The sequence below is a fragment of the Salarias fasciatus genome, chromosome 6, assembly GCF_902148845.1.
Source record: "Salarias fasciatus chromosome 6, fSalaFa1.1, whole genome shotgun sequence".
NCBI lineage: Eukaryota > Metazoa > Chordata > Actinopteri > Blenniiformes > Blenniidae > Salarias > Salarias fasciatus.
This window is the reverse complement of record NC_043750.1, coordinates 35,527,902-35,642,113: the sequence shown is the minus strand read 5'-3', so window position 1 is coordinate 35,642,113 and position 114,212 is coordinate 35,527,902. Positions and strand designations below refer to the sequence as shown.

General features: G+C 44.6%; 12 protein-coding genes across 16 annotated transcripts; 7 read left to right on the top strand and 5 right to left on the bottom strand.

The window, feature by feature from the left end:
• Positions 1-11,966: 11,966 nt before the first annotated feature.
• LOC115389858 (girdin-like) lies at positions 11,967-40,215 on the top strand. The gene is made up of 29 exons (XM_030093426.1): positions 11,967-11,978; positions 24,095-24,442; positions 24,517-24,608; positions 25,908-26,013; positions 28,216-28,285; positions 28,669-28,727; positions 28,821-28,904; positions 29,003-29,143; positions 29,233-29,411; positions 30,657-30,738; positions 31,603-31,761; positions 31,946-32,092; positions 32,197-32,341; positions 32,688-33,314; positions 33,409-33,614; positions 33,705-33,899; positions 34,017-34,147; positions 34,236-34,377; positions 34,459-34,632; positions 34,855-35,016; positions 35,143-35,420; positions 35,494-35,637; positions 35,714-35,900; positions 36,031-36,176; positions 36,355-36,447; positions 36,683-36,882; positions 37,430-37,510; positions 38,804-38,869; positions 39,146-40,215. The coding sequence occupies exons 2-29, from the start codon at positions 24,380-24,382 to the stop codon at positions 40,213-40,215; spliced, it is 5,229 nt and encodes a 1,742-aa protein (XP_029949286.1). The 5' UTR covers positions 11,967-11,978; positions 24,095-24,379.
• pld5 (phospholipase D family member 5) lies at positions 12,529-21,418 on the top strand. The gene is made up of 10 exons (XM_030093762.1): positions 12,529-12,564; positions 14,396-14,532; positions 14,715-14,898; positions 15,058-15,166; positions 15,446-15,573; positions 18,170-18,367; positions 18,880-19,031; positions 19,578-19,743; positions 19,827-19,917; positions 20,642-21,418. The coding sequence occupies exons 1-10, from the start codon at positions 12,529-12,531 to the stop codon at positions 20,902-20,904; spliced, it is 1,464 nt and encodes a 487-aa protein (XP_029949622.1). The 3' UTR covers positions 20,905-21,418.
• A 1,098-nt stretch (positions 40,216-41,313) lies between the features above and the next one.
• mettl26 (methyltransferase like 26) lies at positions 41,314-45,533 on the top strand. 2 transcript variants are annotated; one of them, XM_030093763.1, is made up of 6 exons: positions 41,314-41,669; positions 41,969-42,131; positions 44,388-44,447; positions 44,534-44,601; positions 44,679-44,757; positions 44,848-45,533. In XM_030093763.1, exons 1-6 carry the CDS (start codon positions 41,476-41,478, stop codon positions 44,902-44,904), a joined length of 621 nt encoding a protein of 206 aa, XP_029949623.1. In that variant the 5' UTR covers positions 41,314-41,475; the 3' UTR covers positions 44,905-45,533. The 2 variants fall into 2 exon arrangements, with proteins under 2 accessions (XP_029949623.1, XP_029949624.1); XM_030093764.1 differs by having other exon boundaries at positions 41,455-41,669; positions 41,974-42,131.
• Positions 45,534-45,569: 36 nt separating this feature from the next.
• On the bottom strand, positions 45,570-47,250 carry wfikkn1 (WAP, follistatin/kazal, immunoglobulin, kunitz and netrin domain containing 1). Its single transcript, XM_030093425.1, has 2 exons — positions 47,210-47,250; positions 45,570-47,037 (listed from the first exon to the last, which is right to left on the bottom strand). Exons 1-2 carry the CDS (start codon positions 47,248-47,250, stop codon positions 45,570-45,572), a joined length of 1,509 nt encoding a protein of 502 aa, XP_029949285.1.
• A 2,487-nt stretch (positions 47,251-49,737) lies between these two features.
• On the bottom strand, positions 49,738-53,549 carry LOC115390640 (ras-related protein Rab-40C-like). Its single transcript, XM_030094569.1, has 6 exons — positions 52,888-53,549; positions 52,732-52,792; positions 52,568-52,628; positions 51,651-51,728; positions 51,281-51,503; positions 49,738-50,731 (listed from the first exon to the last, which is right to left on the bottom strand). Exons 1-6 carry the CDS (start codon positions 53,039-53,041, stop codon positions 50,430-50,432), a joined length of 879 nt encoding a protein of 292 aa, XP_029950429.1. The 5' UTR covers positions 53,042-53,549; the 3' UTR covers positions 49,738-50,429.
• A 1,400-nt stretch (positions 53,550-54,949) lies between these two features.
• Positions 54,950-57,242, top strand: zp3c (zona pellucida glycoprotein 3c). The gene is made up of 9 exons (XM_030093424.1): positions 54,950-55,000; positions 55,386-55,601; positions 55,681-55,787; positions 55,849-55,952; positions 56,211-56,394; positions 56,462-56,585; positions 56,652-56,740; positions 56,818-56,895; positions 57,036-57,242. Exons 1-9 carry the CDS (start codon positions 54,950-54,952, stop codon positions 57,073-57,075), a joined length of 993 nt encoding a protein of 330 aa, XP_029949284.1. The 3' UTR covers positions 57,076-57,242.
• LOC115390313 (inositol 1,4,5-trisphosphate receptor-interacting protein) lies at positions 56,088-59,593 on the bottom strand. The gene is made up of 2 exons (XM_030094119.1): positions 59,474-59,593; positions 56,088-59,231 (listed from the first exon to the last, which is right to left on the bottom strand). The coding sequence occupies exon 2, from the start codon at positions 59,214-59,216 to the stop codon at positions 57,294-57,296; it is 1,923 nt and encodes a 640-aa protein (XP_029949979.1). The 5' UTR covers positions 59,217-59,231; positions 59,474-59,593; the 3' UTR covers positions 56,088-57,293.
• Positions 59,594-60,927: 1,334 nt separating this feature from the next.
• Positions 60,928-64,525, top strand: calhm1b (calcium homeostasis modulator 1b). Its single transcript, XM_030094530.1, has 3 exons — positions 60,928-61,039; positions 61,712-62,302; positions 63,463-64,525. Exons 2-3 carry the CDS (start codon positions 61,757-61,759, stop codon positions 63,970-63,972), a joined length of 1,056 nt encoding a protein of 351 aa, XP_029950390.1. The 5' UTR covers positions 60,928-61,039; positions 61,712-61,756; the 3' UTR covers positions 63,973-64,525.
• A 1,486-nt stretch (positions 64,526-66,011) lies between these two features.
• On the top strand, positions 66,012-73,640 carry LOC115390121 (RING finger protein 122). 2 transcript variants are annotated; one of them, XM_030093828.1, is made up of 7 exons: positions 66,012-66,644; positions 66,826-67,208; positions 68,931-69,084; positions 70,332-70,374; positions 70,780-70,821; positions 71,255-71,337; positions 72,771-73,640. In XM_030093828.1, exons 2-7 carry the CDS (start codon positions 67,184-67,186, stop codon positions 72,889-72,891), a joined length of 468 nt encoding a protein of 155 aa, XP_029949688.1. In that variant the 5' UTR covers positions 66,012-66,644; positions 66,826-67,183; the 3' UTR covers positions 72,892-73,640. The 2 variants fall into 2 exon arrangements, with proteins under 2 accessions (XP_029949688.1, XP_029949687.1); XM_030093827.1 differs by having other exon boundaries at positions 66,018-66,644; positions 68,928-69,084.
• pdcd11 (programmed cell death 11) lies at positions 73,627-86,718 on the bottom strand. 2 transcript variants are annotated; one of them, XM_030093825.1, is made up of 34 exons: positions 86,675-86,718; positions 85,886-86,003; positions 85,616-85,765; positions 85,288-85,452; positions 84,924-85,085; positions 84,722-84,839; positions 84,464-84,639; positions 84,177-84,284; positions 83,860-84,072; positions 83,636-83,760; positions 83,476-83,536; positions 82,514-82,660; positions 82,178-82,429; positions 81,586-81,711; positions 81,309-81,503; positions 80,996-81,166; positions 80,696-80,909; positions 80,401-80,550; positions 79,966-80,078; positions 79,340-79,842; positions 79,094-79,156; positions 78,859-78,952; positions 78,540-78,629; positions 78,351-78,453; positions 78,086-78,263; positions 77,701-77,883; positions 77,482-77,604; positions 77,234-77,402; positions 76,856-77,134; positions 76,519-76,772; positions 76,230-76,398; positions 75,994-76,147; positions 75,431-75,596; positions 73,627-74,137 (listed from the first exon to the last, which is right to left on the bottom strand). In XM_030093825.1, the coding sequence occupies exons 2-34, from the start codon at positions 85,985-85,987 to the stop codon at positions 73,966-73,968; spliced, it is 5,448 nt and encodes a 1,815-aa protein (XP_029949685.1). In that variant the 5' UTR covers positions 85,988-86,003; positions 86,675-86,718; the 3' UTR covers positions 73,627-73,965. The 2 variants fall into 2 exon arrangements, with proteins under 2 accessions (XP_029949685.1, XP_029949686.1); XM_030093826.1 differs by having other exon boundaries at positions 85,616-85,762.
• A 150-nt stretch (positions 86,719-86,868) lies between these two features.
• On the top strand, positions 86,869-87,930 carry atp5md (ATP synthase membrane subunit k). The gene is made up of 4 exons (XM_030094781.1): positions 86,869-86,954; positions 87,455-87,559; positions 87,632-87,725; positions 87,807-87,930. The coding sequence occupies exons 2-3, from the start codon at positions 87,473-87,475 to the stop codon at positions 87,719-87,721; spliced, it is 177 nt and encodes a 58-aa protein (XP_029950641.1). The 5' UTR covers positions 86,869-86,954; positions 87,455-87,472; the 3' UTR covers positions 87,722-87,725; positions 87,807-87,930.
• Positions 87,928-92,560, bottom strand: taf5 (TAF5 RNA polymerase II, TATA box binding protein (TBP)-associated factor). 2 transcript variants are annotated; one of them, XM_030094779.1, is made up of 11 exons: positions 92,158-92,560; positions 91,066-91,297; positions 90,681-90,996; positions 90,434-90,597; positions 90,065-90,200; positions 89,860-89,980; positions 89,614-89,743; positions 89,366-89,530; positions 89,079-89,256; positions 88,617-88,794; positions 87,928-88,396 (listed from the first exon to the last, which is right to left on the bottom strand). In XM_030094779.1, exons 1-11 carry the CDS (start codon positions 92,558-92,560, stop codon positions 88,182-88,184), a joined length of 2,238 nt encoding a protein of 745 aa, XP_029950639.1. In that variant the 3' UTR covers positions 87,928-88,181. The 2 variants fall into 2 exon arrangements, with proteins under 2 accessions (XP_029950639.1, XP_029950640.1); XM_030094780.1 differs by having other exon boundaries at positions 91,066-91,294.
• Between the last annotated feature and the right edge of the window lie 21,652 nt (positions 92,561-114,212).

The following is a 114,212-nucleotide window of genomic DNA, read 5'->3' as shown; positions in this document are numbered from 1 at the left end:
CTCTATCCCTAAAAACATGTTTTAGAGTCAAGCTTCACAACCCAACCCCCAAAAAAACAACAAACTGATGTTGAAACTTGAATTTCTCAACAAAAACCTGTCAAACTTAATACCAAACCTAGAAAAAGTGCAATGCTGCCCAAAATTCTAAGTGTTCTTCCCCCCTGTCAGAGAATTATTTCCCATAATAAATATATTTTTGTCCGTCTCAGTAATGATTTTCCATCCGAAACGGGGAAAAGAGCTGGGGGTGTACATGATGTACCGCTGTAGATGTTTATTATCATAGTTACATTTATTACTTCCATCCATGCCTTTCTCGTGCCGACGTTACTCCAAACCAGTGCATCGAAAATACACCCTGTGTGAAACTATCAAATCAAATGTAGCTCCCACGAAAAAAAGTTTTTCCTCTTCCAAATGTATTTCGTCACAAGTGCCCTGGAATCAATCTAACAATCATGGCAGAAGGAGAGAGACAATGATGAACCTTGTTCTGTTTGCACATTTTAAATACGCTCATCTTTCATCTGAGAGGGACCAGGACACGGCGTCTCCGAACGAAAACAGGGTTAAAAGCAAGCGAAGTGCGTTCTGATGGCGTGTGAACCAGCATAGACCAGGGCTACCTCTGAGTCCTGCAGCTTAACCTCTACCGATGCAACCAGAGGATCAACTGTGTAACGACTAGATAGGCTTTTCTTCCGATGTCTTTCCTCATACGGATGTTTACACATGAATGTAACCTGATCAGAACTCTTGGAGAAAAATTTTAGCCAAAACAACTTTAATAGATATGATCAATGCATTTTGCTCTCAGCATACTTTGTCTTGAATTCTGTTTAAGCATTTGAACAATTTCTGTTTGGATGTTTTGTATAAAGTTTTTAGTTTTTTTTTTTCTTAATTAATATTTTAATTATTAATGTTATGTTTAATGTTGACCTTGTAATATCTGGGCATTGTTTGTCTCATTTCCAATAAAATGCATGATAATCATGAAAACTGTCTTCCTTTTTGTTTTGTACGCTGTGCGAAACGTATGCATCTCTTTCCTTTATAGGAAAAAAGGAAATGACTTTCATGTAGATCAATTAAAAATTTGTAGATTTTTAATAATTTGATGGTCTCCCATGAAGCAAAATCAAAGAAAAGATCAAATTTGGCATTCAGAGCTCATTAAGTGTCTTGATACGTGCTGTTCAAGTGCAAACGGGCTACTTTTGTTGCCATAGGTTACTAGTTTTATTTAGATCGGTCTTGAACAGTCCTTTTTTGTGTGCAAATTATATTAATAAATCAAAGATAAAGTTTTTGTCTTGTTTAAGTAAATGTAACTGAAAAAAATTCAAAGAAAGCATCACGTTTTAAACATATTTCTCAGTGTTTAGAAGAACATTTCTTTTTAATCAATGTTTCCTTTAAAATCTTTTCAATTTTCTTCATTGGAGCCTTTTGCAGGCTGATTTTGGCCCTCGTGCCTGATGTTTGACACCCCTACTTTCAACACTGGTGTACGTGAAGTACCTAGAGAAATCCCATGAAACACACAGGGAAAACATGCAGCATGCACAGAAGGGCATATTGAATAACCACCACACCGCTGCGCCACCCTTTCATTTACCACGATGACTGATCATAAAAAAAAAAAACAAAACATTATTTTGTCTGAGTTTTCTGGAACATCAAAGATTTGAAATAAATAACTGATTGCATACAGCAATATATTTGCCTTTGTTATTACTAGTACAAGCTTGAATAGAGCAACATTTGCATAGACTGATGAATCATGAAACTAACATTAACAATATTTGATCAGAAAAGAGGTCAGAATGAGTTTGAGAGGCCGATTGCTCCATTTAGAGTCCCCTCCTGCCCCCCAGCCTCCTCTGCTTCCTCCTCCCTCTCTCGCCCCCCTCTCTCCCGCTTCCTGCCTCTGTCTTTGCAGAGCCCAGTCCACACGACAAATTAGGTTTTAGAGGCCACACGGCCAGAGTTGCTGCACGGCTAATTGTATGTCTCCAGATATTCTGCTCCACTTCCTTAATCCTTTAAAGCTGTGTCAGGGTTTTTCTCCCCAGTGAGCGACTCTGACTGAAGCTGCTGGAGCACATCAGCGCTTCTGCAGGTGTTCACCTCAGTGGGAACAGTTGGTTCCTCTCACTTTTATTGAGTTCAGGCTCTCGGTGGGCTTCGTTACCTCCCTCACACCGCTTGCATTTATTGCATATAGAAATAAAATATTCATAAACCTTTGTTGCCACTGAGGTATACATTCGAGGGTTGTATTTAGATTTAGTTGCATTTTCCAGACATATTACACGATTAAGCGAAAAAGCGTTTTTCTCAGGTGGGGTAGGCCGTGTGCATTATTGGATGTTCAGTGTAATTTGAGCAGCCGCAGATGATTTAGCACCCAAACAGCCTGAGAGTGAACAAGACGTATGATGCTGCACTGTGGGTGAGCAGGATACGGCTATTGCATTTACATATTCTGCACTGCCTCATCGACAGAGCATCGTTGCTTGTGGGCATTGGAGAGGAGAGGGGAAGCTTTGTCAGCAAGTTGGGTGTTAAACTCCACCGTGGTCTGGACTGGATAGATATAGCGGAGAGGAACTGTCCATCGGCCAAATGTATTTCCCCTAAAAATTCATGATGGCCACATATGTTACACAATGTGTTTACGGTAGAAAATAAACACAAATTACACTATTTCATTTTTTATTATTCCGATTTGAGAGAATTCCTATTTATTTGTGTGTGTAAATTTGATTCTTACTTCACTAATGGCAGTGATATTAGTGAATTAGGTTAAGCAGTTGGGATTGAACCTCACCTCTGCAGCTCATTTTTACAAATTAAGTCATTCAGCTCCAATGAAAAGTACAAATTTAACTCATATTTCCAGAAAAGCTATGGCTGTTCATAATGTGTCCGCTAGAGGGCGCAGATTTTTTTTAAAACTAGTTATTGTTTTCTCTGGAAAAATGACATTCAGGTCATATTTAGAGAGATTCTGACTGAAAGCTGCAGAAATCAAGACTACTACAACTCACAGGGTTTAATACTGCAGGTTTCAAACAGGAATTTAAGGTTGTTTATGAATATTTACCTAAAACTCTTCAATAAGTATGAACGCGTTTAGAATTTACTCTGTATTTCCTGTTGTACTTAAAGAACATTGTATGTTTCAGTCCAATGTAGATTAAAAAAAAGTGCTGTAGAACATATAATTGGAATCTCTGTGTCTAATTTTTATCTCCAGCTGAACTGGAGAAGAAACAGATGCAGGAATATGAGATGGGGTGGGGAAGTGTCCAGCAGTGTTGAACACATGGAGCCACTTCAGGGGCCACAAACAATTCAGGTTCATCTTGAGTGGACCAGATTGGTCAATCAGTGAAATGAGAGTACACATGATGAAAATTTTGACATATTCACAAAACCAAACAATTACTACTGAAGATGACGACAATGACAACATGAGGCCAACTAAAAGTTAACTCTGACGATCATGAGTCTCAAAACTTATGAAAAGAAGGAAAATAAATCCATGGTCTGAAGAAACACATGAGTACGACATTACTAATGCATCAAGAAAAAAACTGCTCTGGTGGTATTAACACTGTGGTCGGGGGCTGATTGCTGTTTTGAAGTAGATTAGTACAAAGTAGTCGATTTGTCTTACACCAGCACCTTTTGGCGTCTTCAATTTGAATTGCAAAGGCTTTAACCATCCTCTTTACATTTTGCGTGTGTGTGTGCGTGTGTGTGTGTGTGTGTGTGTGTGTGTGTGTGTGTGTGTGTGTGTGTGTGTGTGTGTGTGAACAGACCTAATTCCGCTCACACACTCAAATCGAAGAGCTTTGTCTTTCTTGTGGACCAGAGCCAAATAACCATGGGAAAGGTTTGAGGTGAAGACGTGTTTTAAGGTGAGTCGAGTGTTCAGGATAGCTGTTGGATTGAAGTTGAGATTAAAGTCCATCTATCTATAATAAATATCATTCAATAATATTTTACCATTGAGTTTGGGAAATTTCTCCTTTGGGGATAAAAGTTTCTTAGTTTCTTGATGTATGTATGCATGTATGTGCCTCTGTGGCTGCTGTGTGAACCTCAGGACATGTCCACATGTTTTCAAGTGAAAACTCAAAACTTTTGTTTCATTTTGTTTGTCCGTACACCTGTAGTGGAGCCAGAGTGAAGGCAAGGGGGCGGTCGCTCCAGGGCCCACAAGGCCATAGGGCCCCGTTTCATGTGATGTGTTCACATTTACTCATAAATAAATTATTATAACAAAATGTGCAGTTTGTGAGAGAAGGTATATGCATATGATTGTATGCTCCAATTTGCCAATTCTTACATTACGACTGTCCATGAATGCATCAGAGCTGGAAGCCAGCGCTGATTGGCTGTGCGGCATGAACGAGTTCTTTCTTTTGCACTTGGTCTGAACTCTTGAGGGAAGTTAAACAGTATGCTAAACACTATGCTAGCCGCTAGCAGTACTACCCAAAACCTAACATTGGAGCCACTGGTGAGTCAGTGAAACCTTCAAAAATATTATCTTTATCAGAATGCTGTGGTCTTAAACACCTGCCTATTTGAATGTGCCTTGTGTTGCTCTCAACTATAAGAGACCGCTGAGTCTTTTCATTTTTCTAATATACATGAATTCCAAAAGATATAGATAGCTGTGTCTATATCTATCTGAATAGATTGTGTAATTTTAGACCAGCTGTGTTCATTTTATATTTAAGCTGTATCAAAGATGGTACAGATTTAGCCAGTGACTTTTTAATCTGAGTTTTCAGCACCATGGACAGCGGACGCTCTGAGGTTGACGCTTGTTTCGCTCCATTTGTGTGTGTGTGCGCGCGCGTGTGCGTATGTGTATTTGTTCTTCAGAACAAGTTTGTGAACTGGTTTGTGACTTTATTCTGCTTTCTGAGGCATATAGGTTTGCTTGGCTCAATAAAAGTGAGCATTAGTGTGTTGTTTGATGGTAGCATGAGGGATTGTTTGAATGGTAAAATTACTATCATAAGGGCCCGTCGAGAATGCTCCGCCCCCTCTGTACTGAGACTCACGCTCTGCCTCTGCCGTACACAAAACATTCCTACAAAACTGAATACATAACTTTTAACATTTCACAAGGTGCAGCATTTTGCTGCTAATGCTTGTGTGTGTGTGGTTTTACTACAAAAAGAGGCAACAGCACCCACTAGTGGATTCTACATGCTAATGTTTGAATATGGATGAAACCAGTTTTCAGTGGAAATAACAACAGTAATGTTTTATGTCTATTTGGACAATGTGTGAGGTTATCCTGTTGGCCAGATTGAACCCTCTGGTGGGCTGGTTTTGGCCCACATGCCTCATCTTTGAAGCCCCTGCTTCAGACACTCAGATTGAAGAACTGTGGGACAAGAATCACGTTCTGGGGCTTGACTGCGGTTAGAGTTTCTTCATGTTTGTGGTGAGTCTGCAGGAAATGATGAATATAAGTCAGTGTAATGTCCCTGGGAGGTGATGAAGGTGTGTGTTCACTTCCCAGCAGGCATATGGCACCTTTCACCACCTGCACGAAAGGTTTCTTGAGGTGAAGCTACAGTTCCTCAAGACGCTGTGTCTCTGCCAGCATCAGTATTCTGTATGTGTGGTGCAAATGGATGGGATTTGATTTGAAGAAATGGTGTGTGTATGTGTGTGTGTGTGTCAGAGAGACAGAGCGTGTACGTGTCTTCATGTCTGATAGACTCCTCACACTTTTTCTCAATTAGATTACTCTGCTCCGGCGCCTTCTGCGCTCTGTCTTCTCCACACCAGCCCCTGTTGCTCCTCCACCCTGTCAGCCCATTACCCGCCCCTCCAGTGCCGCCTGAGAGACTGTACTACATACACACACACTCACACACACACACACACACACACACACACACACACACACACACACACACAACCTTCCCAATGAGTGAGGAGGCGTTGGTGCTCTGCCCACCAGAAGTCTGAATACACAAACACTGAAGCTCAGACAGCAAAGAGGCCAAGAGTGGCTTCTGACGGAGAGGAGGGAGTGTGTGTGTGTGTGTGTGAAGCGGAGTGTGTGCCTCCACCCCAGCAGACAGCAGCCATCCACAGGTCATCAATGGAGCTGTCAGATGATCCAAGGTCGCGGGGGCCGGACCAGGCCCCCCCAGCGCCGCTGCCCTGTGTGTCCCAGCTGAAAGGCAGCAGCTACAGCGCCGTCCAGCAGCAGGGATACTCTGCATCCATCTTCCTGCGGCGCAAAGAGAAGCTGGAACGGGTGAGCCACTCCTCCTCTTCCACATTTCAGCAACTGTAGATACTTTTTTAATGAGATAAAGGATTGCCTTCAACTGATAATGCATTTGTTTTATTTGCAAATTTCAATAATGGATGTGAAAACAAACCCTGAGCTGAATGCAAAATGCCCCTTTATATTAAAAAACTAATACGCAGGAGGATTGTAAAACTTGTCAGATGAAATGATGCATCAGCCGCCGTATAGTTCGCTGTAAATCCAGACGAGACGTTTGTTTGAGCCTCATTCACTCTGCGTGCCTGTGGTGCACTGGAGCCCAGGTCTCTCCACTCCAATGAAAATTGATTACTACTTTCTTCACTGCTGCAACACACCCAGTAAACACCCATAAAACACACACACACACACACACACACACACACACACACACACACACACACACACACACACACACACAAATCATGCACCTCAAAGGATCCCACAGGTTTTACACATCACTGTGACTGAGACTTTTTCTTTCTCACATAAGACATCTGAGAGAACAGACACTGAAATATGTTCAGATGTATCTTCATGCTGATAAACTGCCTTCCACACAAAGCTTATTTCTTGACCTGACTCACATTACGCGAACATTCACACAAGAGATAAGCCAGACAGGGCTGAAAAGATTAACTATTCTATTCATTATTCAAATAACAGCAGAATTATAATCAAGGTCTTGGAAATTGACTTGTTCACAGTTCGAGCATTTTTTTTTTTTAATATTCTGTGAAATTGTATTAGATTTATCTGATAGAAACTGGCTGAATGGCATCAGGCGGTTGGAAACTCTTACAGGCATTTTCATCATTTTCTGGCAGAAAGAAATCCTCTCTTTAAGTCTATTTGTCACATTAATCACACAGAGCGTTGGCTCTGAGAGCATTTTGAGGACAAGTACAATAACTTACAGAATACGTTTTGCTGTCCGTGCCCAGAGAATTTTCTCATTTCTGAATTGTGCAGCATGTTATGGCAGATTTTAATCAAGGAAAATATAAAAAAAAAACAAGGTAAATGTGAACAATACTTTGCATGAATCCATCCATTTTCTATAAAGGTTGGCTGCCTGACTCCCAGCTGACTGAGGTTTCCTCTCTGTCTAAAGACAAACGGAGAAGTCCACACTCACACCTATAGTCACTAATTAGCCTCAAATGCGTCTTTTTGGATTTAAGGAAACCTCGGGGAGATTATGTGAACTTTGCACCAAAAAGCCTCCAAGCTTGAACTCAGTCTGGAGGTTCTCTCACTGTGAGGCGATAGTCCCAACCACTACCCCACTGTGTCGCCCTCCCTCGATGAGAATACAAAAGAAAATGTATAAAAATCAAATGCTGAAGATGAGTTTATGCTTTCATAAATCTGACCCGTTTAAAAGCCATTGACTCGGTGAATCATTTGCTCTCTTCCCTCTTGTAGAAAGTGAGTTTAAAATCAATATCTAATCTTCCCAGACAGGATTCAGGTCGGCTCTGATTAGGTCCTCTGCAATCACCGAGTGTCTTTAATCATTCAAACAAAGCACACATGATTTCATTTTTCTGCACCGTGTTTATACCTGCTTCCGAGTGTGTCATTTTTCACTGCCTTCATTTCAGCATGAAGCTTCTCAAATATTAAAAAAAGTGATATGAGAACAGTGGTGAGAAAAAAAGGCTCACAGGATGAAAACCTTGTGTAAAGCAAGAGTGACAAACTGGGAAATTGATGAACTTTGCCTTTAGAAAAATCACGCTCTTTCAGAACCAAACCTCCCCTTGACGCTAAATTTAAAGAGAAGAGATTAAAAAAAACCCACAATTGATCAGTGAGATTTCTCTAATATTACAATGAAACATTTCTCACATATATTTTGATCAAAGTCTGAAATGCTGATAAGTTGCTGTTTGTTTTGAGGATTCTGTGTATTCAAAGTACATACCTAGAGCATGAGTTTAATGTCGAGAATTAATATTTCAGAGAACAAAACTACTGATAAGAAATAAGAAAGATTTCCTTGATGCTTTAAGAGCTGAAATATGAGATAAAATACCTTCAAGTCCTTTCTCTCACTGCACAAGTTCTCAGTTACCTTTTGTAAGTATTGGTATCAGTGACACCAGTTGTGGTTTTGCTTGCTGTGCAGTCAGAAAGGAGATCAGCAGTATGGCTCATCACCGCAGAAAATCCAATTATTATTCTTACAATAAAAAAGTTGCGATATCACCATGAGCTTTTATGCTCATCTTATATTCACCCACATCATGGGTTTGCTGATGCAGGTTTATTGTTTATGTGCATAACAGTGAGGTTTAGAACAATGGAGGCAGTAAATTGCTTCCTTGATGATCAGATAATGATGAGAGGCCGGAGTCAGTGTGACCTTTGACACCTGCAGCAGCAATGCTTCATTAAGGGCGACTTTCCAAGCAACCTTCTTGAACTCAACCCCTCCGAAAATTACCCAGTGATTTTCAGCCGCCTGTACGAACAGTTGCATCGCTGCAGCGACCGCGGCTGGTGAAATGTTTATGTCAACAGTTTGGCTTCATGACCGACTCTGACCGGCCGCAGAGGGGAGCTTCGTCATTCTGCTGCTCGGCTTCAAAACGTCCTACCTCTGGAGGTCATCTCTGCTCTTGATGATCTGAAAAAAGTACCATTGTGAACTTTACTATTTTGTCAAGAACGAGCTCAAAAACAACCCTGAAAGATCACCTGTGAAGATCTCTAAGTGTGTTTGGTCTGAATGGTGTGTGAGCGCTTTGCGTGGCAGCCGTCACTGCCAAAGTGTGAGTGGAAGTGTTAGATGTGACGATTTTAGGCTGCAAATGTATTTTCGTGAATGATTATTTGCCAGATATTGTGGTTCATTTAAAAGCAGCTTTTCCCTTCAGATGCGTCTGGGGAGAGCTTCAGTGAAAGCCTCCATCCGCAGCCTTCATGCATTTATCAGAGGTGCACATCTGAAAATGTGCATCAGAAAACATTCTTCAGTTATTTCCACTTCCATTATTACACTTTTTGTGGATCTTTCTTTAATCAGTATGTGCTTTTTAGAATATCATCATTTCATCTTTCTAATCCAGCAAGTGCTCAATGATAAAAAGAAGAAGAAACATTAGTTTAAAAAAAAAAAAAAAAAATCAATTTCTTTTTTTTGAGCTAGTGGCCTGGAGGCTTTGGAGAGGAGCGGGCCTTGTTCTGGGCTCTGGACAGGCTCTCAGTGATGGGACCAGACATCCTAACAGGATCATTTTTCACTGCTGGATCTGTATCTGCACGCCGTCCACAGCCGCCCCCCCCTGGCACCGGGCCCGGCCGTCCTCCTGTGCCGCTGCGCCCAGTCAGCTCTCACTCTGCACACGTCAGAAAGCGCCTGGTCCCGTGCACGCATGTGGACCTGCTGTTGAGCTTTGGCTGTGAAGGTGAAGCGGCCGCTCTGAGCTGTCCTTCACGGGGAGTCGGCGGGGCCGGGAGCGAAGGTCAGCATAATTTATGCAGAGCTAAATGGCAACAAAATGCCATGTTGAGTAATGTAATGTCATCCTGGAACGATAGTGTGGATGTTATGTCGGCCATAAATAATTTGGGTGTCATGAATAATGTGAATGGTGTGAAAAGTCTTGGTGAAATGCTCGAGTTTGCTGATGGTTCTGAGAAACTTTTGTCTTTGAACCAAGAAGTCTTGACTTTTTTCTTCATGTTGGATTTAGCAGTTTATACAGCTTCAGTCTGGATAACAGTAGAATAAAATCAGCAGAAAGTACAGATATTCATCCTCAAATATCAGGAGTAAAGTTTAAGGTCAATAGAAAAATAAATCACATCAGTGTAGATCTACTGATAATAAAACTCCGGTGCGGGGATGCATCATTCTTCCTCACTCGCCAAAGTTAAGTTTTTGTCTATTTTCTATTCTGTTTTATCCATCTCGGGGTGACAGTTTGAAGAGTTTGAAGCTGATCCGAGCTGATTGTGTGTGTAGTTTACACCCTTAACAGTCCATCAGTCCACCTTACGTCAAACAGCCACACTCAGACCCCTTTTACACCATGTTATCAGGTGAAAACTCAACACTTTTGTTGCATTTTTGGTGTTCATTTACACGACAACGGGGCTCGGCGTCACCGATACTGCAACTTTTTGTGAATCGTTCTCACGGTGGAACTACGCCAAAACGCAAAAACAATATGCATGAATCACAGTCTGGTCCAGATGTTTGCTTTTTTTTTTTTTTTTTTTTTTTTTTTTTTTTGTTACCTTGTACAGAGGTAAAGATAAAACAAAGCTCCATCTGAGTCCAACAGGGAAAGAAAATTTACACTGAAGTATTGGAAGTTGCATCACCAGTGACTGTATAGTTGTTCAAATATTTACAACCACAATTGTCTGGCATTACCAGCAGACTGATGGCTCGCCGTCACATCCACTGAAAGTCTGTGATCGCCGGAGAAACGGTCTGTGTGCCGCCGCGGCCTTCGTCCCTCTCTCTGTTTGTTTGACCCCTCGTGCACGGCCTTAGGAACATGCCGCTCTCCTGGGAAGTGACTCCAACGTGTTTTCTTTCCCTGTCAAAGGCAGCGTGACGTGCAGAGGGCAGCCGGGAAACCTGCTGCGATTCTGTTTGTCCACTGCCAACATGCAGCAACTCCTTAAAAAAAAACCTCTGCTAATTAAACCTGACGCTCTGCGTTCCTTTCAACAAACCATTTCAACAGGTATCCAAAAGGTGTCAGTGCCTTGCTCAAAGACGACAGAACCACCAACCTTTTGAAAGGCAGATCAGTTAAAGTTAAAGTGAGTTTTGTTGTCAGTTCTTCTGTACAGAAAGACAGAATCGAAATCACCAAATAAAAACTAGAGAATATAGAAAAATAAGAACAAAAATAAGAAAATAGAGAATATAAGCAAGAAAAACTGTAACAAATATAATAGAAGTTATAATAATGATATGTACATATAATGCACATATACAATATACCTCTGAATATAATAAAATATTCAGATTAAAACGTGGACCCTTCACTATAATGTCGCCTTTAGAAAGCTGTAAGACGCCACAGAGCTCAGGTAATCAGTGGATCTACGAGAAGAAAGTTATTCCACGTTTTAATCAGGGTTACATTGACATCTGGGCCAATCTTCTTGATAATATTTCCTAAAGGTCGTTGCAACTTTTTAACAAAAACTACAGATATAAGAGCTGATAACATGTCAATGAAGACATATTTGAATTTTTCTTAGCTGTACCGCCTCAGGAGTGAAGAGTTTCCCCGACCGGCCTCTCTTCCTCTGCATCCTCTGCTGGACTGGCAAACAGAGCAGCAGCTTGCCTGCAGTCAGCAGCATATGTTGTTTTCTGTGTTTGTCTGCGAGGGAGAGGTTGTTGTATTCGAGGACGGAGGAGAGTGTGTGTGCATATTTCATTTTTCTTCCCCCCCACCAATGTAACTCTGAGATTAGACAGAGGCACATGCAGTGGAAGAGAATAAATAAACGCAGTGGAAACTAGTGCATCACTGCAAAGCACATTCATCAAAATGATTTAAAATGCTCGAGGAAACACAGACAACTCTGCTGACTTACACATATGCCACAAGTTTAGCTTATTAATTAGAGCTTCAGAGCTGTTTCATTATTCTTATACAGTGTGTGTGTATGTGTGTGTGTGGAGGCTCGTTAGTGGTGAGTGTGTGTACACACCAGCAGCAGACGTATCTGACCTGCCGAGTCCAGAACAATTTGAGAGTTTTTGCTCCAGCTGTCACACACAGTAATTGCGTGTTTCAGCATGGGTCCGGTGTGAGCGGAGACCGGATGCTCGCTGCCAGATGAGTTCTGTTCTCCAGGCAGATAAAAGAGGGAGAAGCAGAGGAGGAGGGACGACTCCCAGCTCTGCATTGGCCGTTCCGAGGAGAGGGGCTGGTCTCTCTCCATCTCTCTCACCACCTCCAACAGAGGGAGCAGCACACACACCCTTTACACACACACACACTCACACAGTCTGAGGGAACCATGTCAGGACACAGTGGAGACCAGGAGCTGAGGTGCACACACACCGAACTCTGAGGACAGAAGAGGCAGCGGCAGGATGGAGACGGACACACACTCTGAAGGGTCTGGACGAGAGAGACGGGGGGAGATGTGTGTGTGAGTGAGCTGCTGCTGTTTCCCACCTGTCAGAGAAGTTAAAGGGGCGCAGCTCAGCTCCGATGGCAGGACCGGCGGCCCCACAGGAGCCTCTCAAGGTGAGGCTTCATTTCATTATCACATTCTCACGTTTATTCTCACAGTTAAAGGCTCATCAGAGTCTATTTAGTCCTTTAAAAATGAAAATGAGACATGTTTTAAACAATGCATACATTTTATTGTGATGTTACATTAATGCATACATTTTATCTTCATCAGGTATTCAGTCATTGAAATGTGTGAATTAAAAAATGAAGTTATTCACTTTATTGGTAGTAATGGTAATAAAAAAAAAAGTTGTTTTTTTTGCTTCATCACTTTTATGTAAATTGGAGATTTCCAACACAGAAATATGAACTAAAAACATTCTGCAGGAGCAAATTTCATAAAAGTTGAAAGCCTGTGTATGTGAACTCTCATGTGCAGAAATCTCAGCCGTCATTGTCTCATTCACATTTTTTGCTCAATAAGTGATTGTTTTACTATTTATCACAACTCTTGCACATTTTAGTTTGTTTCATAAACCATGATGTAAAATTTATGGTAATGGTAATGGTAATGGTAAATAAATGGCTGATATTTGTTGTTCAGACATGCTTTAGATTGGTCAGACTGTTGTCGAGTGAGTTTTTCCCTTCAGAAAACACCTGAAATCTAAGAAGAAATTACAATTTTCACCATCATAAAATGAAAAGTGTTAGTTTTCAGAAGGATGGACTAGTTATTGGTTGTTTTTGTTGTTGTTGTTGTTGTTGTTTAGATCAGTCAGTAAATGAGCCAGATCAGATTGTTTTTGCACATTTTGTGGTCTTTCATAGTGGAAGAGATGCTGGATCTCACTGCTTGTGTGGTAAATGTGTTCGACCTGTATCACGGAGCTTCAGTCTTGTCCACGTCCTCACAGGTCCAGCATGGTCCTTGGCTGTGCTCACTGTAATGAAGAGCCGGTGGTCTCAGAGGAGTGTGAGCGGCACCAGGCTGGCACCAGCCTTTCAGCCTCATTGCCTGAGACAGACAGTGTGGAGAGGAGTCAGGGACTCGGTCAACAAACACCCACAGCTTTCACAGGACTTTGTGCTGAACCGTGCTTTTTTTTAATAAAAACTAGCAGCTGGGAGTCATCTCTCCAACCAAACCCATCAGCAGGACGCGATTTACCTGACTGATCAACGACTACAAAAGAGAATACGTAATGTGATGTTGACAGCTCGCAAACCGACAAAGCCAAACAGCGCGGGGGGAACGAGATGGTGAAAATCTGCAGCCGTAAGCAGAGCAGAAGTGCCTGAATGCACTTTTAAAACTGTGGAAATCAAGACTCCTCTGGCCGGATGAGGGCTGCAGTATTATCACCTCTGACCGCAGCGACAGCCATATTGGAAAAACCTCTGTTTACCATAAACTCCACACAAATGCCTCAATATTGCTTATCATGAATGAAGCAGTGGCTCGGAGCTCATAAAATCCCTCTTCCACCAGGGATTACTTGGACAACAGTGCGAGTGTCATATAGCATAAACCAGACTTCTACAGTGTTTTTTATAGCCGAGCTTTACTGTGTATCAATTTGTCTCGAGCTCCAGACTGTTCCACTTCGCTTCTCCTCCGCTCTCTGGAATAAAATAAGATTTTTTAAGTTGGGGGGGCGTTCTTGCTTCAGTGCTTTGAGTCTTGCAGCGTTGTGGTTGTCAGATCAAGAGAATTCACCGTCGAATGAAGACATAGCAGTTGTATTGATCATGAATCCTAACCTCTAATCGATGTTATTGACTGGGGACATTAGCATTTAAGAGCTGACAGATTCCTTTTTGCGCACCACTCAAAACCAACAGTGGCACTGGCTCCACTGCTCGTTGTTGATCTGCAGTGTAACGTGTTGAACTCCTCCAGACCCAGCAGAAGTGCATCGCCGTCTTCGCCCTCCTCTGCTGCTTCGCCGTGCTGGTGGCGCTCATCTTCTCATCGGTGGACATCTGGGGGGACGATGAGGACGGAATCACAGAGGAAAACTGCAGCAGTGACTGCCAGTAAGCTGTTGAGCAAGTGGGATTTAACAGCATAAAAACAAGCAATAATCATGTTGCTGCTGTTTGGAGGACAGTGTGGCCCTCATGGTTCAGCGTCACTCGGCTCAATCCAAACTGATAAGCTCTTTTTTACATAAGTATCAAAGGAAAATACTGGTAAACAAGTTTTCACTTGATTTCAGGGCCGTGCTCGTGGAGAACATCCCAGACAAGCTCTCTCTCCCCCTGGACGGCCGGCCCCAGCTTCCCCTCTCTGCTGGCTTCCACGCACTGCTGGACCGGGCCAAACACTCCGTGGAGGTGGTCTCACCTGTGTGGGACCTAAACTCCTGGGACCTGGAAATAATCCCCAACACTGCCAAACAGGTACGGAATCATCTGGCAGAGCAGGAGCCGAGCGCACGCCCCACCAGCTCCGCGAGAGAAACAATTATTTCCACGCAAATCTTTTAATGAGCTCAGTCCTGCTGAGATGTAAGTGTTGGCCTTTTCAGAGACATTAAGAGACGCTGTTCTCTTCCTCAGGGTCAGCTTTTGTTCCAGAGGCTGCTCGGCCTGAAGTCTCGCGGGGTTAAACTGAAGATTGCCAGCAGCCTGACAAACTCTGCTGAACTGAAGGACTTGGCAGCACACAGTGAGCGGCCTGTCATACTTTTATTCTATGAAAGCAATTTATTTTGTCACTGTAGCAAACAAGTGAAATTGGCATTTCCACGCATCAGCAGTCTGGACACGTTTATAATGGGAAATGGAGACTCTGCTGTACTCTAAGTGTTGTGTTTTATGCCAGAACCGAAGCATACACATGTCTACTTTCTTATTTGCAAAACTGTCCAATCAAGGTAAAACAAAACTCATTAGCATTTTAACACCAGATTTCTACAATTTTCTTCATGCTTCTTTGCTCATCCAGAAGCAGACATCCACTTCGTCAACATGTCGGTTTTCACCAGAGGAGGGCTGCACTCCTCATTCTGGATCGTGGATCGGAAGCACATTTACATCGGCAGCGCTGACATGGACTGGAGGTCACTCTCCAAGGTAACGCCAGACATCAACAGCAGAGTTAAAACCCCGGGATAAATGAGCTCCAGCAGTCAGCTGAGGTCAAGTCTGCTCTTGCTTTTCCCTCTCTTAGAAAAAAAAAAAAAAAAAAGAAGTTGGAACCTGCACAAATTTAATTAAACGATAACCTTTGCACCCCGCGGAGAGCTGGGGAATCACAGAGCGAGGATGAGCTCCTCTGTACTCTTCTGTTCACTTACTTCAGAGCAGCTCCTCACACACACCGGGGATGATTTAAGATTGCTGTCCGAGGCGGTTCGCAAAGACGAGTAGCATTTCACTTTTTATTTAACATGTAATTCACAATACAGGGGGAGCATTAGCATCCTGTAAGTGGAAGTGATTACCTGGCACTTTCAGGCTGGAGGTGGAACCACGGGAAGGAGCCAGAGGGCACAGAGAGATGGGCGCATGCATGAACATGTGTGTGTCCATACGTGTGGATATATTACCGGAGGAAATGACTGATCGGCACAAGAGTTTGATATGTCTGAAATTTCACTCTCCGCTGTAACACAATATAAAGCTCTGTGTTTTTCCTTCTGGGCCACGCACACACACATTTCTGCAGTGTGGTTAATGACCAGGAGTATATTTAGAACTGCTTTCTCTTGCTCTCTCTACATTTCTAGTTGTGCATGGATAGCAGTTTGCTTTATTCATCCCAAAATACGACTGAAATACAAAATGCTAGTTATATTCTGGCTGCATGGTGGTGTGGGGGCTAACACTCTTCGTTCACTGAAAACATCATTGGTTCAACTTGTTTGGGGAGAAGTTTGGTTTAGGGAAATAGGGAAATAGTTATGGATAATTTAACTGTCAGTGTGAAGAAAAGGGATGAAAGTTCTTTAGACGTAACTTTTAAAGTTATCGTAGAAAATTAGTAGTTAGGGTAAGCCTTCCAGAAATGAATGTAAGTCAGTGTTTTGTCCCCATAAGACATACATGTGTCCTGTAGCAGAGCCAGAGTGGGGGCAAGGGGGCAGTCGCCCCAGGGCCCACAAGGTCACAGGGCCCCGTTTCATGTGATGTGTTCACATTTAATCAGAAATAAATTATTTTAATAAAACCTGCAGTGCGAGAAGGTATACGCATATGAGTGTGGGCTCCAATTTGCCAATTCTTACATTACGACTGTCCATGAATGCATCAGAGCTGTAAGCCAGCGCTGATTGGCTGTGCGGCATTAAGCTTTAAACAGTATGCTAAACACTATGCTAGCCGCTAGCGGTACTACCCAAAACCTAACATCGGAGCCACTGGTGAGTCAGTGAAACCTTCAGAAATATTATCTTTATCAGAATGCTGTGGTCTTAAACACCTGACTATTTGAATGTGCCTTGTGTTGCTCTCAACTATAAGAGACCACCAAGTCTATTTTTTCTAATGTATGTGAATTCCAAAAGATATAGATAGCTGTGTCTATATCTATCTGAATAGATTGTGTAATTTTAGACCAGCTGTGTTCATTTTATATTAAAGCTGTATCAAAGATGGTACAGATTTAGCCTGTGAGTTTTTGTCTGAGCTTTCAGCACCATGGACAGAGGGCGCTCTGAGATTGACCCCTAGCTCTCAGGCTGCATTTGTGTGTGTGTGTGTGTGTGTGTGTGTGTGTGTGTGTGTGTGTGTGTGTGTGTTCTCGTATTTCTATCCTTGTTGGGGCCAAATGTCCCCACAAGGATAGCAAAACGTGGAACGACGTGCCTTGTGGGGACCTTTTTCCGGTCCTAAGTAGGAGAAACAGTGTTTTCTTGACCATGTTGTTACTGAAAAAAGTAAAAGTGCAAAAACATTTCTTTAGGGTTAGGCTTTGTTTTAGTGTGGGTTAGGGTTAGGGTAAGGGTCAGGGTTAGGGGCTAGACATGAATGGGAGTCAATGGACGGTCCCCACGAGGATAGAAATACGAGACTGTGCGTGTGTGTGTGTGTGTGTGTGTGTGTGTGTGTGTGTGTGTGTGTTTTTATTCTGCTTTCTGAGGCATATAGGTTTGCTTGGCTCAATAAAAGTGAGCATTAGTGTGTTGTTTGATGGTAGCATGAGGGATTGTTTGAATGGTAAAATTACTATCATAAGGGCCCATCGAGAATGCTCCGCCCCCTCTGTACTGAGACCCACGCTCCGCCTCTGCATGTCTCTATATCTGTGCGTCTATGTGTGTGTGTGTGTGTGTGTGTGTGTGTGTGATTATCTGTCTGTGTCTCTGTGTTGTGACGTCCTGGAGATTGGTTTGTTTGTTTGTTTCTTTCATTTTTATAATATACTGAAGAGTGACTACTTCACACGATCAATGACATAATTTAGAATTGATGACAGTTGTGTTGGAACCACCGAGGGTATCATCAGCTCAGCACTGTAACTCAATGTAGTGTCTGCTGTCCCTTTAAAGTTAATGTTAGCTTGTGAAAACAATAACAAGATGTCAAACTGTTTTTATCGCTTGGTTTAATCACAGCAGGGTCAAAGGAGAAAAATGACACCAACAGTTAAGACTGAAACTTTTCTGCTGCATCGCCTCTTCGTCACGGTGCCTCTCTCCCTCTCTCTCTCTCTCCATCGCTCCCTCAGAGGAAAGAACTGGGCCTGGTGGTGTACAACTGCAGCTGTCTGGCTCTGGACCTCCACAGAGTCTTCTCCTTTTACTGGCAGCTGCACGAGAGGGACTACATCCCCTCCATCTGGTCGAAGAGAGTTACAGCCCTCTACGGGAGGAACAGCGCCCTGGAGCTGCAGCTCAACGCCACCCCGGCCTTGGCTTATGTGTCTGTGAGGACCGCCGCCATTATCCTACAGGATTTAATGCATGTTGACGCATAAATCAGCAGTGCACAAAGTGTCAAACTCCACAAGATCAGGAAATGCAGAAGCTGGGGTTTATGTGTGCGTGATAAATATTTTACAGGTTTATATTTCACTTGGGGCTTCACAGCTTCCGGGAGGAGACGGGGAATGTCTTTATAAAAATTTCATCACTAACTAATAACAGACACACAGACACAGGAGGTGATTAATCATGTTAATATCCTGCCGAGGAGCATGTTGAGTCTGAACATCTCAGTACCTCTGCCTAATTTGACAGTAATGAATCTTGTAACCCTCAAAGCGACAAGCTGCTTATCAGGTGTATTGAGCAGATTCATCATCCTGGAGGAGCTAATGGAGCCGTGCTGCTGCTCCAATCTGCTCCCATCCTCTCTGGAAATCTGCCATTTTGGTTTTCCTTTTCCCAAACTAAGCACTGCTGAACTGAAGCTGAATCGTGTGTCGTCTGTCTGCAGACCTCTCCAGAACTCTTCTGCGCCAAAGACCGCACCCGAGACGTGGACGCCATCTCTCAAGTCATCCAGAGTGCAAAGAAATTCATCTTCATATCCGTGACCGACTACCTCCCTCTGGTGCAGCGGAGCTTCAGGGGAAGCTCCGTCACCAGGTGTGTGGAGGACGCGCCGCGTCCACGTCTCATTTCTTCTGTCTTATTTATGAGCATTTATGGGATCGTGTGTCTACGTATATGTCGGATCCAGTGGGAAATAAAACCTCGCTATAGTGCAAAGTCATTGCTCCAAAAAGGAAAAAGCAGCTCGTCAATTGACCATAACATTATGATCACCTGCTTTTTCCTCTCTCTGCTTCTTTAGAGGAAAAGTCTGAATTTCAAATTGGTTGTTGTGTTTCTCCAATAATTTCTCAATCCTCTCTTGCTTTGAAGCAGGGAGCGTTACGCTGTGGAAACAGGACACTTCATGAAAATTCTAATCAATCAAAGCAACATCTACACAGCCAAACCTGCTCAAATCCACGAGCTGGTCCATTTTTCCTCCTCTAACGCGTCCATTTTGAAGATACAGTAGTCACTGGCTAATAGATCCCAATGCTAAACAAGGTCAGATGTTTCTCTGGCTGACTGGTGCATTTCCTTGTTTCGGCCTCTTAATAACTGAATGTCAGTCCAGCTGTTTCCTCTGATGACTATCAGGTACTGGTCTCCGCTGGACGAGGCGATCAGAGAGGCCGTGGTGCTCAGAGGAATCAGAGTCCGCCTGCTCATCAGCTCCTGGAGGAAGACTCATCCTCTCACCTTCAGCTTCGTCAACTCCCTCAAGTCGCTGTGTGTGCAGCTCCTCAACTGCTCCATGGAGGTGGTGAGTGAACGATGGAGGGGCTCTGCTGGGAGCTTGTTTCGAGTAACAGTCCTCACCCTGTTTCTGCTGAAATGCCCTCACAGAGGTTTTTCAGTCACAAGGAGCAGAGAGACGACGGCCAGCTGGGACTCAACCACAACAAGTACATGGTGACCGACAGCGCTGCTTACATCGGTGTGTAAAGAGGGATTTCTGAACATTAGAGGCCTGTTTTTTGGAGGGGGGGGGTTTTTTCACAAATATTTCATAATTTTACAGTTATTATGAAATAGACTTTGGATTTCTAATGGAATTACGTATTGGTTTTTTATTGTGCCATGAAAACTCCTTAAAAGGGCCAAAATACCAGGAATTTCAAATAATTCATCCCAAAGCATGAGTACAAGACAATATCCCAGACTGTGAACAAATGACGCTTGTGCCATTTATATCCAAATAAATCTCTTGAAGATGCATAAAAAGACACAAAATTCATAATTTCTAACATTAAAAAATCCCTATAATCATTAACTTCTAACTGAATTTCTGTGAAATATTGGCAACACATTAATAAGTACCACTGTACTGCACTTTAAAGTTAATATTTGCTAAATTAACAAATTAAAAAAATTCTTAAAAGATGTCTGTCTGGAAAGAGGCATTTAGATCACTATATTCATTTTTCTTTTTTATATTTTCAGGTAAATGCATCAATCAGATGTCAGAAATATCATGTCCTCATTTATGCAGCTAAGATGCATCTCAAAGTACTTAATTATGGAAAACGGACCTTGGTTTTATATTTTAACAATAAAAGATACGACACAAGACACCTTGAGTTTCAGTAGCTGAGATCAGCACTGTTTAGTTAAACTACTTTTCTTAGATTCTCTGTTTCTGTTGGCCTCCCTGTCCACAGGAAACCACGACTGGGTGGGAAGTGACTTTGCGTACAATGCAGGAGTCGGGCTGGTGGTCCGGATGAAGGACGGTCCCGAAGAGCGCGGGGAGACCATCCTGCAGCAGCTCAGGGCTGCGTTCGAACGCGACTGGGGATCCCGCTACGCCAAGACTCTCCCAGGAAGCAAAGAGCAGCAGGGAAAATACAGAAACTTCCAGCATCTGAAGCATCATGCAGACACCAAGGAGGAAAACAAGTGGAACAACCCTTTAAATATATAAGCACAGTATAACCTATAAAGCCTTGTAAGCCTGAATACTTCCTATTTACTCAAATGAGAATGTTGACCAACGAATTAAACTTTCTCTAAATAGATTCAGCTTTAATTTACAGACCAAGTTCAGCTTTGACAATGATAGCTTCTACCTGATTACCTACTGACTGTTATTTAAGCATGCACTGCTGCATGGAAACTGAAAGCAATATTCAAATACAAACTATATACTTGAAGTAGCAATATGAATATTACACAAAACTCTGTGCCCTGTATGTCAACTCTGCATATAAACTCACCAAGACAGTTTACATTCGGTACTTTATGATAATGCACTCTTTTTTATTTACATACTTATTATATTTTGTAATTGCAATGCTTTTGAGATTATGTAGCGTTTTGTCATTTTAAAGCTACTATATACTGCCTGCAGTTGTAACCACGTCCGTTTGTGGAATGGCACGCACAGACTTATGCAGTAGTTTGGTCATTTCATGCGTTTATCATTGCACTGAAATTTTTCGTCTGTCTTTATAAAGTGTCTTTTTTTTCCTACACTGTTGTTGTGTTTGCTTCATTTACATGAGTACCAGTACTAAACAAGGTCAGATGTTTCTCCAAAACAGAGATTTTAATAGCTGCGGCCCATTGCATGCTTAATTTACCTCGTTTTACATAATTCAATTAGAGTCGACTACTGAACCTCGACATTATTCAAGTTTTCCTTTTGTCCGGATCACTAACAAGCCGCAGCTTCTGAAGTGATGAAACTAACTGCAGACAAGAAGAAAGAACTTTAATCCTTATTAAAAATCATGTTGTTAAAGGCAACTTTTAAAGACTCACTTTCGCACTTCAGGCAGAGTTTTCCTCTTATGACTTCAAAACTTGAACATTATGTAATTTTGATATGATTATTTCTGCTGTTAAAGTGTGAGATCAACAGAATTTACATGTTTAAGAATGTTTTAGCCTAAAATAACCTTCAGTTTGTTAAAATCTGTGGCTACAAAAAGTTGTTTGTACACAGAGCTCAGAGTGCAAAGGTGAAAACCTGGGCTGACATGCTTTTTTCTCTTTGTAGTTTGCATGTTCTCCCTTTCAAAACACATGTGCTCATCAATGTACCATTCTCATTTATTCAGAAAATTAACTTTTGTTCATATTTCTAGAGAAATGTGTCGATTAGGCTCAGAGGAAAGTGGAGAAATACAAATTGACAATATTTGGATTTTCTGGATAAGAAACAGTGTTAATTGACAATATGAGATTTAGAGGGAGGGCTTCACGCAGTCAGATGTCTTAACGTGCACTCCAATAAAGACAAAATGGTCAAACATGAGTGTCAAGTAACAGAAATTGTCTTCATGAGAAGAAAATAAAATAACCTCTTTCACATCATGAAAGTGTCACATCTATGTTGATAGTCCTGATTTAAAGCCCCACATCTGCTCCCATCTATGATGGTTTTATATGTTTTTGTAGCCATTTCACCGGTCAATCATAGTCAGTACTGGCTCTGTCACACACTCACAAACTTCCTTGCTGGTATAAATAAAGTTGAAAAATGTACGCATAGTTTAGTTAGCAGCTCCTGAGTGTCTTCACACATGAGCATTAGGAAAGATAATCCAACAACAAAAACAGCTCACACGAGACCCATCTTTTCCTGTTTAAAGCTCCTCCTGCCGAAGTCTTTTCAAGAGACGCTGTACCGCCAGTTAACCTGAAATGCATGTGATCAGATTAGAATGAAGCAGAGGGAACCAACTCCACACACAAAAGGCCTTCAAGCCAAACACAGACTCAAATCATTCATAATCTTGCTGTGAGACAAGAGCGCTAACCACTACTCCACTGCACCCCTGCATCACGTTTATTTCTCAAATCTGATTTTTCATCTTTAACGCCACTCAATGAATCAATCTTTGTTTTTAGTTCGACAGGTTTAGACATGATGATGATGATAAAGCATTGTGGGCGAAAAAATTAAATAACAAGAAATAAATGTATAAAATAGGATATTGTTGTGAAACACCTTAAACTTATGATCAATTATATCTGAAATAATGGTTAAAATGGTCAATTTAATAAAACAATTAAAGTATGTTTTAATATGCAAATGGAACAAGATATTGATTAAATCATGTACACATAATCTATAAATTTATTTATACACATATCTAGAAATTTTAAGCTTTGCCACATTTTTTACTTCCTCCACATCCAAAAATTAACAACACATGTACAGTAACTTATTGATCTTGAAATGAAAATCATTAAAACTTATGCTGAAATAATCATTAGTGGGACTCTGGTGCTCTTACAAGATTTGACCACACGGTGGTGCTGTTGTATGTTAACCGTAGGTCTCAGCACTCTCAGTGGAGCAGAGGCCCTGAAGTTAAATACATAAAGCATATTACAGCTGGAAGTATGGAGGTGGAGGGTTAACCGACTGAATAAACCACACGCAAACTTTTCATATTCATCTGTACACCTTTGGAAGTCACCTGCATACTTTAAATGTTTATTTTATTACAATAATGCCAATAATGTAACTTATTACTGTGAGTTTATTGTTGTTTTCAACATCAGTTTAATTTTGTATTGCTATTAATTCATGTTAAGCTGCTTTAAATAGTTTAATATTGATTTTTAAACATTTGTTTTGTGACATTTTTTTTTTTGCTTTTTCTCTGTAATAAAATCATATTTGTTTTAATGTGTAAAATACATTTTTCTGGGTTTTACGTTTATTGTATTTTGTCATTTAATTATCTTTATGTATGTATGAATGAAGTTTGAATAGTGTATTAATAATAATATTAATATTAATCTGTGTGTGTGTGTGTGTGTGTGTGTGTGTGTGTGTGTGTGTGTGTGTGTGTGTGTTGGGGGGATGATTATGATTATGAGGAGGTTGGGGCTCTGTCTCCATAGCAACAGATTAAATGTAGCAATATTCCACACTGCTCCGGTTTTTGTTTTCAAGACAACAAATCAAACCGGAAGAAGCATTTTTATTCGATCCACGAGATCTCGATAGTTCATAACTTTTTCACGTTTTTGTTTATTTATAGACCATCAGTCTCGCGGAGGAGGAGGAGCGGGGGGAGCAGGAGGAGGAGGAGGAGGAGGAGGAGGAGGAGGAGGAGGGGTTGACGGCAGATCCTTTGCAGCAGAGGACCGGGGAGGATGTGTGTGTGCGGGGTGTTGCGGGACAAACTGCGGATCTGTTTCAGCAGCGACTTTGCGACGGATTGGATGAGTTTGGCGGCAGAGAGGCAGCAGACGACCTAAATCACACTGCAGGGACTGAAGTCTGGAAGGGACGACTGGAGCACATGTAAATCCCTCCGGAACAGGAATGCAGTCCAGCAGCCTCCTTCTGATCCACTCTGCTCGGATGTCCCGCACAGACTAACACACACACACACACACACACACACACACAGACACTCACACACACCCCGGAGAGCATGGAAAGTGGAGTGTTTCTGCCCTGTGTGGATCAGTTCATGCTGAGTCCTCTCGTCACCTGGGTGAGTAATGCAGCACAGAGACATCTCCTCACATGATGAGCCTCCGATCTCTCACCCCCACCTTTTCCATCCAGGTGAAGACATTCGTCCCAGGTGATGGGGGAGCCCACTTGGATTTCTCTGAATTGCTGGATGGAGTCTTTTTGATTGACATCATGACTCAGATGTAAGTCACTTTACGCCTGTTTTGCTTGTTTCCAGCGCAGGTTGTGAGTTTTTGTCCAAATGGATGTTTAGATTCTCCTCAGGTGTTGAAGGAGCTGCTCCAGACTGCTGTCACTCAGCTCTGATAAAGCATGGTCGTGTGTGGATGTGAAGTCAGCGTGGTGCATGATGTGTGTGTGTGTGTGTGTGTGTGTGTGTTCTGATACAGTATCAAGCATCGGCTAACATTCTCATCCAGCCTCTAACAGTACCGGCTTTGTCAGCCTGCAGTGATAAAGAGGATCTTTGTCGTCTGCAGCACACTTTAAATAGAGCTTCCTCATTTCTTACAGGTTAGGGTTTCTCCAAAATGCCATGATTAACATAACTGTCCAGTCTGTATTGAGAGGCCTTAGTTTGAAGGAAAAGAGCATACAGATCTACAAAAAACATGAAGAGCATCATAAATACTGTCAAATGCTACTTAAGAGATTATGATTCAGTTGCCTTCTGTCACGTGGGGGATGCCTTCATCCTCAACAAACACTGTGTGATGTTATGTGTGTGTTTCAACCTCATTTCAGAACAGAGTGATGCTTTTAGACACTGATGGCAAAGTCTGAACTAAAACTCAAGATGTGGGAAGAAGATGGGGAAAAAAAAAAAACTGCTGACCCAGTGAGCGGGTGGATAATGCTGTCTAGCCACCCCAAGTCCAGCGTGTCCATTCATCCCGCTGATCCCCGGGGTCACAATAACCAGCTCCAAACGCAAAACAAAGCAGCGCCGGAGGGAGGGGAAGAGGCGGGATAATCTCCTGGATTGGGAGACCCTCTGGGATTAGGGCCTGGTGTTTAGAGCCACAGAGACACAGATGGGAACAACATGCAGGGAAAAAGCAACTCCGACTCTTTCCCATCCAGGAAGTCCAGCTTTCTTTTCACCAAGGTGTTGAACACATAACTGTTAGCTGTCAGCAGTTCTTTGTGTATCGGGTTCCCCATCTTGGTGAAATCTGACTTGCTTGAGAGCTACAGGGTCCAGCAGATAAAACTTTAACGGGGCAATCCTTCACTACAGCTGGCTGAAGCTGGCAGCCCAAGAATCCAGCTCAGGCATTTCTTTAGAGTGAAAAGCCCAGTGCCGTCCAACGTTTGGCTCAGAAAGTCTCCGCTCTGGTGGCTGAAAGGAATGATTTCACCCAGGAAGTTAGAGATGAATGGAGACTCGGTGGATGTGTTCATGTTGATCCTCCAGCTTGCAGCTTCCTCTAACTCTCCATCAGCAAGTGAAAATCCCCTTTCTGCTGTGTCCTGTACAGAAACCCTTCAGCTGCACCGCAGAGTGCAAACAAAGTGAGCCGAGATCCCAGTCAGAGGATCCACAACTTGAACTTTCTCATTCAGCAAATCAAGATCTATTACTTGGTAAGTTTGAAATGTTTCCTCTGTAGTGTCGTGCATGTTTTAAGCTTTCGGTCTGCCGCTGCAGGTTGCATGAGCTTTAGTTTCAATCCCAGTGTACAATTTATCCACATATATTCTGCAGTTTGCACTGACCTGCTGTGGTGAGCCTGCAATGCGCAGCAGCTGGAAGAAAAAAAAAACACTGCTAGACATGGTTCCAATCTGTGTCAGTATCACATTATTATTATATATTTTGGATTTTCCCTCTCTAATTCAGCTGCAAATCATGCACACACATACACATACACACATATTATATCACTTGTATCAGATGAACTAGTTCTTGTTGAGATTCGTGGCCTAAATATCAGCCATGTCAACATGTGTGTAATCAGCACAGGAGCGAGGTTAGAGCAGCGGCAGAGCCACGGGAGCTTTGGACTGACACACACAGTCACGTGATTCACACACACACACACACACACACACCAGCACTGCAAAAGTCTTTGATTTTCTCCCTGTTTCTGGGGAATTTTAGATTTCATGTGTACTGTAACGTTCTGCAGTGAGAAGACAGCGTTTGTTATTTAAAGGTGCTGTAGGCAGGATTTTGTTAGTCAATGCTAATTTTTCCGTGTTTTCTTTGGATTAAATGTTAGAGTATCCATTGATAATCCTTTAGGAGTGTAGCATAATTGCACTACCGCGAGGGCGCAGCGTTTCCATCTGTCTCTGTTCTGAGCTGGAAAGGAATCTCGACAGCTCCAGGTATCTTTGACCAATCAGAAGAGCCCCTGAGGCTCTAACCGTGATTGGTCGAGGGGCATTCGTCACACGTTCTTGTGGGAGGGGCTTAACTTGCGTAAGGGCGTGATGTCAGAGAAAACAGGACAGGATTGGCTGCGCTGGGTTTCAAATCGCCATCTTAGATGGGTCAAATCGGCGGAGATGCCGAATCCTGCTTTTGATAAATGAATTTATTCTACAGCAGCAGGACCTCTGGACAGTGGTCCATCTCTTCCTACTTTACTGGAATCAAACACTTTATTCAGTTATCAATCAGTCATTGTTTCTTTCCAACGGGGAGTTCCTGCTTTAAACAGCTCTCAGTTAAATAATAGAAACAGTGGAATTAATTGCTGTTACTGCAGCCAAATTGAGATCAAACTTTATACCCATGTTACAGGATGTTTACACGATCCAAACTAACTGAGATGATCAGAAAGTGAAATTTTCATCAGGCATAGGAGCAAGAAATTACAAACACATTACTGTGATTAATTTTGAGGTACATTCATGTTTTTTATTTATATTTGAGCACAATTTACAGCATGTGTGCTACTTTTAAAGCCATATGCTGCTACTAAATACACTGAAGTTTGAATACAATAATAAACAGTTTGATTGGAATGCTTGTCTTCAACAAGTGCACCCATTAATAGAATATATCAGTAGGAGTGGATGCATGTGGGTGTATGGATGTTTGTAGTATTTTTTCACCAATAATACTTTAATTAAAAGGACATTTTGAGTCACCGATTAGCCTCGAATGAAAAACTCCACACAGAAACAATGAGGCTGCCAACTTTCAATGCCTGAGCAGCACAAGTACCAACTGCCACAACACCCATTGTAATCAGTGTCATAGATGTACATAGAAGAAATCCTTCCAGCAGAAGTGAAAACATTACTAAGAGAAAAATGAAGCGAGCATCAATTGCAGCTTCTGGAAAACATGAGCGGCGGGACATCTGCTGGAGATTCACTCGTTAGATTGGAACAGATTCCTCACAATTTGTCAAAAACTATTTGAACAAATTCAACAACAGGACTGTATTTCTTCAAAACAGCTGATGATGCTGAGTCATGTTTTTAAATGATGAGAAGAAGACGTGTAACTTCTGTCAGTTTTTAATCATCCATTCACAAACAACTTCACACTTGTAGCCTAAAACGCGGCTGCACTGCACAGTTTTGGAGGATTTCTCCCCTCCGCCGGGGAAACTGGCTCCGTCTGCCACCCTTTCAGAGCCCTGCTCTATTTGTTGGCCGTGTTTCTATACATGCGTGGAGGCAGGTGCTATGTGCTGTCCATACTTACGCCTCCGAGCCATTCAAACCCTTTGGCTCGACTCCAGGAAGTGTTTCATTCTGTATCTTTTTTTTTTTGTAATTTCCTCTTCCCGTCTCGTCCCTTTTCCGTTTCTCTTTTCTTGTTTGCAGGATAATCTGAGACAGTTAATCATCACTCCTTTGCCAAATGTGCTGCTGCTTGGCAGGACTCCGTACTGTGGTGAGCTCTTCCAAAACTATCTTGAGTAGTCCTCATCTCTCCTCAAAGTCAGAAAAACTCTGATCGACCCGTTTGCTGATGCTCAGTAAAAAAAACAAAACAAAACTAACTTATCTGTTATATGTAATGATGCTACAGTATTGTAGTTACTGCAAAACATTAAAGAGTGTAAAAATCAAGTGTATTTTGTCTTCATTAGTGTTTCCTAAAGCTGCAATAGGTTCAGTATTTCTGTTCCAGGATCGTTCTAATTCAATTGCACACTATCAGGCTGATAACCACACTGGCTTTTGATGGCGAGCGATGACCCAAATCCACCCTTTGCTGATCAAATCCACACCAGCAGACTTCAGGGAGGTTTTATCCTTTTTCGTTCTCCACAGAGCAAAGTCTGGATGAACTGAAGAAGCTTCTGTTGTTACTGCTGGGATGTGCAGTCCAGGTAAATACTGACACCCCATTCATATGTCAGTACACGGCAGTCTGTTGGAGGAAGTTTGATTAAATGTAAATATATTTTTTTCTGTCTTTTCAGTGTGAGAAAAAAGAAGAATACATTGAGAGAATCCAGACGCTTGACTTTGATACAAAAGCTGCCATAGCCGCACACATTCAGGAGGTATTTGACATTTTCTGTTCCTTGAAAATCAAAGTAAATCCAGGTTAGTTTTGGTTCTGCTGAGCCGATGTTTCCCTGTTCCGTCCCATGTTGATCAGCTGACCCACAGTCAGGAGAACGTGCTGGATCTCCAGTGGCTGGAGTCCAGCGAGGTGCATCCAGATGAGGTGGAGGCCGTGGCCAGAAACATGGCCGCTCACCTCCGACACCTGCTGGACCAGAGAGACGCTCATCTGGAGGTACAGATGACACCCAGCATGAAAACATGAAAATAAAAAAAGAATTAAATTTCATATCCAACCAACCGGCTGTTTTCCTCTGTGTGCAGACGATAGCAGAGCTGATGCAGGAGAAGGAAGGCGTCGTCAGCTCGCTCAGCAGCCCCTCCAGTCCACAGTCCGCCAGCTACTCTCCCAGCATGCCTCAGCAGCAGGTCGGCACGCAGCAACACTTGGCAGTGGAGCTGGCTGACTCCAAAGCAAAAATAAGAAGACTGAGACAAGAGCTGTAAGTAACCGATATCTGGAGAAAACATCAGCAGCACGCAAGAAGGCATCAGTGTTTCCCTTTAGTGATATAAGAATAATACATTTTATTTATAAACACCTTTCAGGATACCCAAAGTCACTGTACATGATAAAAATGTCAAAAATGCACTTGAAAACAACCAGAAATTGGATTCCATTAAATAATTTTATACTGAACAATAAATGTATGACATATGTTTTTATTAGAAAATAGCCTGAGATTAAAATATCCAAATGTATTTGTCCGAATTAGGGTGACTGGGTGTAATCACAGCTGAGAAAGTTCAAAAAGCAGGCTGAATTTTGGGTGGACAACCACACAAAAATCACACTTTACTGTGACACATTAACTCTAATTCATTAAATCTTCTTTGGGCTGTGGAGGAAATCTGAGGTATCAAGATAACTGAGCTTCACTGTGCGAAGCGATAGCGTTTGACCTGAACAACACAGCAGAAATAAGAGGTTGGGTTCAGTTCAAGTTGTTTTTTATCCCTTATTTAACCATGTAAAGATCTAATTGAAGTCTCAATCTCTTTTCAAGAAAGATCTGACAGAATGGAACCAATCTGCTGTTAGGAATCATCTGCACAGGCTCCATTTTCATTCTTAACAATAAATTGTTAAAGTCACTGTGTGGTGAAATGTGCCTACATCAGAATAGAGCACCATCGTCTGAATGAAATTATTTTTTCTTTCTCAAATGTACATTATGTTTGCTGCATCATAGCAAATATTTACAGAGTTTTAGACTACAAGAATGTAAAAAGTGATTTTGTGACAGATTTCTGTCTGAGAGGGTTTTTTTCACAGTAAATGATTGTCGGTTAAAACACTGTAGAGTTTCTATTCACTCTGGTCTCTGGAAAAGAGGTGGCTGTTTCCCCTCTGGAGAGAGTGAATGAGCGGCAGAGGCAGAGCGAGGGGATACTACAGGATAAGAGATGCCCCGGGGAGTTTGGCCCATATTACTGCCTGCTTGGCAGGTCCCATGGCTGTGCACCACCACTGACCCACATTTCATGCATTTTTACCAATACCGCACACACACACTCACACACACACACAGACACACGCACTCTGGTCTGATCAAGGTTTCCGCTCCGTCTCATTACCTGAAGTATTGTCCTTGCCTGAAAGTTTCAAGGTCTACCAGACACAATGTTCCACAAAGTCATTTGAAATGTGGTGACGCTAACCTCCGTGCCCGCTCGTCTGACCCCAGAGAGGAGAAGAGCGAACAGATGCTGGACTGCAGACACGAGCTGGACAACATGCAGGCGGAGCTGAAGAGGATCCAGCAGGAGGTTCGAACTCAGTTAAGACACGGAGTAGCGGTCACCTCTTGACCTCGCTGCAGCTCACGCAGATTAATAGACTTCTGCTCAAACCTCGGACATGGACTTATTAGACACGACTAAAGCTCTGCTGGATTTGTCTGAACGGGGGATCTCAGTTTGTAGAATGTGTTTAAGCCTTGTGGCGTCGATGGCTGCAGCCGCTTGCATGGTGCACAGCTTTCCTGTAACCACATGGCGGTTAGAGTTAAAGTTTTAGTTCTTTTAAAATTTTGCAGAGCTACTTTAGATTTGGGAAAATAACTCCCACCATCTCTTTCGTTTGGGATGTTTTAATAATCTGCACATAGCTGTATTATTGTGATGTTACTGTAATGACTGTTTGAGTCGGATTTTTGTTGCACACATGTTGTTTCTTTACTATTTGAATTAATCAATCCGTCTGAAAGTGAATTATTGGTGCTCCTTCAAGTGGATGCAGCGATGGCAGTCGTGCTTGTAGAACTTAGAACATACCTGAAAAGCACTCTTAAATGAAATGTATCCAGCAGTTTCTGGAGGGATGTTTGTGACTGCCTAACTAAAGTTATTTCATATATTTTACGTCAACCGTTGAAAAATGTCTGTCTCTGCAGCAGCATCATGCCTAATAACCACTCATCGGTTGAGTTATATCATGGATTTATCAAAGCATTTTGGATTTAACTGGATTAAAAAACCTGAAAAAGAAGACTGACTCAAGCTGTATGACCGACGTGCTCAGTAGAACGCCACAAACCTGCAGAGTTCCTAAATTAGGCAGGAATTCTTGAAGATTTCTGTTCAAACATTGCAGATCTGTACTTTAGTGGTCTGTGTCTGCACTGTCGCCAGAACTCGCAGCTACTGGTGGACGCCCGAGCGGCTCGTACGTATCGGGATGAGCTGGACGCCCTGAGAGAGAGGGCCATCAAGGCGGACAAGCTGGAGAGCGAAGTGGGGCGTTACAGGGAGCAGCTGCACAAGATGGAGTTCTACAAGGCCAAAGTGGAGGTGGAGGCGCCGTTCTCACTGCTTCAGAGACACTCTTTCATGCAACAAACACATTTAAATGAATATCAAGTAATAATGTGCTGATGCAGTTAGAGCATATACAAAAACAGATGTGTATTTACAATTTGCATTAAACAGAATATCAGATTAAAAAATGTAAAAGTGTGTTTTTTTTATGCCTCAGGAGCTGAAGGAAGACAACAGGGTACTTCAAGAGACCAAAGAGGTGTTGGAGGACCAGCTGGAAGGCTGGAGGGCTCGATCAGATAAAGTCCACCAGCTGGAGAAACACAGTCTGCTGCTGAAAGCCCAGGTTCACGATATGGAGCAGGTCAGACCCGCACAGAGACGCCTCCGTCAGACATGACAGCAGCCAGAGGGTCTGAAGCTCCCGTTAAAACATGAAGAAACAGTGTGAGGATTTCTGTGTTTCAGGAGAGGGAGTCAGACCGGAGGCGCATCGAGGAGCTGCAGGAGGAGAACCTGAGCTTGTGTTTAGCCCAGAGGAGGAGCATGGAGGAGTCCCAACATCTGGGCTGGGAGCTCGAGCAGCTCGCCAAAACCTCAGAAACCTCACAGGGTAGGCGCTGACGTGAAGTGACTGCGGGTGAATGTTAATGAGTGTAAGGAGGGCAGATAAAGAGGAGACACTTTGAAATGTAAATGGTGCATGCAGGATCGCCGCCATCTCCGAGATGCTTATCTACTTGAAAGACCCACAAACTGGCGTTATAAAGATAGCCTCTCTTTTAATGTTTGCTGCAGCTCTGTGGGACCAGGATTGTGTTAGAAGTGGCTTGTAGGTGTAAACAGGATATAAACATACTGAAAGTTAAAGTTTTCATCAGAAAACTGTTTGTTTCGATCTGTTGAATTGGTATTTTTGGTCTCACTGGTTGAAAACGTCGTTGTGTTTCTGTCTGAAGACCAACAGACTCTGAGTGAGGAGGTCGGCGAGAGGACGCGGAGTCATCTGCTGAAGCTGGAGAAGGAGAACCAAAGCCTCCTGAGGACCATAGAGATGCTCAGAGCTGCGACTCTGAGCCACAACCCGCAGACCAAACACAGCCACCGGCCGGTGGGCAGCGCCAAAAACCGTACCTCAGCAGCAGACGAGTCCACGCCGCTGCAGACCTCGAGCTCGGATGTGGGAAAGTTACCTCCCGTCGGTACAGCAGCTCAGCAGATGCTGAATGGAGATTCAAACTTCAACCAGCTGGACGGAGTCCAGAGTGAGATCCTCCTCACGGACAATCCAGACTTTCACATCCAGGAGAAAGGACAGCTCGAGGACGGAGGCAGCGGGGATCACTTCAAAGAGATGATCTCTGATATGGAGCTCTTGGAAAACCATCACAATCGGCTCCATTGTTTTGTTGAGTCGCGTGACCACTCCCCTGGCTCCCAGCACGGCAGTCCCGGCCACGGCAGCATCTTCACGGGTCTGCCAACGCGCCCGTCTTATGCCAGCAAGCACACACAGCGGCTGGAGGCCAAGTGCAGGGCCCTGGACACGGTCAACCAGCATCTACAGACCTCCCTGGACAACACTGGTAGCTTCTGAAAACCAAAGTAAATCGTCAATGCAGAGCACTGCCCTAAACCAGTTGTTCAGATCAGTTGTTCTGTCCTCCTGTGTCTGTTCAGAGCGGAAGGTTCACCGTCTGGAGGCCGAGGTTCAGGAGCTGGAAGCAGAGAACCAAAGTCTGCAGGCCACCTTGGAGGAACTCCGGATCTCCGCCAGACGCCTGGAGCAGCTGGAGATGGAGAAGCAGAGCCTGGAGCATGAAACCACCGCTCTGGAGAGAGACAAGAGGCAGCTGGAGAAGGAGAACCGACGACTCCGCCAGCAGGTAGGCCGCCTTCTCCTGGTGTCCGAGATATCGCACGTGGAAGGCTTACTCCGAATGAAAGGACTACTGTTCCACTTCACTCTGTTTCAGGCTGAAATCCAAGAGGCCAACCTCGACAGCAGCAATGTGTGCATGGCCAGCTTGGAGAGGGAGATGAGGTTTCTGGTGAAAGAGACGGAGGGCCTGAGAGAAACTGCTGAGAGGGTGAAAGGCCTGGAGAGAGACAACAGAGAACTCACCAAGCAAGCCGCCATCGACCAGAGGACCCTGGCAACCCTCAGAGAGGTGAGAGGCGAAGGCGTAATGCGGCGTAATATCAGTTTCTGGGATGAGGTGCCACTGTCTCCCAAGCATTGCAGCCTCATTACATCAGTGTGACGGGGATGTTTCATCTGTCTTCAGGAGCTGGTGAGCGAGAAGCTAAAGACCCAACAGAGAGACAACGAGCTGGAGAGGCTTGCTCATGAACTAGAGATGAAGGTTCTGGATCAGGAGAGTGCACAGCGGCCTGAGGAAGAGACGGCAGATAACAGGTGCGTGCACAATGTTTTTATATGTCTCATTCCACGATTTAGTCGTCAAACTGTTTCATTTTTAGATCCTTTATCGTTTTGTCAGCAGCAGGTTCAGGATGCTCGAGTCAGAACTGGAGTCATCACTTAAAAAGTCTCTGCAGATTAAAGATGAGAAGATGGTTGCTCTGGAAGAGCGTCTGCAGGAGTCCTCCTCTCTGAACCAGCAGCTGCGCCAGGAGCTGAAGGCCGTACGTCGCATCACCGAGTCCAGCTCTGCATGTTAATCTCCATAAAACCAAGTGCTCGACTCATTTATTTGTCACACACAGGTCAAACTCAACTACGAGGCCTTGCAACAAAGGCAGGAGGAGGAGTGGACGACGTCGAGCTCCACCCCGCCTGTAGAGACCGGCAAGGCCATGAGCGAATGGCTGCGAGAAAGCCAAGAGGCCACCAAGGAACTGCTCAAGCTCAAGGACCGCCTCATTGAAGTGGAGAGAAATGTAAGATGAACATTTAGGTGCAGCAGGACATTTGAAATTGGCCACTAATGATACACTTGGGAGTACTTTAAAGCACTGCAGATATGAATTGGCGCTTTATTTCATCTTTGGTAAACCTGGCTTTTTCGACTTGTGTCCTGATAATAGATTAGAAATTGTTCAATAAGCTGGATGTTAAATCCTCCGCTCCCCTCTTTGCTCCTCTCCTCCTCTCCCCTGCAGAATGCGACACTGGAGGCAGAGCGTCAGGCGATGCAGATCCACCTGAAACAGCTGGAGGGTCAGTGTGACAGCCAGCAGGCTCAGATCCTGGCTCTGCAGAGGCAGGCCGCCTCGCTGCAGGAGAACAACACAGCCCTGCAGACACACAACGCCAACCTTCAGGTGCTGCTGCAGCGCACGGACACACAACCCCTGCATGAAGATCCTGTGACTCTTTGTTAATGCAACACACACACACACACACACACACTTCTAATGCTGCTATATCTCAATGGCCTCCTTCCTCAGGTGGAAAAGTCCACGCTGAATTCCCAGAGTGCCTCGCTCATGGCCCAGAACGCTCAGCTGCAGCAGCAGCAGTCTGGCACCGAGAGTGAGAGGGACAGCGCCGTGCGCGAGCGTGAGGACCTGCGGGGCGCTCACGAGCAGCTGCTGCGGGATCACGAGCGGCTGGCGGTTCTGCACGAACGGCAGGCCATGGAGTACGAAGCCCTGATGGGCAAACACGGCTGTCTGAAGAACGCCCACCGCACCCTGGAGCTGGAGCACCGCACGCTGCAGGACAGGTGAGCCAGAGGCCAGAGGGACGAGCAACGAGACAAGACAGAGAGGGTCAACAGATCGCTCATGTCGTGGTAGGTACAACGGCCTGCTGCAAAAACGGGACAAGCTGGAGGACCTGGAGAAAGCCCTGAAGGAGGAGCAGATGAGGATGGCTCTGGAGAAGGAGCAGCACCGGGCGGCTGCTGCCGAATGTGGCCGGCTCCGCGACGAGAAGGACTGGTGAGGAAACACAGCAGGCTCACGCTCACACTGGACCGGATCACACATGACCACATGTGACCAAACATCTGCTCAGGCTGAACCAGACGTACCGCCAGCTCCTCAATGACAACGAGGCGCTGACGGCGGATCACAAGCAGCTCAAGAGCCAGCTGAACGAAGCCAAGCTGGAGCACACCTGGCTGGAGGCCGACTTCTCCAAACTCAAGAAGGAGTTTCAGCAGCTGGACATCGCCTCCACAAAACTCAACAACCAGTGTGAGGTAGGAACCGTCTGCTTTTACCACGCAAACATCAGTTTCTACCCAGTGTGTCAGAGCAGATATAGCTACCTATGTATGCAACATGTCTATATCGAGTGTGTGTGTGTGTGTGTGTGTGTGTGATGTTTAGTTGCTGAGCCAGTTGAAAGGAAACCTGGAGGAAGAAAATCGCCACCTGCTCACCCAGATCGAGACCTTGATGATACAGAACAGGACTTTGCTGGAGCAGACGATGGAGAGTAAAGATCTGTTTCACGTTGAAGAACGGCAGTACATGTAAGAACATAAAGCTTCCAACACGCTGCTATACCGATGCTTCAAATGAGATTCATCTAACATGATGCTTTTTCACGAGATGCTCAATGTTTGGTGTTTAATGTAGCATATTGGAAATCTCACCTTGATCATTTTAATTTGGATCTTCTGTCTTCTATGTCTGCTTTTGTGTGTTTAGTGACAAACTTAATGATTTGAGGAGGCAGAAGGAGAAGCTGGAGGAAAAGATCATGGATCAGTACAAGTTCTACGAGCCCTCGCCTCCTCGTAGGTGAGTCCATATTAGTCATGCATCTGTTTCTTGGTCTAAAAGCTCCTCAGCTATTCACTCAGTAACTTCATGCATGGCAGGTCCTCATAGTAATCTGGTGTTTTCAGCAGCTGTTTTTTTGTAGTCGTGTGTGAATCTAAAAATGAGTGATTGTAAAATTGAAGCTCGCGTCTCACTTCTCACCAGCCTCCCCCTTCATACGTGTCATTTCCTTTCAATATCTGCTCCTCCACAGACGTGGGAACTGGATAACGCTGAAGCTGAAAAAGCTGATGAAATCCAACAGCCGTGAGCACGGGCCTGAACGCCCACCCACCCCCACGCACTCGGGCGCCGCGGAGCCTCACGACGGCAGCTCCTCGGCCAGCCTGGACGGCTCCGGGGGCTCGGCCTCCACCGCCGCAGGCGACGCCGTCTCACCGCGCCGTCACAGCAGTGAGTATGTCCTCCTCAAACTGGCCCGGTCGCCGGCGTCGCAGCCGGGGCGCTCAGGTCGTCCAGGAGAGTGTCTGTGTGAGGTTCAGGTTGAAGTCAGTGTCCAGGAAGGCCGCGCGATCGTCACAGCAGCTTCATCCACCTTTCAAAGAGAGTCCTCCAACACTTGACAAACTGCACCTTTAACTTTTTACTGTTCAAAGGTTTTATTAAATGTGTGTTTCACCACTGTTCCTACTTGCATTATTACTGGTCATGTGTGTCACACACAGTATGTTCACAACAGAAGCCTTTAAATGGGTTTTGTTGACAGAATTGTTGAAAGAATCTCGTGATGATAAATTCAGTGTGTCCAGAATGCGTGTGTCAAGTGCAAAGTGTCATTCGTTGTATTGCATGAAGTGTTTGAACTGTCGTCGACCATCCTCAGTATGTCCTCCTTGTGTCTTTATCTTGTCTTTCTGTGTTTGTTTATACCTCCCCTCTCTTCTTCCTCTCCCACCCCCCCCGTCCTCCTGCCACTGTGGTCTCACTCCATGTAAAAAAGCCCCTCTGAAAATGTTTCCCCGTATGAGGAACAGGCTGAAGGACAGAGACAAAGTCAAGTCCCTCTTCCGTCGTTCCATGTGTAAGAAAGCCTGGAGTCTGGCGCCTGCTCTCCTCTTGACTTATGCTTTGCGCTTTCCCACGACAACGCAAACATGACACTGCTTTAGCAGAATTATTTGTTCTTAGCAACGAGTCTTAGCTTAGCTATAGCTGCTGAGCAGCGGATCAATTCATGCCAACCTCATTTCACCCCATTAACTTACAGTCAGTTATCTCAGATTGAAGCATCTGCAGCTCTTATCTTTTTTTTTTTTTTTTTTTTTAAGAACGAATGTATTTAACTCCTGCTGCATGAGAGACAAAACTAATGTTACACAAGCTTTACTTGTTATAATCTGGGAAATATGATAGACTGTGATAACGTAGAATGGAGCTGGCCAGTATATAAGACTGACCGATTGAAATGATGTTTCTATCCACTGTGGACTCATCATATGCAACAGAATTATAAAAACTTAATGTCATTGGTCATGATTATTTTATGATTGACAAAATATTTGCTATATTTTACTGATATGTCCAATGAATGTGGCCCAGCCACAGCTGGTTAAATTACAAGCAAAAATAAGCAGACTGTTAAGTGCTTGTATTTACCACAGATCTTATAATCCCATTACCAAGGAGCCTCAGTGTAGAAAAGTGATCATTTTTATTGTTTGAACAACAACATATTAATATTGCAGCTTCCTGCCTGCAGTGTAGAGTTATGGAGTAGAATATATACATGGTAGTGGGGATTGTTCCATCTCTGGGACGTATCTGCTCGAGGGTAGAGGCTGTTTTTAGTCATTTTGATGAAGTTTTAAAGAATCTGTATCTACTTTCCTTGGAAAAGTGCAGAATTAGAGCATCATATAAGAAAAGGATCCTAATCTCCATGACCATTTCACCTGCCCATCCCTTCCCATCATCCACTGCCCACCTCTCCCATTCCTTCATCCAACAATGTAGCCTTGAGCAGCTTAGCCTTTCCCTCGGCCCCATTTGAGGTCAAGCGATGGGCTAACAGCTCAGAACAGCTGGAAGGATCAGAGGCCGATGCGGATCTGGGCGGGAAAGACCCACTGACCTCATCTCTTACCACCTCCATCTTGTCCGTCCTCCACCATCATCATCATCACCATCCAAGCGCTCTGCCATCTGGCCACCTCAACACCACTGCAGATTCCTCTGAGCTCTGGGTGGCAGGTACTGGCATCCAACACCAGCTGCTTTGTTTGACTTGTCTCATGTAGAGATAGCTGCTACAAGTGTTAAATTATTGAAAAATCATGAATAAACTCTCAGTGATTTCTCTTTTTGTGTCCTATAGACAAAGACTCGAACGATAGCCCGGTGCCATCTGGATTTGAAGACAATGACGAGCTGCAACATCACGGTAAAACCTTCTGGATTCAGAGGATTCAGCAGCACAGCCGTACAGATGTATAACCAGCTCAGGAATTAGAGTAAATCCATCAAATTGCTATCATGACCTTGTTTCATATTAATCTCCTTCCTGTTCAGTAAAGACAACAGTTTGGATTGCTTGACTCTGCTGCTCCCTGTTGGTCATTAGGAGTACTGTGTGACAGGCAGATGTTTTCATGATGGAACATTTCCTTTTTTTTTTCACATTGTTTACTCCAAAATGAATCCTATATTTTCTTTCCAGGGCTAAACGGCGTCCAGAGTCGAGCCCAAAGTGAGAGCAGCGGTGAGTTCAGCCTGAGTCTTGAGAACGAGCCGTGGTCGAACGGCAGCAGCCCGGTGCAGCAGCCCCCGTCACGCCGCTGCTCCTCGTCCTACCCGCCACCCAGCGACACCTCCACGCCGCAGCACAACACCAAGCAGCCGCACAAGGAGAAGGCCTCCACCATGCCCGCTAAAAACAGCCACAACGCAGATGTTCAGTCCACGATGAAACAAAAAGATCCCTCGTCCCAGGAATTCTGGTTTACTAGGGGTACGAGAAGCATCCGGAGGGGGTCCAGACCAAAAGTGACGCGTCGCTCATCAGATTCCTCGGGAACGGGCAAAATCAACCCCGAGTTGAATGAGATGAATTCAAAACTGAGTGCTTGTAAAGCTGAAACTACCCGTGCCTCTGCGTATTCGCCAATCACGGTCCTCTATGTGCAAGGAAAGTCGTCGTCAATGTCGGGCTGCCTGAACTGCTTCTCCACGCCTCTGGAGAAAGAGGGCCGACTCAAGGGCTTCAAATCCCCCAAAAGCCTGCCCCGAGCCAGCAGCGTCATTTCCACAGCGGAGGGCTCGTCCCGGCGCTCCAGCGTCAGCAGCGACTGCAAGGTGATGGTCCAGAAAGACCCGCTTCCTGCGGAGGCCTCGGGGGAGAAAGAAAATCCAGACGAAAAGAATCAACAAGCAGAGACAGATGTGAAGAAAAGTGAGCCTGAGCCTATCCCTCCTGTCAAACCTCCAAGAGATCCAGCTGTTGTTGTTCCCGCCGACCGGCCCAAATCTCCCGTGCAGGAGCCACTCTTTGGCTCCTCGTTCACTTTTAACTCCGTCTTCTCAAACACAATCTTCAGTGATTCTGCTCTCACTGCCACAACTAATCTGGATGTGCTTGATAGCAGCCAGATTTTTCTCTGTCCAAATTTAGATGAGAACTGCCCCCTCGAGAACCCAGAATCCACTGAAAACACTCCACAGACACAGCTCGGTGAGGAGAACCAGCAATCTGAAGAGCAAAACAGGAACGAGCTGCTCACAATTGCTTAAAAAAAGGCACTCAGTTTGTCTGAGCCAGTTTGTGACGGGGCTCAAGCTCAAGTCAGCTTATATATATATATTCTAATTAAACAACAAAAAATGAAGACAACGCCCCTGAACAGATCACACAAACACATCACAGGGTAAACACGGAGAAACATGATAACAAAGAGGCTGTTTGAGGTCCCCAACTGACCGAACGCACTGAAGCTGAAGCTGGACTGTGCCACCTTATGTCTCAAAAAGATCCACTCCATCACACACACATTTACTTCACCAATTACCAATTAGTCTACAGAGGCCCAGTAAGAACATGCAAACTCCACAAAGCAACGCTTGTTTGATCTGAACCAGAAACATTCTTGCTGTGAGGTTATAAAGCTGATAATAATCAGTCAAATCATAAATACAGTGGCTACCAAGTTAGTTTTCATGACACTCACTGTAACACACCTAAATGTGTACATTCAAAAGGTGAGCTTGATTCCAGCCATTTTCAAGTGCTTTTTTTTCACAATTTTAAACTTTTTTCATTTTATTAATAAACCAGAAAGTGTCATCTTTACTGAAAGAGTCATATGTGTCTATTCAGGTGCTGCTTTTACAGGGAAGTGTGTCATTTAAACTTCTGATTCAAGCCTGGGTTCTTGACTTAACATGCTGGGCCACTGACTGTACAATATTATTCTACATGCAAATTTCTCTGATTGTCAATTAAAAAATTAAAATTTAAGACTTGCCCTTTTCACTAACAAATAATTAGACTATGTTTGTGTATCTGACGTGTTTACCTTTCTCTTTGCCACCTTGACAATCCTGTTATTTGTATTTGTTAAAATATTATTTAGCCCTTGGTGTCTTTATTTATATCCTTCCGTTACTGATATAAAACATTTAAGTTATTGCTTTCTTTGTTCATCGGTGGGGATATGTGTACATTTTGTAAAGCTGTGAACCTGAATGCTATTTTCCCTTAAATAAAACCAAACTGTGTGAAATGTATGGTTTGGGGTAATGTCATCTTTCTATAAGGGGGCGGGGCCTTTGTCCCCGCCTGCTCCGCTCCTATTGGCCGCTCCGCCTGGTCACGTGGGGGCGATGCGGAAATGGACCATTTTGAGTGAAAAACAAAACATCGTGGGTGGAGTGGGATCAGTCAGAGCGACTCAGATCTAATCTAACGCTTCAGACCTGCCGGGGAGGATCGGACCAGTCTGATCTATCGCTACAAATCTGCAGGACTTTGTTCGTAGGCTCTTCTTTGGCACGATGCTGTGCGCCGCCGCCGCGGAGAGGAACAAGGAGCCGATCCTGGCGGTGCTCCGGGACGCCGTGAACCCGGGGAGACCCCTGCAGGCTCTGGAGATCTCCTCCGGGACCGGACAGCATGTCACCCACTTCGCCCAGGCCCTGCGGAACATCATGTGGCAGCCCTCCGAGTACGACCGCCAGTCCCTGGCCAGGTAGATGCGCTCATTCCACATTATGTAATGTAATCTGCTCAGGTGTAATCCAGACCCATCACTCACTCTCCTTATGAAACAGGTGCGTTCAGTGGTTTATTCTGAATCAGATTTTCTCATTATTACTTTCCCATCATCGTCCTGAAGTTAACATAAGGGAAATGTCCTTTTTACATTGTATGCCTTTACCCAACATCCCACCGTCCATCCTCCTCTAAACTCGGCATCCTCTGCTGATCAGGTGTGTTTTGCTGGAGAGCTCCTACAACAACAATCGTGTCTTTTGTTTCTATTCTCAGTATAGAAGCGTACAGAGCTCACTACCAGCTCCACAATGTGATGCCTGCCATCCACCTGGATGCTTCTCTGCCCCATCAGTACTGGGGAGGGATTCAGCCCGAGAGCCTCGACCTGGTGCTCAACATCAACATGATTCATATTTCTCCTTTGGCATGTACAGAGGTAGGACTGCCGCTTCAGATACAGGCATGCTCTGATTGGTTTTACATAACCCAAGGACTAAAGGTCCTGGCTGAAGTGAATTAGCAGCTGATAAAGTGGGCTACTTGAAAGAAACCCTTGTAGGGCAATCACTAAACGTGTACAAAATGAACATTTTAAGCCCAAGGTGCTCTTGATGGACATTCCTATAACTGAATGCTTTAAACTCTGTATAAAGAGACACCGTTACATAATGAGATCATTTGAAGAGTGGTATAAAACTGACCAAAATCGCACGTATTTCCTCCTGTTGGTTTTTCCCCTTTCCTCCAATACAATGTTTATCCATCCTCTGTACCACTGTGGGTGAAGGCAGGTTATACCTGGACGTGTCATGAGTTCATCAAAGGAAACACACACACACAGAAGGCATGCAAACTCTGCAGAAAGGTATTTGAACTCATGACCTTCACTCTATGAGGCAGGGTCATGCAACCACTGCAGCACCATACAGCCTAAGGACTACATTGTTTTAACTATTATAATAAAATCCTCCAAATGATCTAACTCGTTTTTTCCTTTTTGTTAGTATCTCCCTTAGTTTACCACTGTTGGTTTTCAATAACACTGTAAGAGATACATTAATTAAAAAAAAAATGGTTTCCTGCAAGAACAAAAGGTTAAAGCAAAGTGTGACTCAGGCCTCAGTAAGGTGGCGCCAAAAAGCAGGATTTAGTTTCTCTTGAATTTTGAAGGGCAAAGCTACAAAGAATTTTGTGAAACACACATTTCCGTGACTGAATTTGCTGTGAGGAGAGATTAAAATTCTAAAGCAGACTTCAGTGTGTGTGTATATATGAAGAACTAAACATTTACAATCCAACATTTTTAAAAGACACAATCATGACCAACAGACCAATGGAGGATTTTTTTTTTTTTTTTTTTTTAATCCACAGATTAATTATGTGTTGACTAAATATAGGAGACAATCAGATAATGGAACAATGAGCAGAGGGTAAAAAAATATTCATTTCATTAAAACACAAGTCTATCTTCACATTTTTATACACTAAATATGGAGTTCATTTAATTATGGAGAAAATTAAAACACATTCTAGTTTCTAGTAGCTTCTATTACTACGTGTCAACACGTCATGTGTCACAGTGTACCGCAGCACTCGATTTAAGGCAAATGGTGTGTGGTTGAAGTTCAGAGTTCTTCACGAGTTTCACTTTGAAGGCCTGAGACGTGGCAGCTTTTTCAGATTTTAAAATACACCCGTTTGACATGTTTTGGTCAAATTTGCTGAGGAATTACTTTCAATTGCAAATCACACTCTGATAAATATTATCCCGAAATATATAATACTCAAAGTTTGACATCTATGGACTTTTCTGTGTGCCCTACATTGAAAGCACCTATTTCCGTGGCGTCAAACATAAGGCCTGTGAGTCAAAAGTGGCCCACATGAGGCTTGAATCCGGCCCACAAAACCACCAAGGAAATTGAAAAAAATATCAGGGTGAGTTTGTAAAAACATGGGTAAAGCAACAGCTATAGCACAAGTTTTTTTTTTTAAGACATTTCAGTGTGTTTTGCACCAGAAAGTTTCATTAAGATTGGCTTAATGTGAAGGTTGTTAACATTTTTGGTGGTAATTGTTTCGTTTTGTGCATGCATCAAAACAAAGGAAACCTTAAAAGTCTAAATCTGAATTTACATTTATGGCACTATTGTAGAAGTCCTGATCTCTCAACTGTGCTGTCTGAAGCCCCTGTGTTTGCCTCCGCTGCAATATTCAGTGTACTGTTCACTTCAGTACCATTTCTGAGACATGAGGGGAGGATGTTTTTCTCTCACTTGATCCATTTTGCACAAGAGCAAAAGCGAAAATGAATCCCAGAAATCAATCTTTACAGACAGAAAAAGAAAAATCACAAACAAGCGAACATCTGCTCTCATATTATTTGATCCGCGGAATTATTTTCCCTTTCAATATTGACCTACTTTAGCGTCCACTGAAACATGTACTTGCGCCGATCTTTAGGTTACGTAAAGTGGAAATAATGTTGTTCATATGCACCCAGAGTGTATTTACACTACAGCCCTTTAAATGCATGACTCCCGAGATAATGGCTGGAAGCAGCGTCCCTTTACAGCGTCTGCCTCGGGTGATTCCAGCTATAAAAAAACAGACCTCTGTCGCTCCTCCTGCCACTCAACCAGCACTCCCGTCCTTTGCTTTTGCCCTGAAGACGATTACTGTTTTCTTGTAGGGTTTATTCAAAGGAGCCGGAGCGGTGCTGAAGCCACAAGGTCTCCTATTGACATACGGGGTGAGTGACAATAAAACATTTCACAGCATAAACACAAACCACGTGATGCTATCAAGCTGAACAGAATGTTTTGTTGCTTCCCTCAGCCGTATGCAGTGAACGGCCAGATCACTCCTCAGAGTAACATTGAGTTTGACTACAGTCTACGGCAGAGGTACGGCGCTCTGGAAGTCTCCTCGGTTAAACTCAGAGCTGATATATTTAATCTAAACTTCGGATTTTATCTTCCAGGAATCCAGAATGGGGTCTGAGGGATATCTCGCTCCTTCACACTTTGGCACAGAGAAGTGGTTTATATCTGGAAAAGATGGTACGCGGTTTGGCTCTCTCACCTTGAAAACAACAAAAACAGTGTAATCATTGATTTAAAACTGTTTTTTTTTTCTTATTTCTTTCCTAGGTGGACATGCCTGCAAACAACAAATGCCTTCTGTTCAGAAAGGAGAGTTTGGTGTGACTCGTCTTCACGTCAGTTTTCTGGACTCGGAGGGGTCGAAGCGCCTTAACTTAACACTTGACGCTCGGATACATTGCCAAATTCTCCAGACCTGTAAATGAACGGTGTTTCCCCCATATGGTGTTCCACCCATCCGTTAGACGCACTCTCATCTATGGCACAATGTATTCTTCTGTATTGCACATTTGAGTGAAATTATTAAAGCTCACAGATAAGTTGCCTACGTATTAAATCTACCTGACAGCCCCCCCCCCCCATTCATTTTCTATTTTTTAGCTGTAAAAAGTAACGTAGAAGAAGTGCTTTTAGAGGAAATACACAATACATTAGATTGAAAAACTTCAATGAAAAATAACAATTCCTATGTATACATCAAATAAAGCCAAAACATGTAAAATTAGAGGTAAAGTAGACTTTTTTTTTTTTGCGTCACAAGCTGAAAAATCCAGACTATTATATGTTTTAATAATCATATTTAAACTTCTTGATGAAAATGGCCTCACAACACATCTGGAATGGAGTACGGGCGTGTTGGACTGAATACTTCATGTGATACTTATAACTTACTGAATGTGATTTTCATGATATTGTGTTTTGATCTTAAGAGGAATTAAACCGTTTCCTTCTCAGCTCTGGTGTTTGTCATTTTGAGAGTCACGTGACTCTCACGCCGCCGCGCACGTCTTTTTCCTCAGAACGTCGCGCAGCTTCTTGAGCCTCCGCTCGGTGATGGCTCGGACGTAGCTGTCGGACTGGATGATGGCCATGCCCTCCTGGACCACGCCCATCACCAGCAGGGGGTTTTCCTCCACGGTGATGTTGGGGCAGGGGCAGCTCCAGTCGATCTTGGCGATGGTCACCTCCAGGTGTTTGGTGTTGAAGAACGTCAAGCCCATCTTCTCGTCCCTCAGGACCTCCTCCAAGCTAAAGCGGGCCAGCCCGGAGTCCAGATCCTCCACCAGCTCCGTCAGCCGCCCCACTATCGCAAAATCGCTGCGGCACAGGCTGGGAACCATTTTCCCCTTCACTCGACAAGCCTTACAAGGCCTCCTCTTGGGCTGCGGGCAGTTGGCTTCACACTCCTTTTTAGTGAGAAAGCTGTTGGCGTTCCCGTGGCAGCCGCCGTAGGCGAAGGCCTGGCACTGCTTCATCACCGAGTTCCAGGCCCAGCGGGCCTCCCAGGCTTTGCAGGGTCCCTGCACAGCGGGCAGGAAGCAGATCCCCATCCCCTCCCGCTGGCAGGACGCCTTGCACTCCTCGTAGGTCTCAAACCGGTTGCGGCTGTCGTCGCAGCCGCCGTTGCTGAAGGCCACGCAGGAGCCCAGCTTGCTGTCGTAGTACCAGTCGACGTGGCGCTCGCCGCTGCACACCCGCAGGTCCGCCTCGGCCAGGCAGTCTGCCGGCGAGAAGGGGCGCCCCATGGGCATCTCGGGGTCCTCGGAGAAATCGTCGTCGGCCCTGCGGATGACGGACAGCGGGTAGTCTGCGCGGAGAACTCCGACCGAGTTGCGAGCGATGCAGGTGTAGATGCCCGTGTCCCACACCTGGGCGTTGTAGATGACCAGCTGCCCGATGTTGGTGATCACCACGTTGCCGTACATCTGGTCGGGCCTCATGACCAGCCGTTCGCGCCGGTCGCTCTGCTTTTCCCAGGTCACGTCGGGCCTGGGCACGCCGATGACGTCGCAGTGGAAGCTGACGGTGCCTCCGACGTAGATGGACTGGTGGTGAGGGTTGGAGTAGAGCGTGGGAGCCATGGGGTCCTCCTGCGAGGACGTGGGGGTGGGGTTCGCCGTGGTGTCCTCGGGCAGGGGGCTGGTGTGAGGCCCGGCGAGGTAGAAGCGACAGGGGATCACGGTTAAAGTCACGCCCCGGATGCAGGCCTCGGCGTCCATGTAGCAGCGGTTGAAGTACGTGAGGCCGTCCGACGCGCAGGTGAAGTTGGGCTCCTTCTCGCAGCGGTCCTGGCACTTGCAGATGGGTTGCCCGTCCCAGATGTCGCAGGTCGCTCCCTGCTGGCTACAGATGAAGCCTTCGCAGGTGGCTGTGGAGGCAGGGCCCTCCTCTCCCTTCCCTTCGCCCTCTCCGTGCGGCTGAGCCGGGGTGCCATCCCAGAAACGAGCAGCAACACAACTGTTGAGGCCACACACGTTGGTGCAGCACTTCTCAAAGTCAGCACAGTCCTACACACAGAGCATGCAGCAAGTAAGTATTTTTATATATTATTTCTAAAATGCAGACACACACAAAATCTGAAATGTGTAGTTTCTAACAGTGGTGCACATGTTGGATTTAATAATCTCACCTCGTCGATGTTGCATTCCCTCTCGCAGGTGCTTTGCGCATCAACCCAGAGATTGGAGTTCAGTTTGTTGGGACAAAATCCGTCATGTTTCACCTTGGTTTCCGTCACGCTTGTACACAAAGACAGACGGAGCAAATCGCAAAACACAAGTATCAACAAACACACACGTGTCCCTCCTGGAAGCTTTTTCGAGCCGGGGGCGTTACGCCAACTAGTATCCTTTGTTCGCCTTTCATCCAGGAGTTGGAGGGGAATTTCATACATGGTTGGTTTTTTGCACGGGTCGTCCAGCAAGTATTTCCATTCCTCATTTGAGTCTTCGGAAAACTAATTCGGTCGTGGTCGAGTTCCAGTTGCCCTGCGCGTAAACAAGATCGGTTTGCTGCGCGCAAAGAGGAAAATAGTAATCCAAGGGATCAAAACAAGGAGAAAACGTGCTGGACGTGGCGATTCCAATAAACCCCGGTCCTGTGTGAAGGGATGCGGTTGTGGTGCATTAAAAAAAATTTTGATAATCAAACGTGCATGCAACAATTAGCCACTCCGCCTCCCCGAGCTGCGAAATAAACGAACCAAACTGCACAATGAGAGCGAAAGACGCAACATCAGCCTTTCAGAGTGTGAATGGAGGTGGAAAGGGCAGCCCCTCTGACCGCCCCCGTGGTCGTCCAGTGTCTGAAACTTTTATGAAGCAGCACCATGCACTAAGCAACTGGACAAACATTGTAAAAACATCAAAGAAAACATGCGAGCTGTCTTAACAACCGTGCGCACGGAGCTACGCGTTCCGGTGAGAAACCCAACGTTAAATGTGTCCAGACAGAATTTATAGGGGTGTTGCATGTCATGAATACAGCAAATCAGGTGTTTATTACTAATTATAATGGCATCACTGCAGTTTTTTTTCCTCTTTTTTTTTTAAATGTTGGAAGCAGTGATGAGTAGTTTCAGCTCAAAAGGTCCAAACTGTGGAGGGCTTCCTGTGCGCAATGTGAGCGTAAAAACCCAAACATGGGGCGTGTCGCGTCCTGTCTAGCAACAAAAAAAAAAAAAAAAAAAAAAAAGAGGAAAAAAAAGAAAACAAGGCGTTTACATCCTCCTTGTCTAGACGCGGGTCAATTTACCAGCGTCTCTCATTCGCGCTGAGCTCAGAGATGCCGCGGTCAGGTGGGAAAACGTAAAGCGCCACATTTTCAGCAGTGTGTGACCCATGTTTTTTTGGCCGGGGGTGGGGCGTGGGCGGCCTGCGGTTGGGGGGGCGGGCGGGGGGATGATGAGAAGCAGCTCCCCTCATCCTTTCTTTGGAAGTGACCCCGCAACCTTTGGGTGACTTCTGACCGCGCTGCTTTCAGGCCCTGCAGAGATGATGCCCGTTTATCCAAAAAACTGGCCAATACCGAAGGAGCAGATAATCAATTCAGCGGCCCCTCCACCACCACCACCGGCTTTATGGCACCTCCACACCGGCGCTGGCCCCCGATCGCACAAAGGAAACAAAAAAAACCATCTCCCACAATTCCCACAGTGACCTCGATCGATGTTTGAAGGAGAGAATAATGCGGCGAACGCGTCGTAGGTTTTACTCTTTATTTTGATGGAGGATCGCTCCAGATGGACACCAAACTGGAATTGATGGCAAACCTTGAGACACACAGCTCCGGTAGTAACAATCATTAAACGTTTACACACAGTGCTTTCAAAGCGCCGGTATGACACATGCACCGCCTCGATTCGCCCTCTGTGACCTCGTGCGTAGGCATGGAACAAAAATGGAAGTTATTATGAGGATAAACACGTTCGCATTCAATTGTTAAAAGGAAAGTATCACAAGTTTTGGTTAAAATACTGTGCCTTTTCTGCAGATGTCGTTGCATGGTTCCTGCATTGTGACACTACATTGTAAACAACCACTGTTACCCCACCGATTACACACACACACGCACGCACGCACGCACAGGTTCAGATGTAACTTCAGCAGCAATAGTACAAAATAGTCAAAACAAGCAGCAATGCGGGATGAAACCACCACAAACTGTGCAGCCGACAGCTCCCCACTTCACACGTCACCACAAGAGAGAAAATAATTCATTTTACATTCATAAATACTGAACATGTACATGAAATATCCAAACAAGCAACCCAGTTCAAAACATTCCTCTCACGCGTCTCTTTTAAGAACGAATGCTAAAAATGCTGAATTCATGAAGTTAAATGGCAATGATGAACGACCTGTACAAGTGTTTGTGCATGGCTTTCTCGCCAAGGAATAATTCATTCCCGTTCAGCGAATAAAAACAATTTTCATGCTGGGAACGGCGTGAACCGTTAAAGCAGCGGTGTGATAAAGAGTGGTGGATTTGTAGGTCAGAGTGAGCAAACACGTGTCTGAACTCATGATGGATTGAGATGGAGAGTGAATTCATTTGGGCTGAAATTTAGGGGGCGCTCCGGAAAGTCCCGCAAACGAGGCAAGCTCGGCTTTCACATGTAAAGTGGAGCGAAGGCCCACCATGTTTCTCAATTGTTAACCCTAGTTTTTTTTTCTTCCCCTGGAGCCCGTCTGGGAGACCGCATCTGCTCTTCTGGTGACATTCGATTCAGGCCGGACTTATTTAACACATGACTCGTCTCTGGTTTTGAATCGGTGGCTCGCCACCCGCCGGGTTGTGGAGTCGTTTCTCAATGGGATATAAAAAGGCAGAAGACACACGACATCAAAAAGCAGACCTCCAAAAATAATTCAAGACCAAACGAGTATTAAAAGCTCGCCCCCGCCCCCCCCACGCACAGAAACACAGAACAAGAACAACACAAACAGTATATTTACAGCTTCGAGTCCGACTTTAAATACCAGGAAAAACAATCCTTTTGCACATGAAAGCGAGTCGTTGTGCATCCGCTCGTTTGTAGTGTTGACAGGTGAGCAATAATCCTCCGTTCACATCCGCTGATCCCGTGAAAATCTTGTCCGGCGTGGTCACAGTGAGCCCCCGTAGTGAAGGGTACAGGTAAACGAACATCCACAAGATGGCACCCGTAAGCGCAAAGAGAACAGAAACCCATCCAACCAGTCCCCAAAGGTCAAGGTAAGTTCACAGCTATATCTGTTTCAGATGAACGGTGCTGCCAGCTCTCCTTGCTTTCCCCTGGCCTGATGACCTCTTGGAGCAACAACACTTAATACTAGCCCGGCAGAGGCTGGCGGTGGGAGACTCCTTCACTATGAGATCTTACAGTTCCCCTTCGAGGACAGCGAGGAGTTCTTCGGAGGACTCTGTGGGGGCCTGAAGGACTTTGAGCGTTTCAGACTGTTCCCTTTGCTCCCGCCGCCACTGCCTCCCGAGGCCGCGCTGTTGGCCACCGAGTACGAGCGTCCGTGCATCATGACGGCGTTCATGCCGTTGGCCATGGAGAAGGACTTGAGGTGAGACTTTATGGCCACGGGGAGGGGCAGTTTGTCGATGAGGTGCACCGGCGTGCAGGAGACGATCGATCGGCAGCACAGATCCTGCAGGCTGAACACTGCAGATCAACGGGGCAAAGATGAACCGTCAGTCACAAGAGGTGTAGGTACAATGGCTACGATCTACCGTCTACTAAAACTATCTAGCTTTCATAGCAGCATCAGCAAGATCTCAGCTCAGGTCTCAGTGTCTGATACTCTTAGGAAATTAGTTTTCTTAAAAAGTAAGTTTTCTTGGAAAACTTCACATTTGCTTGGTGTCTTGACAGGCCAGACTGGAGCCTCTTGGGGGCCAGTTTTGGCCCAGGGGCCTTATGTTTGACAGCTCTGATTCACACGCTGCATGTCAGCATATATGGCCAATGAAATGGCGCTTTGCCACACAAGGTAGAAGAGTGTGTATGAGATCATAAAGTGTGTGTGGGCAGATGAGTGAGCACTGTAGTGGTGGAAAAAACAGCGAAGTGTAAATCAGATTTGTGGCTAGAAGAATAAATAAATCCTGCATCAAGTTAGTTCTAGATCTAATGTGTGCAGAAGAAGAAAAAAAACACTTCCTAATTGTTAAACAGAGATCCAAAGTTAGAAATAAACATGGAGCTACGCACCTCTGTTGGGCCTCCAGAACTTCTCCATCCCGTGCCTCATCAGCACGATGCGGGAGAGCTCGGTGAACGACTCGATGACGTTGAAGTTGCAGAGTGGACTGACCTCGAAGAAAGTCATGCTGTTCTTCTCTGCATACGCTCTGGCCTGCTCGGTCGGCACCTGTCGCTTGAAAGCCAGGTGGAGCCGGTTTCCCACGAGGATCCTGGGCACTCCTGGGGCATGCTGGGGGAAAGAAAAGGAAACTGCTGTACCGTCCCACGAGACACCACCATGCTACGCTAACTGATCAGCGTCATATTATGAGTAGACATAGCTGATGGACTCTCTTTTGCTTGGAAAGACACAAAGAAAACTCATGTTGTGGTTTACCTCATCAATTTCTCTAATCCAACGATCGATGCCATCAAATGACCAGCCATTGGTAATGTCATACACAAGAAGGATGCCCTGTGGAAGGAACAGATGACATTGTTAAAACACAAAAAAAGCATGTTATTAACTGTTCCACATCATTCATTTTAAAAGTTTGCATGAGACTGAGTTAATCAGTAAATCCATTCCATCTGTGTGCACTAAAACAAACTGTCCATCTACATCGATGTAGGCTGCAGAACTGACCAAACCCTGATATCAATTACAGATGCAACTGGAGCAAAGAAGTTCTAAAAAGCTAGTCAGCTGAAGACGTGTTCAGCACAGAGGTTAACAAACATCTAGAAGAACAAATAAATTGCCTAACCTGCTTAAACATTCAGTAAAAAAAAAAAAAAAAGACTTATTTGAAGCTATGTAAGAAAGCTCAGCTCTCATAAAGGACTGTTCTTGTAATTTACTGGGCTTTAAAATGGCTTTGCCCCCAAAACCTTCTGGCCAATGAGTTTCCAACACAAAGTTAAAGCACAGCATCAACATTCGGTTATGTGTTCTTATCGTATTTTTCCTCATAACAGCGCCTCTATTCTTTAGTCCATGCACCTTCTGTGTCTTCCTTTGTCCCAGCCAACACAAGGCAAAGGGCAGTGGACACACCAGGCTGGTTGTGTATCACATATCTAACGCAGGAGTCACCATACAGCACAAACAACAACACTGATAACCGGTGTGACTGAGCTGTGGTACTCAGAGGAAAAACATGCAAACTCCACACAGAAAGACCCAGAAACTTTGCCGTACAATACCCATTTTGTGTGCTAATTACACTGCCTAGTTATTAGTTTACTCATGAAGAACAAGTTGTCAAGGGCAACAGCTCAAAACAATAATTCTAAAAATGTGAGCATGTTTACCTGTGCTCCACGAGAGTAAGATCTGAAGATAGTACAGAATCTTCCTTGTCCTGATGTGTCCCTTTGAGTGAAACAGAAAAATATGTAAACATACCAGTATATCACGGGATTAATAATCACATTCTAGCTTTATTTTTATTATTATTATTAATTTTACTGCTTACCACAACTCCAACTTCACTCTTCTCCCATCCAGAAGAATCGTAGTGGTTTTGTAATCGATCCCTAGAAACAGGAGAATAGTTTAAAGCAGTGATGTATTAATAATAACTCAACACATCATTAATAAATGGGTAATCTGAGTAGAGACCGGTCCTCACCGCTGCTGTAGGCATACGGAGACTCCACCGACCCGTCCTGCAAACTGTCCAAGATCTCTCCCTTCCCCACGTCGCTGTCCCCCACCAGGAGAAATTTCAAGAGGTAATCGTAACTCTTTACAGGGCTACTCTGAGTCCCCATCATCCCACGCATTGGCTCCGGTTCACAGAGAGCTTTTCAAGCTCGGAAAACGTCCACTCTTCAGGGGGAACCAGAACAGACGCCCCCGGGCTGAGCGCCGACTGACGTTTGCTAACCAATTAGCTCGTGCGCTACCCGCGTTAAAGATAATATCTACCTCTATGCGGGTTTTTTAACTAATAAATCCCCTTGATTTGATTTTTGTTAAGGAGTAGATAAAATATGCCGGGCTCTGATCTACGGCAGCGTCGGTACTCTACACATTAATAATCAAAACAAGCTTCGATGCTAGCAGGCTCGTTAGCTCGCCAGCTAACACGAACGATCGTAACGCATTTTAGCCACAAACTGAAGCACAAGAGTGGACCTGCGCTGTGTAATCCCGCAAATAACGACACTCCACCACAAAACGCACGACAGTTTTGGCTGTGTTTCAGAGAAAAACGCGAACAAAAGATGACCAGCCTCCGAGAACAACGTACATCCAGAGTGTATGTGCTGGAACTTCCGGGTGGTGACGTCATGGCTGCGTCACATCCGGGCATGAGTTCAAAAACATTTCATACAGTTTTATACAGTTCATTAACATTTATCTCATTTCAGTTCCGCCCAGCTTCATTGTAAAAAGTACGGTAGTAACATTTGAATTCAAATTTAAAAAGCTGTCTGTGTTGTGGTGCAGATGAAGACATGAAATAAACATTTAATTCTGTAGTTGTTGCATTATGCATGCTTTTACAAACTCACTGACAGTTGGCTTTGAGGCTGAGGCCCAGCTTACTGAACGACTGACTGTTGCTTACTTTCTGAACTACTTTTCAAGTGAAAACCTAAAACTCCTTGTTGCACACCATGACCAGAGTAAATAGTTTGCCACATGCCGGAGGAGCCACAATTTAGTGGAAGTGGTGACCTAAGGGTTATGTGGGTTTGTGATCAGGAAGTCACCGGTTCAGATCCAACAGCTGGTGAGCCATGACTGCAACTCCCTGAGCAAGACCCTTGACCCTCATCAACTGTGGCTGCAACTCCAATCTGCACCAATTTAAGCGGTGAAGATGGATGGAATTAATCAAGTATGATGAGTCTGTTTAACTGTAACTATTTCCATATTCTATTACTATCCCCTTATCCTGCTCTCCACTGTCACTATGCTTAGTCATGTGAGATTGTTGTAGTTTTCACTGCAAATGACACCAGAGATTCATGTTTTAATTGCATTAGGTATCAGGACTCAGAACTCAGTGTGCAATATATACATTTTCAAAGAAGGACTGCCAAAGTTATATTTTTTATTATGAAAAAAAATAATTACTGCAACCATCTGTAAAACACCTGGTTCAGATGAGAAGTCCCTCCTGCAGATGTTCTATATAGTGCAACTAAAAAAAAACAACACACAGAATGTTTCTGTAATTCCTCTCAATTAAGCATGCAGCTTTTATGAAAGGGTATAGAAAAGGCTTCAGTGTTCTGAGAACTTTAAAGATTAAAATTCTCATTGGGCTTGTATAAAATATTGTTGTCATACATATAAACTTTTGAATACTATTGTTCTATAATATAATGTGGTATTAGCAAAGCCACCTAAATATTTCAGACCTCTACTATTGAATTTAATTTAAATCAGGAGTATTAACATCAGGCCCGTGGGACAAAACCATACAAAAACAGGCTGCAATCCGACCCACTAAAGTACCAAACATTTGGCAAATGTTTTTTACTTAGATTTTTTTATAAGTATTGAATTTTTTCAAATGAACTGAATTTTCCTCATTGCAGACACATATTTTCATGATACAACTTTTGAAACTGATGTAGGGATTGTTGCTGTGATGCACTTTTACCTGCTTGTTTTAGGACAGATGAGGACGAAAGTGATTATTGTCGGCCACCTCTCATTGGTTGTGGTTAGTTAACATGTCTCCCAGCTGTGCAGCGTCTCTCCTGATTGCAGAATACAAAGACCAGGTGCTCTCTGGTGATCACACTGCACTGGTTGAGGTGGAGGGGTCAGCAGTGGGAAGTAGCTGCTGGTGAGAAAATGAGGTTGCTGCTGCATATCGAGCTTCTGTCCCTGCTGTCTTTTGTTTTTAGTGATCAGATTGAAGGCAGAGAGGGCGATGCATCACATATGCAAGATCCTGAATTTGAATGGAAGGAAATAAAGGAGTCGGATGAAGAAGAAAAAGAAGCTCCTGCACCGAAGGCCAAATCCCGGACGGGTCCATCTGAAGCTAGGAGATATCCAGAGTATGTGATTGTCTCTGATGAACAGATGACAAAGCTCTTCAAACCAGAGAGGGGTGCCAGACCTCTCCCTGAACCGGCAAGGAAAATTCTACTTGATCCTCAGGTTACCACTATTCCTGAAGGTGGATCGGACAAGTCCAAGGACATTGAAGTTTTGTGTCATATTGACAGGATGTATGTGAGAGTCAGAAGAGATATGTTCAAAACGCCGCATGCGTATAAGTTTTTGAAACTTGGACGCTGTCCAGTTAATGCAGGCAAGAAAGAGCATTTCTTCCTTTTGCACGCCCTGAAGTCCAACTGCGGATTCAAAAAAATGGTGAGATTTTTTATTTACCCTTTTCAGTAAATTGTTTTTATATTTAAAACTGAAACCAAGAGAAATGTTTGTGTTCCAGAGTAACAAAGACTGTGTGATCATAAGCATAGTGCTCACCTTTCATCCAAACACCCCGATTCTGAGGGACCTGCCATTTGAAGTTAAGCTGCAGTGTCGATACCCCAGGTAAGTCGTTGCGTCTTCAGGTTTAATTCTGTTTTGTTTTAAAAACTATTTGTTTTTTCAGATTTTTCCACTCTTATAAAGTTGGATTCATTCCTCAAATACAAGGGGGCACGGTATACAGGCAACTCCCGTCCAGAAGCACTTTTGTTCTCACGCCTCAGGATGGTAAGCGCATCAACATGATATTTGTCAAACTTCATTTGGACGACAACTTGATACTGGTTTTTAGTTTGACACATTTTTATTATCCTCCTCACATATAAAAACACAGTATACATGTATTGTCAGGATACTGAAACAGTTGAAACTCAAACTCTTTCAGAAACATACATGTCAGCTGTTTAACACTGTTGTCCTGCTCAAGCATGTCTTTTTTTTTTTTTTTTTCTTCCTTCTGTCCGTTGGATGTCCCGTTTACTGAAGAATCTGGAAACAACATCATGGGATCCAGAACCTTCGTTTTGGGACAGCCAATGTTCTTTCAGGCCGGTGGACCTAGCAGCATGACGAGTGCGGGACAGAAGCGGGTTTACATTCAGAAATGCCACATCACGATCTCCCAAAACCCCAACGCAAGTCCGAGCTACACAGTCATCGACAACCAAGGGTAATCAAAGTTTCCCACAACTAAAGAGGACATTTGGCTGTGGGTACTGACATAATTCACCTTCCAGCTGTATGATTGAGAGCAAGATCACGCCAACATCTGCGTTCATCAAAGGCAACCAGAAGAAGATTCAGAGGTTCACTGTGCCTGCTTTCATTTTCAAGGACCAGGCCTCTTCTGCCTCGACACAGGTACTGCCACAGGTCAGGTGGGCCAGCCCTGGATGAAACTTATGCTAACTGAGAGCTTTCTTTCAGCAACTCTTCATGCACTGTCAGATCTATGTGGGTCCGCTCACTCCAACGCCAAGTTCAAAGGCCTGCAACTTTGACCCAGTCAGCAAAAAGTGAGTTCAGTTCAAAGACGTCGAAGAGTTGCCTCATGTGGGTCATTCTGACCAAAACCCTTCTGTTTGTGGTTCAGATGGAAGGAGCTCCATGGTCCGAACTCGGTGTGCGATTGTTGTGAATCGACTTGTCCGTCACCGCACCCAAGAGGCAAGTATAATTATTTACATTTAAAAAGCTCAACTTGTATATTGGTGTAAGTCTATACAAGAGACATTTTCCTTTTTAAACAACCAGTAATGAGGTATAAATAGTCTCTCCCTGAAAAAGAATAAATATTTTTCATTTCAGCTGCGTCCAGTGCTGTAATCTCCAGTCGGTCCTGGAAGGTTGAGACCAGCGATGAGGGCCTTTTGGAGGTTGATCCTCTGAAGGAATCTTCTGAGGCCGAGGTTGATCCATCGCTGGAGGAGGTTGCTGATAAGAATTCCTTCATAAGTTCCATCAATGTTTAATACTGAACGTGATGTGTAGAAATGATCTTTTAAATAAATGAAAAGCCTTCTTATAAGTGACTCGTTTTTTTGCACCACATAAGCCCACTTCATGTGTCTACGGTGTAGAACTTTGCAGTTTAGGTTGATCAGATGCCTTGACTTGAGTCGACTCTGATGTGTAATCATCTATTATTAAACGAGTGTTCCTCAGCATCTCCTGAAAATGTGCCGCAGCATTTCTGTGCATACATTCATGCACCACAAGGGGATGGAAGAGATTCACTGGCTTTGCTTTGGTGAACTCGGCTGGCAGCTCAATAGCAGTTGAAGGGTTTCCAACAAGAGGGTGGTTCAGCACCTTGTTTTCAAGGCTGGTCTCTATGACTCTGAACAAGTCCCGTAGCCTTGAAACGATGTCGTTTGGTTTCCATTGTGCTGGATCTTTGCTTAGTAGGAGATGAAGGAGTGCTGTTTTGAAGTGAAACTCCTTCAGAGCGCTACTTCCCGTCAATGCCTTCTGTCTCCGGTGAAGGAAAAGTGCAATTTCAAGAACCTCTAAGTGGCAGGAGTTTTCAGGCAGTTGCTTGGAGAAGTGTTGTAGGAGCTGCTCCTCATAGGTGGTCAGGGACAGCGTCCAGAGAGAATCTGGGTCGTTTGAGGGCCAAGGGGTGATTGAGAAATGAGCCTCGTTGCTTTTAACTACTGGCTTCATCTTGAAGCTGATCTTCTTCCCTGATCTGAATCGAATGGTCAGAACATCAATGGAGCAGAAGCTGAGCTCAAACTGGTATTTATGTGAAATCAGTCCCCAGGCCAGTTTGATGGTGCTCTGAAACCATCTACTAATGTGTGACTTTGACAGGAAAGGGGTGCGCTCGTGGCAAAAAGGACCGTCGCAAGCGTCAACGGTTTGTGTCTTCACCTTCTCGTTGTCGCCGTGCAGGAGACAAACCATGTCGTCGGCGTTGGAGGACTGACAGGGGCAGCCGTTCTGGTTTCGGATTTTTTCCACCACCTTTATTTGACCACAGGCCTGCATTTGGGAGGAATAACTGGTCTGATTGTTAGAGAGGAAACACTGGAAGCTGTAGGGTTCAGGTGGAGTGAAAGGAACGATGATCTCACGTCTGTTGATCCTCTGAAAGTCTCCTATCACCATGCCTCCACGTTTAACGTTGATACTCCTCATGGCCTCCAGTAGGTCATCAGCAAACCCGTCCAAGAATTCACCTTCCCACTTCTTTTCAGATGCAGTCTGACTACATTTGGTATGAAAGTTCTGCAGGCTGTTGGAATCTGGTAATGTTACATCAGCAACAGTGCATAGCGCTGGAAAATTCTTCTGGTTATTTTGAAGGCTTCTACTGTGGTATTTTCTAAAGAAGTGAACCATGTAAATGATGGAAAATGTGTTCCAAATGTACCAGAGATATTCCTCCCACTCTGCGACGGCCTCCTCTCCCGTCTCATTTTCAGATGATGAAGCGTAGACATGTGAAAGGGGCCCTTCTGTTCCTCCAGAGCCAAACTTGTCCTTGTCAGGTTTCTCATGTCGTCCCTGCGGTCCGTCCGGCTCTCTGAAAGGCCCATCAGTCTGAATATGGTTTGCATTTTGCTTGCTGGAGACTTGTGAAGTCCTCAGATTACTCTCCGTTTCATTATACTCCTGCGACGGCTGACTTGGATCCAATTTAGCCGTGAAAATGTCCCCTCCTCCTCCTTGATCAGCGTTGTCTCGGCCGATGACAGTCGTATCAGACAATTCATCTTTTCCAGTGACAGGTCGGTCAGGGTGATTTTGTTCCAGAAGGATATTTCTTATGTCGTCTCGCTTTTCTTTGTTGCCACTGAGAGCGATTTCCTCCCCGACAGATGCTGCTCCTCGGTGCAGTTCCTCTGTCCCTCTCAGCAGATTCCCGTCATGGTTTTGCACGCTCACCGTGATATAATCCCAGTCCTGGACTCCAGGCTCGTCCCTCGGGCACAGGATGAGACTCAGAGCCACCATAAACACCCGCAGCAGAGTTTCTTGCATCATCACTGGACGTGATGTCTGTGAATGGATTAAACAGGAGTATTTAAAGCGGGTGTTTAAAAAAATGCACCAGATTGAAATATGCAAAATAAATACATTTGCTTTTCGTATGACACCATAAAGCAAATTTCACAATGATGCAGCGGCTCGGGTGACTTCCTCAATGGTCCTGAAACCTTCACTTATTTCATATTGTCGCTGCACTACGAAACATTGTTACTCATTGCACACAAATATTAAAGAAGAAAATGGATACGCACCGAAATGAGCAGCAGTTTGTCTTAATAATGCAACGTTCCGGTGTTGTGTGTGTGTGTGAAAAGATAAAAAAAAAGAGGAAACAGGCGCCACCTTTCACAGCCACAAGCTCTGTGATCTCTTCCTATTTTAGATGTAGTTTGTCTTCCGTGACTTATTTCCTGCTCACCCTGCCCATGTGCTCGACTGTGACATTTCTTCTGTGCAATACACAGATGAGAAAAGATAGCGCAGCACACTTCCTGTAATTTCAACTGCATGCGGCTTCAAAACGTACTGAAATGGACCATTACACAGTTTCGATCAAAAGTAGGAGAGGAGCGCACGCACAAAGAAAAGTACAAGATGTATTTATGAACTGCAAAAAAAGAAAAACTAAAGTGATTATGCAATCACTCCTGGAAACTGACCTAATTTCACAAAATAATATAAAAGGACCATTTATTTAGTTATCTAGCGTGCAGTGTTTGAGAGGAGGAGGAGATCATCCTGACTTGCAGATTAAAGGCCTGAGAAAGTGGATTTGTTATCTGCCGAGGTTGGCTGGGGTAGGGAAGCAACATGCTCACTCACCACTGAGAAAGTAATGACCTTCCTGATAGAAAACAGTGGCTCAGATAAGTGGGTGTATTCCTAGCAACCACAATAATGAATAATGATTTAACAATCTTGTAGAATTCAACCAATCACTGAGCCCTGTGAGGATAATCAGGAATAATCCACCCCCACTAAAGTCAGCATGAAGTTCAGGCTTTGAATTGTCGCTCCAGGCTCACTGTCCGTTTTATACGAATGATTTGCACCTATCAAAAGAGAAAAATCCACACACGTCTTTGTTTTTGTTCCTACGAAGCTCGGGGTGGATGTTTCATATGAGACAGCCGATAATCCACAACATTGGCAGAGCGAGATCCGGCCTTTTATCTTCCTGTGGGCTTCTGACTGGTTTGTCGAGCTCGGTTTCATTCAGTGGGTCCAGGTGTGTGCAGGGGATAATATGAAACTCACACTGATGACATTTTGCATGTCACAAGCCACCTTTTCCCCTGATTTTTTTGGCTCTGGACGAGCAGGCGGAGCAAAATCACCCCTCACCTCTGGGACAAAACCAAATTTTCCAGCCGAAGCCGCCGATATTTGAATGGCTGGAGGCTGTTTGCATGCCGGTGTTGTTTAGTGACACATGAGCAACAAGGCACCCTCAAAGCTCACATGCTTGACTCTAAAAACACCAAACTTCACGCTATTATTGAATCCAAGAAAGCAAAGTTGAAAGGATTCTGCTTTATTTTTGATGACTTTGGGGGGTTTACTGGGAGAAAGTGAACTTCTAGTGAGGATCCTCGGTTACGTCACATGCAGGTGTCTGAGCAGGGAGGAGCGTGATGGTGAATAATGTGGTCTGCTTTGAACTTTTCAGCATCACCGGAGAGCTCGGCACTCACATTTCAGTCAGTCAAAGCTACAATGTTTACCAAGCGTAAAGAAAACTACAAGTTATCTATTATGGACACTGACGCTGTGTGATTTTAAAGTTTTCCTCCTCTCTCAAGCTCCAGAATAAAAAGGTAGGTTTGATTATAATTTCACTTTTTGAGAAATATCCACAGAAATATTATCGTATCGTGGTGTCTATAGCAAACTAATGGCATCTTGTTGAAACGTAGCTGCTACTCACTAAGATAAAAACCTTGTGACACATTTTCACAACATGTTTTTGTCATTATTGGTAATGACAAACAAATATCTTAAACATGCTTCATTTAACTCTTAAATTCATTTATCACAACTGTAAGCTGAGGGTAGCTTCTCAATCTAAAATGAATTTCACCAATTTGAGGATTTACTATCACAGAACTGCTGATCTGATCATGTATTTAAATTTTTTAATCACTTACAGTTTATCAACAACTACTGACTGAATGGTCTGTAACATTAAATAAATTCAATAAAATCCACTTTGTCTGATTTAAGCTCTTTTTAATGGTCTTTTTTATGGATTATATGATCCTGGAAGACAATAATTACTTGTCTTTTTCCAAGATTGAGACAAACATTTAATCCATAACACAGAATTAGTCAGATGAAAACATTTGCACACGTTCACAAAACCTACAAACCTTCATTTCAGACAGCAAGAACAGCTTCACCTGAAAACTGGATTTAAGGTGATTCATACAAAAAAGGTGATCTACGTTTCTTTCATGTTCATCTGATGTTTTATTTTACTTTTTTCACAGATTTATCTGCATTGAATCCAGAGCTTTTCCATAAAGCCTTTCAAGATGGATAAGTTTCGTATGATGTTCCAGTTCCTCCAGTCCAACCAGGAGTCTTTCATGAACGGGATCTGTGGCATCATGGCGCTCGCCAGTGCCCAGATGTACTCCGCCTTCGAGTTCAGCTGCCCCTGCATGCCGGAATACAACTACACCTATGGGATCGGACTGCTCTTCATCCCTCCGATCTGGTTCTTCCTGTTGGGTTTTGTTTTGAACAACAACGTGTCGGTGCTGGCGGAGGAGTGGAGGAGGCCGACCGGGAGGAGGACGAAGGATCCCACCATCCTGCGCTACATGTTCTGCTCCATCACCCAGAGGTCCCTGATCGCCCCTGCGGTGTGGGTGTCCGTCACGCTCATGGACGGAAAGAGCTTCCTGTGCGCTTTCAGCGTTGACTTGGATCTGGACAGGTTTGGGAACTACAGCATTCTTAGAGGGATGTCGGAGGCGGAGAAGATAAAAGTTCTGGCAAAGATTCCCTGCAAAGATCTGTTCGAGCATCAGGAAGTACGAGTGGCAGCATCCCGATACATCAAGTGCATCTCACAGGTAGAGTAGACTTTATGTTTTATGAAAGATATTCCACTCATACCTTTCTGGAAATAAAACATTTTGAGCAGGACTATTCTCACGACCACTGAAGGCATGAATGGCTTTACTTTAGCATTACTGCACCCTCAGTGTCTCAGTAGACTCCCTGTTTCATGAAAACTCACAAGATTCACATCAGAAGATGCTGAATTACCTCAATTTGAGCCAGAATCAATAACACTCAATGTTTTTGTGTCACGCTTAAAGGACGTCACAGGGCTTTTATGTAGCAGTAAAACCACCGGCACTGATGGCAAAATAGAAACCAGTATGAATACTTGGCACTACGAGCAACAGTGACAATAAGGTCACAGACAAAGGAGCCGAAAGCAGAGCGGTGTGATGTAATGTTAAAGAATGGCCATCTGACCAGTGGCAGGAATTGCTCTTCGTTTTCTCCGGTGGGTTTAACATATGGATCAGGTGAGATGGGGAACCGGTCAGCCACGTGAACCATCAGCCTTCAAACAAAAATCCAGATCCTAAAATTAATTGAAGGCTTCGAAAATATGACTAATCAACTTAATTCAAACCGATTCCATCAACTGAAGGACTTTGTGGGGATTTGCAGCCTCAGTATTTTATAAATCCAGACGACAGACCCGTTTGTCATTCCACTCAGCATTTTTAATTTCCAGCTCATTTAATTTTTTTTTCCTTTACTTTATTCTTCAGTGACTGCCGCGACTTGAACCTCTCTCTCAGACTGTATGTCTCTTCACTCTTTGAGCCACTCAACCCTTCCTGGTGGCTTATTAGAGGGCCGGATAAGTCGTCAAATTTATTATTCATGGGACTGGGACCTATTCCAGTCCTTCAGAAAAAAATTATCTCACTCTGTTATTTAGGGCTTTGATCAGCTGAGGGGCAATTATACAGGTTTGAAAGTAACACATCTGTGAAACGCTGCTGATTTTCACATTGTGTTAATGAGCTCGGAAACTTTCAGTGCGCTGCTGAAAACACTGAAATTCACATCTGAAAATATGACCAAATAACTTCAGGAGGTTTGAAGACAGATTAACTGACTTGGTATTTCAAGATTCACCCAAACCCTTGATGGTGAGTGTTTGGGTAGCCATGTAGTCAATGCTTGTCCTGAAACCCGTGTTTTGCAGGCTTGTGGATGGATGTTTCTGCTCATGATGACCTTCACTGCCTTTCTGATCCGCGCCATCCGGCCTTGCTTCACCCAGGCCGCCTTCCTGAAAACCAAGTACTGGTCCCATTACATCGACATCGAGCGCAAGATGTTCGACGAGACCTGCAAGGAGCACGCCAAGAGCTTTGCCAAAGTCTGCATCCACCAGTACTTTGAGAACATCAGCGGGGAGATGCAGAACCTGCACCGCCATCGCAGGAGCGACAGCGACGACGAGGACGACGAAGACAAAAAGCGGAGCGACGAGGAGAAGCTGCTGGGCATCAGGGCCCAGGATGACATGAACAAGGTGTTGTGGAACTGGCACACCTGTAAGCCAGCTTTAGCTCTGAGAAAGGACCTCATGGATCAGCAGAACAATGGCAAACTGAATGGAAACATCAATGGAATGGCCAACGGGTTTGTGAAGGGACACACCCATGATGTGGAGAAAAAGGAATGGGCTGTGTATTACAGCAAGGTCTGAGCAGTCCAGAGGACCAAATGAAATCCTGCTGTTGGATTTTTCTGGCAGTCAGACTGTATTCCCAAGATACAGACAGAATTTGTTAGTAATGTCTTCTGGAATTTGGAATGATCACCATGCGTCATTATGCTGAGTTTAATCTGGTGTTTGTGAGTGAGATAGTTTGACTGATGATAGTTTACAGATATTTACAATACTTGAACATTATTCCGATAAAAGAGAAATAACAGATTCATTTGTTTCACATGCAGATCATTATAATCTAATAGGCGTGGTGACAAACCAGTTGTTTTTACTTCTTCCTCAGAGTGTTTAACCTCATTCATCAGGATTCATTGCTGTAAAACTCCTCTGCCGTTGCTCTTTAAGCTGACAAAGACAAACCCTGACGTCTGTAAGTTCTCGGCTGCTCATAAGAACAGCTTGTATCGGACTGATAGTAAAATGATGTTACGGCGCACTAGAGGGTTCTCGTCAATAGCTGCACTACCGGATGTTTGAGTTGCACTCAAGTGCAGAGATGTTCTAAATATTCCCTCACTGAAAGCGAGAAGCTGAAACATGGATTTAAGAAAAACACAAAAAGCTTCATGCATGTCAATTCTGCCATATAAAACAGATTCTAACACAAGTGACTTCCTTGGTCACTTTTATACGTGTAGCGGTTTGGTCTGGTATGAGCAGCTGTTTGGCTAAGTAAGAGATTGCTGTTCAACTCACAACCCTGGGTCAGTTCCCTCTGTTCGGAGCGGATCCCCCTACAATGCTACAGTAATTTGCGATCAGGCAAACCCGCGATTTATGCAAAAACAAAAGGTTGTGGCAGTCAAAACAATTTACATGTCACCAAAGAAAACAAGGTCAGCATTTGCATTGCTCTCATTTTCTTGCAGGGCGCCTCGCTCTCCCAGTCGCTCTCCATTAGAGCATTACTCACAAAAAAAAACAATCACTTTCAGTACATTTCAAACTGGAACTATTGAGCGTGCGCCCCATGTTAGCATGTTCATCTGGTTATCTGTCTTCAGGGAGTTGTTGATCCAGTGATGTCTTTCCCTGGAGGCTGTGCCGTTACCCAAACCACCACCCTTCATGCCAACAATGACAACACGGGCCTGCAGCTGCTGCACGCCCCGTGCACGGCTCTGGAAACCTGCACACGCCCAACAATGCCTGTGGTGTATTAAGGCCTGTATTTAGGCTCATGCATCTGTGCAGCCGATCCAGCTGTTCCTCGGTACTCGGGAGTCATGTCATTTACTCCAGCGGGGCTGAAGGGGGGGGGGGGGGGGGGAAGAGGTGGGCATCGTGAATGAAAATGGCATGTATCCCATTGAAGTCTCTCCTCCCTGCCCCCAGGGATTAGCCGAGCGGCTCTCCCCCCTTGACCGTCTCGCAGCTTCACCCAGTAGCCCAGCAGCTGTTCTCTCGCTCTGTGAATATGCGGCCGGGCCTTGCTGGTGTGGGGGTGGACTTGCATGCGATGCCTTTGTCCAGGGTGTGATTTTTATCTCCCACTCGTCCCCTCCTCGATCACATCTTCTCCTTGCTGATCGTCTTCTTCTGACTATGAAAGCAGTGGCATAATACTTATAAATAGATCCAACAAAGCAAAGATTAAAACAATGTTCTGCTGCGACTCTAAAAATACAAGCTGTGTGAGTGTGTGTGTGTGTGTGTGTGTGTGTGTGTGTGTGTGTGTGTGTGTGTGTGTGTGTGTGTGTGAGTGTGAGGTTGCATGATTTCAGATTCCTTCTTTTTTTTCTGACCTCCAATTCACACAAATGGCCATGTTTTGGTTGTCAGGACATCAGCCATGCAGGCCCGTGTGTGTCGTGTATGTGTGTGTGTGTGTGTGTGTCTCCTCCTGTCTCCCTCTCACATCATGCACAGAGGTGTGCGCACACAGACACACACACATAAGCATGCTTGCAGTCGTCTCATTGGTGCAGGGCTGGCTCATTCTGCCTTCCTGCCGCCTGCAGATTGGAGCAGGGAGGTTTGGAGGGAGGGCCGAGGCCGAGGAGAGTTGCGAGGCAAAACGGCTGGTCACATGAGCACAGATCTGTTTACAAACCCAGGAGCAGAGGGAGGAAAGGGAAGGAGGACTGCAGCCACTCTCTCTCCCCGAGCACCATGGAGGACTGAAGGGGGGAAGATCCAGATCCAGCCAGGACACAGCCAGCTGGAGGACTGAGGACTGACTGCGACACACACACACACATACACACACACACACACACACACACACTCTGCCTTTGTCTCCTATTTTCTCTCAGCAGATGGTTAGAGGGAGAGTAGGATCCCCCTCACACACACACACACATACACACACACGCGCACACACACACACACACACAGCAGCAGCAGCAAAAACAGTTGTTGACTTCATGGAGCTGTCCTCACTTTGTCTGAGCTTGTGAGGAGGAGGATTTTTGATTTTATTTTGATTTTTGGACTGAGGAGCAACAACAACCGCAGGATCGGAGGAGACAACAGAGGAGATACCAGAGGAGACAACAGAGGAGACAGGAGGGGGATGAGACTTGTGAAAAGCTGCTTTGGGAGGAAGACAAAGCACAGATTAATGTCAGATAATTGCCCCCATTGGGTGAGGATTTCCATTCTGACTGCTGTCATTGAGATCTGCTGGAGCCCGTTCTGCTGAAAATGTGAGTATTTCCTGTTTACAGCATTGTGATGGAGTCAGACGCAGAGATTTGACAATAACAAGTCCCTGATTGCACATGGCATGAGGCGTCTGAGGGACTAAACATGATCTCTTTGTCTCTCTCTCTCTCTATCTTTCGCCATCTACCTCCTCGGATGACATCTTCGATGGTGGGGCTCCAGATCCACATGAGGTCTCCATCCTGCTCCAAACCCCAGCCCCAAATCTCACAATCCTAACACGGACGGGTTAATCCAGATTTGGGGGGAATGCTGGGCTGCACAGACTGCTGAGCCAACACAAAAAAACAACAAAAACCAGAACCTCCTGAGGATTTGTGGGATCTGAGCAAATCTGAAAATCTTGATAGCTGTTTTTTTTTTCTTTTTTTTCTTTTTTTTTTTGCTCAACAAAAGAGCGACTGAGTCCAGGCTCCAAAACAGATTCAGTGTCCGAAGCTCCAGCCCACCACTTTGGCTCTTCTCCAGGCCTCTCCTGACGGGCCTGAATTTACTGCTGCTGCCTCCAGAATCAGATTTCATGCAACCATTCCAATGGTGTAATGGTAAGTGAGAGATCCTCTCCCCCGAACACCAAAACCTCTGAAACTCCTGTTACTGCCTGATTAATGGGATCCAGATCCACGTATTGGATGTGCAAGTGGAGGCCTGGCTATGGCTGTAGGGTGAGGTTAGGACACCTAAAATAAGATGCATTCGAGGACATGTTTCTTTGACAGCCAGGACATCTGCATTAGAGGACGTTTCACTCATTGAATTTCTTTTGAGTGCATCCATAATTGTATCTCTCCTAATGTGACAATAGGTCTTCCCTCGCTGCGCCCGCCTCTCCTATTGTAAATCCCCCAACCCCCCAGCCAAGTCAAATTATCCTGCCCATGCCCCCCACAGTGTGCAAGCTGTACCCATTCATTCACTCTAAAGAGAGACACATGGACGTTTAGAGGCTGGCAAGGAGCATCCTCGCTGCAAATTAATAGGAGCACATGTGGCCTGTGGAAGTGGGGCTTCCTCTCGCATTGTTTTAACAAATGGTGCTCGTCCCCAGAGTTCATTCCAGTTAACTGACTCCCACCCCCACCCTGCTGCCACCTGCAACACACACACACATTTCAATCAGTATCAGATAGACAGCACACAGGCCTCCATCCCCCCAGTGCTGCACACACACACACTGGCTCTCACCAGTCACCTCTACAGAGTGTGTGTGTGTGTGTGTGTGTGTGTGTGGAACAGATGGTGATGTGGCGGAAGTGGTGTCTGTCCTTCATGTTTGTCTTGTTCACAGCCAATTAGCGCACAATCCTCCCAGCATCCTCGGTTGCCGCCGCGGTGCGAGTCGCTGCTCCCTCGACTCACCTGCAACCAGCCGATTATTACAATTAGCCCCCCCGTCAAATATCTGACACTGTCCGCCGGCCTCCCGAGCCGGAGGAGACGCCGCAGAGGGCCGCACGAGTCCACCGTCAGCCTCATGTTCCGGTTAATAATCAACAGCTCTTCCCCGGCGGTCGGCCATAACATTAGGAACGCGGGCAGGCAGGTGTGCCGAATAACACCGCTGATCTGTTTATCACGGCACCTGCTCGTGTGTGTGGGATGTGTTAGGCGGCAAGCGAACATTTTGTCCTCCATGTTGGTGTGTGTGTGTGTGTGAGAAGAACGGAACAAAAATGGAAAAATGTGAGGATTTTGAATCAGTTTGATGAGAGAGAAACTCCAGCGCTGCGGGTCTCGAGTCGGGAGGTTGTGCTGCTTATTTTCCTGCCAGATGTGGAGCTTGATGCGAGTCGCTGTAATGTTACCGTGTGTCCTCTGTGTCTTTCTCTTCAGTGGATATTCATAATGCTGTGTTTACACTTTGCAAATAATAACCGGGGTTCAATTTCTCCTTACAAGGGGACATGACGTGCATGTTTAGCTGCTGCCTGCACTCATAACAAAGCAATTACCTGCAGAAATCACAGCGCAGTGTTTGTGCTGCCGATATAGACTCAAACGGCTGATGTTAATTACTGTATGCTTGGTGTTTGTAACAGAAGTGAACATAATTGGAAGGTAAACAGTCTTGCAGCACTAAGACAGAAAGTGCAACCGAAGCTGTTAACAAATGTGCAATGTAGAAAGAACAGGTTTCACAGTTTCTGTTCAGCTTCAAAGCACAAGAATTGAAGATTTATGACTTCTTAAGCCTGAGCTGATATGTTTGACCTTTATTCTACGACGTGAGGGTTTTCTAATCTGGGTTTTCAACCTGTTTCTAGCAGGATGCATGTGTGGCTTGAGTCCTCGGAACCTTGAACAAGACTGCACCATGACGTCTGACATCTATCACCTCCCGCTCAACGTCTATGTCATCGTGCTGGGCATCGGCCTCTTCGTCTTCATGCTCAGCCTCATTTTCTGCTGCTACCTTTTCAGGTACGTACGGAAAGCTTCCGGAGGGGGAGCAGCCAAAACGGCTGAGGTGTTTTGGTTTTGCCGGTTTTAACAGGCGTCACAGCGCAGAGAGCCACGGCAGGTTAAAATAATTCATAAGCGCCTCGGTAACGAGCCGTCATCACATATCGATGCCGCATCGATAGCAGCGTTCGGGATGCAAATGCATGCAGCGTTTCCCCACAGAGCTGCCAAAGTTGTGACATCTAATTTGGAATTGTTGAAATTAACAGACGACACAATTCCGCTTGTATATTCGCGAATTGCAACATGCAGCATTTTTTACATTCTGCAGAAGAAAAACAAAACTGTTTGGATCTGAGATGGAAAAAATGTTCGAGGTTGAAGAGAAACAATGATTCTATCAGCTGCAGAGCATCTTGATGCTTCAAATAACATAAAATGACTGTTACACGAAAAACTCAATAATGAAAGCCGAGTTTGTGAGAAGGCTTTAGCTCCTGTTTTTGTTTGGATTCGCTGTCTGTGCTCTTATCAGCCCCGTTTCCTGATTCAGCACACAGCTGCGGCAAACTGTAAAGTCAGTGAGTGATTATCTGGAGTCTAGACCGACCTGAGGGTTGGGACCTCCTGGGGAGTGCCACCGATCACATGAGAGGCCGTGTGAGGGGTGTGTCTCCGCTCCCAACATAAAACACCTTATAAGATCTGGAGCAGGCCTGCAGAAAATTCCCATTGTGGGTGTTTCCAGCACTGTAATGCAAAGCATGCTGGGAGCCGCAGAAATAAGGAAATACCGGACCTGAAATCACAAACAGGTTATTACTTTATAGAGGTCTGTGTATGCGCTTGTTTTGCCAACAGGGTTTTCCTTTCAGCATATTATTATATTAACCCCAACTGGAATAGAAAGTCTCCACATCAGAGCCTGGCTCTGCACACAGTCTGCTTCTGCAGGGTTTTTCCTGTTAAAAAGGGGCTTTTCTCTGCTTGCTCAAGTGGAATTGTTTGGTTTTTCTCTGTTAAAGTGCCTTGACTGTTCTGTATCGAGTGCTGTTAAAATAAAACTGAACTGAAAGATGATATATTCTGTTAATCGGAGTACAGATAAAAAAAAACAAAACAAATATTCGAGAACTTTAATGTGACTTTAAGAATCTCACTACACTGAAGTGTTGAGTTAAATACAAATCCTGTGGCACCAGTTTAGTCACACTTGATAAACTGTGCATTCAGTCACGTCTTCGTTTCTGCTGTTGTGTCCTCAGGTTGAAACAACAAGGGACGAGGGAGCAGTTCAGCTACAATGAGGTATGTGTCTGCAGCGCACATGTTAACACCAGCAAACGAGGCACGTTATAAATACCAGCGCAGCATCTCACACCAGCCTTTTATAGCTGACCTTGAATCCACCCTGGAGCCTTTCACTTCCACTCAGGTTTTAAAACGCAGGGAGGGGAGAAAGCTGGAGAGGAAGGAGCAGGTAGCAGGGTTTGACGGTGTGATGTGTTGATGGGAGCCTCGGGGAAGGTTAAACTGCATCTCCTGGACGCTCATGATGACTTTTAGAGCACACTGCCGTTTGTCAACGTGATCCATTAACAATGAAAACACCTCAAGTGTTTATTCTGCAACCACACCTTTTCTGTCAAGCTGTAACATCAGATTCATGTATTTTTTGGGGTTTTTTCTGCTTCTCTCCTTTCTCCGCTGTAGGTGGTGCTGAAGGGCGCGAGCAAGAAACTGAGCCTTCTTGGAGTAAGTGTCATTTCCTGCCATAGATTCCACGCCATACATCCATTTCTCTGATCAGCACTGAGTCCTGAAAATATCTTTAAGAAGTGTCAGTGTGCGAGTGCCTGCAGGATGTGGGACTCCAAGAATAACCGCACTCATTCAAAATGCATTACAAAAAAAGATCTCTGCTCTCTGTTGTGATTCTTAAAAAAGAACTGCTGCTCAAAGTTTTCACTTCGTGATGTAAACCCGGCCTCTTGAGTTTGAAATACCGTTATTGCCCAGAAACGTAATTAGAGTGAAAGCAGAATGTTGCAGTACCTGTGCTTTACAGCCAAATGATAATAATTTACCAGGCAGTGCAGCTACTCCCGGTGATAATGCCGCCGTGAATCAAACCCACACGTGTAATTAACCAACCTCAACGTGCTCTCCGTTTGCTTTTCCTGTGCAGCAAACCTGTGCGGTGTGTCTGGAGGAATTCAGGACTCGAGACGAGCTGGGAGTGTGTCCGTGCTCGCACGCATTTCACAAGAAGTGAGTGTCCCTGTCTGAGACGGTGGCTGGTTTGCTTTCCCGTGGAGTTACAAGAGAAGTGAAATAGAAAGCGTCTCCCTGAAATAAGATGTAATTTTGGTCAGTTATTCACTTTTCAACAGATTTGTTTTTACTGCACATAATTTCAATTTTTTTTTTTCCCATAAACTACAAAGTAGGCCTTAACATAGCTGAGTGGTGAAATTCTCTATTTCCAAAATTGTCCTTGAGTGAGCTGTAAAGGGTTAAATAGAGTTGTATGTTCAGTTTAAATGTAATTACTTTCACAGAATAGCTTTTAATCTTTGCTGCTCTGAAAAGATTAGTCAGACTGCGGCTACGCCTACAATATGAAATAGTATTTTTATGACTAATTTACGAATCAGCATTTTTTTTTGTTGCCAGCTTATTTCTTGAGCTGTATGCTTTGAAGGGAGAAAAGCCATTTAATGCAATCTACCAAGAGAATAAATAATGCAGGTTTTTGTTTGGTCATGTCTCCGCTGACAGGATTCACCCTGCATACTTCTCCTGACTTTCTGTGAAAACTAAAAAAACAAAAAAAAAAATAGAAACAGCTTTGCGCGGTGCATGCTGGCCATTAGGGTGGCCCGCGGGACTTCTGCCTCCAAACAGTGATTCACCAATTCTGCACTGTCAGGAGAGTATTACTGGAAAACTGGCAGATATTTCAAATTTGAATTATCTTTGTGGGGGGAAAAAAATGGGCTGAAACACGTATTTGCCTTTTTTTTTTTTTTTTTTACTTACATTAAGCTATAAAATCTAAATAAATCCCATCATAAGAGGGTTGAAGTAGCTTTGAGTTTGACTTAAGACACTTTAAATACTTGTAACCGAATGCATCTGAAGCAATGTAACAGGGATTAAAGTCTCACGTCTCAATGTTTCTCTGAAAATTATTTATAGCTTCTTGTCTTAGTTTTGTCTGCAGCGACGGGAAATCGAGGTTGTTCCAGTTTATTTACATTTTTTCAGAAATGAGCCACATTTCTCAGCGTTTTCCCCTGCGACGGTTATGAGTGCACATTCCTCAAGTGTCAGTCCTGAAAGCTTCAGTCTCCAGACTGAAACCTTCAGATTCAGTCATTTGAATTCGTGTTTTCCCTCCTGGTCCATAAATGCTGGCACCGGCTCCAACGGCACAAAGGTTGAAGATTAGGGTTAATTATAACGTTGTGTAATAGCGGGTTTAGAAATCCGATATCGGCACTCCGACAGGAGTCGGTTCCAATCATTGAGCTCACAGATCACTCTTTCACCGCTCAGATGTGGCTGGATGCAGCCCGGCTCTATCTACTCACAGTCACCAATAATAGATTATTACCCAGCATGCAGTGCTGACAGCAGCACATGCGGTGTGATGTTATTTCATTTTTTTTTTTTTTTTTTTTCCCCACCCTCCCCCTCAGGTGCCTGCTCAAGTGGCTGGAGATCCGCAGCGTCTGCCCGATGTGCAACAAGCCCATCCTGCGGCTCCACACAGACGCTCCCCAGGGGGCCGAGGGTCCCATGGACCCCGAGGAAGTGTGAGGAGGAGCCGGGGACGAAGGCGCCAAGCCCCCCCCCCCGCCCTGAACGAAAGCTCACACATCAAAACACACCAGAGATGATGAACGGCGGTCATCTATCAGGCATCTCACAGGAAATGTTAACGATCCCAAGCTGCAGCGCCGCTGCTGACTTTCCAGCAATACGCCTCGACTGGACGTTAACACTGACGCGTTGGTCGGATCGGTCAGACCAGAGTGAACGATAGGGATTCTTTCATTTAAAAAGAAAAAAAAATGCTCCTAGTTTTACTTCCATGTTGCACTGTTCACCAAAAAAAAACAACAAGAAAAGAGAGACGGGAAGAGGAGGCGGACTTCACTGCGACTTGAGCAGCGCTGCCGGAGACAGACGACCACCCGGCTCGGAGCAGGACTTCAGACCGCCGCAGGATCAGTGTGGATACCTCTCACATCTCAGGGGGTGTTACCGATACAGCCAGCACAAACCCATGTCGATCACCCTATAACCCCGTGCCACACACACACACATCTTCAATACTGCCAACGTAGGTGAGACGCTCTAGCAGGTAGCCGCGCTCCGGCTGAACCCGACGACCAGCTGGATGACAACCATGACGATTTTAATTGACAATACTGTTACTGATTGTGTCCCAGGCCCTTTTCCTTTAAAGAAGAGACTGATAGAAACCTAGTCTTGCCTGTATGTATTGTACGTAATGTCTCCCTATATATTGTTTTTTTTGTATTTTAAATAAAGCGTCACGTAATGTATTGTAATGGTGTCGATTTATTCAAAGTCAGACCGTCTCTCCTCAGCTCACACACATTGTTTAAAAAGGTTTTAAAAATGGAAGTCGATGACGTGTTACATACAAGTTTGTTTTCACACTTTTATAGACGTATTATACAATGTTGACTGTGTCCTGCAGTCGCCTAACAAAGACACAGGGCATCAGTTCACCGGGCAATTAAAAAGGAAATTCACGGGAGGCAAAGGTCGTTTGCAGGAGGAACCGCACCGGCATGTGACGGCGAAGCGCACGTTTAGGGAAAGGTGATCAGAACCGACCGCCTGCACGTGTGCACCCGGCCCTCAGCTGGCCGCCTCTGTGCCTTTGGCCTCCACAAATTCCACCGCCTTCTCTTTGACCGCCTGGACGCTCTGCGGCGTGCCGTGCTTCTTCTCGTACTCCAGGTAGCGCTTGAAGAAGAACTTGATTTTCTTAGCCGAGACGCTCAGGTGGATGACTCGATCAAACAGCGCCCTGCGGGAGGGAGAGAAGAGCCACAGATTTTAGAAGGGGTTTCAAACAGCAGAGTCAGCGATCACACATGGAAGAAGAAATCTGAACGGAACGAGGCGACGCGTTTCTAAAAATAATTACAAATATTTATGTGTTGACAATGAAATCAAAACAAAGATATGTGGTAGCAGGAGTTTCAGTATTATGTCGCTGCTGATTTTTACAGTTTATTACAGTGCCTCACTTCACCACCTAGTGGTCTGAAGTGGTATTGCAACACAGGACATCAAGGCTTATTATCTAGAAATATTTAAAAATGTTTCATTTCATTAATTGAAATGCAGTCATGACTGTTGATTTGGGATGTATTTCAATGTTGTGACTTTAAAATTAATGTTATATTACAATCCTGTTTGCTGTGATTGAGATTATAACTAATGTCGATCCAAAAATCTTCTGATCGATATTTTTCCAGAGATAAATGCCGTTTCCTTTAAACTAACAAACTGTCAAAGTATGACTTTCATATACTTTGTAAAACATTTCTTAAACGTAATAAAATGAATCTACGGAGCCCCGGACATGACATGGTAAAAAAAAAAAATTTAATTGTGGCCACGAATTACTAATTCGTTCCCTCGAATTAATAAATCGTGCGCACGAATTACTAATTCGTTCCCTCGAAATAATTAAATCGTGCGCACGAATTACTAATTCGTTCCCACGAATTAGTTGGCAGCATATTGACAGATACGGACTTTCAGTCTCAATAACTCTTTAACAAAATGTCAGTAACATACAAAGGGCGCTGCATCCCATCGTTGTGAGGTGGACAATATGCTACAAGTTCATTTTTATTAAAAATATCTGTCTATCAAGCAGCAGAAACAATATTGATTTCAATCAGCACCAGGTAGTGCTGCGGGCTTCAGGGACCGTCTACAATTTACAAGACGCAGCAACAGTGAAGACAAATAGCTAAAAAAAAAACAACAAAAAAAACCCAACAACTAAAACAACAACAACAACAAAAAAAAACGTAATACCACCACTGGGATTTACTACAGTGTCACCATAATCGCTACAACCTTCATTTGTCTCCTATCAAATTTATTGGATATGGTATTTGTGCGATTTAATTTTTTTTTTTACCATGTCATGTCCGGGGCTCCGTATGAATCACATAACTGTTAACGTGTTAAAAATGGAGCTCTAGAGTATATCTAATAGTACTGTTCCGTAAATCACTTAAACAGAAAATCTACAGAGAATTACAGTGAATAATCTCAAACTGAGTGAGCAGCGTGTGTTTACCTGACTTCCTTCTGGGAGCCATGTTTGACCATGAGGTCGATGAAGACGGACCACAGGTCGGTGCGTTTGGGGTAGCTGGTCAGGACTTTGTCGAACATGTTGCGGCCTTTTTCTGCGTCGCCGTAGCGAAACTCCAGCTGAGCGAACTTGGTGATGACGTCCACGCCTGAGGGGGGACGAGGACAGGAGGAGGTTCGTCACTGTGACCGGGAAGTCAGAACGGCTCCACTCATGAGGAATTACACAACATTGTCAGTTATTAATGAATAAACACCATAAATTAATAACCAACACACTTTTAGAATGTTGGAATATGATTAATATAACACTGGTTTGTAAAAAAGCAGGAAACATATCTGATGTTTTTAAATGTTGACTACATTCTCTTGATTTTGGCGAGCGGGCTGCTGACGGCATCGGGGTCACGCTGCGGCTTCACAGCCGCTTCAAAATGTGTCAGAGGAGCCGCAGCGCTTCCACAACTGCTCTCAGGAAACGAGGAGGCAGTCTAGACACCTGTCACATGCCGAGCATGCACGGGAGGTTTGAACAGGTGTTCTTACTGTCTTTGGAGGGCAGACTGTTGAGCGCCCTCTGCAGGAGAGCGCTGGCGGCGTCGCTCTGCCCCTGCTGCAGGAGGAAGGTCCCGTAGCTCAGCCACACCGATTTGTTCTGCCGGAAACGCTTCACCATGGTTTTATACAGGCCCTCTGCCTCCTGGATGGAAAAACGCACCGTGAGAGAAGAACATGCATTTCCTGAGAGAGCAGAGAGGAAAAGAAACGAGATGTTCCCGGACCTTGGTTTTGTCCGACTTGGCGTAGATGTCGGCCAGCTGCTGGTAAACCGGCATGGGCTCGCAGAACTGCACGGCGCGCTCGAACACCTTCCTGAGCGTCTCCGGCGAGCCGTACATGTTCTCCAGGTTGAGCAGGGCCACCCACACGTTCAGCTTCTCCTGCTCCTCCCTGACCGCCGCCGGACAGCGTCATGAACATGTGTCTCTGTCCGCTCCCTACATAACTGATCTGCAAACCGACTGCTGCGATTTCATTGTGTGTGTGTGTGTGTGTGTTTGCGTGCGCTACCTGAAGGAGATGGTTTTGAGGGCCCTCTCGGCCACGGCCCGGGCCTGCTCGATCTGCGTGGCCTGCAGGTGGTGGGCCATGTACTGCAGCCACAGCAGCGAGCTGCTGGGCGAGGCCAGCAGCAGCCGCTCGAAGGCGGCGGCGTCCTCGGGCCGCAGGCTGGGATCCATCAGCTCCATCTCCCGCTGGACCAGGGCCTTCTCGGCGGTCTTCTTCTCCTGCTCCAGCTCGTGGCGAGACTTCTTCTTCTGGGGCTGCGGGGGCAGACGGAGCGGATCAGGGCAGCTGTGACGGGGGGGGGGCCGGGTCCTGCGGGGCTCCTGGACGAACGCCTCACCTTGGTGCTTTCCTCCTGGTCCTCTCCATCGCTGGAGTCTGGGTCCAGGCCGGCGGAGGCGGGTTTGAGGGCGCTCAGCCCCACATCCCAGGAGAAACTGGCCGCGACCTGCAGCCTGGCCGGAGCGGCCGGGCCGGGCGGAGGCTGCGCTGCGGCAGGTCGGGGTTTCTCTTTATCCTCTTCTCTGAAATACACCTCCACTCCGCTGTCGTTATCGTCGGCCCTCGCTTTCTTGGCTTCCTTCTTTTTCTTCTTCGGGTTCTTGGACTCTGGTTGGTTCTGGGAAATTAAACAAGATGAAGGTTTTATTTCCATAAGAGGCCTGAATAATCACTACCTAGTGGAAAAAAACACGCTGTCAGAGAAGGAATCGTCTACCGCTTCGCTCTCGGACAGGCTGCGCTTCCTGCTCTTCTTCAGATCGTGTTTCTTCTTCGCCTCGTTGACGAACCGCAGCGGCAGACCCAGGGAGTTTGGGAGGACGTCCGCCTTCCCGGTGTCGGCGGGCAGCAGCGACAGATCCACAAACTGCTCCTCTATGTCAATACTGAGGACGGAAACAGAAGCACGGAGTGAAGACACCCCGCTTCAGATTCAGTGCGCTCTGGAAACGGCGCTTCTCGTACCCGAGGATCTTGGTGGAGACCAGGCGGTTGGCAGGCAGGTGGTCCGAGAGGACTGTGTGGCTGCTGACGAAGTACTTGGTGGACTTCTGAAGCTCCGCTCTCCCTGTGATGCTTCTCGACAGCCTGGAGGTTAAAAGCGTGAAGGGAAATCGGCGAAATCGTTCTAAAACTCTCAGACTTTGCCGTCTGTGCTCATGTGTGGCTGAACGTCTCTGCTACCTGATGAAGACTCCCTGCTCGCCCACAGACTTGATGAAGCCTCTGACGATCTGGCCCACCTCCAGCTGGTGAAGGGACGACACCTCTGGGTCTTTAGCCGGCTTGGCCTGCTGCGGGTTTAACCTTGAAGGTCGCAGGGACAGCTGCCATTTTCCCTTTTCATTTTCTTCTAGGAGGAAAAATCTGAGGACGGAAATCAGGCGGGAGCTTTAACGAGGTGTGTGTTTCATGGTGGAGACGAGAGGGCTGCATTTAAAGACTCATTCAAAGTTCGGTCCTGGAGTCAGTCTTAACTCTGACCTGCAGCTGGATTCATGTATTTATCCAAGAGTTACACATTTCTGTCAAACGAGAAAGGAGCTCTGTCCCTCCTGCACCCACTGACCGGAGTATCTGGTCTCTGCTGAAGGCGTCCAGAGGGTTGGACTTGTAGGCGTCGGCCAGGTCGGTGATGGAAACGGTTCCCTTGCAGCCGAAGGGGAGTTTAACCAGGAGGCCGACGTGCGGCTGAACGCTGAGCACCATCCCGAACGTCACGCAGCCTTTCTCCAGCTTGTAGACGTCTGGCAGAGCGAGGGAACCGGGAAACCGATCAGAGATCGTGACGGTGTTCCACCGGGTTACCGATCATGAGGCGTGTTCCTTCCTACCCGTGAGTGACAGGGCGAAGCGGTGAGGCTTGAAGCTCACTTCCACCACTTTAGCTCGGACCGCCTGGCCCAGCCGGTACCTCTTCTCAGGGTGGGCCGCGTCCTGAAAACACACATTCAGAGCTCAGTCTTTAAAAAAAAAAATCAGGTCTTCTGTTTTAACCTGATGAATTCGTGAGTGAGCTGTACTTGTGGGTGTTTGATCATGGCCAGCAGCTCCACCGTCCCGGTGACGCTGGGATCAGTGGTGACCTCCAGAGACTTCCTGTCAGGATGAAACTGGAGACGGAAACAGGAAAACTAGTTCGTTCAACAATAATATGGAAACAACCCAACTTAGTTAATACAAAAAAAAAAAAAGTGATGCAAATGATCAGAAAAGTCACTGCAGCGTTTCTGTATAAACATGTTTCAAAACCCGACTGTGTTTCTGGGAAGTTTTTCATTTATATACGTTGAGAACAATTAAAAATTTGAGGGGAAAAAAAATGCAATTTCAAAAACTCACCTTTGATACAAAGCATGTAATTTCCTCTCCGACCTGGATCCGGCTCAGCTTTTCTTTTGTCGACACTGATTTGAAATCAATCTTCTCCAGTTTGCTTCAGAGAGACAAAGAAAGAGAAAACTGATAAAAATCTGATTTTTTGGGGGGGGAAATGGACAGAAATGTGCATATTAGACTACACCTGCAGCTTATAGCTAATAGGTAAAAAACGATGAACTGAGCATATCGAGTTTACCTGGGGATGAGGGTGAGCTCTGCGATGGTGAATTTGAAGTTAGGATGCGAGAACGGCAGGAATCTGAAAGAAAAACGAAGATTTTGGTTTAAACTCAACACATTTTAATTAATTAACTGGAAAAATCATCAAGAATATTTATAAATTTGAAGGCTTTACTGGTAAATTATGTCCTAAAAACAAGAGTACAGTGTGGGAGAGTGAGTCACACGACCTCATGTTTAATAGACAGGAGGTGAAGCTGACCTGTGGCTGGACGCTTCTCGACCCCCGATGACCCTGGCCGTGACCGTGCTGCCCACCTTCAGCGTGGAGGTGGGGAAGGAGCCCACGCGCACGTCCTGGGGCTCCAGCACCTCGGACACGTGCACGCGGCCGGTGCTGCCGTCGCCCAGCGTCAGCGTGACGCAGGTGGGCTTCACCGCCTTCACCTGGGCCTGCAGCGTCTCTCCGTAGCGGTGGCCTCTGGCGCCCGCCTGGCTCTCGGAGGCGGCGCGCTGGCGCTGCGGCGGCGAGCCGCGGCTCCTCGCCAGCAGCGGGAGCCCCCCCAGCTCCTCGCAGGCCGCCTCCACCACCTCCACCTCCACGGCGGCTCCCGGTTTGAGCGTCGCCGACTCGGACAGGAAGGCCTCGTTGAGGTGGCCGCGGGTCTGGACGAGGGACAGCTGCGCCGTGTCCTGCAGGGACACCACGGCAAAGTCGCCGTCCACGTGCTGCACCGTCGCCGCGTACTTCACGCCTTCAGTCAGCTGTGGAGAAAACAGAACACCGCAATCAACACTCGACTCCGCATCCAGGGTGGTGTTGTATTTACAAAGAGGCTTCTAATCAATTCACAGTGTTCTGATATTAAATATGGAGGAAACGCTCACAGATTTCTTCTTTCCCAGCAGTTCAGGACGTAAAGTCACGTGAACGCAGGAAGTCTGGATGTCAACGTGGAGGACCGCTGCGGTGACCTTCTGCCCCTCAGTCAGATTTACACCTGAAACACACACACTTCATTTAAAACGCAAACAAATGGCAGAAAAATAAGGCAAAAAAAAAAAAAATTGCCTCCGGGATGGCTCACAACAACTTTCCTTTCATTTAAATTTGATCTGCGTTAGTTGTGCAATAAAAAAAAACAACCTTTCATTTGTTTTGAACTGAACTATTTCAGACACTATCTACATCGTACGTAGGGATAGAATTTATTTGTGGTTTTTTAAAATGTAAAGATATTTCTTTATTCTGCAAAAGACTGATGTTATTGCAGTTTATTCGTTTGGGGATTTTCTCATATCTGTCCCTGGTTTGGTGCACACCCGTCATGCCGTGCTTGCTGGCCTGGATCGTGGCTCCGCCCAGGTCGTCGGACTTGAACGTGGCGCCGTCGTCCTTCACGCCGTCTACAGTCAGCTTCAGCCTCTGAGCCACGCAGAGAGCCGCCAGCGCCCGGCGGAGGTCGTCCTCGTCTGCGGAGTGACGGGAGGAAAGGTCACAGGAGGATCAGCTGAGTTCAGTCTTGGTGAAAGACGTGGTTGAATAGTTAAACCATCCAACTCAGGAGTGTTAAAATAAGAACGTCCCAGGTCAGAGGTCGCATGCAGCACAGCTCACCTCTTCCAGCCAGCATCTCAGACACGGCTCTCCTCTCCCGCAGGCCGTGGAGCAGCCTCATCTGGGCGTCGCCCTCCGGGGACGTGATCTCAGTGATCTTCAGAGTGATCAGGAAGCGCCGCTTCTCCTCATCCAGATTGGTCACTTTGGCGACGACGGTCTGCCCGAGCTGGAAGGCGAGCGCCGTGTCGGTCAGGAACTTGTCGACCATGGCCTTGAGAGGAAACCAGAGCAGAGAGACGATCAACACGTGATCGACGAGGGGACATTCTCTGTTTTGTGAAACTGAACTGGACTCACGGATTTGGGTGCGAGTCCCACGAGGCCGTGCGGGAACTCCACGAAGACGCCGTAGGGCATGATGTTCTTGATCCAGCCGACCAGCTGGATTCCAACAGAGATCTCAGAGAAGTCTTTGGCCACCACTCCTTCCTCTAAAGACCACCGGATCGCTGGTTTCTTGGTGAGAGACTGGAAATGAAGCAGTTAAGGAAATGACACCAGATGCTCGTCACATCTGGGAGAGTTCATCTTCCAGACGGTCAGTCGGTCAGTTCATGACAGAACAGCCCGGGAAAGGCTCTGGGAGATCTGAACGTGACGACCAGGATACGATGTTGTGTTTGTTTTTGTTGAAGCAGACGAGGTTCGAGATGACGTCTCCTTCCTGCAGGCTTTGCAGCAGCAGCGGGCAGTTCGACACGTGGTCAGACAGGTGCATTGTGGGTAGAGTGGCTCGGATCTCATCGGGTAAGATGGACACCTCCAGACCATTGGTCGACTTCTTCATCACCTTCGCCTCCAGGCTCTGAACCGCGTGAACGACACAGAGAGAACCCTGAACACACGGATCGACGGCGGCGGACAGACAGTGAAGGACTTCCTCTCACCTTTCCCACCTCACAGTCAAACTCAGGCTGGGCAGAGTCTCCGGTTTGGCCTTCAAACACCGCTTTGAACGACAAAACCATTTTGGCCTTGTCGGGGTCACACTGCAGGACTTTCGCCTTCAGCACCTGGAAAACAGCAAAGAGCCGAACGGACGAAATTCTCAACAAACACAAAATCTGAGAGGGACGAAATGAAAATCTGATGAGGGAGCGTCATTTTAGGTACATCTGCTCAATAATTTAAGTATTATGAAATGAATTTCAACAATTCTAAATGCATAAAATGTAAATAAATGCGAATATGATCACAGTTATATGTAGATTAAGGTGAAAACTAGATCATTCATTAATTCACGTTGATGAAATAAACTTACCATATAAACATTTATCAGCATTATTTTTTTTAAATTTAGGAAGATTAATAGTGATTATTTACAACTATTCTTATGCTGGACTTCATCAGTCAGAATTTAGTAGTGAGGATGAGAATTATAAACTACAATGTTCAATGAAATCAAAAATACATTTTCCTCACGTAAATCTATCCCAATCAGCCACATACTGTCTGTTTTGGTTTCGTTCCTCGCCTCACCTGTCCCATGTAGAAGACGTCCTCCGGGGAGACGATGGGCTCGGAGCTCAGCTCCCGGAGCGGCACCAGACCCTTCACGTTGTTGTAGAAGCGGACGATGCAGCCGAAGTCTTTGATGCAGACGATGAAGCCGTGCGACACGCGGCCCGGCCGGGCGTCGGCGTAGCTGAGGAACAGCGGCAGCGAGCTCTCGAGCAGAGCCTTCTTCCTGGTGAGGTACAGCTTCTTGTTCTCCGGCTCCACCGACAGAACCTGAAGGCAACGCGGACACGGGAGGATCAGTCGCGGCCACACATCGCGTCCGACGTCCACTGATCCACGGGGGGATGCACTGACCCGACACTTCAGCTTCATGCCCGCGACGTACTTCTTCTCGGGGTTCTTCAGGACGATGTCTGAAAGGTGCAGCCGAGGTACGAAACCTTTAATGTGGTCGGAGAGACGCACCACCATCCCCTGAGTGAGCAGCTCCGACACCGTGCCCTGAGGGGGGAAACACAGCGGGAAAATATAACTGGCCGGCGTGTCAAACACGTTCCAGTTCAGAGGACACACACGGCGCAGTTCAGTTTCAGTGGGCTGAAGTGATGAAAAAGTGCCATAATAACCTTCATTATATGATGAAATGTCGATTTTCCAAAAACCAAAGAATTAATACAATAAACAACTACAATGGCAACATCAAGTCAATTTTAATTGAACCTGCTGGTGTAAAATATAATGAAATCCCCTGTAACAGACATCATTTACCTATATTTATCAATAGTTAATGATCAGAAAAGTTCTCTGTGAAGAGTGGATGCTTCTCTTTCCTACTGTAACCTTGGAATCACTTAAAACACTTAGAACTTGGATAAAGCAGGCAAAGATTATGAGGAAATATATGGAGGCTTTAGTCAAATATGTACATTAATATGAGCAACTATTGCACAAATACGATCTTAAGAAATGCCAAGGAATTTCAGTCTAATTATAACTTGAGGAAAAAAAAAAAATCCAATCAACATCCACATATATTACATCCATCTGTCCGAACGGGTCTTTTTAGAAGGATACGCTGTTCTTCAGGAATACAGGAAACAGAAATGTTGCCAACATCAAAATATATGTGATAGAAATAAAAGAAAATAATAGCAGGTTTTATCTAAAAGAAAAAAAAAAAGACCTGCATTTTTCCACTGGGTTGTCTGAAGAGGAGCTGTCAAACACTCACTGAACATTTCTTTAAGCCTCATCCATACATAAAAAGCAACAGCGTGTGAAAACAGGTAAACTGGGACATGATGCTCCTTCCTCACCTCCACAACCTGCCCGGCCTGCAGATCATGATATCTGTAAAACTGCTTCTCGATCACACTCCTAAAAGAAAAAAGAAAATCAATCCAAGACGGTTGTTATGCATGGAATCGGTGACGTCTATCCGATAGTTCAGCCACACGTGGAGGAGATGCTGCTTACGGGCGTAACGAGACAAAATGGATCTGCTCCATGAGGCTGAAGTCCAGGATCCTGCAGGTGTGCTCTGGTTTGGCCGCCAGTCTGTTTTGATTGAGTTCACCGTTTGGTTCTTTCAGATGGTTTTTCTGTCAAAACAGAGAAAACAAATGTTATTAAAACCAGCATGAGGCAGTTCAATACCTCTATATGGGAAGGTTCCAGAATGGCCCGCCACTCAGACTCACGTGCACGAAGGCCGGAGTCCCGTCTGGAAGCTCCAGCATGGCTCCAGACATGTGATGCATGGCCGTCATCTTGCAGTCTTTCACCACCTGGCCGATCCGGTCCCCTCCGGCCGGGCTGGGCTCCACCGAAGCGCCGGGCTGAGTGAGATGGCTGCGCAGGCTCAGTCCCACCAGACGGGTGGAGGGCTCCACGTACAGCACCCGCGCCTGCACCTGCGTAGCAGGAGGAACATCACGGTAAGAAGCCCGGAGTACGAGCGCAAAGCGAGTCAGAACACGGTGGAACGGTGACTGCAGCCGCTTCCTGCGAGGGTTACCTGAGCTCCCTCGGTGTAGCTGGACTCTGGCTGTGGCTCCATGTGGAGGAAGTCCACCTGTCCACTGAAGGAGGACAGAAAGTCCAGCAGAAGGCCGTGTTTCGTCACCTGGACGGAGGTCGCAACAATGGAAGGTTAAAAGACAGCACTCATTTTGTGTCACCAAGGAAAAACGCAGTCCTCACCAGGCTTTTTTTTCTGCTGTATCTATTCTCCATTACAGTTTATCCTAATGAGAAGGCAGTTTACTGGACAGATCTGACCAAAAAGCATGTGCGTTCTTCTACCTTCTTGATTGTGGCGTTGACCAGCAGTCCGGGCAGGAGGTTGGTGAGGCTCCAGCCCTGACTGGCTTCAGCACAAGCCTGAGCGATGGCGGCCGGGTTGATGGACAGCTGAACCACACGTCCGTCGTTTTTCACTGCTTCGATCTGATAAGTCACACACTGTCCAGCTTTCAGGTCTGGAAACATGAAGAACCCACAAAGATCAGCCTGATATTCTGATTTTTAAGTTTTTGTTTATGCCAGCTATTTGTTCCACACCTTCAGAGTTGTGTTGCGCCGTCACGGCCCTCTTCGGCAGGAAGGCTTTCGTTCCACTCAGGCCAATGTCGACCACATAGCCGTGATCTTCAACGCTCTCCACACACCCACTCAAGACCTGAATCACACATGGAAGAAGCTTATTGGCACAAAATGTTTTAACCTAAACAATGGATTAAAGCTGGTTTTGTTTGTCTCTCACCATTCCAGCTTTTAAGGAGCTGGACGTCAGACTCTGGTTGACCAGCTTGGGATTGATTGACAGCTGGATGCTTAACGATCCTGTTTTAGAAACATCCAGCTTGGCGATCACACATCTGAGCAGCATGCCGGGGTGGAAAAGGTGTTGAAGGGAATAGATCTCCTGCAGAGCAAAGATTACAAATTCTTCATTTTGTCTGTTTCGCCGTGCTCGGTTAACACATGTAAACAAAATTTTGATCTTCTTTGTAAGACGTTACGAAAGAGCATGAACAGACAATGCGTTTTATTTCTGGCTCCACAGCTCCAGTGAATGTGCCCTCCGAGCCGTCGGCTATAATCACGTCTTGCCACTCCAGACGTACCTCACTGTCCTCCGAGTCCAGCTGCTCATTGAGCAGCTTGGTGTACGAGTCACAGATGTTCCTGATGCTGAGAAAACCCTGCAGGCCGCAGGGCAGGCTGACCGTCACCTCGAAGTCTGACACGTCCTTCACACAGCCGAGCAGCAGCATGCCCTGCTTCACATTCTGAGGGGAAATCATGCACACAGTTAGCTCTGAAGAGACAATATGATGAATTACTGTCACTTTCAGTTCACACATTTCAATAGACTTTAAACATCTTGCACATTTGCAAATACTACATCAATTCAGACTACAATCTGAATTAAGGCCTTTCACATTATGATACCTTGGCGTGAAGGATTTCCACTACTTTGGCAGCTTTGTTGAGGGTCAGATCTCCAACGTTCCTTTCATCAGTCTTTTGCTTCTTGGGCTTCTTGCTGTCATCTTTGGCCGCTCCTCTTCGTTTCTTAGTTTCAACTTGTTCATTTGACTGCTGGGGCGGGCAGAAATACACACACACACACAAATGTTTCTGACATCTAATGAAATATATTTTGGTTTTGAAAATTCTTGAGGCTACAAATTACTTCACATGATGGATAATGAATTGTACCTGAAACAGGTTGTCCACTTCTGTCCGCTGCACCTCTATTTTACTCTCGGTGGGCTTCTTTGCGACCCCTCCTCTGGGGAAATCCTCTTCCATTGACGCCATGTTTGATATAATTTATCTAAGAAATTAAAAGAGACTCAAGTTATCAAGAAAGAGTAAAAAGACTGATTACACCTCATCATGTAAAGAAGGTGAACTGGTTAATGACCAGCTGTGATCAGTCACTTCACACATCTTTTTTCAAAGATATCAATACATCTAGATAGATAGATGGATAGATAGATAAGGGGCTTTCATAAAATTTAATTAACAATATGCACCAACTACAGTATGTTCTCATTGACAATATAGTGTATATTTTATTCTAGACAGGGCTCAAACAACAAAAGAATCTGGATATAAATATATATTTAGTTATATAGAAATCATCAATGAAAAGATGGGTGGACTGAAAAAAAACAGCACCTAAAAGTATCTGGTGTTTAAAGTAAAATCTAAAATAAAACCCAACAAAAATTTTCAGGTAAAAACGCCATTATGTAAACTTTAGTGATGCTTTATTCTTAAACAGTGAATATAAGACAGTTCTTCACAAGATCACAAATGCAAATGGACCGAGTGCTTTAATTCACCGCGTTTGTACATACTGCTAAAATCTACATCAAGCAAAACAAAGATCTAAATCTTCGTGAAGGTGCGGCCATAATTTAACCATGTCTACAAATCTAACGCTTGATTTTACAATATTTCAGCCCGTTAAAGCCCAAATGTAAAGATTTCTAAACTCACATGTTGTTCAGCAGCACGCCATGATCTTCACCCGGAAGAAAAACCCACGGGGGTGTTTCATCCTCTGACCAATCATAGGACGAATAAAATGATTGACAGCATTTTCAGCCAATCAGTGCACACCTTCTCCTCCCAAATTGATTGACATGAATTTCAACAAATCATAACGCAGGATTGTGTCGCTCAGAGGGGGCGGGACTTTCTCGTGGACGGAGCATTGCGGCCTCTGCTGAAGGACACTTTGCTCAGTCTGGTTTCACAGCGGTCGTGTGTGTGAAAGGTAAGCCTTATTTCATTCAAAATTAAATGCAGTTGATCCTAATTGATGTGTGTAGAACACAGCTTGGATTTTAAGACGCCTCTATGGTGCTATAAAATTCAGAGAGATGTGTAACAAGTTAAATTAGCTTGGAAGCTAGCTTAGCATGCTAACGTCAGTGCTAAAGAACAAACTGCTTTAAGTGACAGATGAAAACAGATAAAAGTTTGAATTAAATGTCTTCTACTTCTTTAGATTATATCAGTTTTTAGTATTCGTAGCAGTGATTTCTCTAGTTTAACAAGTGGCGAAATAACTTAGGTCAATATTGCTTGCTGCAGTTAAGCACTTTGAGCTAAATCTAGAAAGGTTGCTGTTGGGTTTATGTAACCAAGCATTTTTTTTCTTAAAGTTGTACGATACTGTGATTAAATCTGAATTAATCGCTGCAGCTGAGTTTCGTCTCATGTTTTATTCTGAAGGTCGAAAGTGTTAATATTTGTGTTTATTTCTGCTGTTAGGACCATTGAACACCCACCATGGGAGGACACGATGCAGGAACTCAGCACCAGTTCACTGGGATTGCCAAATACTTCAATTCATACACCATCACAGGAAGGAGGAATGTAAGTTTTATCTCTCATATCTAAAAATAAACCAGACTTGCAGATGCTGATTGGTTGCTGATGTGTCTCCAGTGTGTCCTGGCCACATATGCCACCATAGCAGCCATCGCCCTTTTCTTCAAATTGAAGCCCAAGAAGCAAGCCGCGGTCACAGAAAAGTGATCATGTAAGTGTTTTTCGTCTTTCTGAATTTGCACGTCAATGTTCAGTGTTCCTGTTTGACTCGAGTCTTCTTGCATCCTCGCAGGTTTCCATTTGACCATCATTTCGAGCCGCTGAGGGTGGCGAGAGCAGCTGGATATGCTTGTTGTTAAATATGACTGTTTGGTTTTCCCCATGTAAACAATAAAAACATATATGCCCCAACCTTAGAAAACATGTTATTTTATTTACAGTGTGCATCAGTACAAAAGTCTATGTTACAGAAGTGTCAGCCATGTACAGACACTTGTGTGTCTTTCTCTGGAGAAAAACCTGTTTCTTCAAACAGGACATGGAAAAACGGTTTACACTAATTCACAGTCAGACATTTGCCAGAGTTAAACTGTTACTACAGTTGTTGAGTCACTTTCAGTGCTCAGAGTCTCGTTAATTATTGGGTTGATTAGTTTTTCAAGCAGTCTCAGGGGTTGTAGGCTCCGGCAGCCAGAAGCAGGTTCCTGCGGGTGAAGTGAAGGTGGATGACGGGCGTAGATTTACTCATGTAGGTGCCCAGCAGGAGCTCCTGGGAGTTGTCTTGGAGGTGGATGTGTCCTGTAGCTGCCGTGAAGTCGTCGGTTTCTAAATCGTCAAAAGCTTTCGTTGCATCCCACAGCCGAACCGTGTTGTCCATGGAGCCTAGAATACAAAACGCAGAATAAACATTTTAAGATACACTGTCTTCTATTGCATTAGTGAGTACAGGCTCATGCCAATTCAAATTCTGACACTTTATTTCATATTACTCAAACTGAAATATTTGAAGTAGATGCTGAGTCAAAAGAAATCCTAAAAATATATGTTCTCAAATGTCCATCTTGTAGATGTTAAAAAGCATTAAAAGTGAGTGAACCCCCACCAGAGGCGAGGATCTCGGAGTCTCGGCTGAACTTGAGGGAGTAGATGGTGTCTGTGTGGCCCTTCAGCTCTCCCACCATCAGTCCGTGGCCGATGTCCCACAGCAGGACTCTGCCGTCTGTGGCTCCAGACGCCAAAAACTTCCCGTTGTTGGAGAAAGCCAGCGCGTGTATCGGCCCCTGAAGTTAGAGTGAGACAAAACAGGGTCGGTGCTTGTTCCTGGAGCTTCCAGCTCCGCAGGCTGTGCTGTGAATATACTTCAAGTATCCTGTAGCCACATGTCAGTGAATGGCACCTTTAAGTTTTGACAACTTAATGACAGTAAATGGGGTACAACCTCTATTTAAAGACCAACTTGGGTCTCAAAAGAACAAAGTTGGGAACAATAGATTAGAATTAATTCTAACTGCACAGTCCTGAATCAACCCGATGTGGAAAGAGATGTGTTCTTCTGAACTCTGACCTTATGCCCAGTGAAGATGCGGACGCAGTTCCCATTGAGGACGTCCCAGAGGCGGATGGTGCGGTCCGATGACCCCGTGGCCACGTAATTGGAGTTTGGATGAAATCTGGTGCATGTGATGTCGGCCAGATGACCAGAAAACATCCTCAGAGGCTGGTAGTGATCTGTGGCCCACAGACTGGTGGAGGAAGCAAAACAGAACTCAGTGAGAGACATCTGAAGAAATCCACCGACACTGACGCTCATTTCCACCAGAACAGAGAAGAACAAGCTCTGCAGCTTCTTACCGAGCGACTCTGTCATGTCCTCCAGACACAAAGTAATATCCGTGGGGGGAGAACTGTGTGTCCCACACTGGATAGTTGTGGCCCTTGTAGCCCACCAGACAGGTAAATGTCTGGAGGCTCCACAGTCTGATTGTACCATCTTCAGAACTCGACAATAAATAGTTCCTGAAAGGCAAAAAAAGGTCAAATCAAGTCTTCACCCAAGACACATGTACGATGTGGATGATTGGGCTTAAAGGCGGTTCTACCTGTCCGGGCTGAAGCTGATGCCGTACACCGGACCGCTGTGTCCGTACAGTATCTTTGACTCACTGGCAGTCTTCTCATCCATGATCCTCTCCAGCACGTCGTCTGACTCTTTGTCGATCAGATTCAAGTCTTGATAGAGGAAACACAAGACAAACAATTACTTCAGATGAACTATCTCATTAAACCATTCATCCACACCACAGTACTCCCACATTCAGCAGATTCAAAACTATCACGTAACGTACCTGCTGCTGATTTGACCTTGCGGAGCTTTTTGGGAGTGAGGCTCCACACTCGCACTGTGGAGTCTGCGAAGCCTCCTGCCACCTGGCTGGAGTCGTCTGTGAAGTCCACGGCAGTCAAACCCTGCAGACGACAGGAAGAAGGAACTTCAGCCTCCAACAGCATAACAAAGACACGGAAATAAAGGTCGCAGCTACAGGAATTCACCTGGTAGGCGTTGAGGAAAGAGTAGAAGCAGATGGAGGGGAGGTTATCTGGTCCCAGGCGGATCCTTTTGGTGGCTTCCTTCATGTACATGATCTTGTCCAGCTTGTCTGAGTCTTTTAGTTCTGGGAGGGGTATTCTAAAAGGCAAAAACAAACATGTTAGCATCAGTCGCTGATGAAAAAACACTGACAGAACTTGAACCTCATTCAGAAACGACTGCAGAAAAATTTGAATGTCTACATATTTGAAGGCAATGAGGGGATTTTGCCACTAGAGGGCCTGAGGAAGTGGTGCATCTTTACATTCTTAGAAATGAATTTCCAACATCAAAATCCAAGTAAACTTATTTATTCAAAGAAGAATTCCCACCTGTTCTGCGAGGGAGCGTTGGGATCCTGCTTCTTGCTTTTAGAGCCCATGCTGTCCTTTTTGGGCTTCTTCTTCTTCGGTTTCCCCTCCTCGTTCTCCGCTTCCTCATCCTCGTCATCAAGAGGAAGCTCTATTTCTGGTTCTTTTAGCAGTCCGTAGTAAACCTACAGCAGGATGAATGCAGCTGTGTTATTTTGGGAGCAATAAATTCACAGGTATATCGACACATGCAGAGTTCAGAGCTCACCTTGGTCTTGTTGGCCTCTCGCTTGGCTTCTCCGGCTAAGCTGCCCGACATGGCGTCGATCTGGCTCTTGCTCCGGGGCATGCCGTCAAAGATGTCGATGTACAAATGCTCCTGGATGATGTTCCAGATCTGGTTGTTCTGGCGCTCCTGCAGGTGCCTCTTCAGCAGCTGGTAGGAGTCACGGGATATCCGCAGCACAAACTTGCTGGTGCGAAAGTCCAGCAGGGTCTCGTTTCCCCTCATGTGCTCCTTTTTGGTCAAGCCGGATAAAACACGCAGGTCGTCCACGTAGTAGCACTCCTGATCGCCACTGAACCTGTGATGAAAACAAGGTGAGCGAAAAGTATGGACAGAAAGCACGGCAGAGTTCACTGAGGTGACTCACTTTTCAAAGAAGGCCTTGGCTTCACTTTCGTGGTTGTTATACACCAGCTCCAGGTACATGTGGACGAACAGCGGGTAGAAGACCTGCGACAGCTCTGCTCGATGACAGTCCAACACTGTCTCGATGAACTTCTTCAGGCCGCTGTAGTAAACTTCATACAGAGCTGGATCTCCCTGCTGGCTGTAGGCCGACAGCACCACGTTGACGTCTGGCTGATCCTCTGCACCAGCTGCTGGGCGAGATACAGAGATGTGCAGAGAGATCAACAGCTGTTCAACTCAACCATCCACTGAACTCATACTACAGATTTACTTCCTGTCATCGGGAATGGTCATAAATCAGCAGTCTAAAGGAGTCAGAAATGGAAAAAACATTGAAAAACAACATTTTGATTATCCGCCTCACTGTTGCTTACAATTTGCGATGCTCACCGAGTCTACTGGGATTGCTGCATTAACTTAATATAAGAAATTAAAACAATAAAAAGTTAAAATATCACAGAGATCCCATGTAAAATGCACCAAAAGCAGTCTTTAAAACTTTAATTCATGGATAAACAGCTGTGTTGGGCTATTAAGTTTTGTGGTTCATATTCACTGGATTTCAAAGTATAAGACTTTCTTGCAGCATTATATTCCTGCAAAAATTAATCTCAGTAACATCTATAACTCTATTCCTGTATTTTTACTACGCTGTAATCACAGTAAAAATTGTAATACACTTTGTCACTGATAAATTAAAGCTAGTCAACATACACATCTGTTGACATCTCTATTCCATTTTGGATTAAAGTTGTGCAGAGTGAAAAAATATATAATCTAGTCTATTGGGGCATTTCAAACAGCACATCTGTATAAGTTTATATTACTGTGATCGAGAGCTGAAACTTACTCATCATACAATGAATGGATTCTTCAAGTACTCAACAACACTGAGCGTGGTCACATGGTTAGTAGAGTTCATTCACTGTAGTTTGATCTCATTGCCAGTTATGATTAAATCAATCCTGTCTGCATTACTATGACACAGGGAAACAGACCAGAGAAGCTTCACTTCATCCTTTACCGATTAAAAATGTTACTTTTCCCGCACCTTTACTTGACGCCTGAGAGGCTGAACCGGTCACTCGGCTGAGAAGAGAGCTCGCATCCACGGCTCCGAGCTCCCCGGAGCCGGCAGCTCCTCCGGTCCCCGAGGAGTCGGCTCCCTTCCCGTCCAGGGAGTCCTCCGGTAATCCCGCTTCACGCCGCAGGATCTCCACCGACTCAGTGAGTTTGTTCTTCCTGAGGAACTGAAGAACCGCCAACAGGGTCTGCTGGTCCTCCGGGGGTCCCGCCGCCGCTTTGCTGCTCCCGGACGACGAACTGGAGCCGGGGGACGTAGACAGCGCCCTGCCATCGTTCGCGCTGTTATTTGTTAACCCGTCGGCGGCAGTTTCTGATTTTAAGTTCTTTTCTTCCACGGCGTCGACCAGTCCCCCCTGCACGGCCGCCATCTTACAAATGAAACGCGCATGTGCGGAGCTGACAGCGGAAACCTCGCGCCGGAGAGTATCCGCGCATCTGATTGGTCCCTGGTGCTGTTCATCACACGTCTACAGATTTAGTCCCGCCTTTTTCCAATAAAATGTTGATACGTTTAAAAAAACATGTAAAACAGGTAACCGAGAATAAACAAAATAGTCCAGAAATACACGCCTGAATGTCTGCCGTTTTAACAAAATAAGTTGAAATGATTGCGTTGTATAAGACCCAACAAAGATAATCACTGATCCATTTTTAGTTTTCCTTTCAAATCCCGTGAAAAGGTTTTTGCCTGAAATTCAAATTTAATGCTGCGTTCAAAGACCTCTGGAATCATGAGTACAAAGCTGGGAGAGTCCCATTATCTGAAAGAAATTTAACAAGAAAGCAAACAATGACCTGCATCTGAATTATCATCAGGATTATAAGACGACACACTGATGAAGTCCATGGAAATATTCCTGCTTTTTGAAGACAGCAAACTTTATTCACAGCCTTGGGATTATGGACTCTCATCTCACCTTTTTTTTTCTTTTTCTAAGATTTGGTGTTTTTTTTATGGAGTACCTAATTAGGAAATCTATTTTTCATGTAGGTGTGCAAAAGCAGTCGCTTCATTTTAGCTTCTGGTACTTTGAGAAAATGTGGTTTTCTCACCAGAAATGGGAACTTTCCCACCTAATTACTCAGGAATGAACAATTACAGATAATAAAGCAATCTTTTTTTTTTCTTCTCATAATAACATCTCAAAATAAAGAGTTAATGTGTGAAATAAAAGACTTTCATTAGATATTTTTTCTTGTCATATTTATGTAATAACACCTGTAGTGATTATGACCTAATAAGAAGAAATTATATGAAATGCCACCCATTCATGATTCATCCATCCATCCATGCATCCATACAACCTTGCTATCTACACAGAAAAATACACATTTAAAGTCACCAATGAGCCTCAACCATGTTTTTGATTGTAGGAAGAAAGGAGGACTCAAAGAAAGAAAACTAAGCCTCCACACCAAAAGGCCACCAAGCCGTTGGACGGTCCAAACTGGACCCAAACATACTGTGAGGTAACAGTGCCAACCACTACACCACCCTGTGGCCTGTCTTTTTTGTGACAATCAAGTAAAATTGTGAAGTTTTCCCTCATTGTCTTTGCTGTGTAATAACATGATGACAGATTTGTTTAATGTCAGAGCTTTGTCATTTCTACTTTATAATTGTAATGAACAAACTAATGATTGTTACTCTTTTCATCAGATGTAAAAATAATTAGATTGTGCCATAATGACCTCATTTAACACTATCAATCAATCAAAACATTCTTATTACTTTTACTAAATTGTATATGACATGTAATATAGTTAAAACTTTGGTTTGATCTTCAGAAATTGGTTAATATGAGTATGATTCAGAAATGTGCATGTAAAGTTGAAGACAACCTCATGCTCATATTATTTGCATCTATTTTTTCCCCAAAAAAATGAATTGTAATTTCCTGTATATACTTTTCAAAAGTGTTTAAAAGTGTTTTGAAGTCTCCCTGAACGATTTAGTGCGTACCACTTTGTACCAGATGGTGGCATCTCGCTCCCACAAACCTCCTCAAGACTGTTCCAACAATGACAGAATGAGTCAGTCTGAACAAAAATGAAAATGAAACAGTTTTATTCTTCAAAGGTATGAAATTTGAAAATCCCCACAAGTTTTAAAGATACGTCAGTATATTTCATTATTTGTCCCATCAGAGAATAGTTTACATTAAAAAAAAAGGAAAAAATTTGAAGAAAAAAAAATAAATTAAAAGCTTTCCTTGTTGAGTATCTCTTAACTTAGAGGTATAAATCTTAATTATTGCAAAAAGTATTTTAGACATGGGCAATATTATTCAACAACTGTATGACCTATGACAATAGAAACAAGAAGAGCAATGCATGTAACAATGCAAGGACACAGAGGTCACTGTCAGTGATACACAGACAGGCCTGGTCGTCTTCTAACTCATGTTTCCCCACCTTCGTGCACTTATATTTTTATATATACTGTATATATGTGTTAAATTTAAGGAAAAACATTCCCCTGAACTTAACCCCCCCTCCCCCTTTTTTTTTTTAAACTCCACAGTGAACTCCAAATAATAGAAGTTAGAATCTAGATTCAGTGAAATCCAAGAGAGTTGCTGGATTGGATAAAATACAGAAGAATGTAAAGTTTTCATGTAGTCTACATGTGTAATACATTAAATACAGTGGCACATTTTGTTGTGCTTTCTTGAAAACTGTAGAATACTGTAGAGATATAGTCTCAACAGTTGGTTTAGCTGAATGGAACAAATAAAGATTTCTTGTAGAACTTGTTTGGGGGTGAAAATCCCTGTGAGCCTGAACCTGCACACACCTATCAGCTGCACTCGCTTTACATCGTGCTGAGACTGGATTTCTTCCTCTACAGGGGAACACACCACCTTCCCTCTGTGAACACACGCCGTCATGAACATTTGTATGCTGCTGACTGTGCGTATTCCATTACAGTAAGGCATCTGTTTTCATTTCAAGGAGACTGGCTGAAGGTAGTACTTTTACTTCAGCTTCATTGTCAAACTGTGCTCTCATTAACTTTAAATTCCCATTTCAGTGTCGCACCGTATTGATTGTATCGTCGGTGCAGTTTACTGTAGAGTGAATTTGCAGCAGTCACATCTCTATTTCATTACTGAACCTGTGTTTCAAATGCAGCCCTGACTCAGTCTGCACTGTGCACAGGTGCAACCTGGGGCCCGTCCTCTGCGCTGCCTGAGTGAAACCCCAGGACCACAGTGAGGGCTGGGACAAAAGAAGGGTTCACAGCAGAAGCAGCAGGGTTGTGTAACACTGCGGCGACGTTGCTCCGTGTGAAGGAAGGATGGGGGTGGGGTTGGTTGGAGGAAGAGACACACTACATGTTAACATCAGCAGCTCAGGGCGTGGTCATCAGTACAACCTCAGTGTAAAGCTGCTAATTACGGAGGCGAGGCTCTTCGCTCAGTGACAGTGAGGATTTAACTATGCAGCCTGCGTCGAGTTCCAGAGGAAGGGATGAAACACGCTTCCAAACAACAGCGTGCAATCAGATTTCATTTAAAATGCCTGTAAATGTGCAATATTAGACGCAATAAAGAGCGGTGTTATCTGTAGCGTCTGATCCGTGCAGATTGTGCAGACAGTGATGACAAGCTGTAACCTGGTGAAAGTGAGACTCATTAAAAATGTATTTGCAGGTAAAATCATAAAACAGGATGTATACAGCCTCTGAGATCACATTCTGCTGACACATTAAAGCGCCACAGCTTTACGATCTGAAGGGGACGGTTTGCATTGAGTTCTGTTTCACTGCAGAAACACTTTCACTGCACTTTAGCTGTGATGGAGTGTATTAATATACAATCAAAATCATTTCTGTTTAACACAAAGAAGCTTTGCATCCCACACACTCACAAAGAAACTGTATCTCTGCATGATTTTTTACATGCATGTCCTTTTCCAGCCCCACCCTCCCTCACACTGACGCACTGGAAGATTTCCCAAAGCAGACAAACCAGCAGACCCAGTTTAGTGGGGTATTTATTCATGTATTTAGTTTTGTTAGTTTGTTTTCTACACTTCTCTCCAAATCGGTTTCCGAGTGTTAGTTGCAGAAATGTATTTCGTTTTCATTTTTGGTTTATGTGACTCTCCTCAGCGACAATAAAACAGGAGGGTGATTTGTGGAGAGACTCATGTTCAGTCTCATCCTCCCTTCACACCTCAGTAATGGCTTTGCTTGGTTCCTGTGTGTGCGTGTGTGCGTGTGTGCATGTGTGTGTGTGTGTGTGTGTGTGTGTGTGTGTGTGTGTGTGTGTGTGCGTGTGTGTGTGAGAGCTCTGGAGGAGTCTCCCACCATCCCCTCCTGTTCTGGCCGCCCCCCTCCCTGGCTGTCAGGAGGCAGCAGGGTGTGGCTTCCCCCCACAGAGACAGGTTTGTAGAGGCACACATGAACCATCAAAGATAAAGAAACTGCGTTTCTCTTCAGCTTCACAGCGCAGAGAAATAGTGAACTCTTCTCGAAAACAAGAAAAAAAAAAAAAATCTAGAATGCAACCCCGACAGGCATGTATGGAGAATTCCATCCTTTTACATGCCGTGCTTCTCTGCATTTGTTGTAACGGCTGAATTTTTCATGGTTCTGAGTACTGTGCTGATGCAGCCGACATGCATCAGTGATCTAAATTAAAAGGCTTACAGTGTGTTTGATGCAGGCGAGCAGGAGATGTACTGTTTTGCCTTCTGGAGCCGCCCATAGTTGCCAATAAAACTGGGAAGAGGGGTGACGTGCTAATTAGAGTTGGTGGCGTCGCCAAAGTCTGACGAGAAAACGGGGAGGAAGAGCATGCGAAACCTTTTCGCAGATAAATGTTTCTTCAGGATTTTGAGGCTTTCGAGAAGTTTCTGTGGAAAAGCCCTTGCAGTGAAGAGTGTGTGTGAGTGTGTGGGCTACAGAGTGTGCAGACTGGGGCGTGGTGGAGGAGCCTCCACTGTGGAGTTTTTGTGTCGTTGCAAGGTGCTCTTTTCACAGAAATGCTCCAGTCAAGCTGTATCTGCTGAAATAAACCCACCAGCTTAATTATTTGCATCCACGGACTCATTATTACCCAGAAGGCGACAGACAATGTCACTTCTAATTTTTTTTTTAACTCGACCTTGAGCGCCCTTGCACAGACCTGCTAGTGTTAATCCTTCAGTACTTTGGCAGGCTCTTCTCATTGTTACAGGAGCAGACAGGCTGGAGGGGGCTGTGCACGTGCAGGATGGGATGTGTAAAGATTACCTGTGCATTTGAATGAAACATGACGGTTTGTCTGTGAGAAAACGCTGCATTCCTACCTCTGAGCAGTAAACGGTCAGGAAGGAGAGCAAAAACTCCCTGCTGGGAAACACAGGTAAATAATTCATGAGGTGTGACTCTCAGAAGGGGAAGGAAAAAAGCCCGAGGAGGAGAAGAGAGGAAAAAGGAGAGAGAGTGAGGAAAGGATGAAAGGAGAAAAGCATGGTGGGAGTGCAGGCGGCGTGGTGGGTGGGATGGGGACCGGGGTGGGGCAGGAGCGAAAAGAGAGAAAGAAGGTATGGCTGATGGAGGGAACAGACTGGAGTGTTGGTGGAGCGGTGGAGGTGACGTTTCAGGGGCGAGAGGCAGGTGTAAAGGAAGGCGCGAAACATGTGATATGTGACTCAATAAAATGAGATCACAGTCAAGCAGATCTCCTGCAGTTGTATATGAAGAGAGCTCTCTCTTCCAGAAGCAATAACAAACAAAAACCATTTACATCTTTATCGGGTTGGATCACACTTAGGGGAGGTAATAAAACAGGGCTGCAGTCTTCTCCTGTACTGAATTAAAAAAGATTTCTCAGCTTTCATTCACTGGTGCATGTAATGACTAAACATTCACATGAACAACTTTAATCTTGCAGATTCATTTTAGCTCTCCCCTTGTGCTACTGGAACCAGTTGCATCTCAAACTTTGATATGAAGCCATAAAAATCGTGTTGGATCAGATCCAGTTACACTGAAATCCCTCTTTATGCTTCGAAATCAAGTTCAGTGTGTGCAGCTTATGACTGCCTTCTTGCGGGAGCTGCTCTTTGCTTGTGTGTGTGTGTGTGTGTGTGTGTGTGTGTGTGTGTGTGTGTGTGTGTGTGTGTGTGTGTGTGTGTGTGTGTGTGTGTGTGTGTGTGCATTTTCAAGCTTTTTGCCCATCCAAGTGGAATAATGGTAGCAAAGGCAGAGATGTGGTGCGGGCGAGCTCCATCTCGACGGGGGGAAGAAATGTGGGGAGTCTGCATTATTCAATACTGACCTGACTGAGGAGCCGGAGCTGCACGCAGTAGTCAATGCCGCTGGCCGTACACTGGGGCGGTGGCAGCTGCCGCAGACCAGCAGGGTGATTTCTGGGGATGAGAGGACTGAACACACACACACACACACAGTTTCACATTTATTGTCCCGACACAAGAGTGAAATTATGCTTTTAATATGACTTTTAACAGGAGTGTTTGAGCCAAAATGTTGGACTGTTGCTTTAAGATCATCAGGAGGGTTCTTTCTTTTCTTATTTATTTTCAGCCAGTGTCACTGAAGAAAACTGCAGTCAATTGTAGAACAGCTGAGCCACAGACAGAGGCAGATTATCAGCGTTTCCTCAGAGGGAAAATGTCCACCAGTTGAGTCATGGTGGAGGCTTCGTGTTTTCTGCTCACAGTCCAATAATATGCATTTGATGCAGAGTGGTGGGGCTAAATTTCTCTTTTAATTGCTACCATAATATGTATTCTCATCACAGATATATCGCTGTACTTATGCTGAAGTGAAAACACCCCACCACAGACAAGATCACAGTGGAGAGACACAAGCACAACTAACATTATGAGCCATAAGAAAATACAACACATTTTATCAAATAAACTGAAATGCTTCTGTGAAATTGCCAGACATTTCTGTTCTTTATGTAATTAAGTACTTTTAACATGATATAGATAATCACATTCGGAAAAAATCGGTAAAATAGGACAAAACTGCATCTGAAAGACACTTTTCATGTGTTGTTGTTTTACTCAAGTACTCAAGTTTAACTGTTGAAGCTTCTTCAGTCTTGCAAAACAAGGTGTGAACCACAAAGTGGTGAATTGAGTCACAAAGAAGCAGCAGGAGCATTAGTTGTGGTGGTGTAGTCTGTCTGATTTGTCCACTGAAGCCCACCCGGACCACTCCGACAAAAAACAAGACCCAAAAGTCAGGCCGACAATGCACACACTACTTGAACACACAATACACAATAAAGAAAAAATCTCTGATGTCTCAGAAATGGGTGTACAGATTTAGAAAGGATGCCAGATGGGAAAAAAGATATATTGACAAATTGAGAGTTTGCTCAGATTAAATGAGATCTATTTCATTCAGATGTGAAGCTGAGAGTGTGCATAAAGGTTGGAGTTAATCCCACATCACACACAAAACTGTGCACACATTGTGACGTTGGTGTGTAAATTTACAATTTGGATCAGTTACAGTTTCTCTCCTGAACAGTTTGGAGTCTACAGTCATGATCTTCAAAGCTCCATCACCAATGGGAAGTCGCTTGTATTCCATCTGCGTGTCTGTGAGCAGAAATGGGGTAAATGTGGCAGAAAAAAAAAGCTTAGGAACCGTGACTTTGGAAAAAATTGCACAATCTGAATTTATTCATCAAGTTGTCTCACATTAGTAAAACTGGCATCTAGAACATGATATTACATCTTATCATGAACGAGAATAACATAGATGCTCCAATAAGATGGAATCACACTTCAAATCAAAAATGTGTGTGTAAATTTATGCCTCAATTGATGTGTTGATTGAAGTGGGGAAGTTCTTGACGTCTTCTCAATTCATCAAACTTGGAATTTCCCTTTGAAAAACACTGAACATTTAGAAGAGAAATAATACATTGAACTCAACATTAAAACATCTACCTGGGGAATAATGTTTCTAGTGATGACACACCCGCAATGCAGTTAAAATACTAGTTAAAAATGCTTCATTAACCAGTGTTGTCAATGTGTTAACGGCATCATTTCCATACGATGAGCTGTGAAGCTTCTGAATATATTGACTGTGAAAGAATAACTTCATCTCTGTGTTGATCTGATTCTGCTCAGCGGTCCACTGAACTGCCCTCACTTATTTTCACAATCTTGTTGACATGTTCATGTTTCCGTCTCAACACTGGGAATTTGTCAATAGGTATTAGCTGAGAAAAACACACATAAATCCCTGAGAAATGTGCAATCCATACATGTTCAACTGTGGGGTAGGGGTGAAAAGTGTGAAAAAAATGATCAGGATATAAATAAATCTACATGTTTGCATGATTGTATGAGGTCTGACTTCAATCTCAGTTTGCCTTGAGTAATTTTAGTAGTTTTTAATTCACACAATTGCCAGATTTATCTATTTATTGTTCAAAATGGCAATGAGGCAGTGACAAGCTCTGTTTCCTCTGGGTTTGCACAATAGCTTTAATGTGTTTTTTCAGCAACATATGTTGTAGACGCTTTGATTATATGTTCTCAGTTATGGTGTTAGTTGTACTGATTTGATATTTGATATGTATATAATGTGTGTCACTATGTTTTGTGAGCGCTGAAGCCAAACAATTTCCTGTAAAAGATCGAGAATTCTGTTCTTTCTTTTAAAATGAATTAAAAATGGTAAGTAATCAATAGAAGCCGCACTTTTTACTTCCATATATTGTGATCGTACAGTGTCCAAAAAAATCTGAATGAACAATTGGAAAACTTGTATTCAACATGTAAAACAAAAACACGAAAGCTTAAAGCAGAACTAAGTAAAATTCTTACCTCATAATGTTTTTCAGAATCCCTGGGGGTAAACAAGACTTGGCGCGGTGATTCCCCGGTCCCTTCCTCCCCTGGCGTCTGTGTCCTAAAAGCAGCATTTGCAATTTCAGAGAGCTTTACGCACTCATACGAACATTAAACCTTGCTAGCTTTACCTCGCCACCAGACCCATTGCAGACATTCGTCTTGGGGGGGCATATCAAGTGTATGGGGGGGAACAAATGTGCGTTCAGCGGTGGGAGGTGGGGGTCCGCATGTAGCGTCGGAGCGAGGATGGTGCGTGCTCATGCTAATTATTTTGGGGGATTTAGTTTGAGGGGGCACAACATTTATTTGAGGGGGGCAGGCCCCCTCTTGCCCCTGTGAAGACCTGGCCCTGGGTCACTGTATCATTAAAAATCAAAGGCGCTGTCCATGCTGTTGAAATAGCTAATCCACCGTTGTGGTGCAGAATATCAGTAGTTCACTCTTTCAAAATGTTTTCAAGGTGCTGTCCATGGTGCTGAAATAGCCAAATCACGGATTTGGTAAAGCTTAATTGTCAGTCTCGATTCATTGATGAATTCCAATTTGCTGTCCATGGTGCTGATATAGAGTAATATTAAGATAATATAAGAGTAATATTAAGTCACTGTGTACAGATAAATCCAAGGCACTGCCCATGGTGCTGAAATAGCCAATCCACCATTGTGGTGCAGAATATCAGTAATTCGCTGTTTCATGATGATTAAGAGGCACTGCCCATGGTGCTTAAATAGCCAATCCACCATTGTGGTGCAGAGTATCAGTCTGTCACTGTATCAGTAAAAATCCAAGGCACTGTCCATGGTGCTGAAATAGCTAATCCTCTGTTGTGGTGCAGAATGCTAGTGGGTCACTCTTTCATGATGATTCCAAGGCACTGTCCATGGTGTTGAAATAGCCAAACTACCATTTTAGTTAAGATCAATAGTGGGTCTCTATTCATTGAGGAAATCGAATTCACTGTCCATGGTCCTGATATAGCCAATTGAGTGTTGTGGTAACGATTAATATTAAGCCTCTGTTTACAGATAAATCCAAGGCGCTGTCCATGGTGCTGAAATAGCCAGCCCACCATTGTGGTGCAGAGTATCAGTTGGTCGCAGTATCATTAAAAATCCTTGGCACTGTCCATGGTGCTGAAATACCCAAACCCACCGTCTTGGTAAAGATTAACAGTGGGTCTTTATTCATTGATGAAGTCCAATTGGTGTCCATGCTGCTGATATAGCCAATTGACTGTGGTGGTGCAAAACTGTCTGTAGGTCATTCTCCTCATGATTATTCCAAGGCGCTGTCCATCGTGGTGAAAGAGCCAATCCATCATTTTGGTTGGATCACCAGTGGGTCTCTATTCATTGAGGAATTCCAAGTCACTGTCCATTGTTGTAATATAGCCAATTGAGTGTTGTGGTAAAGAGCATTATTAAGTCTCTGTTTACAGATCAATCCAAGGTGCTTTCCATGGTGCTGAAATAGCTAACCCACATTGTGGTGTAGAGTATCAGTCGGGTCGCAGTATTTTAAAAAAATCCTCGGCACTTTCCATGGTGCTGAAATACCCAACCAACCATTTTGGTAAAGATTATTTGTCAGTCTCGATGGGGGGTGACGGACGGACACAGAGAATGTTTACGACACTGAGCTTTCACAGGAGACCAGTAGGGGGAGCGCGAGAGCCGTGTGTTGTCCTCCAGTATGTTAAGTGAACAGGGACTTGGCACATGCACCTGGAGGTTAACGCATCTTCGTGAGGTAAACTTAAATACAGCGTTTGTCGCAGTTATACTGGCTCCCACAGGGTGGCTGTGCGGTCCTGCACCACAGGCTTGTCATTGCAGGGTAGAGAGCTCGATTCCTGCATTAGTCTGGTCACTGATTCACTACAACACATATGAACATATTGTGGCAAGCGGCAGCGAGGCAGCGAAGGAGGATTCAGTCTGCTCTTAGTTTTCACAAGCATCAGAGTTTATTGTGACAACAATCAATCCTGTGCGCACACGCTATCGCCCTCCCCGTTAGTGCGCAGGCCATGTCCCTCCCCCAGAGGTCTCCCTGACCCACGGTGCGCACATAAAGAAAATAAAAGAACATAAAACACGTGGCAACGGCAAACAAACAGTAAACAAAACACATTCACAATAAAAGGAAACGTAAACAAACCCCACAGAACACTAACACGACCCGAAATGGCCCAAATAGTCCTGCTACCCATGAGCCTCTGCGGCCTCAGCACAGTCTTGCAGGGCAGCGGCCCTCTGGCACCCCCTAGCGACCCCCCCCCCCCCCCCCATGGTCGCTACAATATGAACCACTGTAGAGACCGCAGAGCTACTCTATGGGGGTTTTTGTCGACATTTTATGAACCATCGTGTTTTTTAAACAATTACTTTATTCTGTCGCAACATCTGCAACAAACATGCAAATAAAAACCAAAGGAAAAAAACACAACTTTGTAAGTCTTTGGCTACAAATAACGTAAACAAAAGGCAGTTGTTATGTGTGTTTTTTCTTTTTGTCAATATTATTCACATTAACACAAGGATCTAGGTCCGGTGAAAAAAATAATAATACAAATTCACCAGCTTTCAAGCACCATAGTCTGTACAGTGTGCTTTTAGCATGGCAGCTAATGTTAGCTACTGTTGCTAGCATCGTTTCATTACACTGTTTAATGCACAACACTAAATAATATCAGGGGGATTCTAGACAATTTTTTCATGTGTGTACAGCCCATTCCCAATCTGGGCTGATACACTTTGAGTTCCTTGAGGGTGGCGAGGCGGGTGTCGGACTCGTTCACGGCGTATCAGTCAATAAATTCCACACTCTCAGTGCTTTGGGTGCATCAATCCAAAGTTTATTACGTCAAGCTGGAACCGGAAAGCTTACCCATATGGTTCCCTCTGCCAGCACGATCCAACCGCTGCATGAACACAGTAAAAGATTGCGTGCTGTCCCTCTCTGCACACCCTGCTCCTGATCCAAAAAAATAATTTCAAATAAAGCAAAGCAAACGAAAAACCAACCCAAAACCTTTGTGAATGTCCATCAACAATATTTCATTAACTGTAATCCATGTTGCAGCTCTTGTAGAAGGACAGTTTGCAACTGGCCTGTCCAGTACACAAAGTTTAGTTTGCAGAGTGGCAGAATGCATTAATCCAATCTTATGACTGCTCTTTGCAAACTTTCCTGTCTTTTATGCTACTTCAATGTCTTTTCCACAATTTAGGCTGAAATCTCAAAGCCTCAAGATAGAGTGTGCAGGTAGCAGTAAGGCCTTGACCCTGCTCCTTCAGCGTTGTCCTTTCCGCCTCCCTCCATCGAAGACATGGAACGTCCAGTACAAGTCCTCCGGCCGACACGCTGGATTTTTTTATCTCAGCATGGAGGGCATGGTGAAGTTGATCACTATTTTGATTCTGTTGTTGTTCAGACCCTCCACCTGCCGTATCTGTGGCCTCCAGGATGTTCATGTCTTGGTGTTTTCAACACCTGAGGTTCTGCAGCCTCTGGTTCTGACTCGGTTTTCTGTAGACTTCTCCAATCTTCAGGCATACTCACTCCCAACAGGATGTGAAGCCTGTGAGCCTGTTTCCTGGTTTGAGTGAAGAACACGAGGTGATCCTCGAGCGTCAAAGTCAGCACGACTTCACATGTTCATCTTCCATCCCTGCTGCAACCTCATGCTGAGAACCTTTCTCCTCAGCTTGGATGTAAGGAATGTCAAAGCAATCCAAATATGGCCACTTAGACAATCCCCCCTCTTTGATGTTGTCCATGCTCGCAGGCCTTTTCTCCTGAGAGGATCTTTCCAGAGCGTGTTTCTGCTGTAAGGAAGCAGCTCGAGCTTCCAGAGCAACTCTTTCTGCCTCTGCCTGCAGGAGCGTAGATGAAGCATATGATCTACTGCTCCTTTTAACCTTTACTGCACGTTTAGAGACACTTTGCTTTTTCACCACACCCCGATCGGGCATGGGAGCTGCAGTGAGTTCATTCATATTAAAGCTCCCAATTTGTACCCTTATTCCAAAATCCATGGCCAAAAACACATTACAGAAAAACCATAAACCAATAGATCACTCTTTTTACAGTAAATAGTTCATTTAAGACCAAAAGGAAATGTAAACTCTTCAATAGTTGTTTCAAAGTTCAAGTTTCAAGTCCTTTTTTAGTAAAGCCATTTGCATCATTCATGCTTTTTTCACATATTCACAAACTTAAATAACCATAGAAAACAAAGGAATAGACAGAAAGAGCAATTAATAACATGCATGACAGTCTCTTAGCTTGTATTAATTTAATGAAAGGTAAAGAAATTATAAATTATATACAATCAGAAAACACATCATATGAGAGGAGTATTGCTGAATAATTATATTTTTTTGACACTACATTTTTATAGTGTATTATAGCATTTATATCCAAAAGCACAGCAGTTCAAAGGATTTGATCACATCTGCCTGTTTTTCTGAGTCATAGATTTACCTACTCTGGCCAAAAATGTATCTCACTGAAATGTGTGGAGAAAATTCTGAACCTTGCTCCTCTTTTAGGCTCATATATTTATAAATCGGACTCAGAGAGCTGCAGCTTCATCTCACTTTTCATCACATCATGGAAAAATAGGAAGCATGATCTGTCATGCTGCTGCAGCCCGTTGTCTGCTGTGAAGGGCCGTCACTGAATTATCTCAGAAATATCCTTGAAAGTATCGCATTCATAAAGGATTGGTCTTAACTCCCCTCACTGTGTCTCCTCTCGCTCACTCTCTGCTTCCGCCCACGTCTTTTCTGTCACTTGCAATCTAAGCAGCCACTTAAGCAGCCCCCCGCTGCAGGTCCCTCTCAGCACAATGTTGCACACCACAGTTTCTTCATCACTATAAATAATTCAGGGCCCGTCTTAAACTAATAAACCAGCCCAGCACAGTGCAGCCACCTGACAAAGTCACGCCCAGAAGCCGGTGGCGTCTCCCGAATCGTTTCGGTTTCATATCATTAATCCATCCAGAACTGGACATCTTCAGACGACATGATTATTGGTGTTTCTGCCGTTTGGTTTTTCACCCACATGTTGTTGATACAGAATTAAGCTTTTACTTAAGCGCCAGTGTCCTTTGTTCCAGCAGTCCCACCTCTACAAATAGCTCCTGCAGACCAAATTAGCTCTCTCTGCAGTTCACTGAGTATGTCTAAAGATTGTCTCACACACACACACACACACACACACACACACACACAGACACAGTGACTGACAGCTGCTGTGAGGATAAGATAAAAAGGGGGACTCTAATTTGCTAAAGGTCACAGCCTTGCCACTTAAAGCTCTTAGGAGAAAAATAGCCAATCAATAATTACAATTAGTAGCCACTGACAATGCAAACATTTTAAAGGTAAATCATTTCCATAATTTCCCAATTTATGTCTGCTTTTGCAGCTGCCCATGCATGTTAATCATGTGGCATGGCTCTTCCAAACTGGCTTAATGATAAACACTATGCTAATCAGTCTGAGTGTGTGTGTGCGTGTGTGTGCATGTGTGAATGTGTGCACAGATATGACAGTGAATAATCTGAAAAGGTATCACAAGAGAGAATTTTATGATGTTCTCTATATTCTGTGATCTGCACTTTTCTCCAAGCATAATTCAGAATGATTCCTTGGCGTCTCTCGCACACACCCCGTCTCGCCTGGCGAGTGACGTCCAGGACAATAGAGCGGCTGATAAAGATCTGCTCTCCCTCATCAATGTGACCTGAGCTGAATCCCGCTGCGCTCGGTGTTTGGGATCACCTTCCAGGTTACACTGCGGTTTAATTTGTATCTTTGTGAGGATGCATTGATTTTCACTCAGCTGCATAACCTTTTCCTCCAGGATGACTTCACACATGGTGTTAAATCAGACACACATGAAGAGTGGAGAATGGCAGTTGGAGAATGAGTGCTCTTTGTCTTCCCAGTGTGTGTGTGTGTGCATGTGTGTGTGTGTGTGTGTGTGTAAGAGTTAACATAAAAGATGGGGGGTGGGCCAGGTTTTCCTTTGTTGCCACGGTTTGATGCCACGGGTTGGGGCGGGTGGACAGGATGATGGGAACGTCTCTGGAGACTGACTGACCTGTGCAAACAAAACAACAGACGGATGTGCGGGGGCACGAGCACCGGGTGGTGAATTCACCGGGACGGGCTGAAATGCACAGATGCTGCACAGCAGGCACGCGTGTGAACTCAAAGATGTGTGTATAGAGATGCTCAGGTTGTGATCGTGCTTCTCGTCTTTATTTTTTTCTAATTTCCCTGATATTTCAATTTGCTTCATTTTGTGTTTTCTTGAAAAAATGAATAGCTTGACCCCTCGATTTGTTCTTGTTATTGATTTTCACACTCCAAAATTACAAAAAGTGAAACTCAAGCTGAGGTCCATCCCACTGGCAAATGATTTTTGTGTAATTAATGACGCTTTTCTTGCTGTAATGGGCCGTTTTCACTCCTTAGAGAGCCAGTAATTATGATATTAGATGAAATAAGACAAGCACAGGGAGAACCACTTTCGGAGTCAATTGGATAATAACCTCATCCATACATGTGCAGGGCTACCTCACGCAGACATAACTGAAACTATTACCGTGAAATGTAGCTGAAGGATGGCTCACATGAAGACAAGTGAGATATATGCTGGCTCATAACCGCGCAGCCCTCTAAACTGCCTTTTAATTAATAGCTGATCCTGGTCCATCGACCGCCTCTCTAATTATGGGACGTTAGACTTTCAATAGATCAGCTGCCCTCGTGTCACACACACATATACACACACGCACACGCACACACACACACACATCCCTCCACAGCACTCAGCCAGACCTTTTTCCGCAGCCACTTCATTGTGGCAGGTAAATATTTTAAGAGTTTTGCCAGTCAGAGACATTGCCTGAATGAGTCTTCAGAGGCTCGGAGCGGGACGCCGGTTTTAAATACGGTCACGCCAACATAATGGAATGCGTTTGGTGTTTTCTGCCCGATCAATAGCTGTTTATGTGTGTACAGTGACACAGTATATCAGCCTCTGGGCAGACTGCCAACAGGTAGAGGAGGAACGGTCAGCACTTTGGGAGGTGTGTACACACAAACGCACACACAGACATGCTTCCATTTTCCCTCATATTTAAAAAAAAAAATCCCCATAATGTGAATAAGTATTAGATTTCATACCCACAGTACAAGTAAAGCTCCGCACAGACATGCAGATGTGTTTGCATGCATGGTGAAGGAGAGGGATTCCTTGGGGTTTTGCATAGCTGCATTCTTGATGAAGAGCACCGTGAGGTGGAGCCGTGGTTGCAGGAGGATCGGCGTTTGATGCATGATGGATTCATCTGCCGCCTGTGACCGAGCTGCAGACTGCAGCACTGCAGTGAAGAGCACGAGACAGAAGTGAGGAGAAGAACTGAGAAACATGATAAATTCACTCTGATTAACAGTTTATTCATCATCCTTTAGGGGTGTGGAGGCTGCAGCCCATCCTCACTGACTATAGGACGGGTGGAAGTTTAGATTCCCTGGACCCTCAGGTCGCCTTACAGTGTGTTTGCAGGCTCTTTCCTCATGGCCCCGCCTGCAGATGACGATGCTGATGCTTCCTCTGTGATCGGCGCTAACACTCTTCATCATCATCATCGTGTGTCATACAGTCACTTCCCACGGGATGAAGAGAGGCAAATAGCATGTGGTCAGTATAAAAATAGCTTGCTTCAGTTCATCCTCATGGGTTTTTGAGATGCAGTTTTATTTGTCATGTTTGTAACAGCAGGTCTGTGCAGCGCTGGTAAAACTTGATTGATTTGCTGAGTTAACGCCGTCCGTCGGAAGGCCTCTCGCACTGTCCATGGTCAGGAAGGCAATGCTTTTGATAAATGATGACACTGGATTAATGCAAACCGGCACCAGTGTGACATGTTGCCATAACCGTCTGACTTTCATTAAGAGAACAATCACTCTGGTAGCTTGAGAAGGCTGTTTTCTCCTCAGTAGTGGGAAATCAAACGGGCGTGAAACCGTTTCTTTTGAATGATGTCCTGTAATCATCCAGTTAGGCAGGTTAGGGGGAATGACTCACTTCCAGGGAAACCCTTCACTAATGTCATTTCTTTAGGTTTCAAGGTTGAAGAAGGCAGTGCCACTCAAACAGACCCTGGGGAGAGAAGGTGCTGATGGGTTAAATTGAAACTGGAGCACCGTCAGAGGCTGAGCGTAGGTCTCAGTACAGAGGGGGCGGAGCATTCTCGATGGGCCCTTATGATAGTAATTTTACCATTCAAACAATCCCTCATGCTACCATCAAACAACACACTCATGCTCACTTTTATTAAGCCAAGCAAACCTATATGCCTCAGAAAGCAGAATAAAGTCTCAAACTAGTTCACAAACTTGTTCTGAAGAACAAATACACATATGCACGCACGCACACACACACACACACACACACACACACACACACACACACCTACCTGACGGGTGTCAATCTCAGAGCGTCCGCTGTCCATGGTGCTGAAAATTCAGATAAAAACTAATGGGCTAAATCTGTACCATCTTTGATACAGCTGTAATATAAAATGAGCACAGCTGGTCTAAAATTACACAATCTATTCAGATAGATATAGACACAGCTATCTATAATCTTTTGGAATTCACGTTCATTAGAGAAAAAATAGAAATCGGTCGGCCTCTATAGTTGAGAGCAACACAAGGCACATTCAAATAGTCAGTGTTTTTAAGACCACAGCATTCTGATAAAGGTAATATTTTTGAAGGTTTCACTGACTCACCAGTGGCTCCGATGTTAGGTTTTGGGTAGTACCGCTAGCGGCTAGCATAGTGTTTAGCATACTGTTTAAAGCTTAATGCCGCACAGCCAATCAGCGCTGGCTTACAGCTCTGATGCATTCATGGACAGTCGTAATGTAAGAATTGGCAAATTGGAGCCCACACTCATATGCGTATACGTTCTCGCACACACTGCACATTTTATTATAATAATTTATTCTGATGAAATGTGAACACATCACATGAAACGGGGCCCTATGACCTTGTGGGCCCTGGGGGCACGCCCCCTTGCCCCCACTCTGGCTCTGCTACAGAGCCACCGTCCAATCAGCACGTCAGATACAGAGAGTTGGAAAACAGGACCGCTCAGCATCCAGGGAGCAAAATCTCAAATAAATAAACATGCTCTTAATTATTTCTGCTTATAAGATACTTAATTGATGCTTGTTCATTTTCTTGTTCATTGTTTTCCTATTCTTAGATTGTCATTGCTTCCATATAAACTGATTTCTTTCTCTCCTTGTTCGAAAATTGATTGAAAGGAAAAAAAAAAAAGTGCTGTCTATATAGTCTAGGCTTCTGTTTACGGTATTGCAGATGCTTAACAAGAGGTTAGTTACACTATAAACAGGCCACTAGTCACGGGGCAGACAAAGAGCAGCCTCCTATTACTCTCCATTTCACACCCAAAGGTAATTTACAGTGAGTTCAGCCATGTGAGTCTCCGGGGGCTCGGTCATTATGAACAGCCAGGCTGTTTCACTTTAACACACCCAGCCTGCTGATGTGTCTGTTAATAAATGGCGAAGCAGTTTGAAAACACGTTAAGTTCAGCTGAAAACTGAATCCACGTTTATGTCTTCATCAAACCAGCTGATGTTTGTTCTCATGTCGGAGATTTTCCTCTTGACAAAAGCCAATTTTAGCAAAACTGTTCCTTAAATGCTTTTGGTCTGCATGTTCTGCATCTGCTAGTCTTATCCATCATTAACCTCTTTCGCTCCATTACAAGGGGATTAAACATGAATTTAAATACAGATTAAACTAAAGCTTCATTTGGACAGTTTAAACGGGGAAATCTCTGCCAAAAAATATGGCTAACTCATTCAATTTACACATTTACAATTTATTATGATGAAAGAACTTTAAATTGCAATGTTAATGAAATGTGCTAATAAGGCTGCCCGGGCTGGCACTAGTTAATTTAAATATGGATCAGTTATGTGGATAATTCTTAAATTTTAGAGGATAAACCTGGAAGATGATTAAAAGTTGGAGCGAAATTACTGTTTATATTAAAGAATCAAGCAGAGATTTAGCTTTTAATTATTTATTAATTGTCTTTTCTTTTTACTTATTATAGCATTTAGGTATACTTTACACCTTTTGACTCTTGCACTGACTGCTGCTGGTGATAAATGTCATTGTAGAACCGAACAATGGCAATAAGATTCTCCTCTCCTCTCTTCTCACTCCTCTCGTTTCCTCTCATTCCTCTCACTCCTTTCTCTCACTCTCTCCATGAAGGTTTTTTTGTTTCATTCACTGCAGCTGGATTTGATTTCTGGGCTCTTATCCATCAGATTTATCCCTTATTAACTCTTTGCATCTATCAGAAGGAGGTCAATCGTGAATTTAAAAAACTGAGGATTTGTCTGCATAGACCAAACATTTAAGCTTAAGATTTTTAGGGGCAAAAATCAACTGGTTCTTGAAAAATGTGACCATTATCCTTTGCTTTCCTGAAATTTTACTTTCCTTTCATATTTTTTTTGTCAGTTTGTATTTACAACAGTGGCTGTACACTGTATCAGCCTCTTCTGAGCCATTTTCTCTTCATTGTGAAGGAAATATTCACAATCTGGACCTTTGCACTTTTTCTCTTTTGTGTGTTGTATTTTAATAAACTGTAAATTGTTGCTCCTTGGCTTTGCAGCTCTCAGTGCGTGATCTCGGTCAGAGATCTACTGTGAGCGAAATCACAAAGGAATAATGGAGAGAAGGTGGGATGGTCGGTGAGCACAAAGGGGGGGGCGGGGCAGAGCCGAGCCACCATGTGCTCCCTGTGAGAAAGAAACATGTCTGATAACCCAACAAACCTGCGTACATGTGAACATGTAATCAGTGGGTGCTGAATGAGGTAATCAGCTGAAGATCGGCCTGCGGCAGATAAAACCAGCCTCACAGCTCATTAGGAGCATGTGTCACTGCTGCTGCCACTTATAGAGAGATGGCTGAAGCAGAGGAAATGGTGGACCACGCCTCCCCTCTCCCCTCTCCAGCTCCCAGAAAACCCCCCGTTTCAGCCTGCCCTGTGCACGCCTGGATGTTTGAAGACTTTATTCTCTGTGGAGCGTGGACGATTTGTCAATATGTCAGTCTCTGGAGGCAGGTAATCTTTACTGCTACCAGCCCGACTCCCTGCAGCCCTTTGTGTGAGGAGGACAGTGTCCCCTCAGTGTCTATTTCAGCTTTACATCCTCTGCGCACAACGGTGGGTGAACCACTGAGGCAATCACCCCCGATTAATATATAGCTCATAGTTGAGCTTACCTTCAGACGCGACGGCAGCATCTGAGGTGAGCCTTTAGAGAAAACTGAGCTTGTTTCAACATCTGTGTGAGACGCAAAACCATCACTAATCCATCAAGGCTGCAGTTGCTGTTAAGTTCTGTGGGAAAACTGCATCAAAATACTCAAGAACAGCACGTGATTTAGGCTTTCCAAGGTTATGCACTAATCTTCGGTTACCTCTATAATTAATGGCTGTTCAAACAAGACAACTGCACCAATCAATGTTTCATTTCTAATGGATTATGTAGATGACGAGGGAAGATGGAAGGGTTAGCCGTTATACTTTAGCTTAGCAGAGAGGCTCAGGACCAGATGAAAGTGCTGCACACTCACTTTTATACAGTGAAATTCTGTTTTTGCACTTCAAGTTTTGAGTGAATTTCCCAAAGGATGTTATTTATGTGGTTTTTACAAAGACTGGATTAACATATTACACAGCAGGATTGGTCAAAATATATTTTTTGTGTCTTTGCCACACTAATGCTGCTGTCCATTTTCCCTCAAGGCTCAGAAATCTGAGCTTTATTCCAAGCGCATGATAGAAGTAATAAAAGACCTTTTGGTCCAAACTGAGGATTCATTTTAAATATGGCTGGACATAAAGGGACATGTTTGCAAAAATGACAAAAAAAACCACAAACCACTGGACTTCGTCTCAGTCGAGATGGAGGTATTACAAAGGACATTAAAATCACCACTGTCTCCATCCCAGCTGCTTCCTCAGTTGAGCTCCCTGGCCCCGCCCCTCTGATCCCTGCTGTCATTTAACGCCCACCAAAACCAAACCCGGACTTCCTTACTGACCTATCCGACCTCCTCAACCATCTCTGTGCCATCTCCTCATCCGTCCTCCTGCTCGGTCATTTCAACATTCACTCTGACAATCCCAACTAGACACAGTTTCTGGATATCCAGGACTGTATTGACTTTACACATTCACTTCTCTGCACATAACCATGAACACATCCTGGACTTGTTCTGCTCCACCGGCCTCCAGATATGGCAGCTATCCTCCCACAACTTGCACATCTCTGATCACCGGGCGATTAAAGTGGACTTAATCATTTCCAACCCCACCCCCAAACTGAAATCTACCATAAATTTCTGAAACATAAAATCCATCACTCCCTCAGCTCTCTCTCTATGGCTCTTACCTACAGCCTCGTTACATCCTCCACACCACCCTCCGGAAATCCCACTAACCTTGTTACTCGCTACAGCAGTAGAATTCAGGAGAACCGGTCACACTGTACATCTTCAGGCTGGACTGCTGCAACAGCTTCATCTATGGTTTACCCCCACAAACTTAAACTTCAGCTCATCCAGAAGACCACAGCCCGTCTCCTCGCCGACACCCGCTCATGTGATCATGAACACGGGAAGAACATGCAAACTTTGCACAGAAAGAGCCTAAAAAAAAGGACTCAAACCGAGGGTTTGTGACTCGGCGAGAGTGCTAACAACTCAGTCAATGAGGGACAATGTTTTTACTGTTCATTTTAAAACTTCTGCCTTGTCTTTTTTTTCTCCACCCAGCATAACTTCCTATGTAATTTTAGATACAAAGATTAGATTTTAATATCATCAATATTTAATATCAGTGTCACTCATGGAGATATTCATTTGACAAACTGACATTATCATGAAGACACTGGTGCAAACTTCAGGGCTTGAAGACTAACGATGTAATTTTGCTCTGTTTGACCCTTCACTTTCCCACCTGAAAGGAAATTATTGCGCGGTGGAGAGAGCTAATTATACGAAACAAAAAGTTATTAATAAAACACTA

What these genes read in the sequence shown, in the direction of transcription:
- pld5 (XM_030093762.1), top strand. Translation starts at nt 12,529, where the DNA reads ATGGCAGGACCGGCGGCCCCACAGGAGCCTCTCAAG. An exon ending in AACTGCAGCAGTGACTGCCA is followed by an intron (nt 14,533 to 14,714) that starts GTAAGCTGTTGA and finishes ACTTGATTTCAG; the next exon opens with GGCCGTGCTCGTGGAGAACA. An exon ending in CGGCCTTGGCTTATGTGTCT is followed by an intron (nt 18,368 to 18,879) that starts GTGAGGACCGCC and finishes GTCTGTCTGCAG; the next exon opens with ACCTCTCCAGAACTCTTCTG.
- LOC115389858 (XM_030093426.1), top strand. Translation starts at nt 24,380, where the DNA reads ATGGAAAGTGGAGTGTTTCTGCCCTGTGTGGATCAGTTCATGCTGAGT. An exon ending in ATTGACATCATGACTCAGAT is followed by an intron (nt 24,609 to 25,907) that starts GTAAGTCACTTT and finishes TGTCCTGTACAG; the next exon opens with AAACCCTTCAGCTGCACCGC. An exon ending in TGCTGGGATGTGCAGTCCAG is followed by an intron (nt 28,728 to 28,820) that starts GTAAATACTGAC and finishes CTGTCTTTTCAG; the next exon opens with TGTGAGAAAAAAGAAGAATA.
- mettl26 (XM_030093763.1), top strand. Translation starts at nt 41,476, where the DNA reads ATGCTGTGCGCCGCCGCCGCGGAGAGGAACAAGGAGCCGATCCTGGCG. An exon ending in CTCCTTTGGCATGTACAGAG is followed by an intron (nt 42,132 to 44,387) that starts GTAGGACTGCCG and finishes GTTTTCTTGTAG; the next exon opens with GGTTTATTCAAAGGAGCCGG. An exon ending in GTCTCCTATTGACATACGGG is followed by an intron (nt 44,448 to 44,533) that starts GTGAGTGACAAT and finishes TGCTTCCCTCAG; the next exon opens with CCGTATGCAGTGAACGGCCA.
- wfikkn1 (XM_030093425.1), bottom strand. Translation starts at nt 47,250, where the DNA reads ATGCGCAAAGCACCTGCGAGAGGGAATGCAACATCGACGAG. An exon ending in GGGAATGCAACATCGACGAG is followed by an intron (nt 47,038 to 47,209) that starts GTGAGATTATTA and finishes TGGCCTCAACAG; the next exon opens with TTGTGTTGCTGCTCGTTTCT.
- LOC115390640 (XM_030094569.1), bottom strand. Translation starts at nt 53,041, where the DNA reads ATGCGTGGGATGATGGGGACTCAGAGTAGCCCTGTAAAGAGTTACGAT. An exon ending in CTTACTCTCGTGGAGCACAG is followed by an intron (nt 51,729 to 52,567) that starts GTAAACATGCTC and finishes TTCCTTCCACAG; the next exon opens with GGCATCCTTCTTGTGTATGA. An exon ending in GTTCTGGAGGCCCAACAGAG is followed by an intron (nt 50,732 to 51,280) that starts GTGCGTAGCTCC and finishes GTTGATCTGCAG; the next exon opens with TGTTCAGCCTGCAGGATCTG.
- zp3c (XM_030093424.1), top strand. Translation starts at nt 54,950, where the DNA reads ATGTCTCCCAGCTGTGCAGCGTCTCTCCTGATTGCAGAATACAAAGAC. An exon ending in CTGCAGTGTCGATACCCCAG is followed by an intron (nt 55,788 to 55,848) that starts GTAAGTCGTTGC and finishes TTGTTTTTTCAG; the next exon opens with ATTTTTCCACTCTTATAAAG. An exon ending in ACAGTCATCGACAACCAAGG is followed by an intron (nt 56,395 to 56,461) that starts GTAATCAAAGTT and finishes TTCACCTTCCAG; the next exon opens with CTGTATGATTGAGAGCAAGA.
- LOC115390313 (XM_030094119.1), bottom strand. Translation starts at nt 59,216, where the DNA reads ATGATGCAAGAAACTCTGCTGCGGGTGTTTATGGTGGCTCTGAGTCTC.
- calhm1b (XM_030094530.1), top strand. Translation starts at nt 61,757, where the DNA reads ATGGATAAGTTTCGTATGATGTTCCAGTTCCTCCAGTCCAACCAGGAG. An exon ending in ACATCAAGTGCATCTCACAG is followed by an intron (nt 62,303 to 63,462) that starts GTAGAGTAGACT and finishes CGTGTTTTGCAG; the next exon opens with GCTTGTGGATGGATGTTTCT.
- LOC115390121 (XM_030093827.1), top strand. Translation starts at nt 67,184, where the DNA reads ATGCAACCATTCCAATGGTGTAATG. An exon ending in AGCAGTTCAGCTACAATGAG is followed by an intron (nt 70,375 to 70,779) that starts GTATGTGTCTGC and finishes TCTCCGCTGTAG; the next exon opens with GTGGTGCTGAAGGGCGCGAG. An exon ending in TCGCACGCATTTCACAAGAA is followed by an intron (nt 71,338 to 72,770) that starts GTGAGTGTCCCT and finishes CCTCCCCCTCAG; the next exon opens with GTGCCTGCTCAAGTGGCTGG.
- pdcd11 (XM_030093825.1), bottom strand. Translation starts at nt 85,987, where the DNA reads ATGGCGTCAATGGAAGAGGATTTCCCCAGAGGAGGGGTCGCAAAGAAG. An exon ending in TGCTGGGAAAGAAGAAATCT is followed by an intron (nt 79,843 to 79,965) that starts GTGAGCGTTTCC and finishes TTTTCTCCACAG; the next exon opens with CTGACTGAAGGCGTGAAGTA. An exon ending in GGCTCCCAGAAGGAAGTCAG is followed by an intron (nt 74,138 to 75,430) that starts GTAAACACACGC and finishes TCCCTCCCGCAG; the next exon opens with GGCGCTGTTTGATCGAGTCA.
- atp5md (XM_030094781.1), top strand. Translation starts at nt 87,473, where the DNA reads ATGGGAGGACACGATGCAGGAACTCAGCACCAGTTCACTGGGATTGCC. An exon ending in CCATCACAGGAAGGAGGAAT is followed by an intron (nt 87,560 to 87,631) that starts GTAAGTTTTATC and finishes ATGTGTCTCCAG; the next exon opens with TGTGTCCTGGCCACATATGC.
- taf5 (XM_030094779.1), bottom strand. Translation starts at nt 92,560, where the DNA reads ATGGCGGCCGTGCAGGGGGGACTGGTCGACGCCGTGGAAGAAAAGAAC. An exon ending in CTCTCAGGCGTCAAGTAAAG is followed by an intron (nt 91,298 to 92,157) that starts GTGCGGGAAAAG and finishes TATCTCGCCCAG; the next exon opens with CAGCTGGTGCAGAGGATCAG. An exon ending in GGACATGACAGAGTCGCTCG is followed by an intron (nt 89,257 to 89,365) that starts GTAAGAAGCTGC and finishes TTCCTCCACCAG; the next exon opens with TCTGTGGGCCACAGATCACT.